Source organism: Magnolia sinica, chromosome 1 (assembly GCF_029962835.1).
Source record: "Magnolia sinica isolate HGM2019 chromosome 1, MsV1, whole genome shotgun sequence".
Classification (NCBI taxonomy): Eukaryota; Viridiplantae; Streptophyta; class Magnoliopsida; order Magnoliales; family Magnoliaceae; genus Magnolia; species Magnolia sinica.
The window spans coordinates 274539-418620 of NC_080573.1; the positions used below are offsets into that span (position 1 = coordinate 274539).

The window sequence follows — 144082 nt, forward strand, 5'->3', positions numbered from 1 at the left end:
ACGAACACAACGCGGCATGGATTCGGTATTCATGGTAGTAGATCGTTTCTCCAAGATGGCGCACTTTATTCCATGCAAGAAGACTCTCGATGCAACACATGTAGCGAATTTATTCTTTAGAGAAATTGTGCGACTACACGGGGTTCCCAAGACTATTACTTCTGACCGTGAGACGAAGTTCATAAGCCACTTTTGGAGAACTTTGTGGACTCGATTTGATACACGACTTCAGTTCAGCGGCGCCTACCACCCACAGACTGACGGTCAAACTGAGGTTGTAAATCACACGTTGGGAAACCTTCTTCGATGCATTTCAGGAGAAAAACCAAAGCAGTGGGATTTGGCATTGTCTCAAGCAGAGTTTGCATTTAACAACATGGTGAACCGCTCGACAGGAAAATCCCCGTTCTAGGTTATCTATGGACGAGTACCTCGCCACACACTAGCTTGGTCCCTCTACCCAAGCTCCCAGGCATGAGCATTGCAGCGGAACATATGGCTGACAAGATCATGGGCATTCATGCAAAGGTACAAACCAAGCTACATGCCTCTAACGAAAAATATAAGGAGCAGGCGGACAAGCATCGGCGACAAAAAGTGTTCGAGGTGGGCGACCAAGTAATGGTCCATCTGCGCAAAGAACGATTTCCGACCGGAACATACAACAAGTTGAAAAATAAAAAGATTGGACCACTACCAATCATCCGAAAGATCAATGACAATGCTTATGTTGTTGATCTTCCAGATGACATGGCAATCTCACGGACTTTCAACGTCGCAGACCTGTTCGAGTATCATGAACCAGCGCATGATGAGAACTCGAGGACGAGTTCTTTTGAAGTAAAGGGGACTGATGTAGAGCGGGTCGCGGATAATTTCATGGCCAAGATGGATCAGAAAAGGCCCGGTCGACGACAGAAGTGATTCGGACCATCGGACCTTAGATCGGGTGTATCTTGCAATCCGGGATGAGTTATTTGACGTAAAATATATGATTTTGGGGTAGAACGAGCTACTTCAGCCAAGCCGGGTTGCGCAGCCCGGAATTACGAAAAACCCCTTGATCGATGGTCGTTTCCCTGTTTTAATTCCGTTTTTACTATAAATAGTAAGTTTTAGTTTGATTATAACTCTTCATCCGTCGGGCATTAGGAGTTGCGCCCAACGTGAAAAGAGCTTAGAATAATTAGGAGAACGGTTTGGTGAAGCCAAATAGGACACTTACTATTTTTGGCCGAAAACCTTGCGCACTAGTAGACATCACGACCGTCTATAAATAGTAAGTTTACTATTTATAGTAAGTCGCGGATTCTAGGAGTTTGAGTTGTAGTTTGATTCTAATTTCTTTCCCATTGCTTGGTACCCATATTTAAAGGGTTGTGAACTCGTTTTTATTCATTCATCAATCAATTTCGAATTTATTAGAATTTATTTCTATTTTCTGCTTTCTTTCCTCATGAATTCGAGAAGTCTCTGTGAGGAGTCCAGAGAAGTTCCGTGGATTCGGAATAGTTATCCTCTTGAGGAAGACGGTGCTCGACCTCACGTCCTCCCCTGCGTCAATTATCAAATACATAAACATAATTACGAAACAACTTAATACCAATATATGGTGCATCAACCAAACATATATACGAATCAGTACAATTCAATGCATTTCAATACAATCAAACGTATATCAACATCACTTATCAGTTTACATACAAGACCTCTAATAATAGGAGTTTTATCTTATTGAAGCATTTCATCAAACATGTTGGCTACCATCAACAAGTAACATTAGGATTACAAAAATAAAGTAATTTAAATACAAATAACATATTGCATCTTATGATCAACCAAAAATCATTATCTAGCATTATCAAGGGTTGATAAAATGAAACCTAGAAGAATGGTCCGTACCTTATGATGATTCACTTGATTCACAACGCTCCTAAGGTTAGAGTTTTAGAGAAAATCGTTGAAAGGCCTAAACAAGCATACAAGCATATGAGGTTAAGACCAAACAACTATTAAAATCCTAGATTACAAGTAGAATTCAACACTTGCCTCCAATCATTGCTAGGAAAGCTCCGACAATAGCTCCGGTTACAACGAGGCAAATATAGAGGGTATGAGAGGGTGGAAGTTCATCAATCCTCAACCCCATGCTCTCTCTCTCTCTCTCTCTCTCTCTCTCTCTCTCTCTCTCTCTCTCTCTCTTCTTCTAGGGCAAGATTGGATGGGGTAAGGAATGCCTCCAAAATCCTTATTTATAGCACTAGATTTGGTGCAAATGGCCCCAAGGGTTGGGCTTTTACTATACTAGCCCTAGGGGAGGGTGTTTTCAACCTTAGGGGCCACTATGGGGTGTAGGGGTTGACACCAACTGTAGGATAGTTGGCCCTAATGATGATCTACGCATGGATACAATCTGCCTGCCATTTGGATGTGCTGATCGACAGGTATGATCAGAAGTCATTTCGACGGTCACTAACCATCGGCTCCCAACTATACATATTTGCATAAGACATTACCCTAGGTTATTGTCCTAAATTTGGTAGCGATCTAACGGCTTGAAAACCACAACTTGGGCAAAGACTGAACACAGATAATTAACTTAAGTTCTTGATTAATTTCATAAATATTCACACATCTCATGCATTGACATTGCGAGTCCAAGTTGAGCGATTCGAGGCACCATCTCGCCTCAATGTCCCGAGATGGACATCAAGCCTGCTAAGACGAATGTCTTTCTATAGTCTTAGATTTGGTGGCCCACTGACAAGTGATATAGAGTTTGTTCGAAAAATCAGGACATTTTCGGAGTGAATTAGGTGGCGAGATTTCTTATGTGCGACGATTAGGGTTTGGATTAGCTAAGTTTGTAGTATGGCCTATTCGTAATTAGCGAAAATAGCGATTCGATCATAATCACCTAAAACTGTTGATTCTTAGGCTAAATGAGTAATTATGCCAGTTTGGTTTGTTAATTAAGATTTGACTCTATTTGTTTTGACTTTTGGTAGATCTTTATTTAGTTGCGGTTGTTTTGATTAGTCAGCGATAAGTCGATTAGATTTAAGCCCTAAATGTACAAAATCAAGAGACTAAACTCGAGGTTTAAGTGTTTGGGCGGATTCGTGGGCTTCTTATGGTTGATTAATCAGATTTATGTGGTTTTTTACTAGTACCACTCACATATAGGCTCACCTTAAGCATTAAGAATTAGTAAATGATAACGTAAGTTAATTATAGTGAAATTTTTTAAGGATATTTAAAAATTCAAAATAGAGAAAATCTAGAATGTTATAGGCCATATTTCGATACTTAGAAAAATTAATGATAACACCTATGTTATTGATCTTTTCAAAGGCATGTAAATCTTATGAACCTTCAATGTGATGGAGTTGTATGAGCATCATAAGCCGAGTCCATTAAATAACTTGATGATGAGTTATTTCCAAGTGGTGGAGACTAATATAAAAATATAAAACGTATCATATAAGCACTTTTAGAACAATTGAGCTAGAAGAAGTTGGAAGGAAAGCAGAAGTGGTCCGTCGGAACCACACCCATCCCTGTGGAGTTAATGGAACGAAAAGCAAAGCTTTGATTGATAACTACCAAAAGAATTAATTATTATTATTATTTAAATTTGTACAAGGACAAGTGGGACTCTTTGATTGATAGCTTCCCACGGAATTAATGAACGAATAGCAAACCTCACATGCAAAACACGGCTTAATGCGTTTTGTAACGGTAGGTGACTATGTACGTTTCAGTGTTTCCCACGAGGTTTTGGAGTGTGATCTAGTGTTACATATAAGATGCGGACTGTAGTACGTAAGAACTTCTAGACAAGTAGGCAAGGTTTGCTAGAATTAATACATTCCAAGGTATTGCAATGGATACATCGGGACTTTAGCGGCTTAGTACGATTCACTGTCGATGAGGATACCAAATAATTAAACTCTCCTATATGGATATGTTAACCTTTCATTATATAAGTGTTTTATGTTGAGTATATATATATGATCGGTCACCTTGACTTTGGCTTTGTGGGCCATCGATTCGGAAGTCTAGGATTTTTGAGGAACCCACCTTCGTTGTTGTATTTAGTCAGATAACTGAAAATGAGGTCAGATCCATCCGCTATGGGCTATGGTCCTGTTGAATCCTACTGCCGCATGCCGGGATGTATTCTAGTAAACATCAGAGTAGCAGGTGTGCAAATAAATTACAACACATGCGGGAGCAATCTAGTTAAGCTTATAAGGAGAAGAAATTAGTAGATTTGCCAGAGATATTTCTTCAACTTAATATAAATAATTTTATGATACATAGGTAGATTTGAGGAATGGATGTAGGTATGCACAATCAACAACAGTTGTTGTAACTAATTCACCAAATACAATAAATTCTTATTGTTCTAATATTGGTCCCAACTGTGACCACTTAAAGAGTTTTAGTTGTAGAGCTAATTATCATGTGATTGTCACCAATAGAATTTCCCGATCAAGATAAAATCTGATTTTACTTTTACCCTCTTTCTGTCAATTTCCAATAACAAATTTGAATTTGTTGGCCAACCTTAAAAAAAGCTACACGTGAACAATAATAAAAAAAAAAAAAAACTAACGAGGTAAGTCTATATAAAGCGACGGGGAGAGGGATTGCCATCATCTTCATCCTCATCCCGATAAGGAAAGTAAGGGCAATGGCTTCTCTCTCATTCCTTGCCACCACCACTAGTAGCAGCTCCCCTCTCCACCGCCGCCACCCTCGCAAGGTGGTGCCTTCCACTACCCCAAGGCGTTTTCATACGTCATGTGAGCAAGTTGCTAATACTACTGATGCTAGTGGTGGTGATGACAAGGGGTCTTCTATTCTAAGGATGGATAGACGAAATGTTCTCCTCAGTGGTTTGGGAGGAGGTCTGTATGGTGCAGCTGGCCTTGGGCTCCTGGGAGTTGGAGAACCACTGGCTGCAATTGGTGCTCCCATTACAATACCAGACCTAACTAAATGCCATAAAGCCACGGCAGATGGCATTGGCAAGGTGGAGTGTTGCCCGCCTTACCAAGACATCAGTGGGGCTATTGACTTCACATTCCCATCCTCTTCGAAGGCACTCCGCGTAAGGAAACCGGCTCACCTCTTGTCTGATGAGGAGGTGGCCAAGTATAAAGAAGCTTATAGGTTGATGAAGGCTCTCCCGGAAACGGATCCAAGAAGCTTCATGCAGCAGGCCAATGTGCATTGCCAGTATTGTAATGGTGCCTACTACCAGACAGGTACCGAGGACAAGGTGCTGCAGGTCCACTACAACTGGTTCTTCCTTCCATGGCACCGCCTCTACCTCCACTTCCATGAGAGAATTCTCGGCAGCCTAATTGGTGATGACAGCTTCGCCCTTCCCTTTTGGAACTGGGACTCCGGATTAGAGGGCATGAAGATTCCCAGCTTCTTCACCAAGGACACATCATCCCCTGTATACGATGAGAAACGAAACCTCAATCACTATCCGCCGGCCATTATTGACTTTGACTACAGTTATGGAGACTCCAATCCGACAGATGTAGACGATGTGATCCACAAGAACCTCTTGAAGATAAGCAATGCCTTCTCGGAGACACTGACTAAACCGGAGCTATTCATGGGAGCAGTGTTGAGAGCAGGTGGGGAGATAAATTCGCCGGGAACCTTAGAGACGATACACAACATGGCACATATGTGGGTAGGACCTGATGAGTCTCCAAACATGGACATGGGTAACTTCTATTCAGCAGGGCGTGACCCTATTTTCTACTGCCACCACTCTAACGTAGATCGAATGTGGAGCATCTACAAGAATTTGCGAGGCAAGAGTACCGAATTCGACGATTCTGATTGGCTCGACTCTACCTTTGTCTTCGTGGATGAGAAAGGGCAGTTGGTCAGATGCAAGGTGGTGCACTTACTTTCTCTTTATTTTATATTTCTTATCTCATTATTTGCTTACTTAAAATAGGTATGCATGTGTGTAATTTCGACTATCATTAATTTAATTAATTCAGCATCCTCCACTAACTAACTAAATATGAATGAATGAAATAAACAGGTGAGTCAAACCCAAAGCACCCAAAAACTCCGGTATACCTATGACACGGATGTGGAACTTCCTTGGATTGACAAGGGCGTTCGCAAGAAGGTGCTTAAGGCCAAAAAGAAGAGTGCAGATTTGGCTTTGGTCCCAGTCACCGAATTTGGATCCACGTCAAAGTCCCTCACCACCATCATTCGAGTCCTTGTCTCTAGGCCCAAGAAGTCTCGAACCAAGTCTGAGAAGGAGGAAGCCGTAGAGGTGTTGGTCGTCTCCGGCATTCAGGTTCCAGCGAATGGTTCGTCCAGGTTCGATGTCTATGTCAGTAAGCCCTATGGAGATGATATGGCGGGCCCCGACCTTGGGGAGTTGGCCGGCTACTTCCATCATGTGCCCCACCATGTCAAAGATAAGGAAGTTGAGAGCAAGAACCACGAGGCGGATCTCAAGTTAGGGATCACCAAGTTGTTGGAAGATATTGATGCTGAAGCCACTGAGAAAGTTGTCGTTTCTTTGGTCCCACGTTTCGGAGATATCACTGTCGGAGGGGTAACTATCCAACACCTCAACACCGACACCAGCTCGGCTTAGAGAAGAGCCACTCCCTCACCCGCTCCTATGATCCTATCGAATCATGCGTCCTCTCTCTCTCTCTCTCTCTCTCCTCTTTTTTTTTTTTTCTTTTTTTTTTTAATTACGTTTTTGCTTGTGTACGTTAAAATAAAGAATAAATAAATAAAAAGGAGCCTGGTGCCTACTCTAGTGCATGTTATATATGCGAGTCCGGATCCTCTGTTATCAGGTCAACAGAAAATTCCTGATACCCTAATTCTCATTGGTCCACGTCACCACTCACTAAAAAATTAAAAAAAATTAAAAACAGCTTCGGACGCCGAACCATTAGGATAACAGGAATTCTCTGTTGACCTGATAATAGAGGATCCCGACTATATCTGCATGTGTGGTAGTGATGGTGACGGTCGCATTACTAGTATTAAGTATGATTACGTCCATGTAGAAGACTCAAAACCATTCGAGGCCAGTCTTTTAGTACGCCCATCATCCACGACTGTCCATCAAAACAATAGTCTAGATCACTACAAGGACACCACCAGATCGACAAAAATTTTATTTTATTTTTCTTTGTTTCTCTGTAGATTATCTCCCGTGAGTCTGTTTGCCCTCGTAAATCACGGGCAGTATACCCCTTCAGCCCACAAGCAGGAACGACCTGAAGATTGGAACCGTCTGCAGTCTAATTTCTAAGTGCCAGAATAACACGGGCACGTATCCCCCTTCATCCCACAGGCACGAACGGGGAGCCGTCAACATTCTGAGAGCCAGAATAAGAGTTCGGATCGTCTGTGCTGAAGGCACGCATGGGAGATTTCTGGCCGTTGCTTCTCATTAATTATGTCATTGCTCATGACACCTACTCACAAAATACACCGGTTTTCTTTCCCCTTTATATATTATATACTACAACAATATCACTTTTTTTAAGAGGTAACAATTACTTTATTAAAAATAAAACAGAGCGTAAGCCGAAAAATAAGAAGCCACTGTATTACCACTTTTAACGTATGAAACTGTCTCTAGGCGCCACTCAATATATTACTTTATACAACAATACCACTTTTAACTGTCTCTAGGCGCCACTATAATTTATGTGTTAAATCCACACCGTCCATTAACTTTTAAATGTCATTTTAGAGTGTAAACCGAAAAATAAGGCAAATCCAAAGCTCAAATTGAGCACACTATATAAAGTAGTGGGGATTGAATGGCTACCATTGTAACCTTCCTGGGTCCACCGTGAGGTTTATTTTCCATATAACCTCTTCTAAGGTCACAAAAACCTCGATGAAAGAAAATAAAATAAAATAAATAAATATAAGCTTGATTACAGCCTTCTGTGGCCCAAAAAAGTTTTTGACCAATGGAGACCAATTCCTACTGTTCCTATAGTGTGGCTCACTTGAGCCCTGATATGCCTCTCTTTTTCCTTTTTTTTTTCTCTTTCTTTGTTCCTTTTTTTTTTTCATGCCCTAAAATGATATAGAATTTTTGGGTTTTCTTCACTCCCTCCGAAATGTGCTGGCACCATATAAGAATTTTTTAACTTGTGAAATTTATGTGGCCTCACGATGATGTATTTCTTAGATCCACAATGTTCATCTTGTTTCAGATCATTCTAAGTATATGAGCCCAAAGCCAAGGCAGATTCAAAGCTCATTTAGACCATACCACATGAAATAGTAGGAATTGGTGTTCATTTATTGTGACCCGGTCCTTACTCATGCCTCGGTGGCAGACTCACAAGATTTTCAACCCAAGGTCATGGGCTCGAGTCCCATTGTGGTGAGAATCCGGATCCTCTGTTTTTGGGAAACACGAATTTCTTTCTTTCCTGCATTTTCATTAGGCCACATCATCAGCCACTACTGCATTAGATGCAGATTGCAACGCATCAGTGATGATATGTCCCAATGAAAATGAAGGAAACACAAAATTCGTATTTTCCAGAAACAGTGGGTCTGGATTCTTTGTGGTGAAATCCCACGTGCGTGAAAAAGAAGAAGAAGCTAATATCTGTTTTGTTTTTTCCTTCATTCAGGTTTCTTTGACCTTATGGACATGTTATATGGCAAATAACCTTACGGCTGGTCCCAAGAAAGTTTCAACCATTGTTTGTTCAGTTCCAACTGTTTTCTGTTGTGTGGTCCACTTCAACTTTGTATGTATATGTAGAGGTGGGTATCGAGTCGAGTCGGACCAGATTAGGTCCAACTCGACTTGATCCGGTTTTTGCAAGTACCTGACCCGAAACCGATCTGATTCAGGACCTAGTCCAACAAGGCCGACTCGATCCGAACCAATTCCTTGTTGGCTTGACCCGAACAGAGTCCGACTTGGTTAGGCAAACTGAGTCGGATCGAATTAAGTCTGTCCGATCGATTCGGACTGAGTTGAGTCAAGCCGAGCCGGAGACTCTGGTGCTAGGAAGGAAATATGAGATAAATTGGGAGAGAATAGAGGAGAGAAAGAAGGAGAGGAGGGAAATTGGGAGAGAAAGGAGGGAAGAAGAGGAAGTCGGCTCGAGCTGCGGTGCCACATAGGTTCGTCTGGCGGCGCCAGCTCGGGTAGAGTTAGGGTTCGTGTAGAAGGATGGTAAAGGTTAAAAAAGAGAGTAAAATCTAACTTTATACTACCCGATTCCAGTCCAGTCGGATCGAATCGAATCGAGTTGCTACATGACCCGAACTTGACTTGGTTTAGCGTCGGATCCAAGTGGGTCTACTCAATCCGACCCTACCGTGACTTTCAGTTCTGTTCGGATCGGATCTGACCAGTTCGGTCAAGTCGGATCCAACGAGTCGGGTCGGATCCTGCCCACCTCTATGTATAGGCCTCATTTTTAGCTCATGCTTTAAAATGATCTGAAAAAAATTGATGGATGATATAAATCTAACACAAATCATGGTGGGCTAAGAGAAGTTCAACATGTTAAAAGTCATATTATATATTGCACAATCTATTACGAGAGAGAAAATCCACGTGTTTTGTGAGCTGTATGATTGACAATCACATAGAATTAAGGCTTGATCTTCTTCGTCGATCTTTACCTTCACACTCGTTAACTTGCAAAGTAACTGATTGAACGCATTGACCTGTTCATTAATATCAGACTTTTCCGCCATCTTTAGATTATATAATTGATTCTTTAGATACAGACGATTTAATAAAGATTTCGTTATGTACAAGCTTTCTGACTTAGTCCAAAGTCTTGCGGTGGTTTTCTAATTAAATACATTATAAATGACGTCATCCGTCAAACATAATTGGATCGAATTTTTTATCCTCTCATACAGTTCTTTCCACTCTTCAACGCTCATAGTCGTAGGACGCATTGCTATACCAATGAATGCATTTTGCAATCTTTGCTGAACTAGAAGGCTTCTCATCTTCACATTCCATAGTTCAAGTTTATTTTTTCTAGTGAACTTCTCCGTTTCATACTTCACGTTAGATTCCTTTATCGCCATGATTTAAATTTAAACTCGAATACATGAAAGCAAACTCGGAATTCGAATTACACAATGAGAAACAAACATAGACAAAGCATGCACAGGAACACACGATTTTAAGTGAAAAATCCTTGCCCAAAAAAAATATCATGATACAAAGTGACAAGCAAATCGAATATAAAAACAAATTACTAGAGATTAAATGAACTTACGGATGCAAAAATTATTGTTTTCTCCCTTCCAAACCATAAAAACAACTTAGCCATTTTGTGTTCTCTCTTAATCTTGCAATTACACCCATATATATATATATATATATATAGTGTTTAACTTGGAATAGGAAACAAATCATGCAATTACCAAAAAATATGTGCCGTCAATCTAAGCATCGATCGATCAACATCAATCGAGCAACCCACAAATTTGATCAATCAAACATGCTCAAAAGTGTCCAAAGAATTTACACAAAATTTTTGAATTTCGTCGATTGCTTGAATCCACGAGGTTGATCAATCGAACATGTTCAAAAAAATTTCAAAGACCAATCTATATTCGATTGACCATGCTGTTTGGTCGATTAAACTCCCCTATTTCTGCACAAATTGAAGACATCAATATGAATACCATCTAATTGAAACCAATGCTTAGATCTTAAAACTCCAGCCATTTCATTCATAAGGTGGCCCACAATGGACGAAGTTAACCTACGGTTAAGATTGATATTTCTGGCCATTCATTCATTTTCGATGTCGTGTCTCACCGTATGTGTAAAATAGCCTAATTACTTAGCAGAAGATCTAATCAGTGCAGCGGTCCTTTGATAGCCCTATCAGCTCAAAAATCACTTTGCTGATTAATATAATCTCAACCATCTAACAATGGATAGAAAAGTTGGCAATCTATACCATCACTGGTTTCTTTTTTGTTAACTTGTTAGTACACCTCATTGTCAGTTCACACTTAGCCACCCCCACCTAGGATTGATACCAAGACCTCAGTGTTGAAATGAGGTATCTTTCACTCAGTCTACCACTTGAGATATGGATCAGGGTGTTATTCCTCTCAAGAATTAATCACTTTGATTACCAGGAAAACGTATGCTTTCCATTGATTGATTATTTAACGAAAGGATCGGTCATCAATCAAGATTCAAGATTGTCTATCACGGCCCCCAAACTTTGGTTCGCCACCACTTTAAAGAATCACTTCGAATCCCTTCAATTTCTAGTAAAATGGATGATCCAAGGTTCAACGGAAAATGAAGTCGTCATTGGATAAGTGGTTTGATAAACCCCCAAGCGCGTGACCCAGCCTACCAGCCCATCTACATATGTTTGCAAGATCATATCCGCCCATCAGATGTAGATTAGGTTCCTGGCCCAAAACTGAGGCCATTCTGCTGATAAAGCTACATGGTATATCTCATAAATAAAATGCATTTGTTTCGTTGTAGCCATGCATTAGTCGCATTACTTGTGCATGTATTAGTAATCCATTTGTTGCATTCACCGCAGACACATGATCGAGGTGATAGGATGCCCTTCCAGCCAGAGTATCTAACAGGAGACGATCACCCAAGTAAATCATGCAAAATCCCGATGATGGAATGATCCAATCCATCCTAGGCATCCATTTTCCAAGCCATGGATGGGATGCTTACGATTGCATCTAAAAAATGATTCTGTAGAGAAAAAAAAAAAAAAAACAAAAGCAATCCATGATGAGCTCTAACAAGTAGATGGATCATATTATTGATGGGACTTATTCTTGTGTAAGTGACAGTCCCCATTAACAGTTATGATCAAATGGATAATATTTGTTAGTGGCTTTCATCGTTACGACTGCATAGAGGACATCATAGTTTAAAAACTTGATCGTCTCAATTGAAAAGCTAGGTTTCGTTGAGACTGGCCCAGTCTTGTAGAAAATTCGGCTGAGTGGAGACGACTCACTCGTATTTAGGTTTTTTAACTATTAAAGGGTAAGTTTTTTGTTCTTCCCCTTTCTTCTCTTCCATCTTACCAGCTGAGACCTACTATCCCTCTCCTTTTGATATCCCTGTGCAAAAATACCCTGTTTATCTTTTTGTGAACTATTTCTTCTGATAGAAGATGACATGAGCTTGAAACGCCATTATGTACACAAAAATGCTTTGCTCATTGTTCTCAACTTGACACCCCATTGCTGTTTTTTGACTTTTTTTCTTTCTTTACAAGGTAATACATGTCTAATTTAAAAGAACATTTCACCAATTTCACAAGTAAACCGGCCATGTTTCCTTGAAATTTCATGGAAATGGAAAACTCGCTCAACCACACATGATTGCAATAGAGCAGACAAATTCAAATAAAGCACCTCCAAAGAATTACCACAGCAAGCCCTCTTCATCACAACAGAAGAGAATGGCAGCATGGCCATCTCATTCCCACCAGCTGGGAATTGATGTAGAGAATTGGACAAATCAAGCAATTTACCTACGTTGGGAGAAGGGTCACTGTGCCTCAACATGGAAATGTCATATTGGGGATCCAATGGGAGGCGGGGAGGAACCACAGAGGGCCGGTCGACCATGAATGCGACATGACCTCAGGTAATTCCATGGTCTGAAGATTAAGATCGATAGAACTGCCGACTTCACCTTCACAAATGACTTTTTAAGTTTCACAGGCAATGACTTAGCAGGAGGTTGAAAGGATAAGTTGTAACCACCAAGGAAGATTTTCCTTTTCTTGGATCGCTCCAGTCGAGAGCGGTAAGATCGTCGCCCCAATCTGTGTCTAAGTGACAGCTTGAAGGATGGATTGAAGGGCAGCGGCTTGTAGTTGGTCATTCCCATGTATGCTGTTTTCCTGGCAGTGTCATCATCGACCCTCCCTTTATCACTTGGCTCCAACACTTGATTGTAATTGAAAGGTGGACTAGAAGATAAAGTGGCACTTCTTACCAGAGATTTCATGGTGATGTTGGGAAGCTCAGTAGGCTTATCGGGATGCTGTAACAACTGCAACGAAGATGTTTTTATATATATATAAGAATTTCACGTTGCTAATTTGCTATCAAGCAAAAGGTGCTTTCCGAGAAAAGGGGAACCTTTGACCTTGCTTTCTTATGGCGGCCGGGAGAATACATTCAAAAACAATCGAGAAGGAATACCTATTGGGTCAGGTCCGGCGTCTACAAGGGTCAACTGTCAATGAAGATGGATAGCATCACCTACCTACTTAGCAATAAAGAAAGAACACATGAATGGATGAAAACGTTCCAGATTGACAAGGAACAACTCCGCGTTGATTCTGAACAAGGACAGTTTGTCTTCTTCTGCATTTTACAAGGGTATGTTTATCATTGGCTATCAAAGAAAGAAATGTAGGCATTTCTCTTGTTAAATGCATCTTGATTAAATGGCCAACTTGTAAGAAATTTCTGCTGGTAATTCCAATGGTATATATATGACCTTCTGGAAAGGCTAATGCATGTCATATCCTTGTGAAAGGCAACAACAACGGCATGCACCCTCCTATTTCATTATTGGAGGTTACGACAACCTCCAACGCAGCACCTCCTCTCTTCTTTGAATCAAATGGCAGGTCTTTTTGTTTAATGAAGGAGATTGCGGAACTCTATTAAATTTCTATCACCTTGTGAAAGGCAACAACAGCGGCATGCACCCTCCTATTTCAACCTCTACCACAGCACCTCCTCTCTTCTTTGAATCAAATCGTAGGTCTTTTTGTTTCATGAAGGAGATTGCGAGACTCTGTTAAATTTCCATCGCCACAACTCAATGCAATTGTCATCCTTGGGGGACATCCTCCCCCCCAAAAATGCTACAATGTCATCAGGTAGGTGCTACCTACCTTTATTTTCTCATTTTTTATGCCTTGTCCTATGCCTGCCACACATGTTAGACTTTACCTTGGATAAATCCCACTCCATATCTCATCAGATCATTTCAAGCTCTTGATCACAGATCTTTCAATCCTCAGAACAAAAAACAGTTCAGTTCTGCAGTTTCGTCCGTCTTACATTGGTCAACGCACGCACAGGAACACAAACACACATGGCCTGAAAGGGCAGTTCCATGAACTACCATTGTCAGAATTCAAACATCTCAATGGTAGATACAACTCATTTACCCACAAAGAACCTGCAAATAACAATAGCCATCTAGGAGCAAAATTTTCCAGCCCCCAAGATGGACTCTATTAGCAGCAACCACTAGCCACTTCAGCTTCCTAGTGACTCTCAAGCATTCATTACCAGTTATGTTTTCACAGATTTGAAATGCGATGTTGCTCCCATAAGACCCAAGAACATCAACCTTCCGTTTTAGTAATATGAAAAAGCAAAGATCTTCATAGGCGATAGACATGGTAAAGGTACATCCAGGTAAATCTAGAAAACATTATCTGTAGAGAGAAACAACATACAAACGGACCAACCAACTTTATAATATAAATACTGGAGTTAAGATACATTGCATGAAAACAGGATGGGCTACATAGTTTCTGGTGCAACCGATACCTTATTAGAAAGATTGGTCTGACTGAGTCACGAGATATATGCCTTGACAAGCTCTGTATAGTTGAAGACAAGACCCGTTCTTGGACAAGTTATCTTGCCATCATTTTTCTTGGCCATTTCTTCAAGAGCCTGCCACATGATCACAAGAAACATGTCAGACCAGACAATCATGTCATCCTCACATGTGCAACCATTCCGGTCTACTTCTCAACTACAAGTTGAAAGCCCTACAATGTGCTTAAACAGTCCAGACCTTGGTGCTGTAAACATAGCCATTGGGTAATACTAGGGGTGGATTATCGAAATCCATCAATTCTTTAGTGATGTAGCAAACAAGCTTCGAATGGTGCTGCTTTGAGAATGGCAATGGCAAGGCCAGTTTGCGGAAGCTCTCCTGTGAGAGCGGGTCTTCTTTGGTGCAATCATCTTCATAACATAATCTTAGTGTAGTCAAGGTAAAGATAGAAGAAAGGATCAGTGGAAGACACTAACTTTATTAGGCATATAATCAAGAAAAAAGGATAACATGAAGTAGCAATCAACAACTAAATGTGGATACGGCGTCTTGAGAGCGGACAACCCTGCTTGCAGATAAATATTCAACAAGGGCTCAAGGGTCATGCCATATAGCCTGCAAAACTCGTGCTTGAACTGCTCAACAAGATAATCCCATTGCTTTGGCTCAAATAGAACCTGTGAAGCACAAAAACCAAATACAATGAACTCAGCAATCCAAAGGTCAATCACCAAAAATAATAATAATAACAACAAAGGCTCCAAATAATAATAATAATAACAACAATAAATAAATAAAATAAACACATATATCCACATGTCATCATCGCCATCATTTAAGCCTTATCCCAATTAGTTGGGGTTGGCTACATGAATCCTGTTCTGCCACTCCACTCTATCAAGGGCCATAACTTTAATTAGAACATAGGTCATCAAGTCTCTTCTTACTACCTCCACCCACGTCCTTTTGGGCCTTCCCCATGCCCTTTAGAGCCTTCAACTTGTACCAATTCACTCCTAACAGGCACATTTCTTGGTCTCCGTTGCACATGACCAAACATTCTAAGTCTACTTTCCCTCATCTTATTACCTATTGGCGCTATGCCTAAGTTCCCTCAGATGCATTTATGGCACAAGTTTGACGTTGGCTGCCAACCTGATGTGACCTTCCTTTATCCGGGCTTTGGACGGGCAATGAGAACAAAAAACTCCCACACATGCAATGTAATAGATTATTACATAGGTTGATTACAATCAAGTGCTATCTAATAGTATATTACATGGGTTGATTACAATCAACAAGTTGTCTCAACAAAATCTACAGGTGATTCTGTAAAAAGCAGTTCAAAATCTATCTTTTCTTTTCTCCAAGTCACCTCCACCAAATCTAGGCCTTGCTGATTGTATAAGGAACTGTCCAAGTCAATTGATTGGAACAGGTCTATATCCTTTTCTTCTTCTTTTCATATAAAGCAGAGACTGGACTCAGTATTCAAAGTCCAATCAAGTTGACTCACCCAAAATAAAAATCTACAAAAAAATCAGATCAAGAAATAATTATGCCATCCTTAAAATGCCACAGACTTAAAAAACCACAGATCCATATTCTATACAGCAAAAACATACTAAATCTATTTTTTTTTTTCAAGTTTGACTTAACAAAATCCATGAAGACATTGCTGATTCTATAAAATCAATTGACAGGAATAATGCTTATCCTTTTCTTTTCTTTTTAGATAAAGCAAAGTCTGGACTCCATATTCATAATCCGGACGAGTTGACTAGCCCAGGTACTAAGACAGCAGTGAATTTTTGAACATTAGATCCATCTGCAGCATTGACACAATCACGGAAATTGGATATTGACAAATCAGTTTTACCTTGTATGTTGCACATTCAGTATTACCCTTGAAGGCCAGGGTTGCAATCACGCGTTGTAGTTCTTTCATATGAGTAGCTCCCCACGGTGCAAGGTATTTTCGAGCATATGTAATAGCCCGCAAGTTGTTGTCAGCTCGAACCAGCTCTATGAACTCCTGAAGTCTTAGTTGAAATTCAAACTTGCTCTGAAATCACAAAAGGATACCGCATCATAAAATTTTGTAACAATAAAATAAATGACCATTCTAATGGATTTAAATATTTAGTTCCACTTTGAAGCAAAATGGACATAAATGTTTCGATCCATTTTGACATAAAAATCTCCCCATTGGTGCGTGCATGTTGCATGCATTTAAACGAGTATTTATCATAAAGGCCAAGAGGCCAAAAAAGCTCCACTTGCATGCATGCGTGTATTGAAAAGATGACTATTTATTATAATGGCCAAGAGGCCAGGGAAAATAAAAAACAAATTGCGTGCATAAGTGCTTGTTTTTGTGTGTTGGAAAGATGCCTATTTATTATAGAGATGAAGAAGCCAAAAGTGGGCAAGTACAAGGACCCATAGGAGAATAACCATCTTGTTACAACACCTTGGGAACACCAAAATCAAGGAAATCAAGAACGAAAGGGAAAACCAAAAAAGAATACAAACAGCTAAACCAAAAACGGGAGCACGCTACAACAAGCTCCAGCCCCAGGAATAGGTAACAAAATACAACTACCTACATGTTACCCCCAACAATAATAAAGCCGATCATTAAAGGTTGCCCGACCGTCATCATCTTGTCATAAAAAATCTTGCAGCTTCTCTTTCCAAAGCCCCCACAATGTTGCACAAGGAACCATCTTCCAAATAATATTACCATGGGATTGGAAGAAACCAGATACCCATCCCGCAAGGATCCACTTAATACTAATTGAACCTGATGCATTGCAACAATAATGCATTTAGCTACTGAAACGTGCTACGGAGGCTACGGCAGTGTGCTACCACCATTTTATCAAGAAGAGACCAGTTTTTTCCCTTGGCCTTCCCACACCCCCAATGGTATTCAATAGGTGAATTTAAGAAAGGGCAAGCACTCCACACAAAGATGGGTCAGCTCCACAACCAATTTTGCAGGCTACCCACCACAGCATTGGCTTCCTTGTGCAAGTGTGGAGAAATGAAACTTCTCCAAAAAGAGAGAGTCTTAGCACTTTCTTTCAATAATAACATATATTCATATAGTTCATGTTATGGATATGAATCCTTAGTTATAATGATGCATACATTTTCCTGTTGAAAGCTGCTTCTATTTCTTGGACTTCCTAAAAGTGCAAATAAATAAAGATGCTCTTTTTAAAGAGACTTTTATTCTAATTAACCTCTTGATTAAGCAGTAATGTTATGCATGTATACATGCCAAATAGAGTCCTACATATGCATGCCACTAGGACAGTATATATATATATATATATATATATATATATATATATGGGAAAAGGTACTATGCGCTCAACCTCACGAGTCCGTCCCATGAGGTCGAGCTGTGTGGGCCCCACCGTGATGCGTTTCAAACATCTACCCCATCAGTCAGATGCACCATTCCATCGTGGGCCTAGGTCTCAAAAATCAAGTCAATCTGTGACTTGTGTGGGCCACACCACATACAGAAGTGGAGAGGGGCCGTGCACCATTAAAACATTCATAATCATTTTTTGCGCCCACCAAGATGTGGTTTGCAAATCCAGCCCATCCATTATGTGTGTCCCGCTTGGATGAGGGTTCAGACCAAGTTTCAGATGCATGCAAATTTCAGGTGGGCCCCACCAAGTGCTTTTATATGTTTTAACGGTGTCTTCACATGATTTTAGATGGTATGGCCCACTTGAGTTCCGTATACGGCTGATTTTTGGGCTATCCCATAATTTAAAGGGGACCCATCAAATGCACGGTGTTGATGGTCGACACGCATCACGGTGGGGCCCACACAGCTCGACCTCCCGGGAGCTTATCGTGAGGTCGAGCGCATAGTACCTTTTCCCTATATATGTGTGTGTGTGTGTGTGTGTGTGTGTGTGTATATATATATATATATATATGTATGTATATATATATATATATATATATATATATATATATATATATATATATATATATATATATATATATATATATATATGTGTGTGTGTATGTATGCGAACCTTGCTATCAACCGTCGGATAAGGCCGATGGTCTGGATGAAAGCACTCTTAGCGCGAGTTTGAAAGAACGAGTTTCCTTCTCTCGTACGCCTCTTCACCATATTCTCTACCTCTCCGAAGAATGCGGCGGAAGCCTTTTCACGTGAAATTCTTCCGCTGGGATGTCAGTTGGGTCCCACCAAGATGTTAATGATAAATCCACGCCGTCCATACATTTTTAAAAATAATTTTATGGTATGAACCCAAAACTGAGGTAGATCAAAATCTCAAGTGGGCTACATGGTGTTGATTAAACTCTCACCATTAAAAACTTCCTGGGGCTATCAAATTTTTTGATCAAGCTAATATTTATTTTTTTTCCATCATCCAGGTCTGTATGACCTAATCTACAGGTTGGATGTCAAATAAATATCACGGTGGGCTCTAAAAAATATTTAACGATGAGAATCATTATCACCGCTGCTTAATGTGGTGTGGTCCACTTGAGATTTGGATCTGCCTCAGTTTTGGGATAATGCCTAAGAATGATAAGAAAAAACAGATGGATGGGGTGGATTTCTCAAAAAATATAATGGCAAGCCCCACCTAGGTTTTCACGTGAAAGGCTTTCAAAGGAAATCCGCGTTTGAAAAAACGGCGCTGATAATAATTCTCACTGTTGAAAATTTTCTAGGGCCCACCGTGATTTATATTTGCCATCCAACCTATTCATAAAGTTACATGGATTTGGATGAAGAGAAAACACAAATATCAGCTCCATCCAAAACTTCTTTGGCCCCATGAATTTTTCAACGGTTAATCCCCACTGTGTACCCCACATCTGTCTTGGATCTGCCATATTTTTGGGCTAATAGCTTAACGAAAAAAAGGATGGACGGTGTGGATAAGACCCCTATATCATGGTGGCCACTCAAAGCTCTCGCCTGTTACAAGAGACGGGCGGAGGTAGGACGCAATCTGCGTCCCTCACCTCCCCGACGACGTGTGCGGTTTAGCTACTGACAGGTTGAGTAGCGAGAGACTCCCTAATGAAGTGACGTCACCAAGTTCTGTAGGCTACACCCATGATGTATGTCTGCCCATCCATTTGGAGAGATCATATTGAGGCATGATCCAAAGAAAGAATCAGATCTAAAGATCTAGAGGACCCCACCACATAAAATAGTGGGGAGAGTAACGCCCACCATTTAAAAGTTCGAAGGGCCACAAAAGTTTTCGATCTAGCAAATATTTGTGTGTTCACTTCTTTCATGCATGCGTTAACACATGAACAGACTGGATCTCAAATAAAAATCATGGTGGACCTTTTGAAGGTCTCAACGGAGGGCATCACTCTCTAAACTGTTTTCTGTGGTGGGGTCTACCCCAGCCTTCGATCTACCTTGTTCTTTGGGCCATATCCTAAAATGATCTCTCCAAATGCATGGACGGTGGGATACAACATATACATCATGGTCGGGCCACAGAACTTGGTGACGGCACTCCAGTAACGAGTCTCGCCACTCAACCTGTTAGTATCCAATTCGCATCCCTTGATAACGCACGCGATTGCCTTCGAGACGGAAACGGACTGGCTACTCCCCTGCCACCAGCCAATGGCTGGTGGTCGGTGCTCTGTGGGCCCATCATGATGAATGTGTTTCATCCATTCCGTCCATCTATTTTTATAAATCATTTTATGGTATGAGACCAAAACTTAGGTATATCCCAATTTCAAGTGGGCCACATTACAGGAAACAGTGTTGACTGAACATTGACCATTCAAAACTTTTTGGCAGCCATAAAAGTTTTGGATCAACATGATCATTGTTTTTTTTTTCCCTTCATCTAGTATTTATGACCTAATCAACAGATTGAATGTCAAATAAACAATACAGTGGGCCTTAGGAGGATTTTAATGGTGGATATCCAATTACTATTGTTTTCCAGTGGTGTGTTCCACCTGCGATTTATATTCCTATCATTTTTTAGATCAAGCCTTAAAATGATCGGTAAAAATGGATGAACGGAATAGATGAAGCACATACATCATGGTGGGGCCCACAGAGCACCGACCACTAGCCACGGGGATGGTGGCGGGGAGTAGCCATTCTTGCTAAGTTCGTTGGAAATCAAGGTGGGGCCCACCATGATGTTTGTGAGAAATCTATCCCGTCCATCCGTTTTTTGAGGTCATTTTAGGACGGTAGACCAAAAGTGAGCAGGATACAGTACTCAATCGAGCCGTACTGAAGGAAAAGGGGGTAGGGAAATTCCTACCGTTGAAACCTCCTTGGGGTCGACATGGATGTTTACATGCCATCTATACCATTCATAACATCATTTCTACTAGGATTAGCTGAGAACACAAATATTATCTTGATTCAAAACTTTTGTGACATACGAATATTTCAACTATGTAAGTTTAATCTTGACGTTTTCAGCTTACTTGGGTATTAGATTCGGCTCATTTTTGTATGTCATAAAATGATCTCATAAAAAGGATGGATGAATTGGATTTCTCAAAAACATCACAGTGAGTCCCACTTAGGTTTCCAGTGCGCGAAAGGCTTTCACAGGAAATCCGCAGCGCGGTTTTTTCGAACGCGGATTTCCTTCTAAAGCCTTTCGCATGCTTGAAACCTAGGTGGGGCCCACCATGATTTTTTTGAGAAATCTACCCCGTCCATCCGTTTTTTCTTATCATTCCAAGGCATTATCCCAAAACTGAGGCAGATCCAAATCTCAAGTGGACCACACCACATGAAGCAGTGGTGTTAATGATTCTCATCGTTAAATATTTTTTAGAGCCCACCGTGATATTTATTTGACATCTAACTTGTAGATTAGGTCATACAGACCTGGATGATGGAAAAAAATAAATATTAGCTTGATCCAAAAATTTGGTAGCCCCAGGAAGTTTTTAATGGTGAGAGTTCAATCAACACTATGTGGCCCACTTGAGATTTTGATCTACCTCAGTTTTGGGTTTTGGGTTCATACCATAAAATTATTTTAAAAAATGTATGGACGGCGTGGATTTATCATTAACATCTTGGTGGGACCCAACTGGCATCCCAGCAGAAGAATTCCACCGCATTCTTCGGAGAGGTAGAGAATATGGTGAAGAGGCGTGCGAGAGAAGGAAACTCGCTCTTTCAAACTCGCGCTAAGAGCGCTTTCATCCAAACCATCGACCTTATATAACGGTTGATAGCAAGGTTCGCACGTAATGACGTGCAAACCGGTGCGTAGCTGAGCGTTCCTCTCTCTCTCTCTCTCTCTCTCTCTCTCTCTCTCTCTCTCTATATATATATATATATATATATATATATATATAATCTGCTGCAATAAATCTAACCATGCGTGAGGTCAGGTGGACCACTCCTTGGACCTTCTTTTGCACACTGTGGTTCAGGTTTGTTTGCTCAACTTCCCATTCTATTTCAGCGAGCTTATAGATTGAATGCAACCTAGTTTGGAGTGGTACAAGGAGACCAGAAAAACTAAGAGAATACAGTGAAGTTTCCTGTTACCCAGTGAGCTTTTGATGTTAACCAGAATTATTTCGATAAACAACCAATTTCATTTCATACTAGGGTTGGAAAGATTGATGCTACCAGATTCTGAAATCTATGGAAGACCAAAAACCTGGCACAGTAATAGGATAATAATCTGAAAGCAAACACTTATTCATTATCCCTTGAAGTTATATCCCTAAACTCTTGAACTATTGAGGTCTTAGGTTCGAGCCCAGCTTACCTATTAAAGAAAAAACACTTGAACAATTGCTACATTTCTAATAAAAAATTGTAAGAGAACATGAATTTTAGGGGGAGGATGAAATACTATACCTTGGATTTCCTCAACCTTGACTTGTTCTCTGCACACCAAGCTAGAGCAGGAGCGACTTCCTTGTTTTGAAGAGCATCAATAACCTTTTTCGCATCAAGGAAGACCTCAATATCCACAAGATCCTGTCTCAAAAGATCTAAACTGTCAACATGTATGACAGATGACGACAAGAGCAAGGCATATATTATGAAATGAGACAGAATATCAAGCTTAAGTGATAGAATCCAATCACTTTGCAATTCATTTAGACAACAACAACAATAACAAAAATAAAGAATATACAAGTTTCTAATGCATTTTGATTTTTTTTTTTTTTTAAATCAAGTTCAAACAGCAACAATACATATAATATATATATATATATATATATATATAGAGAGAGAGAGAGAGAGAGAGAGAGAGAGAGAGAGAGAGATGCTCACACACAACTGGTTGGACCATTCAAATTGGTCCAACTAGCTGTGTATTAAATAACAAAATTATTTCTCTTTAATCATGTATAATTCCTCTGGTAAAAGGCTATGTGACATCAAATTTGATATCGGTACAATAGGAATAAGCATCATCGATCTAGCTTGTTCATCAAATAGGGCCCACTTATTAAATTTTATTGGCAAAAACTTAGTAAATGATCCTCATCACTGGAACCACACATGAGTTAAATCAAACAGTTGAAATGGATTTCTAATAGCCTAGTTTTCTTATAGAAAAATATCTTACTATTAATCATTAAAATATATATATATATATATATATATATATATATATATATATATATATATATATATATTTCATGTTCTTCACACGCATACGAGGAACCTCACTTGATCAATGGACTGGATTTTTTACTTATACGGTGCATCACAAGAATACACCGCAAGTGCACAGTTTCTCTAATTATCCATGAAAACAAGTCTCTTATTCTTTCTTTCTTCTTTACTTAATGTTATCTCTCCTCATTTAATGCTCTCTATCCCTATGAGGTTGGAAATTGAGGTGTGTTGCCTAAGAAAGCCTCACCATCCATCTATATAAGCCCTAACATGATATATGTGTGTGTGTGTGTGTGTGTGTGTGTGTGTGTGTGTGTGTTACATCCACACCGTCCATCTATTTTTCCAAGATCATTTTAGGGGATGAACTCAAAAATAAGGCAGATTCAAATCTCAAGTGAACCACAACATAGAAATCAGGGGGGATTCAATGCCTGCCATTGAAAACTTCTTAGGGGCCATGGAAGTTTTGGATCAAGATGATATTTGTGTTTTCCCTTCATCCACGTCTGTGTGACATTATGGACAGGTTGGATGGAAAATAAACATCATAGTGCGCCCTAGGAATGTTTTAATGGTGGACGTTCAATGTCCACTGTTTCCTATGGTGTGGTCCACTTGAGATTCGGATCTACCTCATTTTTTGGAATTCATACTAAAATGATCCTAAAAAACCGACGGACAGCATAGATATACAGCACATACATCATGGTGAGCCCATGGTCGGGGAAACACCACGGTGTTACTCGGGGTAATACTTAATCCGCTTCCTCTTATTACGGAAACTTAACAGTTTTCTCGGAAGGAACAATAGTTCGAGCATACGCCCACCTTCATTTTTTAAAGGGGCCCACCGTGATGTGTTCAGAGATCCACTCTGATCATTAGATGTATAATCCCTTACTGGACTCAGAAGCAAAAAATAAAAATAAAAATAAAAATAAAAAATCATGCTAATCTATGATTTAAGTGGGCCATATCAATTGAAATAGTTGAGAAAGATGTCTACCCTTGATTTTTATAGGGCCCATCATGATGAGAATATAAAATCCAATCCAACCATTAGCTGCCACACCAAATATTAGGCCTTGAACAAAAAAAAAAAAAATGCCCGCCATAAGTGATTCTAGTGGGCTACACCAAAGGAAAGAGTTTGAAGGGAGAACTTTCTATCTACGCTTTTTTCAATTATGTGGTTCACGTGAACCAGGGATGGGGCTGGTATTTTTTCATTAGGTCTAACACAAGGTATCCCGTATCGGTATCGGTTGGCGTAACGGTGCCCTCCGATACTGATACGGATACGGGGGTGTAACGGCGATACAGGAGCGCAACGGCCCGTAACGGTGCAAAAAAAATTTTTAACCAAAAAAATATGAAAAAATATGGATTAAATCCGGAATATTCTAAGCATTCCAAATATGCATTCATTTATAAATTGGAAGATGTTTATGGTGGTGTAACGGTCCACTCTTTGGTGAGAAGTTGTATCGGACTGTCTGATGAATTTATGATCCAAATAACCTGAATTTGACTACAAAATTCATATATTTAATTTTCTAAATATCTAATTTATATACTTAACAATTTGATATCATTTATCCCAATAGTTCTTTTAAAAAATGAAATTAAATTCAGGTAGATCGTGTTGCCAATTTAGGGCTGACTTGGAGGACCAATCCATGCCCCAAATCAGCCTCAAATTCATGCAATTTATTGACATTATCCCACTTGTGAATTGGTGGACATTTATTGGATAGTGAATCATGAAAAAATAAAAATCAAAAAAAATCAAAAGGCCCTATTTTAGAAAATAAGTGTCCACAAATTAACAATTAAAATTATTCAAACAATTTGATTTTGGCATTTTGAGTTAGCAATTACAGTCCATAATTTAATTGGTAAATTTTAAGTTAATACATGTCTCATGTACAATTTTTAAGGGCCCGAATTAGGTAGGACTTGGATTGTGAAGTGTAGCACACGAGTGTCAAAGTTTTTTGGACCCCTTTCGTGATGAATGTGTTATATCCACACTGTCCATCTATTTTGCCAAACAATTTTAGGGCATGAGCCCAAAAATGAGGCAAATCCAAAGCTCAGGTGGACCGCACCATAAGAAACAATAATAATTAAACGACTATCATTAAAAATTTATTGGGGCTACAAAAGTTTTAGATCAAGCTGACACATGTGTTTTCCCTTCATCCACGTCAGTGTGACCCTATTAACTGGTTAGATGGAAAATAAACATTACAGTGGACCCTAAGAAATTTTTAATCGTGAGCATTCTATAACCACTGTTTCCTATGTTGTGGTCCACCTGAGATTTGGATCTTACTAATTTTTTAAATCATAACCTAAAATGATGTGACAAAATGGATGGACGGCATGGATAAAATACATACATCATGGTGGGGCCCATGTGGCACGTGTACATTTTATTAAATTGTGCGACGTACTGCATAACTCGTATGCAGTCCATTCATTTGACGCAAGCAAGTCCTGTGGGTCTGATCATGAGGTATGTGTTATATCTAAACCGTCCATTCATTTGACGAGCTCGTCTTAAGGCTTGACACGAAAAATAATACAGATCTAATTATCAAGTGGACCCTACTGCAAAAAATAGTGGGGGATTGAACGTCTACCATTGAAACCCTTTTTGGGATCACAGAACTTTTGGATCAATATGAAATTTGTTTTTCCTCTTCATTAAGGTCTTTTTGACCTTTTGAACAGATTGGATGGAAAATAAACGTTACGGTGGGCCTACGAATTTTTTAACGGTGAAAATCATCATCTCCACTGCTATTTTTGGTGTGGTCCAGAGGATCTTTGGATACGATTCATTTTTTGGCTAATGCTCTAAAATAATATTTAAAAATAGATGAATGGTGTAGATATAATAAATACATGTAACTTTGATCTCTTTTAAACTGTTCGTACAACTCGGAGCTCGAGGAGTGTCAGCGCTCGTCTTAGCATGACACGTACCTACAGCAGCTATACTGGTGTGTGGTACACCAGTCAATCCACTTTCGATTTCAAAAGAAAAAGAAGAGAGAGAGAGGGAGAGAGGGAAACCGAAAAGGGGAGAGAGGGAGAGAGAGAGAGAGAGAGAGAGAGGAGGAGGAGGAGGAGGAGGAGGCCCAGGCCGCAAAAGGGCGAGAAGAAGAAGAAGAGGAAGAAGAAGAAGAAAAGAAAAGAAAAAAAAGGTATGTTTTTTTTTTTTTTTTTTAACCATTTTTTTTTTTCATTTTTCTTTAGGGTTATGGACCGTAATGTTTGTTACAATCCCATAACGGCCGTTACGAACCCAAAAAACAAAGGTGCCCCGTTTTGGGGCCGAATCGCATAATGGTTGATGCCGTTACCGTTACGTATCAACCGTTACGGCCGAAACGTAACCGATTTGGGATACCTTGGTCTAACATGAAGTGACTCACCTAATAGTTGGGTGGATTTCATATTAACGTTATAGTGGTGCCCACCTAAGCAAGCAAATCCATTTTGTTAATTGAAATAACTTTCATGTGAAAAAGTTTGCTAGCATTAACTATTCATTAAATGAAGAGAAAAAGGAGGAATATTTATAAAGAAAATGGGATTAATAAAGAAGTTGTGCACAAGTGATATATTCGCGTGATGCACCACATTTCTTAGAAATCCGGTCCGTTAATTAGGTAGGGTCCATTGTAAGCATGTGAAGGAAAAAATATTAATTTTTTGTGATCAATAGTATGATATCATCTACAAGAAAAGTGAACTGTTATAAATCTATTCCAACAGTCCAGATTCAAGTTACATATGTGACTCTAGTGGTGATAACAATTTACTAATTTTTAGTACATAAAATTTCATTAGTGGGCCCTATTTAATGAACGGGTTGGATCTATAACACATAATTCCCATCATATTGATGAAAGACTCAATGTTACGTATCCTCACATATGGTGCATTACATGTGGATAAAAAGAGGAATCTTTGACATTTAATGCATAGCAAGTTGGACCAATTTAAATGGTCCAACTAGTTGTGTGTGAGCATTTCTTTTATATATATATATATATATATATATATATATATATACACACACATATATATATATTTGCTGAGAAACTTCATAGCATGTATTTAGGAAACCTCTAGAGTCAGCAATTGAAATTAAAAAAAATTTAAAAAATCACCTAAGCTCCCGCTGTGACAATTTTTGTCAGCTAAGTAACAAAAGCTTTATTTAAGAAAGGAGTACATCAAAGACGATCAAAGACAGGGCCAACAACAAGAAAACTTCTAGCCATCCCTCCTTCCAAGGATTATTGGCTACCTCGTTTGTGTCCCTAACCGCATTGGAGTACATATTCCAAATTGGCAACACTAGATTTTATCTCTAAAACACTGGGCTTTGACAGTCATTTACTGGCAGTGGCAGCCAACTGAATGACATTGTGATATTCCCCTTTGGTGACAACGCTCCAAGAAAAGGATGACCTAAAAACACGCTCCAAAGATTTAAATGCGCCTATTTTGGATAAAAGTAAAGTAAGCCCTAGTGATCATCCTTCTTGAAAAGATAAGTACTAAAGGTTTTTTTTTTTTTTTTTGAAGATTGAATATAATAAAGGGAGCCAAAGGCAACCCAAGCAAAACAGAAACAACACAAGGAACCAAAAAGGCTAAACAACTCAAAACAAAAAGAAAGAAAACAGAAGCTATACATCTTGAAGACAACAGATGCGAGGACAGCAACATAGACCAACAGCCAGACCCTCCCAGCAGGCCCTGGAGAGGGCAAAAAAGAACTAATCTAGATGCAAGAGGAATCCGAACTGAAATCGATGTTGAGAGAAGAGGCCCAATCTTTGATATCCCAGATAATTAACCCCTAGATTCTCACATGTGAGGCAGAGATTACAGGAGGTCTGATTGTTCCTTTCTTTCCAGATTTCCCAAGAGATTGCTAGGACAGTCAATCTCCAAAACTTCGAGCCAGGAGAAAAGCAGGTCAATCATAGAACCAGGCATGATCGAAGCTACTTGGAATTTAACAATGATGGAGGACCATATTCCAAATACAAAAGGGCAGTGAAGAAACAAGGTTATTTTGTTTTATTGACATTAGTCTTCAAAATTTACGTTCTTACCATTATTTTGGTCAAGAGATTTTATATGTTAAGATTACTTGATGAGAATTGGGAGGATGGCAATTCCCAAGTTAGCTTCTTTTTCTTTTTCTTTTTCTTTTCTTTTTTTTTCTTTTCTTTTTTTTCTTTTTTTTTTTTGGAAAGATGACAACAATTTTATTACGGAGTGAACTGAGATGGCGCGAGAATGAAAACTAAAATGGAAAGCTACAATCCCTCAACCGATTTATACAAGAAGCACATTCTACAAGACTACAACTAATCCCATCGCCCTACTCAAACAATATCTAAACTATTGCTGACATTACAAAAACATCTTCCATTTCTTTCAGCCCATATGGCCCAAAAGCCTGCAAGCAGGCCTCCACAAAACCTTATCCTGCTTCCAAAGACCCACCCCATTCCAAGCCAAAAGAAGATCACCAACAGTTTTTGGCATAGTCCATAAGACGTGGAAACTCCTACGAAAGCCCACCCATATCTGATTCAGAAATTTACAATGTATAAAAAGATGATTTACTGACTTTGCATTTGACATACACAAAAGACAGATGTCCGGGATAATCATAGAGCACTTCTGGAGATTATCCACAGTCAACGTCCTCTCCTTTCTGACTAGCCAACTGAACATTGCAACCTTCGAGAGAGCTCTGAACGTCCAAACATGTCGAGTTTGCACTCTGCTACCATGCCCACATGGATCAATCATATCATAAAAGGACTGAACTAGGAATCCTCCGGACTTGTCCCACCTTCAAATCTGCTTATCCCAGTGCACAATCACCAGGAGGCAAAGCTGGAGATGATTTAACGACCTCATGAATCCTTCCACCACCCCATCATCAAGGGGTCAATGGCATATGGTGGGGACCATACAACAAAATCACCACAAAAAGAGTAGCAGCAAAAAACCAATATATTAAGAGTCAGACACAACTGAGCTACCCTTAGAAACAAATCTTTCAAAGGGACCTCGCCTGGCCACACATCTTTCCAAAGTGCATCTTCTCCACTCAAACCTCCACAACCATTTCCTTAGAAGAACCTGATTCCTTTTCCCCAAATCCTTAATTCCCGCATCTCCCCTATCAAATGGCTTGCAAACCTTTGCTCAGGATAAAAGATGAAACTTTTTCTTCGCTTCCCCTCCCTGCCACAGAAAGTTCTGCCTTAACCTCTTCAACCTATCCAATATCTACTGCCCTTAAATAAATGCTCCCTGATTCTTGGAAATAACCCTGTCAAGAATTGCTTAAAATGTAGAAGCCAAAACCTTAGCAAGAATCTTATAAGGACTGCCAATCAAACTAATGGGACGGGAGTCTTTCCAATTTTCAGCACCTGACACCCTTAGAATTATGGCGGTAAATGAAGCCCCCATCTCCATTGAGATCTGCCCCCTTTCATGAAACTCCCCAAAAAACAATAAAACACTCTTATTTATGACTTCCCAAAAAAACTGAAAGAGCACCGAGGGGAACCCGTTTGGACCCGAAGCTTTATTCCTCAACAAATCTGCTGTCACATTGATTGCCGACTCAAAGAATGGCTTCTCAAGCGCCACCAAACCTTCATTGGGGATGCACGAGATAAACAGATTGTCTAACTTTAGTCTAAGCCATCCCTCATCAGACAACAATTCATTGTAAAATCAACCACCTTTTTGCACACCTTGTCCTTTTCATCCACCCGAACCCCATCGACCATTATGCTATTGATCTTGTTACATCTTGCACACACACAAGCCATGTTGCGAAAAAACCTAGTATTCTTGTCCCCCTCAAGCCACGTGGCTCGGGAACATTTCTTCCACTTAATCTCTTACTCCTTTATGCGGCTCAAATAGTCGAACCTTTGCTTTTTTCGAAGCTCCTCACTTTCCTCTAAAAGAACACCCTCCTCTGCCATTACATCCAGCTCTTGGATTTTACACAATATTTCTTCTGTTTCCAACTCTCTATTCCCCAACAAATCCCACTTCCAAGCCCGAATTTTCCCTTTTAGCAGCTTCATTTTTTACTTAATATAAATCTTGTGTAACCTTTCACAATAAAAGAGTTCCACCACTCTATAACCAAATTAGAAAAACCCTCCACCTCTAACCATACAAGCTCAAATCTGAACAGTCTTGGGCCCTTGTTTTCTTCCTCAACCTCCAACAATATCAGGCATGGATCTGACACTAGTTTCGGCTTCCCTCATTAAGAGACTAAAGGGAAACAATCCACCAATGAAGTGGAGACAAGAAATCTATCAATTTTGGTCATAATGGCATTTTCTTGCCCATTTGACCTAGTAAGCTTCACTTTTACCATCAGAAGATCAACAAGTTCATCTGAGTTTACCTAGTCTAAAAAACCCCTCATACTACCGGTTATACTTTTCCCCAATTAGACTTCTCAGAAGTAAACCTAGTTGCATTAAAATCACCTCAGTTGCAATAAAATCACCTCCCACATACCATGGTTATTCACTTCTTTCCCGAGCACTGTTCAGCTCCTCCCAAAAATCAAACCTTAATGTTGCAACGTTCTACCCATAAACCGCGGTAAGCATCCTCTCAATAGCCTGAAGTTTCATCTCCTAGAAGGCAATCGCTTGCCCCTCCTACAGATATATCATGAAATTGAAATCTTTTCTCTTTACTCCCCAACCCCCATACATTCCAACATAGGATTCTTATTTGGAAACTGATCTAACCCTTTGTCCCTTTCTTCCCAAAGTATAAGCTAACTCATAATTAACTACAAAGTTGAGGCTTTCTAGTTCTCCGCTACCTTTGACTTGATACTAGGCCATCCTAGAAGAAACGGAATAGTTTCTCTACCTACCTCAAGCCTCCACAATTTGAAGCATCTTGTAATAGTCCCCACTCCTCTTCCCTGTCCCCAAATGAAACCCCAATTTGCCTCTCCAAGTGAGTCAAAGCTTCTCAAATCCACTATCTACCTTTGACCACTGCCACGTCATGTGTGTGACCAACCTATTATCCCCTCCTTCACCAATAACCCTAGCTCTATTGTGCAGTACACCCACCTCACTTCTCTTAGTACTCGCTACCTGAAATGGAGCAATCTTGAGAACTCCATGAAGACAATCTCCCCTCACATTAATCCAAGAAGACTTCTCTAATTAACAAGATGTTCCCACACTTAAATCAGCTTCACCCACAATAGGCATCATGGCTTGAGACCATAGTGATGCAGGACATGAAAATTAAATATGATATGCGAGATTTCAAGCTTAAGATCACGTTAGTTCAAAAACAATTACACAAATTCCATATCCCACATGAAAGTCCAAACATTCAATTAAGGGGAATCTATGCGGGTCCAGGCCTACACATGATAGGGTTGGATCAATAAAAATTATGAACCAAACGATACTCAAAGATAAGAAATAATCATCCACACATGCATAGTAATCAGTCCCTAATCCAAGGGATTCACCAATTTCAAATCAAGGAACCCTATGATAAGAAAATGAGCATAAAATTGGAGATTTAAGTAATTTAAGGTTAGGTTTAGGGATTTTGGGTGAAAGCGGAGTGAAAGAGAGGAGAGAGACGAACCACAGAAGTACCGCACGCGTGGACAACAACAATGGCCCAAACGCACGTGCGTGTGATCTCGGCCGCACGTGTGTGGGGCCCACTATTCAGAAAAATGTCACCTTGGCCCTAGTCAACCAGGGATGGACTCCAAAACCCCAAATCTCAGCTCGATCCGATGTACGGTTTGTGCGTGGTGCTCCGTCGAAGTTTTGGCCCTCCTATAGAGCCAGATTCTGAAATTCTGATGTGGGGAGGAGAATTGCTGCAATAGATGATTGATTCGAAGTGTAGATGATGGGGTGAGATGAGAAGAAAGAATGGTAGAAGATGGATAGCAGAGATGGCGATGGTTGGGGGTGAATCGGGATAGATGTGGCTTTGCACTACGGTAGTTAACCCTTCGATGAAGGGAGGACTTCGCACCCAATTAGGCTTCACAACTCAGAGAGTAGAAAAACACAAAATTTTTATTAATCTTCAATGGATGAAAAAAGCTACAAGGGGTGCCTACTTATAAGAAAACCATAAACCCCAAAACTCGCGACATGTGCGCAACCTATTACTTGGCGATGAATTAAACTAAAATAAAAACTAATCATAGAAATCTAGAGCGTCCATGATGTTCTAAATAACATTAATAAGCAAAACCTAAAATATGAAATCAATCTGACTAGTGGGTCACGATCATGAGATCCCATGATGGGCTTTTCTTGACTAACGGGCTCACTCTTTTGAATCAAAACTTTATCTTCTAACTAAGAGGCCCTCCCTAGACGTCGTCATTGATCCAGATCGACGGTGGGGCCCTCCTTCTGGCGTACGAGCATAGGGGGGTGGTGTGCATGCACATGTAGACAACATGCGCGGGATGTCCCCATCAATTCTCCCCGGCTGCGAAGATTTCGCCCCTGGCGAAATAAAACTCCTAAACCGCTCCGAGATATAAGGATCAAGTCTTTGAAGCTCTTCCTCAGCAAGTCACGTATTGGTTGAAGCCAGTGTTTTAAATAGCGGTAGCGTGATGCTTAGCGCTCAACCCTCTATAGCGTGCAGCGTAAATACATAGCATGTAGCATAAGCTACACGATACTTCTATTTTTTAATTTAAAAATAGGATAAATATAATAAATATTGAAAAAAAGAAAAAAATATATAAAAATGCCTAAAAGATGATTCATTTTATCAATTATAAGCATGTTCAAAAAAGTTATTAGTTATCATTTATCAAAAGTCAATACATGTATATAAGCCAAATCAAATAATTATCACATCAACAACTTTCTAAGCAAACTACTTTAATTAATAATGTCTAATTGAAACCACAAGTCACAATTATGAAAAGAAATAAAAATCTCATAGGTTAAAAGTATCAAGTACAATACAAGTGTCACATTCCTCAACATTAGAAACAAAGAAAACGTGAAAAAATAATAAAAAACTAAAATAGTAAAAAAATACATTGTAGCTTACGCTACGGACGCTACACGCTACGTAGTTGTAGCGTACACTACGACCCCTGTAGCGTACGTTATAAGGGATTTACGTTATTTGGGACGCTACATAACGCTATGGCCACGCTACGCTACGGGCGCTATTTGAAACACTGGTTGAAGCTGGACGTGACTTCCACTTGACCAGGTACTTTTGAAACCTGCCGTCCGACGTTAAAACTATCTGATGGTCTATGATATCCTCTATTTCCTCTCTGGGTGTGTGAAGGTTAGATATGGGAGGTAGAAGCTGAGAAGAAATGTCAGGAAGAGTGGGTATGGGAGGTAGAGGCTGGGAAAATGGGTCGGGACGAGTAAGTATGAGAAGTTGAGGCTAAGAAAATGGGTCGGGACGGGTAGGTATGAGACGTAAAGACTGAAAAAATGGGTCGGGAAGGGTATGTATGGGAGGTAAAGGCTGAGAAAATAGGTCGGAAAGGGACCATAGTTCAAGGGAAAAATATGGGGAATCAAGATGGGTGGGCGAAGGGCTGGACAAAGTATCAGTGGTCTCCTGAAAAGTAACTAGATCCTCCACATCGAATGTGAAACTAATTCCCATGGAAGGTGGAAGATCTACCTCATACACATTGAGATCGTTTCGTTTTATAATTTTGAAGGGTACAGCGCTATGCGCGTGTGACTTATGAATGGCCTCCAGAGGGTACCGCTCGGGCCAGATGCGAACCATCACAGAGTCCCCAATATTGAATTCTTTGAAGCGTTTATGTTGGTTTGCAAAAAATTTGTAATATTCATTACTAGTAATGATCTTCTGCCTGATTTCTTGATGCCATGAATGAATGTGATGCGCAAAAGACTCTGTAGGCTCTAATGCCCTATGGAACAGTGACATAGGGACAAGATCAATAGGTTTCCTAGGTTTATAAACAGTAACGACTTTATAAGGACTGAGACCTGTGGACCTATCGACAGAACTATTAAACGCAAACTCGGTTGTAGGTATTACGGTGTCCCATATTCTGGTGTGCTCTACATCCCTCCTAGGGGGAGACTCATCCGGTAGATCATCAGGAAAGACATCACGTAACTCATCCATTACCGGAATGGTCTCAGTGGGTAACTCTACACTAGCATCTAGTGCACTCTTTCTAGCTACAAGGCTGCACATGTTGTATCCCTCAAAATAGTGGTCTTGATGTCTCTCATGGGGTGGGTGCACGGGTGCACACCCATAATTGATTCCTTGACCAACTCCATTCATTGGTCTATCCTCCAGGCCACCTGCCTGAGATTGGACATCTACCCCAATGGTGGGGTTTGTCCTGGCGATGGTCTTTAGTCAGGTAATGCGTACATCAAGTTGTTCAAAGCATTGGTCCATTTCCAAGTGCTTAATCAAAAACTCCAACTTCTGGGACAGCTTGTTTAATGACTCTTGCAATTGTTCCATATTTAGTGTAGGGTGCCAACCAAAATTCAGCAATATAGTTGTCAAAATATAAGATTTTTTAAAAAAAAAATTTTAAAAGAAACAACCTAGTTTCTAAAAACAAAAAAGGAAAGTTTTTAAAACAAGTTAGGAAAGTTTCTAAAAAAAACAAAAAACAAATTAGGAAAGTTTCTAAAAAAAAGCAACCTAGTTTCTAAAAACGAAAAAGGAAAGTTTCTAAGAAAAACAAATTAGGAAAGTTTCTAAAAAAAACAAATTAGGAAAGTTTCTTAAAAAACAAATTAGGAAAGTTTCTAAAGAAAAGCAACCTAGTTTCTAAAAATGAAAAAGGAAAGTTTCTAAAAACAAATTAGGAAAGTTTCTAAAAACAAATTAGGAAAGTTTCTAAAGAAACAAATTAGGAAAGCTTCTAAAAAAACAAATTAGAAAAGTTTCTAAAAAAAACAACCTAGTTTCTAAAGAAAAAGAAAAAGGAAAGTTTCTAAAAATAGAAAGTAAGTTAGTTTCTAAACAAGAAAAAGGAAAGTAGACTAGTTTCTAAAAAAGAAAAAGGAAAGGAAATTAGTTTCTAAAAACAGATTAAGAAAGTTTCTAAAAAATAGAAAAGGAAAGTTTCTAAACCTAGAAATAGAAAACTAAGTTAATTTCTAAAATAATTCAAATAAGGGGATAACAGAAAATTTCAGCAGCTTATGTCAGGGTTTATGGACCTTTAAACAGCCATATATGATGAGAATTGATGCGTAATGGACATAAACAACCAAACCCTAAACATGTAATGAATTCCCCTACAAGAACCCTAGGCTCTGATACCAAATTTGATGCAGGACATGAAAATTAAATATGATATGCGAGATTTCAGGCTTAAGATCACGTTAGTTCAGAAACAATTACACAAATTCCATATCCCATATGAAAGTCCAAACATTCAATTAAGGGGAATCTATGCGGGTCCAGGACCACATGATAGGGTTGGATCAATAAAAATTATGAACCAAACGATACTCAAAGATAAGAAATAATCATCCACACATGCATAGTAATCAGTCTCTAATACAAGGGATTCACCAATTTCAAATCAAGGAACCCTATGGTAAGAAAATGAGCATAAAATTGGAGATTTGAGTAATTTAGGGTTAGGTTTAGGAATTTTGGGTGAAAGCGGAGTGAAAGAGAGGAGAGACGAACCAGAGAAGTACCGCACGCATGAACAAAAACAATGGCCCAAACGCACGTGCGTGTGATCTCGGCTGCACATGTGTGGGGCCTACTATTCGGAAAAAGGTCACCTTGGCCCTGGTCGACCAGGGATGGACTCTAAAACCCCCAAATCTCAGCTCGATCCGATGTATAGTTTGTACGTGGTGCTCCGTCGAAGTTTCAGACCTCCTGTAGAGCCAGATTCTGAAATTCTAATGTGGGGAGGAGAATTGCTGCAATAGATGATTGATTCGAAGTGTAGATGATGGGGTGAGATGAGAAAAAGGGATGGTAGAAGATGGGTAGTAGAGATGGCGATGGTTGGGGGCGAATCGGGACAGATGTGGCTTCGCACCACGGTAGTTAACCCTTCAATGAAGGGAGGGCTTCACACCCAATTAGGCTTCACAACTCAGAGAGTAGGAAAATGCAGAATTTTTATTAATCTTCAATTGATGAAAAAAGTTACAAGGGGTGCCTATTTATAAAAAAACCCTATATCCCAAAACTCGCGGCATGTGCGCAACCTATTACTTGGCGATGAAATAAACTAAAATAAAAATTAATCAAAGAAATCTAGAGCGTCCATGATGTTCTAAATAATATTAATAAGCAAAACCTAAAATATGAAATCAATCTGACTAGTGAGTCACGATTATGAGATCCCATGATGGCCTTTTCTTGACTAACGGGCCCACTCTTTTGAATCAAAACTTCGTCTTCTAGCTAGGAGGCCCTCCTTGGACGTCGTCACCGATCCAGATCGACGGTGGGGCCCTCCTAGCGTACGAGCGTAAGGGGGGTGGTGTGCGTGCACGTGTGGACGGTGTACGCAAGATGTCCCCATCACATAGTGTGTCGTAACTGTCGTTACGAGACTGTAAAGGTAATAGTGGCAACCGTTACACATTATGCGGTCGTAACAGCCATTTTGGAAAAATGACCTGTAAAGGCCATTATAGGAGCTGTAACGGCCCATTACGCCCCTATAAAGGCCCTAACAACCCCGTAACGGTCTATTATGGGGCCGATACGGGTTTTTTCATTTTTTTCAATAAAAAAGAGAAACTGTAACAACCGTTACGGGGGCCGCAATGGCCGTTACAACGCGTATTGTAAAGGTAATAGTGGTGGTCGTTACAACTACCATTATTGTTGTGGAATACCTTGCTTGAGACCCATCAACAGGATGCTCCACCCCACGTTGACAGTTTGCAGCATCCCCAATCACCCCCTCCAACTCGGACAAGATCAAGGCCACCAAACATGAACAACTTCGAGTCGTAGGGCTTGGGTCTAACTCCGAAAAGAGGGCTCTATCTTTCGAAACAGGGAAAAAAAGGAAGGTCACACGTGCCACCGAAGTAAGTGGGTAGCACACTTGTAACTACATGGGAAAAGAACACGAGTGTCCTAGCATACCTGAAACACTTCCAGCTCATACCCAACACATGTTGAAGTAGAAGGTAAGCAATTGTTGTTCAAACCGACCACCATCAATAACCAAAGGGCCTCCAACAAGCCATGTATCTGCTGAACTAGGAGGATATCCATCCAAACCATAGGATTAAGATCCTAAGCCAAAGGACCAGCCCCCAATTCCTCAGCCCCAGTCTAGGATCTCTCTCCAACACGTGTCACCATATCCCTTGCTTCTTCCCTCCAAGGGGGGCCACTAAATACAGGTTTCCTTTTATGAAAACATCGAACTGCCTACCAAGAGAGTCAGAACACACATCTCTAAAACAGAAGTCATCCCGCTGCCTGACACCTAACACAAGCCGTGCATCAGATTCTCCCGTGCCTTACTGCCAACTAGCAACTATCCAGCATCAAATGAGCACCACCTGGCCATATGCCGATCCCATACTCCGCAAGAGAAAGATAACAAAATTCTAATGGGTGCTGATAAAATCTTGCGTGACCTTCGAAAAAGAAAAAATAACAATAAATAAATAAAAATTGAAAAGAAAGAATCCAACATGAGTGCAACTTAGAAGAAAGGAACCAGCATCACAATAAAGCAAAAAATAGATGACAAGGGACCATCAATCTACAAAAAACAAAGATTCATCGCCCCCTGTTGGTCGCAAAGAGGTGGCTACACATACAGGTTTAAACCACTTCTCATCATCACCTTGCCACTTGGAATACATCCTCTTCTTGAGATTCTTGGCTACAGAACAGCGTATCATTATGCTTCCTTCTAGCGAATTCCAAAAATGAGGCTTTCAAACAAAACTACCGTTGTTCCAATCGTTGAAGAAGGCTCCAAGTCCAACTGTACTTAGCATCTCCCAATCCAACCCAAAACAAATGGAAGAAATGCCTCCAGGTAAATCTCACAAGCTAACAGTGAATATGAACATGTAGCTGACTTATTCATCCAAAAACATAAATTAATACACAGGTGGCTCACTTCTTTCGCATCCCAAAGGCAAAGGATGCACACATTTTATATCGTCATGACTGCACCTTAAGGGATCAATGGTCCTTTCCCACCAGCCACCCAAAAGCTACCATCCTAGGTGGACCCTGATACGTCCATATTGATGCTGTTGGGGCCACCTTTCTCCTAAGGTTGCCCCCTAATAGGAAGGCAATCAGGCATAGAATGATTCAAAAGAAAGCCTGACTTTTCCATCACCACTTCCAACTATCACCCTCTCCTGTAAAAGGAGACAATCTATTCAACCGGTCCATGAGACTAGGGACTTCCGCAATGTCTTCTTTATTCAGATCTCTTCTAAAGGTCGGGTTCCAAACCACTTCATCTCCAATCATTGTGTAAAACTGAGAAACCATAGCTTCGTTCAGATCTCTTCTAAAGGTAGACTTCCAAACCACTTTGATCTCCATTCATTGTGTAAAACTAAGAAACCCTGGCTTCTTTACTCAATGCTACGCAGTATAGATGAGTCAAACAAATATAGGCCTATCCCCACATCATATATCCTCCCAAAAGCAAATCTGCAACCCATCCGCGATGCTAATCATAATCTCCTTATTAAATATTTTTTCCACCCTAATCGCCTCCCTCCAAACACCTGGAGCTCAATGTTGAGATGATTCCTTACTGTACCATCCACCTCAAGGGACCTATATTTGCACGCCAACACCCTAAACACCAGCCTCCAAATGCCCAAGTTATTATTGTTTCAAACTTTCAATCCTTCAGTAAAAGTCAGCTCAAAGCCAAAGGAAGATGTATAATTCGAATATAAGCTTCACTTTGATATCTGAAGAATGGGTTAATGTAACTAATATTTGACGGACAACCTGAAAGTGCAGAATTCTCCAATGCACACTCAAGTGCATGAACAAGATCAAGTGCACATGAATAGTTTCTCACCAAGGTTCAAACATGGTCCGAATGTATCACGTTGTTGTATGAATGTATCGCAATACATTCTGAACATGACACGATAGCTTTGAATATCATCAATCTTGGAAGGAGATTGAATACCTTTAAATTTATCACGGTCTATACATTCTCATAACATGTGCTTGTGTAGGAATTTATGATGACACCTTCTCAATAAGTAGAACCTTTTTTTCTCATAACTTTAATCAGCCATTTTAACAGAAAGGAATTGGAAGGAGAAGTACCTGCATATTGCTGGTTTCTGCAAGCTTCATGGCAGTATCATAGTATGACAAACGCAACATGTAGTCCACGAGAATCCGCTTCAACCGCATGCTGTTCCACTCGGAATGATTCTCAATCTCCGCCACATCAAGGTGATCAAGGCGGGCCCGGCATTTCTGGGCTTGCAAGTGCTCGGTCCTAGTGCCCTCTTCCAGCTGATCAACAAAAGAAAAACAATGAAGGAAGAAGAAATTTCGTTGGATGGATGGATGCCAACAAGGGTTCATAGAAAGAGAAATGGAGAGATACCTTCCTCTTGAGGCCCTGTAGCTTGGAGACGAGGCAAGTGAGGTGATGCACGGCCTCTTCTTTGGACATGTCGCGATCGGGGGCTACAGCATCAGCGACGCCGGAGATGACAGCATTCATCTCCTTGTCAACGATCCTGTGATTGGCACGCATCGACTTCTTGAGATGCTCAAAGGGGACCCTCAAAAACTGGTGCTCCAGCTTCAGCGACTCCGTCAGTTTTGAGGCTGCGGCACCTGGGCCGTTGGGCAGCGATTCCATTTCCATGTGAGGGGTTACAGAGATGGAAAAGAAGAAGCTTCAAGAAAGCCGCATACGAAAAACACTATCCATATATTTTATTTTATTTTAGGGTACGGATGGAAATTCGGATGGAAATTAGGATGGGATAGGATAGACGCAGATGGGCAGAAGTGGAGAGAGAGAGAGAGAGAGAGACAGAGAGAGAGAGATGATATTTCTGTTGCTGGTGGGGAAGAGTTGTTATTGAAAAGGAGGCGAGAATAGCGTCGGGAAAGTGCTATGGCGATTCTCCCACAATCCTCTTTCTTCAACCCCTTCACGCAAGGTAAGACTGAAGGGGCGATTCCAACGGCACAAAGCGTGCGACAGCCGGGTCGCGCGTCATGTGGGGTCGCATACACATATATAACGACGGTACGAGCCCCGCCTTTGGGCCAGGCCTGGACTTGGGTCTCACATCCATGGTCCAATGAATAATTGAGTTAGGCTTGGGCTCAAGTCATTTTAGCTGGACTCAGCCCAACTTTACACTTATATGCTTTATATCCCACAAATATATCATTCCAATCCTTGATTAGACCATCCATCCATTTTAATTGTATACTGTTTTTTTTATTTTTCTAAAATATCTGTTACTCTGCATGTTAAGAACATTCAAGTGGGAAATAAGACCTTCATCAATGATCGGACTAAGTTGGGTTAGGCGCCAGCTCAACTAATTTTTTCAGGCTTGAGCCAAGCTCAGGCATCGGGTCTTTAGTGTCAGCCTTGCTCTCAACCAATTTTTTCAATCTTGAGCCAATCTCAGGCATTGGGTCTTTAGTGTCAGCCTTGCTCGAGCATAATTGGCTGAGCCCAAACTCTGCACATCACCACCGGTGCATGGTTATCCAATATGTGCATAATAGCGCACATAATGTATTATACACATGTTCACCTTCTTGAAAAAGAATTGGTATGACCGTGCTCATTATCCAGTTAATTCAGATTTTTGCATTGATCTAGTCAACTACAGAATCTTTTAGAAATCAGAGAATTGGAGATTTTTTTTTAATGACTCATAATTTATGACACCAGATCTCTGAGTAAAGAAACTCAGTGATAGAATATGATGGTATTAGGCACTTCTTTGTCCGTGTGTAATTTCTACTTTATGGAACTCAACAAATTTCAAGGGATTTGATTAGCTTAGCATTAATAAAATGAAATTGATGATATACAATTGAACAATGTAATTAATGTCCAACTCAAGAGTGAGAGTGAGGGACCGAAACACATGTGATCTACCAGGACCCGTCTACTGAAAGAAATAATAAAGAATAAAAAATGCTCTCGTCAACCTGAGTTTTTGGTGTGGCATAATCTAGAGAATTGGCAAACCACATAACATACACTTGAATCAACTAAGGTAGTAAGGACGTTGAGAAGAAATATGCAAGTGCAGATGCTAGAACACAAGAATGATGAAGATGAAGGGGTCAATGTCCAACTCAGGAGTAGGAGCGAGAAATCAAAAAGCATGTGATTCACCAAAACTCATTTACTTGAGAGAGATGGATTTTATTTTTTATTTTTTATTTTTTTTTAAAGGACTCCGATCAATCTGAGTTTTTTATGTGGTAGGATTTGAAAATTTAGCAAACCTCAAAGAATATACTTAGATAAACTAGAGAAACAAGAGAATTAATGAAAGATGAGATGATGCAAATGTTGAATGTATTGATACTTGTGCTGCGGAATCACACATATTTAGATCTAGGATGGCAATCCAATGGCACCAAGAAAACACAAGAAAACACAAAGATTTAACATGGAAAATCCTTTCAGAAAAAAACCACAGCACAAAGCGACAGATCTCCACTATGAAAATAGAAATTACAAAGAGAAAGAACTTACCCGATTCGAACAACCTCGAATCTCACTCTTACTATACCCTTTGAAACCCTAGAACCCCTTCTAGAAACCCTTAGAATACCTTACCTATACCTAAAAAGGCCCTAAAGACCTCTATTTATAGTTTAGGAAACTCCACTTACGCACCTTTCTGAAACTGCCTCAAATTTACGTAGTTCGCGTAGAATTCGTGCATCATCTGCGTAACCTTCGACTGGTCGAGCCTGGGCTTTGATTGGTTGAGTCTGTCCCTCAACTAGTCGAAGACCTCGAAATTTTCAGAAACATTGTGTCTAGACTTCAAGTCAAATTTGCTTTGACTAGTCGAAGGGACCTCCAACTAGTTGAGCCAGTCCCTCGACCGGTCGAGCATCTCGGTGAAACAAGATTTAAGACATCTGTTTTATAACAATCTCCGCCATATCTTCAATCTTTAACCGTGTAGTTTTTTTACCTTTCTTCTTATCTCTTCCTCGCATCATAGCTCCCTTAATGTTTCTCGTGCACACTCCGTCCTTCTTTTACACCATCGCCAAGCCCAAAAAAGTTGCATAGAACTTGAACTTCTCTGCAGGAACGATCTAGTTGCGCGTGTCTGCAGGATCTGAATCCACATGCCCAACTACCTTTGCTCATATCTTCTCAAAAGTAAGACATAGTCTTCTATACCATCTTATCACCACCCAATATTGCTTGTCGGGGTATTTGCTCACAACACCAATTGCCTATGAAATAACCGGTCTAATACGGACCATGACATACACTGCCAACCGCATTCAAATAAGGCCCATGAGATATATCCTATTTTTTTTTCATCTGTTTTGGGACATGTCCTAGGGAAAACTTGAGACAAGACGCGTAGGGAACGCTCTCCGACTTTGCCTGATCCATACATACTTGATCAATACTTATCCAAGGTATTCTGCCCGAGATAACTAAAGCATACTCCTCTTTCAGTCTCAATATCAAGAATCATCTTTGCAGTCCCGATTCTTCATCTTGAATATCCCACTTAACCGAGTTTTTAGTACGTTGATTTCAGACATGTCATGATTGGCGATCTACAAGTCATCAACATACAATACCTGACTCACCATGAAAGAATTAAAATTTGTACCACTGCTTAGGCGATAGGTCGTACCAGGACCTCTGCAAACTCTTTTTCTCAACCTCTTTAACTTCGAACCGCTCTGTTTACTTCATGTAGATCTACTCTTCCAATTTTCTGTACAGAAGTGCGGACTCCATATCCATCCTTCCAGCTCGAGATTGCATTGGCCAACCAACGCCAATCACGGATTTAATAGACACCTGTTATACTGTCGCCGCGAATATCTCTAAGAAGCTTATCCCTTCTCTTTGAGCATAACCCTTCGCTATCAACCTCGCTTTGTATCTATATTGTATCCTTCTAAAGATCTACCTGCATCCAACCGCTTTCCGGCCCACTGGAAGCTCCACCAGCTCCCATGTGTCGATTTGGTCTAACGAGTCCATCATATCGCCTATAGTCACCTTCCACTCCTCAGCATCAGGCTCACTTTAGAGCCATCTGATTAGAGGATGAATCCCCTGCGATATTAGAGTCGTCCATGTACCTTGCCGATATCATGCAATTATGCCGTGTGATTTTCTCATAGGTGGCTGCTCCACCTACTCCGTATCTCTATTTGCGGATCATATCCTTTCTACCCTGCCCGCTCATGTGGCCATGCTTAGCATGCCATACACGTGCAGAGGTAGAATCCGCTATAGCCACTGCAGCTTCATATTTTGAAGTACTCCCGATCAATCTGTAAAGATTACCGAGTCGTTGTGCTTTCATGATTACTCGTGCCCCTTTAGATACTTTAAGAGCACTATCAATATCTGTGTACTTGTAGCCAATTACCTCAAATACACCAAGAGAAATCAAATTCTTATTCAAATCAGGAACCTGTCTCACATCAGTTAGGGTATGCTCCGTCCCATCAAACATCTCGATGCACACCGTACCAACAACCACAATATTACAGGCAACATCATTGCCCATAAACATATGTCCACTATCACACTCCCTGTAGCTGGTGAACCAACTCCGATGAGGGAGTCATGTGAAAAGATGCTCCAATGTATAGAATTCACTCGCCCTTATGATCATCGTATGGGCATTTGATTGTAGATACAGATAAGACATTACCATCACATCCACTCGATCAATCTAGCATGACAGCTTTGGCCTCCCTGTATGATGTTGAGGGTCAAATATTGCATATTAGACCCCAGTTATTGCTTGGATTTACGAACATGATACCGTTTAATGGCCCGCTTTAATCATGTTTGTAATGCAGAGTGTATTTACGAGCTTGGACTGAAATAGGATGCTAAAAGCATGGATTTGACGTTCAGAATTCACTAAGACGAGGGACGGACTCCAGGGGACTGAGATCGAAGAGTTTACACGCCCGGGATTCGAGGAAATCTAATATTTCACGCTAAAGAGGCCTAAAATTCATCCAGAATGCAAGATTACAGGGTTCTCACCATCCATTCGATTCGAAACTTCATACGTGGCCTGAGGACTATAAATTAACCATACACATCGAATTTCATCCATTCGATCCCTGTGAAAGTGGCCTAACGGACATATCAGCCCATAAACCATTGATTTTGGGCCCATCTGCTATCTGGATGTGCTTAAAAATTGGTCTCAACGTGTTAAATGAGTTGACAAAATGGATGAACGGAGCGGATTTCTCACGAACATCTCCATAGGACCTCATGTGCGGTACACAAGTGCACTAGCCGTGCACTGCACGCTGACCGACTCCCTCTTCTCCAATTCAAGAACGGACACAGCGTCCTCACGCCGTCCGCCGGTTCCGTGCAGTGGGGCCCATTTCTCATCAAAATCATTAATCTGAACCATCCATTGTGTACAGAGGAGGGTTATTATCACTCAGGCCTAGGTGGCGTGATTTCAAAATACAGCAGATGTCGGATCTCAACCATTTAAATGCAGGATGGACGACTGGGTTACAATTCAATGGGCCACACCTAACTCGATCCAAAATCACCCATCTCTGAACGTTTTTTCATGGGAAATCGAATGGACGGACTGGATTTCGAAACAGAACTCGATCATGAACTCCACCGACAGCACAGCGCAAGAAGTGCGCAGGCTCTGTTGCGCGCAACCGAAAGATCCGAGCCGTTCTGCAATCTGGGTGAGGATCGGACTGACGATCCTAGCCCCCCAAATTCTTCCCTTGAGGCAATTGACCATCACCAAGAAGTGCGAATGGATTAGATGTTCGAAACGGATCGGCTATGGTGTTAAACGCGGTTGAGCACGGGTCCTCTGCGCATGTTTCTCGCTGACTGCGAAAAAGAGTCAGTGGTGTAAACTGACTGGCTGGATACGCAGGACCGGAGGTTACTGTATGCAGGCTGCAGCGCTTCTCCATGCACGAACGCCACCACCTATAAGAAAGGAAGAGAGAGAACGTGAAGGGGGGCCGAGCGAACGTGGAGCAGGGAGAGAAAGCTGGACGTGGAAGGGGTAGCTGCACATGAGCAGAGAGAGAGAGATCTGGTTCTTCTTCTGTTCTTTTTCTTTTTATTTTGAATTTAGCCTAATCATGCTCGTGATCGGCTAAACCTCTTAGCTGGGGCTAAGAGGGGAAGCCTGTAGCGAGATGGGAGACTCTATTATATGCTTTTAAGTTAAATTTGTGAATTGAATTTGATTGATTATTAAAGGAATGTTTTTTGTCTTTAATGGTCTGTTGTGACTGAAATTACAATGGATCTGCAATGGCCTTGAATATCTCCTTTTCCCTTTTGATGTTTATGACGTCAGGAAGCCCTGTTGTTCACCATCGTCTCCTGGGCATGGTCGGATGATGGTACCCTTCCTAACTTTCATGCATTGTTGATTGGTTGGTAATTAGTTTAATTCTGTTGTTTGGGCATGGTTTGATGATGGAATCCATTCTAATTCATATACCTTTCATCTCTTTAAACCTATATTAAAAGAAGTTTAGTTTAACTTTCATGGTGATGGCATAAGATCTCTCTGATCTCTACAAGTGGATCCTCTGAATCCCCAGTTTTCCTTCGCTGAATTGTTTAAGTTTTAGATAATTATTCTACAATTATTCCTTAAATTCTATTTGATTTAGATTACATCTTAATCTAGTTCTAGTTCTATTTATCAGTCCCTTGGGATTCGACCTCGGTCTCACCGAGTTTATTACTACATCACAACCCTATACTTGGGGAGTGAATACCAGTAGTCAGCTAAGACGGTTGCGATTCTCTGAAATTAATTAGGTTTAGAATTAATTTAAGATTAGAATTTGACTAACTTTAGTTGTAGACTTTTTGATTTCTAGAACTAACTTGTTTCCATATTTTGTAGGATCCTGACATAAGTTTCTAAATTGGTAATTCCTTCCTAATTTCTCTACTTTTTCTACTTTTAAAATTAGGGTTTAAATTTTAGAAATCTTCTAATTCTAGTATTTTCCTATTTGTAGGAAGTAGTTTATTTTTAGAAATTTTCCTCTTTTATTTTTAGAAACTAGGTTAGTTATTTCCCTTTTTAGAAATTAACTTTCTATTTTTATTTTTAGTAACTTTCTAATTTTTACTCTTTTAGAATCTAACTTTGTTTCCTAATTTACTTTTAGAAATTTTCTACTTGTAGAATTTTTATTTAGAAACTAACCTCCCTATTTTGTAAGCCTTTAAGATAGAAATTTCTAATTCGGTAAGCTCCTTCTCTACTTTCTATTTTTCAGTTCTCTTTTAGTAATTTACTTTCTAGTTTAGGACTTTTCTAATTTATTTTAGAAATTTTCACTGTCTTTTAGAAATTAGTTTACTGAAATCAGTTTACTGCTATCTTTCTTTTAAAGGATTGTTCTTCTCCTTTTTAGAATCTAACTTATTTTGTTTTATTTTGCAGGTTTTTAACTTAGGGACTCCAATTTGGTAATTTCTTTCCAACTCTTTCTTTCTTTCTAGATTTTCTTTTCCTTTCTTAGGATTAGGTTTTGAATTTAATTGAGGGCTGTGAGTGTTTCATGCCCAAGTGGGCCCGTGTTAACACTCGACGTCTCTTGACTGAAGGAGGATTGGTTGAAGGGTTGACTATCCATCGCAGGACTAGACACCACTCGAAATCTCCTGAGTTAATTGAAGTTATGGCTGAAGACCAACCTCCTCTACTTCCACCCAGGGTGGAGGATACCCAAGATGAGAATGAGGTGCATCAGGCACCCCGCCTCGTACTTTACGAGATTATCTACAACCGGCGGGAGTGAGTACGCCCTCATGCATGATTTTTTCTGAAAACACAGAACAAATGGACATCAAGCCAGGAGTTATCTAACTCCTTCCCAAATTCCATGGACTTGAATCAGAAAGTCCATATTTATATTTGAAAGAGTTCGATGAGATTATAGCTACATTATATTTTCCTAATGTATCTGAGGATACAATCAGGCTGAAACTCTTTCCTTTTTCCTTAAAAAAGAAGGCTAAGACGTGGTTACATTCACTGTGTCCTAGATCCATTGGCACATGGAACGACATGCAGAGGGAATTCATTAAAAAATTCTTCCCACATCATAAAACGATTACCCTAAGAAAAGCAATCATGAACTTTGCCCAAAAGGAAGATGAAACATTCTTCCAATGTTGGGAAAGGTTCAAAGATTTGGTCAGTTCATGCCCACAACACGGATTTGAAACGTGGCGCATTACAAATTTTTTCTATGATGGATTGACATCTTCCATGCGCCAAATGGTCGAGACAATGTTTAATGAAGAATTCATTAATAAAAATGTTGACGAGGTATGGGATTACCTCGATAGTCTTGCTGAAAAAACACAATCATGGGACTATTATCCAAAGTCGAACACCACGTCTAGGCCGACTCAATTAAAGGAGAAAGGTGGATTATATCTCTTGAAAGAAGAGGATGATCTCAAGTGTAAAGTGACTACGCTAATAAGGAAAGTTGAGCCCATGGAAGGAAAGAAGGATAAAGTTAATGAAATTGTTTGCGGCATCTGTGATTGCAACATTCATACAACTGAAAATTGTCCTACAATACCCGCCTTTCGAGGAGTGTTGAATGAACAAGCTAATGCCGTAAACAACTATCAAAGACTTTTTACTGGACCTAACTCCAATACGTACAATCCTGGTTGGAAAAATCATCCAAACTTTAGTTGGAGGAATGGACAAACGACTACCCCTCAAGGTTTCTTCAATCAAAATCCAAATCAAGTGAAACCTCAAGAGGAACCGGTTTAAAATTCCATACAAGAGCTGGCTCAGGCAATGCGGGGAATTACAGATTTTATGCAAAAGATAGATTCTCGTATAACGGTTATAAAAAAGGGGATGCTTCCTGCACAACTTCTCCCCAATCTTAAACCGCAGTACGAGATTAATGATCCCAGCTCTTCAAATCAGATGGGGCACGGTAAATCCATCACCACTCTTAGGAGTGGAAAGATCATTGATAAAACTCTTCCGGTTAGGCTCGAAAAGCCTCAAGAACCAGAAGAGGACAACAATGATAGATCTAGTGATGCCCCACAAAAATTAGAACCGGAACTTCTAGAGAAGATAGTTGCTCCGTTCCTCCAACGGTTGGTTTCACCAAAACCTCTCTCTAACTCTCAGGATATCCTAGAGGTGTTGAAACAAGTGAAAGTCAACATTCCTCTACTTGATGTCGTGAAACAGATACCTTCATATGCCAAATTCCTGAAAGACTTATGCCCGACCAAAAGACGGCAAAGTATTCAAAAGAAAATCTTCTTGACTGAGAAAGTGAGTGTCATCCTGAAGCAAGACGTGCCGCAGAAATTCAAGGATCCCAGTAGCCTAACTATATCATGTGTAATCGGGAACCATCGAATTGATCACGCGCTTCTTAACTTAGGAGCGAGCGTCAATCTGATTTCCTACTCGGTATACAAACAGTTAGGTTTGGGTGAATTGAAACCCACCTAACCACACTACAACTTGCTGATCGTTCTGTTCGTGTACCAAGAGGGATAATTGAGGATGTGTTGGTCCAAGTTGATATATTTTACTACCCTGTAGATTTTATCATCCTGGACACTGAACCCATCAATAACATGAGCACTCAGATTCCCGTCATTCTTGGTCGCCCATTCCTTGCCACGTCAAATGCAATTATCAATTGCAGGAATGGTGTCATGACTATGTCTTTTGAAAATTTGATATTGGAGTCAAACATTTTTTTCAATAACGGCAGCAACTCAGAGGATGATGACGATTTCCACGACATTAACATGATTGACTCTTTCGTGGAAGATACGACACCTCTAACCTTATCCTCCGACCATCTAGAGATGTGCCTGGCCCACTCCCATGATTTTGATGATGACATGATTAGGGAGACGTGCGCCTTGCTTGATACTACACCGGTACTTGAAGTTAACCGGTGGAGGCCACAATTTGAAGAATTGCCACAAACCGATGTAGTGCCTCTACCGTCTAACCTCAAGCCACTGAAGCTTGACCTAAAACATTTGCCTTCTGATTTGAAATATACCTATTTAGGTCAAGATGAGACATACCCGGTGGTGATCTCTGCCCACCTGGAGAAAGAACATGAGAGTATGCTCATATCTACTCTCATTGAGCATAAAGGAGCCCTGGGATGGACGATAGCGGACCTCAAGGGAATCGATCCCTCGATTTGTACTCACCACATATATCTTGAGGATAATACAAAAATCGCTCGGCAACCACAACATAGACTAAATCCAAATATAAAGGAAGTGGTTAAGGCCGAGGTTCTTAAACTATTGGATGTGGGTATCATATACCCTATATCTGATAGTCAATGGGTGAGTCCAACTCAAGTGGTCCCTAAGAAGTCCGGAATCACCATCGTAGCCAATGCTAATAATGAACTCGTGCCAACTAGAGTCATTACTGGTTGGAGAATGTGCATTGACTACAAGAAGTTGAATACCGTCACGAGGAAAGACTACTTTCCTTTACCATTCATTGATCAGATCCTGGAAAGGTTAGCTGGTCATTCCTATTACAGTTTCCTTGACGGGTATTCGGGCTACAACCAGATAGAGATAGCCCCTGAAGACCAGGAAAAGACCACATTTACATGTCCCTATGACACATTTGCCTACCGAAGGATGCCATTCGGACTATGTAATGCCCCTGCCGCCTTTCAGCGATGTATGCTTAGTATCTTTTCTGATATGGTGGGGCAATATCTAGAGGTCTTCATGGACGATTTCTCTGTTTACGGTCCATCTTTCAGCAAGTGCTTGGAAAGTCTTAAATGTGTGCTGAAAAGATGTGAAGAAAAGAACTTGATACTTAATTGGGAGAAGTGTCATTTCATGGTTCAGAAGGAAATTGTCCTTGGGCATATCATCTCGTCCAAGGGAATCGAGGTAGATAAGACAAAAATCGATCTTATCTCTAACCTACCTCCACCCAAGAACATCAGAGACGTGCGATCCTTTTTAGGACACGCAGGATTTTACAGGCAATTCATAAAGGACTTTAGTCTCCTCTCTCGTCCTTTATGTAATCTTCTTCAAAAGGATGCTCCGTACGAGTGGACTGAGTAATGCCAGGAAGCTTTCCCCAAGCTTAAGGGCACGTTAACCACTACACCTATCATGCAGCCACCCGACTGGAGCCTTCCTTTTAAGCTTATGTGCGACGCTTCTGATTATGCTCTTGGAGCGGTTCTAGGCCAGAGAAATGATAAGAGACCCTACGTCATCCATTACGCGAGTAGGACTTTAAATCTGGCCCAAGTGAACTACTTAACTACAGAAAAGGAACTCTTAGCCGTAGTGTTCGCCCTGAACAAATTTAGGTCCTACCTGATCGGATCCAAGATCATTATCTATACAGATCATAAGGCACTGAAGTATCTTCTTTCTAAGAATGATTCTAAGCCCCACCTGATACGATGGATCCTTCTACTCCAAGAATTTGATTGGAAAATTAAAGATAAAAAGGGAGTAGAAAACGTTGTGGCCGATCACCTTTCTCGCCTTAATACCTCTGATTCCCTTGAGACGACCCATATCAACGACATGTTCCCTGATGAACAACTGTTCAGAGTCTCCCATTCACCTTGGTTCGTCGATATTGCTAATTATCTTGCTACAGGTGCCATACCGACACAGTGGACTACGCAAGATAAGAAGAAATTCTTCACCAAGGTGCACAACTTTTTCTGGGATGATCTTTATTTATTTAAATATTGCCCAAACCGAATCCTAAGGATATGTGTACCAGACGATGAGCATCAGAGCGTCATCTCCTTCTGTTACTCACAGGCCTGTGGTAGTCACTTTTCTATTAAAAAGACCATGGCCAAGATTCTGCAGTGTGGCTTTTACTGGCCCACTATGTTTAGGGACACTCATGAGTTTTGCAAAGCTTGTGAGCGTTGTCAGCAATTGAGAGCATTGTCCCGTCGAAATATGATGCCTTTGAATCCCATCCTTATTATTGAAGCATTTGATTGCTGGGGCATCGATTTCATGGGACCATTCCCCTAATCATTTGGAAATCTGTATATTTTGCTCGCCGTAGATTATGTCACTAAATGGGTCGAAGCGATTCTGTGTCGAACTAATGACCATCGCACGATCATTAAATTCCTAAAAGAAAACATCCTTTCTCGATTCGGAATGCCTCGAGCCATCATTAGTGATGGGGGCTCACACTTTTGTAATAAACCATTTGAGAGCTTAATGAAGAAATACGGTATCTCTCATAAGGTGAGCACCCCGTACCACCCACAAACAAGTAGACAAGCTGAGATTTCTAATAGAAAAATTAAACACATTTTGGAGAAAATGATTAACCCTGATCGTAAGGATTAATCAATCCGATTGACCGATGCCTTATGGGCATACCGTACTGCCTTTAAAACCCCTATTGGAATGTCTCCCTTTAGACTTATCTATGAGAAAGCTTGTCACTTACATGTGGAGCTGGAACATAAAGCGTACTAGGCGATCAAAAATCTTAATTTCAATTTGGACAACGTTGGCTTGTTACACAAACTTCAATTGAATGAACTTGAGGAAATCCGGAATGATGCGTACGATAATTCGAGAATTTATAAGGATAAGATGAAAGCATTTTATGACCAACACATTTTGCGAAAATCATTCACGCCTGGTCAGAAGGTCCTTTTGTACAATTCTCGATTACATCTCTTTCTGGGTAAGCTTCGATCTCGTTGGACCGGCCCTTACATTGTTGTTACTGTTTTTCCTCATGGGGCCGTTGAAATAAGAGATCCCGACAATGGCAAGGAGTTTAAAGACAATGGACATCGATTAAAACCATTTGTCGAGAAATTTAATTCAGAGGACATGTCCATGCCCCTGACTGCTCCTGTTTACCAGGATTGATCTCGTAGTCTGATGGAGGTATAAGAAGGTTTATCGCTTTTCATAGGACTAGGGTAGTTGCTTTATTTTGTCTGGCTGAAGACGGTAAACTTAGCGCTCCTGGGAGGCAACCCAGCTCTTCATTTCATTTATTTTTATCATTAGTTAGTTCAATGTTTGTGGGTAACATTACTACAAACCCTCACGAGACTACAACTCGTCCACTAGGGGTAACTTAGGGGTTTAAAGGCTTGTTGCATACGCTAAATGCAATCGAGAGCACCTACGAAAGTGGTATAGGTAGGATTTTATTTTTATTTTTGTGTTGCCTTCTCTCTCGTGCTGACCGACGCCCATGCTGCGATCTCTTGGAAAGTGGCTCTCGATTGATCATCCAGGTACTATCTTCCCAGCACTTCATATTTACTTTTCGTTGTCCCAAGTGTATTGCATGCTCATATCATTTACATTGAGGACAATGTAGATTTTAGGTTGGGGGTGGGGGAGATTAGGTTTCCTAATCAGTGTTTTCTTAGTCTTGAGCAGAAATTGTGAAAATTTTTAAGTATGAATTCAAAGAGAGTTTGACGGCTATCTTGGATTTAGAATTACAAGATAAGTGATGTTGGAATTTATGACTCTTGGATTTAAGTATTTGTTAGATTTCACAGTTAAGTTAGAACTCTTAATCCATGATTAGAAGTTTTAAACATTGATTGGATCATAATTTTACATGTCACATCTCGCTTACACATTAAGGTTTCATTCGATATTGAAGGATTAATTTGGTGATCACTAAGCTTGAAAGGATCTAACCTGAGAAATTGAATGGATTGGGCGAACAGTCTTTACCATAGGTTTACTCCCTATAGGTGAAGACTCAAATCCCCATGGATGATATTTAATAAAGAGTGGGTGTGAAGTCTTTACCATAGGTTTGCTCCCTATAGGTGAGGATTTGATTCCCCTGATTGGCGTTACTTTAATAAAATAATAATAATAACAATAATAATGTGTGAGACAAGTTTGGGTTATCGTGAATTCTCTTATTGGTTAACAATGATATCCTTAAATAGATGGGTGAATCTTAATGTTGATAAGTCGAGATTAGACTATACATCCATGGAATTCAATGTTTAGAATTGCTCTAATTGACAGATTAATATTTTGAACTTAATTATGAAATTACCATGTGCTTGAGTCTAGGAGAGAATAATGCCCAACATTCATGAATCTTAAAATTCTAGTATTTGATTTGTTTTCAAAAATCACTCGAATTCATATAAATTGTCTTGTAATATTTTGCATATTTTGCTTGGGACTAACAAAATGCTGGTTGGGGGTTGTGTTGAGGGTCAAATATTGCATATTAGACCCCAGTTATTGCTTGGATTTACGAACATGATACCGTTTAATGGCCCGCTTTAATCATGTTTGTGATGCAAAGTGTATTTACGAGCTTGGACTGAAATAGGATGCTAAAAGCATGGATTTGACGTTCAGAATTCACTAAGATGAGGGACGGACTCCAGGGGACTGAGATCGAAGAGTTTACACGCCCGGGATTCAAGGAAATCTAATATTTCACGCTAAAGAGGCCTAAAATTCATCTAGAATGCAAGATTACAGGGTTCTCACCATCCATTCGATTCGAAACTTCATACGTGTCCTGAGGACTATAAATTAACCGTACACATCGAATTTCATCCATTCGATCCCTGTGAAAGTGGCCCAACGGACATATCAGCCCATAAACCATTGATTTTGGGCCCACCTGCTATCTGGATGTGCTTAAAAATTGGTCTCAACGTGTTAAATGAGTTGACAAAACGGATGGACGGAGCAGATTTCTCACGAGCATCTCCTTAGGACCTCATGTGCATCACATGTGCACGGTACACAAGTGCACTAGTCGTGCACTGAACTTCTCAAAGTCGGTCAGCGCACGCTGACCGACTCCCTCTTCTCCTATTCAAGAACGGACACAGCGTCCTTACGCCTTCCGCCGGTTCCATGCAGTGGGGCCCATTTCTCATCAAAATCATCAATCTGGACCATCCATTGTGTACAGAGGAGGGTTATTAACCTCACCTAGGTGATATTTTGACATCATTCAATCCATGGTAAAATCCTCGCCATTGAACGCAGGATGGACGGCTGGGTTACAATTCAATGGGCCACACCTAACTCGATCCAAAATCACCCATCTCTGAACGTTTTTCATGGGAAATCGAATGGACGGACTGGATTTCGAAACAGAACTCGATCATGAACTCCACCGACAGCACAACGCAAGAAGTGCGCAGGCTCTGTTGCGCGTAACCGAAAGATCCGAGTCATTCTGCAATCTGGGTGAGGATCGGACTGACGATCCTAGCCGCCCAAATCCTTCCCCTGAGGCAATTGACCATCACCAAGAAGTGCGAATGGATTAGAAGTGCGAATGGATTAGATGTTCGAAACGGATCGGCTATGGTGTTAAACGCGGTTGAGCACGGGTCCTCTGCGCATGTTTCTCGCTGACTGCGAAAGAGAGTCAGTGGTGTAAACTGACTGGCTAGATACGCAGGACCGGAGATTGCTGTATGCAGGCTCTAGGGCTTCTCCATGCACGAACGCCACCACCTATAAGAAAGGAAGAGAGAGAACGTGAAGGGGGGCCGGGCGAACGTGGAGCAGGGAGAGAAAGCTGGACGTGGAAGGGGTATCTGCACATGAGCAGAGAGAGAGAGAGATCTGGTTCTTCTTCTGTTCTTTTTCTTTTTATTTTGAATTTAGCCTAATCATGCTCGTGATCGGCTAAACCTCTTAGCTGGGGCTAAGAGGGGAAGCCTGTATTGAGATGGGAGACGCTATTGTATGCTTTTAAGTTAAATTTATGAACTGAATTTGATTGATTATTAAAGGAATGTTTTTTGTCTTTAATGGTTTGTTGTGACTGAAATTACAATGGATCTGCAATGGCCTTGAATATCTCCTTTTCCCTTTTGATGTTTATGACGTCAGGAAGCCCTGTTGTTCACCATCGTCTCCTGGGCATGGTCGGATGATGGTACCCTTCCTAACTTTCATGCATTGTTGATTGGTTGGTAATTAGTTTAATTCTGTTGGTTGCTTTGCCTCCTGGGCATGGTTTGATGATGGAATCCATTCTAATTCATATACCTTTCATCTCTTTAAACCTATATTAAAAGAAGTTCAGTTTAACTTTCATGGTGATGGTATAAGATCTCCCTGATCTCTACAAGTGGATCCTCTGAATCCCCAGTTTTCCTTCCCTAAATTGTTTAAGTTTTAGATAATTATTCTACAATTATTCCTTAAATTCTATTTGATTTAGATTACATCTTAATCTAGTTCTAGTTCTATTTAGTTTCAGATTACGTACAAGTATCAGTCCCTTGGGATTCGACTTCGGTCTCACCGAGTTTATTACTACATTACAACCCTATACTTGGGGAGTGAACATATGAAGCCTCGAATTATTCTTTCTTCAATTTAGGATTTGCACAATCCTTCTTCATATGTCATTCCATCCCACAGTTCTAGTACTTTACCTTTCCTTTCCCTTGCCCTTAGATTTGGATTTAGAACCTGAAGAACTTGTACCTTGTTTAGAATTTCTGCCCATGTAAATAGTGCAACAGAAGATGTCTCCATGTTGCTGTTTAGCTTTCTCATGCCCTTCCCTTGAAGGGCTGAGATAATAGTGTCGACACTCAGGATTTTATTCGTGGTGCACATTGTGTCCTTGAATGATTCATACGATGCCGGAAGAGAATTCATCAACATACATACTTGTTCTTCATCTTTAATCACTTCCTTCATATCCAGCAATTTGCAAGCCAATTTATTAAAGTTGCTGATGTGACCTTCCAGATCTGCACCCTCTGCCATCTTGAAGTTGTATCACTGACGCTTCAAGTGTAGGCAATTTTCAGAGGATTTTTTTACATAGACATCCTCTAACTTCTCCCAAACTTAGTCGCAATTTTCTCCGTCGTGACATTATAGAGAACCTAATCCGTAAGACATAAACGGATCGAGGATAAAGCCTTTTTATCAAGAGTATTCCAATCATCATCAACTATAGTAGACTTTCGCTCCTCAAGAGCACCATCTTCGCCTTGCTTGATTAAGGAGCTGATCATCTTGATCTTCTATAACTCAAAGTTATTTTTCCCTAAGTACTTCTCAATATCATACTTATTGCTTATCATTATTGCTTATCCCTTAGATTTATATATGTGCCCCAACGATTGCTCTGATACTGCTTATTAGGATTTGTGCCACAAAATCACACAGATCTAGATCTAGGATAGCAATCCAATGGCACCAAGCAAACACGAGAGAACACAAAAATTTAACGTGAAAAACCCTTTCGGAAAAAAATTACGACACAAAGCGACATATCTTCACTATGAATATAGAAATTATAAAAAGAAAGGACTTCCCTGATTCGAACAATCTTAAATCTCACCCTTGTTACACTCTTTGAAACCCTAAAACCCCTTCTAGAAACTTTTACAATACCTTTAAAATACCTTAGTCATACCTAGAAAGGTCCTAGAGACCCCTATTTATAGTTTAAGAAACTCCACTTACGCACCTCTCTGAAACCGCTCAAATTTATGCAGTCTGTGCAGAATCCGCGCACCATTTGCGTAACCTTCGACTGGTCGAGCCTGTCCCTCTACTGGTCAAAGACCTCGGAATTTTTAGAAATATTGTTGCTGGACTTCGAGTCGAACTTGCTTGGACCAGTCAAAAGGACTTTCGACTAATCGAGCCAGTCCCTCGACTGGTGGAGCATCTCGGTGAAACAAGATTTAAAACATCTGTTTTACAATAGAAGGCACGTATGAAACGCGGGTTTGACCCCACGAGCCTGACCTACCTCGGATGCATATGTAGCCTGATCAAATTTCAAGCTAAGTTCATGCACTACAAGGCATTTTAGCTCATCCCGGTGCGGAACTACCCGACTTCAAACGTACATGAATCTTATCCTGCAATAACCCAGTTAGGCAACACCATGCCTGCATCTTGAATGTAGAACGTTGGTTTCATTTTTCTAAAATGTCTAATTTTTTTTCTGAATTTGTGGCACAAATGATAAAAAGGATTAGAACGGCATAATTAAATGAGTTAAGACACATACATATATATGAAGTTGGGTTGGGTGGGGCTAACATGATTTGAGCCCATGCATACCAGGTAACAAGCCCTGGTCAAAAATTGATCAAGCCTGGCCCATGGACCAAGCTAATAGGTCCAAGCCTGGACCAAAGCCAGCTCATTGGACCGGGCGACCATTGCCAACCTGTTAGTGGGGGCTGTCAATGGGTTGGGCCTGGGGTTGGCTTGGGTCCGGTCTATTCAAAATTTTGATATATTACTTCGCCCAGTCGGGTCCTATTGGATGTCTTCCTATACTAATATGACACGTGTAACGGGAGAGAGCATTAACGGCAGTCACATTACATTGTCATTGCCTACTTCATTTCGGAGCAAGTTTCTGAGGAATCAAAAACACAAATGATAACTGCCAATTAATGAGTAGGCTCAGGCAACACAAACGGATTCACGTAAAGACTCACCTTCTTTCCGTCCCTGGTCAGCCACAATCCCTTCTCTTTGCGTGAACTGTTTCGGTTTTGGAGCTCACCATCAGGCCTGTGACCCCTCTCTCTCTCTCTCTCTCTCCCTCCCTCCATGTGATGCGCTTCAATATCATTACCACCTCATCTCCATCCTTTTAAAGCCTCTCTCCACCCCGTACTTCTCTTGCTCGCAAGCTCCAACCTCAGCCAAAAGCATCAGAGAGCCATGACATTGTCTATTCGGGTGGCTGCCCTTGTCGCCATTCTCATCCTCCTTCCAATGGACGTGCCGGGAAGGCGAATTGGCCACTCTCACCCTCGTATGTCCTATCCCTCTCTATATAGATATACAATATTTACACATTCATGCATTTACATTGTTCTAGTCCATGTTAGTACCACTAATCCGTGGAACACTCTACTTGCTACTTTACCTTCAATTCAGCTATCTATATATAGTAATAGCACACTTGTCACAATCACAGGCTTCTAGTTGCATAATGGCTATTTGTGACCGCAGATCATAGCCATCATCACTCCACTCAAGGGGATGCAGAGAGGACTCAGGTGAAATTTCAGAGGCCAGATACAGTTGAAGTTGCAGGATCAAGCTTACCAGATTGCTCGCATGCTTGTGGGTCATGCTCCCCATGTCGACTTGTGATAGTGAGCTTTGTGTGCGCAATGCTGGGAGAGGCAGAGACATGTCCCATGTCATGCAAATGCATGTGTAATAGAAAATCTTACCCTGTTCCTTGAAAACAAAGCCAAAGCCAAACCGAACCAAGGGATTTATTCAACTGTAATACGTTTTTATAATGATAGAAAATGTAGTTATTTAATATTTCACAGCGAGAACTTTCTATTTCAAAGATGAGATGACTGTAAGCCTGATTTCAAAGATCAACAGGTTGATTGTACTGATCTCGAAGATAAATATGGTAAGACTGATTTTGGATTTTGAGAATCAATATCTAGAAGATGAGCAATCTGATTTAATTAGTTTTTGGAGATGAACGGTCTGATAAGCCTGAATTCAAAGATAAATGATCTGATTAGACCAATCTTGAAGATGAGTGGTTTGATTTAACAGATTTGAAAATGAATGGTCTAATAAGCCTACTTATGCTAACTTAATTACTGATGGATTTTTTGAAGGTGGAAGTGTAAACTTAAAAATAATAAATAAATAAATCAAAATCAAAATTTAACCCTTTCTCATGTACATTGTAGTCAAGTTTCTAAAAGCATCCAAAATGGATATTGATTGAGATCAGACATTCACTGTCTGTAAGGTCCTAACGATTTGATGTCATTCCTTCTTTGATGGACTCTCTTTGATCATCTATCTATAATGAAGGGAGAAGCTCATTGTCTTCTTCTTACCCCATTACATTATAGGGTGCAGCAGAAGATAGGCGATTAATTAGAACTATCCATAAGGTGGATCACAGTCATAATGATGTAAAGGTATAGAGAGGATTTCTTCTCTCATTTGTTCTCACTTGCATCTCTTAGGTGGGTACGTCCAAGGCTAAGAAGAGGAGGGGCATGTCTCTTTCTTGCATATTCACCTTATCTCTAGGATCTTACTTATAAGAGATCAGGGTTATTTTAGTGAGAGTAAGATTTAAAAAATAATGTGGTGCTCCTTACTTCTACGGACTGATATACACTAGAAAGTTCATAAGCTTATACCTATCCCATGCACTTAAATGGACTCAAAACCCTTACTACCCTTCTACCATTAGTGACATCCACTCTTAACCTAGATTAATTCCCATGCATGCACAAGAGGTGGACTATAAAAGCTTCGATTCTATATTTTTATCAAGCTTGACTGAAATACTTCAACAGTGAAATCAAAATATCTTAGAATTGAAAACAATTATAAAACCTTTTAAAAACATTTTTAGATGTTGGCCAATCATTTTACAGCTCGAAGAGGTGTTTAATAAGAAAGACCTAACCACAAATAAAGTCCCATATTAGAGTACATTAGGAATTAACTGAATCTCAAGGCATCTTCCCATTCACACCTGTGTCAACCATATCAGTGGAATCAAAAGGTTTGTTAAGGCCATAACAATAAGACCATGAAATCACTCAATAACATCTGGAAAAGGGTAAGTCCAAGCTAGAGTAAATAAAAATTTATCTGTATAAGCTTTGTTGGGCCTCCTGGCAGGTGATATGATATAATTTGCCCAATGCATATAAGATTGTCCTCCTGTGTGGTGAGAGACACAGGTAGCTAGGTGTCCAATAGTAGAGGTCAAGCCATCCCAGCTCTTGGTTGCTTCTCTTGACCTAGCTAGGATAACCTCGACCTAATCCTGGGTAGCCCAAACCTGATGGAATGGCTATGAAATTTATGATACTCAATGACCATGGTATATGTCACAATTCTCACTTAGCTATATATTAATGTCCATGTCATTCTTTCCCTAAGGTCCTACTAAAAATACCCCATGAAGGAATTTACCACAACCTACTAACTATCTTGAGATCCAACTAGTACCCGCACGTATCATATATGGTCTGGATTCGAACTATTCATTTGGTAGGTTAAATAGTGAACGAGACATACTCCAAAAATCACTCCATTTGTAGTAAAAAAAAAAAAAAAAACCCAAAGACCAGTGGATGAAAGTAACAATGGCTCGTGTGGTGGGAAAATGTGCATTTATTAGGTGATTGGGTTGATTAAATCATAAATGAATGGTCGTTTTTCATGTGGCCAATCGTCGATGGTGTGGCTTGTAGGATGATTGGTTCGGATCATCATACACGTGCCACGTGCGTGGTACAGAAACCTGAGGCTTAAAAAAAAAGTGGTGTCAGTGGATGTGATCAACTCCTATAGAAAGAGGTATAAAGCTTGACAAGCGTGCACCAATAAATTATATAATATACATTAACTCAAACTAAAACGACTAAATTTTGGAACCCACTGTCACTAAGTTAGGATTCCAATATCAGGTTTTTTTTTTTTATTATAAATAATTATAATATTTGATTTGCATGCACTTTTTAGCCTAGATAGGGCAATTAGATGTTTTTACTTTAACTGTCCAATCAAAGTCCACTAATCACACAAAGTAATGCTTAATTTTTTGTTTCAGGATATATTTAGACTAAGACCGATACATTGGAAACTTTAATTTGACTTAGCTGTGTCCAGGTATGCACATCTTAAGTAAGCTTTTAATGCCAGGATGTCATCCATATCTTTTGCTTTTGCTTGAGCATAAAGAAAAGTTCCAAAGTCACGCAGGGGTGCCGATTCGGCCAGGTACAGGTAATGCCTAGTTAGGTCAGGCTGTGACAATAGACCTACGTTGATGTTTGTGTAGCATATTCACGCTGGCTATCTGCTTCGCCAGCTTATTTTAAGGCATGGCTTAAAATTAGAGGAGATCAGAATCTTAAGTGGACCAAATCAAAAGAAGCAGTGGTGATTGACCATTAAAATATTCTTGTGAGCTTTAAAAGCTTTGGATCAAGCTGATATTTATGTTTTTGCTTTATCTAGGTTTGTGTGAACTTATCAATAGATTGTATTGCAGATAAACATTACAGTTAGCTCTAGGAAAATTTTTATAACATGCATTCAATTACCACAGTTTCTTGTCGTGTGGTCTACCAGATATTTGAATTTACTTTATTTTTAGGCCCTTGCTATAAAATGAGATGAAAATACAGATGGACGGTGTGAATATACAACAAACACACAAAATAAGGTAGGCCCACTGGCAAGGCCTGACCCGAATTCATTGTTATCCGGACTTCACCGAATCCCATCCCGTCCGAAGGGCACGTGGAGGAAAAAGTGGAGGTGGTTTGCCGGGAAAGGTGAAAAGGGTTTTTTGGTTAACTACAATTGGATTTTTTATTTTTATTTTTTCTAAATCAATATGCTAGCGGTAACTTTAAACTTTTGGACGAATACACCCATGGCTGACGTGGTTAATTATTATTAATAACTAGCCCCTTAATTAGGGCTTATTTGGATTTATGGAAACGTGAAACTCACTTTCGTTGTTTGGTAAGCCTTTGTGTACGAGAAATGATCATTTTACACTTTTTATATTAGTTATGGGAAAATATAATCCGACCTCCTTTAAGGTTAGCTTGGCGTAGCTACGATTATGAACGGCTCAACCAAACAGCCTTCAAGGTTAGCTCAGCCAGACAAGTGGTCGTTCCGGAGATACTTCACCAAGAGGAACCAACAATCGAGATAGGTCCGAGCTTGGATAGATTAGTCCAAACCATCCTCGGGTAAGTGATTAGGTCATGCCCTGACGACTCCAGCCTAGGCTGCCCTCAGCCGACTTGGCATAGCCCGGTCTTGGTTCAAGAAAGCTCTATTCGGCTCGTCTTCAGTCGACCAGCTGAGTTCTGTCAGTAAAGTCAAGCTCACTCCAGTAATGTACGATAACATTAACTGCCCTGCGACGATCATGAGATAACTAACAACATCACCGCATGTGCAGTTCTCACCTAATGGCTGAGATTGTGCCGAGATTAGTGGACTCCCATGTTTTATCAAATAGTATAAATAAGGATCTCATCTAATGAGATAGGTACGCAAAATCTCTCACCCAAAATCAATCCACACTGCTTAGACCCAGATTCCTAGCCTGACTTTGGGATTGGAGGGTCACCTGTTCTAGTCAGGGTCTCCTTTGTCCTTCTCCTGTGCAAATATACAAAGCTTGGCGCAAGCGCTCGGAGCTCGGTGAGGGTGAGCCAGATTTCTGCATCAACAATATTTATAAGAAAGTAAATAAACTTATTTTCCTACCTCCATTATTAAGAAATATATTTTCCCACAATGGAAAGAAAATAAATTTATCAAGAATTAAAGTCCAAATGTGCTATTATCTATGTTTAATCGCCTCACATGTGTTAAATGAGAAATTATTCATCTTTAGTCATGCCCCACATGTGCCTCCATTCATCTTATCTTATGCCCAATGTATAAAGAACCCTCAATGTACTAATGTGCAACATATGTTACTATCCATTTTCTCTTGCACCATACACGTGTTTTTGTGCCACATGTACTATCATTCATCTTACTTGTGCTCCACATGTGTAAAACACTCTATATTCACTAATATGTCTTATGGGCCATTATCTATCTTCAATTCTTTTGTGCCATTGTCTATCTTCAATTCTTTAAATATATTACATGCCAATGATGCCAATATGCACGTGTCATTTTCTAGCCTTAGCATCCACATGTCAAATATGCCAATGTATGTCTTATGCCACATGTGCTATTATACAACTTCATGCAACTCACATGTACCACATGTGCCACAATTCAACTTCAAGTGCTCACATATGCCGTGCATGCCACATGTACAATAATTCATCTCTAAGTATTCCAGATGTGTCACATGTGCTAATCTAGCACATGCTAATCATAGCCTAGAATCTTTTCAAAAAAGGTTTTTATTTTACCAAGCAATGAATTTGAAGATAGATTCTAAATTTCTATATATATATATATATATATATATATATATATATATATATATATATATATATATATATATAAATATATATATATATATATTTTCCTACAGTTTCTTATAAGTAAAGTTTATCAAAAAAATATTATTTTCTTTCTTATGCTTTTTGTGAATCCAAACATGCCCTTAGGAAGGCAATGGGCTGGGAAACCTTGTTGACTCGAGAAGCTGGCCTAGCCTTTGGGCCAGGTTAGACCTACTAGTTCAGCTCGTGGATCAACTGTATGCATGGCTTGATTAAGTTTTGCATCCGGCTTGGGCTCAAGTTATTTTACCTTCACCCAACCTAGCCTAACGTGGCAGACTCTGACTTTATATGTATATATATTATATGGTAGAAACATGGCAACCATCGATTTGAGTAGGAGACCTTTGGTTTCAGTCTTCTAAAATGTTTAATTTTTTTGGGCATTGCGTGACTCACTTCATAAATGGATAAATTTTAAAGGGAAAGAAGGGGTCTTCTAAATTTCCCTTTGAAATTTTTGGGACGGCCGCAGCCAAATACTACTAGTGTGGGACTTGGACGGTTGGGCCTATCATGCGAGGGCAATGTCGGGCTCGGGCCCTGGATGTGAATAACAAGCCCGGCCCAAACCGGGGCAGTGCCACCCCTAACCATGGTCTCTCCAGTAGGTTGAGCAAAAAGGGGCACGTGGGGAAGAAAGGGAGGTGCAGAGAAACGGGAAGACGAGGAAATAGGCGGGTTTTCAGCAACCTTATGAATGGGATGGGGATGATTGGGCGCCAGAGGAAGCTTCTCTCCTCTCCTCTCTTCTCCGACAACGGTGGCCGTCCCCCTCCTCCCACTCGGCTTCCAGAGGGTCCCTTTCCCTTTCTGGCGTTAACATTCCATTCTTCCATCTAATCACAGGTTTTTATTATTATTATTTTTAAATTTTTTTTTTTCTCCTTGGTAAATCCATTCTGTCATGATAGGATATGATTAATGTTGACCTTTTTCTTTTTCTCTGCCTCACCTTTTCTTGTTTTATTTGGTTGCTAGTTTGTACGTATCTCTCTTTCTCTCTCTTTACAGTTTGATTAAAAAAAAAGGTTGACAACATGAAAAGGGGACCTCCCTTTGATTGCGCTGCTAACTTGCCTTTTTAATTTTAATAGTAATTTCAATGTCAATACATTTCCTCTTCTTTTCATTCCTGTCGGGATTCTGCTGCTATTGCTGTTAGTTCCGTATCTTCCCATCATTCCATTTCTTGACATTTCTGTCCCTTGTCTTTTTTTTTTTTTTTTAATTTTTATTTATTATTTACTATTATCATTATTTTTTATTCATGGAACATTATAATGCTCCTTATAAATGACATTTCTCTTACCTTTTTTATTCGCTAGCAGCAAACGTTAACTTCGGTTGCTTATTCATAACGTTCTCCACGGTATCCGTGTTTTGGTAATCACGAAAAATGAAACAAGGAAAACATAAAAGAAAAGAGAGAGAGAGTTATAATGCCACAACATCATTGAAGAAAGAAAGCAAAGCATGGATGAGCATGTGCTGGTGCAATCATTTGTTCCCCTCCTTTCTTTCTCTCTTCTCTTTCGGTGGATTCAAAGTGGGGAGAGATAGAGATAGAGAGAGAAAGAATAGGAAATGGGAGGTAGTCTGAGATGAGATTTAGTCGACGTCGTCACAGATGCATCCCTTCCTGCTCTTCCCTCCACAGGGTGTACTCTGGCAATCAATCCAATCCACCCCACCTTCTCTCCAATGTAATCCATTTCTATCGTTTCTATTTCTCCTTTTCTAATTACTTTCTAATCCTTAAGACCCATTCTTCTTTTTGTGCATCCACTATTTTGTGAAAGGAATATAATATCACCACAATGTAGGATGACATCTTGCACCACTCTTTACTCTGGAGTGCTGCATGCTCGATTAGTTTTAGGATTTAGATGTCCTTGATTAATCACATTCCCTCACCAAATTAGGAATCATGGACTCTGAGCATTGTATGACAATCGCATCTCCACTTTTGAAGGCCTTCAAAATATCTCTCCTCTCTTTCCATCCCTTCCTGCCTGAATGCAGTCTCAAACATAAACATGAACTCTTTTTACGTTTCTAGCTTGAGTTATCAAACCAGCTCATGAACTATATTAGTTAATTAGCCTGGTATTTGTAAAAGTCTTTTTTTTTTCTTCTTTTATTTCATATATGATATCTTTGTCCATGTCATTTTGATTTTTGATTGGCATAGGCCATTATAAATTGGCACAAGTACAAAAATGATCCACAATTAATCATCATATCATCTGATTTATTTCTTTTCCTCTCAAACCAGAATCTGGACTCAGTCATTTTGAGCTTATAAATGACTCGGAGAAATTCCAAATGTGCCTCACTAATTTTTGTGGATACAGGTTGATGAGGATGAAGTTTATTGGACGGGAAAGAGCAAACATGGAGAACAGGCATGGGCACATAATTTCACTCATGTGATATCACAGTCGGCTCAATGTTTTAGTGAGTACAATTTAATGACTCCTTTATCACATCCTCTGTTTTTATTTTCTTTTGCATGTATATCAATCCCTTTCTTTGTGCTTAGGCTTTATCTCATGTAATTTGATCAGGAAATGAGATTCACGCATAACATATTTTATTCAAGTAGTTGGTAACGTTCTTCACTTGTTTCGCTCATTTCATGCTTCTACATCAGTATTTGAGTCTTTTTGTTTGTTTGTTTGTTTAAGTGAGTTAGTGAAGCTTCCAGTCCATGTTTTAATGAAAGTAACCTTCCTGATTGCTGTGTTGGATGCACATCAACACAGTATCAAAAATTTTCCCTGTAGTTTCCACTATAACTAGATATTGATTATATTGCTTCAACACGTTTCTATTTATCTCTTTCTTTTGCCTTGTTTTTTTTTCCTTACATTTACAAGGAGGATTGGGTTTCTACGTAAATGCGATAATATGCTTTACCATGACTAAACGACTAAACAATCTCCACTAGATCATACCGTAATCGTGTATGGAGTCCTGTTGTCCTCCAACCATAGATATGAATATCAGTATCGTATTGGCCGATATGGCCATATCGTATCCATATCGGCACGAGATAATATGCGATACAGCATAGTAGTGGCCCGATACGAAGAAAACTAACCCCTATCAGGGTTGATACGCCAATAAAAGCCTAAATTTGATTTTATTTATTTTATTTTATTTTTGAAAATTTCACTTGTCTCCTTTTTATTTATTTATTTATTTTTTTTTAAATTTAAAAAAAAAAAAAAAAAAAAAAAAAAAAAACTCATTTTAGGTTTGATCTCAACCTATTTTGGGATCAAAACAATAATTTGAATGGGATTTGAAAAATCGAAGTGAAGTGGACCACTGTGGGAAAATAAAAAAGCAGGATAAACTTGCACCTTCTTTTTGATATTTTCACATTCTTTTTGTTGTGTTTCAATGTAATGGGCCCTAGTTCACCAAATCATGCTTGATTTGTGTTCAATTAGGGCCCATTTAGTTGAACTTCAACAAGTCAAACTGACAAACAACATTCTCATCAAAGAATGGTCCGATACACCATCCTATGCATGTCCAAAATACAAAAAAATGATTGATTCTTGAATATCTTATTATTCTCTTTTTTTCTTTAACATTTTCCTTCTTTGGCGCAATTTTTTTTTTCTTTTTTCTTTCAACCGATATGGACCGATATCGATACACGCTTACCCCCCCCCCCCCCCCCCCCCCCGGGTTACTGTTATTTAGAACCATGCCCCCAGCTAATCATTTGGAGATCAATTCTTCTTGTTATAGCTTCTCTGTCGAAGGACTAATTTTTCTCGAGTTATATTAAATATGCAAACTACATGAAGAGTCCTCCAATTAAATCTTAATTGAGGAACCACACATTACCAGACGACTCTAGTTATATGCCTGTGCTGGTATGTTGGCCTTGGTTTCTTGGTGAAAGATGTGCAGTTTAGTTGAAGTTGAGAAGGCTATAGAAACAACACTGCCCAAGGAAGACTTTCACTATAAGTTACTTGGGGTTCTAGAACTGCTGATCGTAAAAGAAGATTCTATGGTTGGATCATGTTCTTGGATTCCATCACCATAAATGATATCTTCCTTTTCTAACGATAATTAACTTACCCATCAAGGGTTCGGTGGTTGCAGCTAATGCTATGGTTGGATCACGATCATGGATTGGAGGACTCCTTTACCGGACTAAACGCCATGGTGATAAGATACTTGATTATTCCTTGAGCCCTCTTCAGGTAAACTTTAGGTGTTAATGCTGTATGCAGGCCTCTTGGTTTCAAATTAATTGTTAGTTTTATATATGTGGTTTCAAATTAATTGTTAGTCATATATGTGTGTGTGTGTGTGTGTGTGTGTGTGTGTGTGTGTGTGTGTGGTTGGTTCAACTTTTTGTGTGCTACTTGTCATTGGATGATCAGAGGGTTAGAAGCATCCCAGCCTTTTACCATTAAGCTGCATGATGTGCTTCCGTGACCTTCAGTTTGAGGAAAATTTATTTTGATCTTTAACAAATGAAAACTCATATACAAGTATATCTATGGTTACTTCTGCTAACAATGAGATTGGGTTCCTTAATGGCCCTTCTGCTGTAAGCGAAATGCATAAACATCCATGCCATCGATTAACAATCTCGCCTGTTAACTGTCAAGTGCATGGAACTTAATAGTGATTTCAAACTGCGACATATGTAGAGAGTGAACAGGCACGCCTAACCCCCACTTGTTCCATTTCAGACAAATACGGTCCCATTTCGTTCCTGTGACTTATTCTGTTGCCCCACTGAAACTGATATAACTTGGCTGAAACTGAGTTATATCCGACAATATTTTGAAGCGTATGGACTTGATATTTCATGCCATCGCACTAATGTATTAAAGATGCTTTGTCATTTGGATGTCTATGCATCTGGGGCATGGATCTTTTTAAAATATTTACTGCTGGAATCATGAGCCCATGCATATGAGTTCAGTGCTACATTGTATTTCTAATCAACATAGGCATGTGTATGTGCATTTGCATGTGTTTGTGTCGATAAATACAAAGACACCTGCAGTACTGTTTCCAATACTTTTCAATGTTTCTCAGGATTTTATTAGCAGCAATGTTTTAATAGTGGTAGCGTGTTACGCAGCGTTCAGCCGTCTGTAGCGTAAGTAGTGTAGGTATATTGTAAGCTACACGATACTTCTATTTTTTAATTTAAAAATAGAAAAAATAAAATAAATAGTAAGAAAAAAAATATAAATGCCTAAAAGATGATTCATTTTTTCAAGTATAAGCATGTTCAAACAATCTGCTAATGATCATTTATCAAAAGCCAATCCACATATATAAATCAAATCAAATCATTATCATGTCAACAACTTTCTAAGCAAACCACTTTAATTAATAATGTCTAATTAAAATCACAAGTCACAAGTATAAAAAGAAATTAAAATCCCACAGGTTGAGAGTATCAAGTACAAAATACAAAATACAATTATCATTATATATATAAAAAAAGCATAGTGTATGCTACATATGCTATGGCCCTTATAGCCTACACTACAGGAGATTTATGCTATTTGCTAACGCTACGTTACGCCACGCTACAGTTCGGACGCTATTCAAAACACTGATTGGCAGAACCTTTCACCCTCATTGCAGGAACAAAGATTGCAAAGGCTTCAAGAACGATTACAAGTACCTTTCGATGAGACTCGCCCAGACCATCAGGTATTGTATCCTTCCTGCCTCTGGGTCATTCGGATTTGCTTTTGTATTCCACAAAGTAAACTAAATATTCACGGATTGTTTTTTTTTGGGGACTGTGAAATGCTAGAATGGGAACTAAGTAGCGAAGATTTCATTTAGGAAAAAAGTTAATGCAAGACTCTGAAAAACGTAGTAGGGAACAAAAGTAGATTATTTGTTTTTGCCCTTCAGGTTTGAAAAGTTTAATTTTCATAGATACACATAGACACAATCTCACATAGATATACATGGACACACACACACACACGCATATACATGTGCACATATATTAATATTTGGATTTTGGATAGATAGGTAAATGGATATGGATATGGGATCTTACTAAATATGGGATTCCTTGCTTCCTAACATGGTGATTTGAGCAAGGGGAATCCACAGGGGAAGAAAAGAGGGAAGAAAGGTTAGATTTTTGCAGTATGGTTCTATGAATCCAGACTCACCCACACACCCACACCCTCTCACTACACAAAGAAGAAGAATATCTTCTCCTTGCAAAAGCAATAATGTTATTAACTCAAAACATTGAATTCTATGGAGGTCTTCCAAGCCCTTATGAAGGACTTTACAGAACGACCTTTGCCAGTGTTTCAATATCTCGTGGTGCATCCCTGACTCGGCCCACAATTTCCAATCTTTGTGGCACGGTGCTAGGATCGGAAAACCCAGGATTACTGTCTGGAGAATGGCCATTTTGGCAGTTTGGTGGTCTGTCTGGTTAGAATGGAATGACAGATGCTTCAATGACTCTTCGTCCTCAGCTTCTGCTGTCAGATCTAGAGCCAAGAGGTGGCTAGCTGAATGGGTGGTTAACGTCAAGGGTTTGCAAGGCCTTGACCTTTGTATCTTAGGGTCTTAATGTCTTTCTGCTATCTCAGCAGATTTGCGCTTATTTTTTTTTTCCTCTTTTCTCTGTTTTTGAATAAAATTTCTCCGTTGCTTCTAAAAAAAAAAAAACAAGTTAGCAACTATGAGCTAGTGCTAGATCTCTCTTAATTGATGAGGGTTTATTGTTTAAAACAACAACCAACAAAAAGACGGGGGGAAAAAGAAACAGAAGCTTCATTTGGGAAGGATTCGGATGGGTGATTTAGAGTTATTTGGACGATCCTTATCACTCCTACTAGACATGTGGTATGTGGTCCCATGCGGAGGATATCAAGATATGGGGTAAAAAAAAAAGTGTATTCAGAACAAAGGGAGGCACTGTTTTTGCAAAACTATCGCTGAGTGGCGATTTTATCGGGTGTAACTACCGGGACAAATTGTCCAGCAATTGCAATCTGGCAGAGGAATTTCATCAGCCTGTTTGGAGCCTCTGGACAATTATGATTTGGGTGAAAGAATTTCCTCCACCCACTAGTCACGTTGATTTTCGCGATCGAATTTCTCCATGTAGGTGGCAACGACCTTTTCCTGCATCATGATTTATGTATGCTTTTCCATGCAAAAGGAGCATTTGGACAAAACCTTTTACTTCTTATTCTGTGATCAGCTTGAGATGTTGATATTTTGCATCCAGTTTCATGAAACTTTGGTTGTTATATAGAGAATTGATTTCACTAATGCACTAATTATTGTGAAGAGGGTGATGCTGGTAATGACCTTGTGCTTGAGTCACTTGAACGAGCTGATTATTTCTCTTACTCATGAAACCGAGGTATTCCATAATGGTAATGGTGGCCATAATGGCCACCACTGTTATTGTTACAAGAAAGGTATTCAAAATCGGTTATGTAGCGGCCGTTACGTAATGGTAATGGTCGTAACTGTTACACGTTATGGGGCTGAAACGGCCATAATGGCCATTACAGAAAAAACCAACCATAACGGTCCTGTAATGGTCTCAAAACATTTTTATTTTCAAAAAGAAAAAAAGAAAAAGGTCATAACGGCCGTTACGGCCAATATCCTAACAGTAACGGTGGTGGCCATTACGGCCACCGTTACTGTTATGGAACACCTTGGTTACAATATAGGCTGTAACAGCTGTTACAGCCCTGGGCCGTTAGGGGCTGGTATGTGCTATTTTTTCTGTAATGGCTGTTTCGGTTCCATAATGCATAACAGTTACCACCATTACTGTTACAAAGCGGCTGTTATGTAACCGTTTTGGCATACCATGCATGAAATATGGTGAACACCATCCAGAATATGTTTTTTTTTTGGCATTCACTTTCTTGAATGAAAGTACATGTGTAGCATTTCTGTTTTTTTTTTTTCCTCCCTCAGAGGGAAACTTTGATACTCCGGCCGTGTGTGTTGCTTCATATATAGGCACTAAGAAATTGTACACGTGGCAAACAAGCAACTCAATTAAACAATCCAAATTCCGAGCTCAACTTAGATGGAACATAAACCCGATATCATACTAATTTGATTACCAAATTAATGATTGGTGGGCTTTTAATGGGTGGTTGAATGAAAAATATGCAATGGTCAGAATTAAGTGAACGTGTCCCCTAATCCTATATTGGAAATTTCAACCTATATGATTTTGGATGATGACCCATTCGCAGTGAGCCCCTAATTTGGGTGGTTCAATTTGTCTTAATGTAATATCAAGGATAATGCTTTGCCAGAGTATCAAATCGCTTCATCTCTTTTTGAAAAGTGAAAGCAACTCCAATTAAAAGCAGAGGAAAGAAATACAATAGGTCTCCATCTGGAGCAACTCCATGCTGATTGCTGGGATTGAGCCTGAAAAGATAACTATAAATTTACTTCAATTGTAGCCTGCAAAAGTTTCCAGTGACAACTGTGTCACAGTCACATGTGATCGGACTCAACTTAGAGATCTTAATCCAGAAGGTTCAGCCCCACCTCTAACATTCAACGATAAGATCAGGACATAATTTGGAAGATGTAGTTCGGGGACAAACTCCATACCATAGGCAGAAGTATGCATTCTTGCTAGATTGAATGGTGTTCAGTTAGTGTTCACAGACATGGTCCAAAATATCAGCTGATACATAGATTTGTTTTTTTTTTTTTTTTTTTTAAAAAATTTTAAATTTTATAAATGTGTAGCAGGGACTGAATCAATCAAACTTTTCATAGCCACAGCTGATATGCAGTGCATATCAACCAATTTGTACCAAGAGAAAAACTTTGATACACTGGCAGAGTGTGATGGATGATACCCATGCACTTATAAATTGCACATATGGAATACAAACAATTCAAATTAAACTGTCTGAGTTGTGGCTCCCAGTTTAGACGTATCATGGTCCAAAAGTTGTGCTTACATGGTTATGTGACTATCTGATTGGTGGACATTTTGGATGGTTAGAAAAGAAAATATCCAATGGTCCTATTTCAGCAAGCAGATCTCCATGAATCAGTAGTCAGCAGTGTTTTACCTATCTGAATTTTGGACTGTGACCTGGCGACAGTGAATCCCACAATTTTGTTGGTTAAACTTGAGCTGTGCTAGCCTTTTTTACAATTTATTAGTGCCTGCGTGTCAAGTTTCATATGCAGCCAGAGTATTGAATAACTCCCCCTCTGCACCAATACCTATTGCTTTTGGAGGTGGCCAGTACATGCTCCAATACTGATATTTTTAGTTTTTTGCCCCTCACTTTACAAACCTCGCTGTCCTGTTTTCTCTTAATAGATTTCATATTATTTTGTAAACAGTTGATTGTCACTATTTGGCTGCAACATTGGTACAGTTTCTATTTTGCATGCTAGTGTTGAGGGCATTGATGAGATGTTTTTCATTGCTCTGCGCTTTCTTATTGACAGGAAGCTCTTAAAGCCTTGTGGCATGCAGCCTTTCCAGATACCGATCTTAGAGGCATGATCTCTGATCAATGGAAAGATATGGGGTGGCAAGGTCCAAATCCATCAACTGACTTTAGGTACAATTCTTCATTATCAATACTAGTTGACATCTTGATTCTAGACTACTTTCTGGTAGGTCTAGTAGAATAATAAGGCAGCATCATTTAAAAAAAAAAAAATAAAAAATTTAAGTTAAAAAATTTATATTCTTAATTTTTGTTTTTTTTTTTTTTTTGGTTTTTTGTTATTTATTTTTTTATTCTATTCTTTGCATGTAACATGTCTTATTGGCTTGCATACTGTTCGGTTTGTGTATAAGCATATAATGCTTAGATTATTTCTAGAAATTGATGGTACTATGTAAACTAAAGGCATAATCATGATGCTTCACAAAATTGACACCATATATATTGCTGATGAGGATTAGCACCTGATTTTGGCAAGGGATCATCCTAAATGCCAAATCAACTCCTTTACCCCACCTTTCTCTTTCTTGCATGCATTTATACCTTATTTGTTTGGACAACTCATGCGTCCTTTCACAGAAAAATTGTGCAACATTATAAGGATTTTCCTTTTCTCAGGGGCTGTGGGTACATCTCACTTGAGAATCTATTATTTTTTGCCAGGACTTATCCGGTAAGCCAGACCAGATTTGTTCCTCCGTCTTTATAATTGATTTCTCACTAGCATGTTACTTCTTTCATCATGTTATTTTATTTTAAGCTGACTTTGGTGTCAGATTTTTGCATTGTTGATTTATTACTAATTTTATGCAAACTCAAAATGAAGGCTTCTTTTCAAAGGTTATTGTTCAAACTTGAAGGGAAGCGAGCCACGTGGGAATACCCATTTGCTGTTGCAGGCATCAATGTTTCATTTATGCTTATTCAGATGTTGGATTTGTATTCAGGTTAGTATGCATCATATGTATGATTCAATATGAACATGTTTTGCTTATTTACTTCATCTTATCCAGCCTTGGGAGCTTCCATATTATCCATGATTATTTCAGCTCTTGGGATGCAGTTGCTGCGATGGACATTTTCCAAAATCCTGTAACAGCCCTGTCACACAACAACAATGTTTCCAAAATTTTCTGGAATTCCCACCTTCGATGCAGAAACTAATCCTATGATTACCCAGATGCGAAATATATGCCCTGAGTGCTGCCTGTCTGTAGTACACTTGAAATTGAATGTTGAACAGGATTTGGTACAAAATACATTACCTATTTTTATGTGTGAACGAGGCATCTTTGTATCTTTACAGGTTTCAGACTCATCAAATATGGTTGTTATCAAAAGAAGGAAGATAAAAAAAGATACAAAGATGATGAAAAGAGGAAGAAATTCTTTATTTTGTTTTCGAAATTAGCCCTTGCAAGGTCCTGTAGTTCAGTGTTAGACAGGGTGTGTGTCAACATTCAGGCCTCAGGTTTGAGCCCAGCCTACCTAAAAAAAAAAAGACCTCTTTCAAGTTGTCTTGTGTGTAACCACCTGCTTGGCAAGTCAGATCGAAACTAATTGATTGCAATGCGGCCTATAGATTCAACGGACATTGATTCAATGTTGCTGGTTTATCATTATAGTCTTTTTCTGAGAACACATCAACTTGGTTCTTTCCAACATGTGGTTCATGCTCTAACAGAACATTAAATCAACGAACTAAGTTTTGTTTGTTCTGTGCTTGTTCTTTGTATATGCCTCATATTGTTTTTGTTCTTCCTGTCACAGCAAAACCCAAATCCTTGCCTGGAGTAAACTTCATAAAAGTCTTATCAGGTGAGACACTTATTCGGCCACTAGATTATAAGCACCAAGGTCTGCCAAGTTGGGGAAGTGGCCCTCGGTTTCTTCTAGGGCTGAAAAGAGTATAACTCATGTTATAACAGCTGTTATAGCAGTAATGGTCACTCTCCATTGAGTTATGTAACAAGAAAACATGTCAAATAATGGCCGTCATTTTTCTCAATACAGCCACTATGTGACTGGATAAATGTCGTTTGTACCCAAGTTTCTATAAACCATAATGGCATTATGTTTGGATTATAACTCCATTTGTCGCTGAATAACAGATGTTATTTCCTATGGGCTGGAAGTTTTCAACCTTCCTGTTTTCCCATTTTTCCATTTCACAACTGCCAGCGGTAATGCTGGTTGACTATTATGGCATCCTAACAACAATTTCTAAACATTGGTTTCTACCTGTCTGTTTTATTGTGTTACTTCCTAATTTTTTTTCTCATGTTTGTTTACCTGGTTGCAGAAGATGAAGCAGCATTCGATGTATTATACTGTATAGCGTTTGAAATGATGGATGCTCAGTGGCTTGCTATGCGTGCTTCGTACATGCAATTTAATGTACTCTCTCTCTCTCTCTCTCTCTCTCTCTCTCTCTCTCTCTCTCACACACACACACACACACACACACACACACACACACACAAGTATTTGCCTATTGTTGGTCATGCCTGTATTCATTTCCCTTAGGAGGTCTTACAAGTGACGCGGACCCAATTGGAGAGGGAGCTATCTTTAGAGGACATCCATCGAATTCAAGATCTTCCAGCTTACAATCTCTTGTACCAGTAGCTTTGTTTAAATTCAGCTGTATAATCCTACTCCAGCTCGATAAGTAAATCTTAAATCTTCACCTTTTGCATACTAGTTCTTGAGATGAAGATGAAACAGTTACTAATACTCGATGCAGGCTTAATGGCTGGTGTGAGGAGAGCATCAAAAGGTTGAATTTCGCTGTTGAGTAGTGAAACTGGTAGAAATTATCAAGCTGCAAGAGGTCCAAAGTCAAAACTGTATTGGATAGCTTGCTTCTCACTGCCCTCTTGCTAACCTTTGGTTAGTGATTAGGATATTATGGCCTTTGCCTATCCTTGGTGAGTCCATATCTAGCCTGTTAAAATTTTCTGCACACAAGCATTTGAATTCCAGGGCATTCATCAGGTGAGGTTTTCTCTGTGAACGTGCCTGGCCCAAAAATCCATCAGGTCCCCACTCATGTTACGGGCCAAGCATGTTTGAGTAGAATGGATGGCAAGAAAAAAATCATGACCAAGGGTCCACAACACGTGGCCCACCTGACAAATGACCAGCCTGATATTTGGATGGTTGACACAGTTGGGTGCAGCACTCATTTGACTGGGACAACTGAAGAGTGATTGTGATCGAGTTGTTAGGATCATCAACTTTCTTCACTTTCAAAGCTCTGGGCCTTCCAAGAGAAAACCTCATCGTCTGATCATCATGCACATTCGCCATGTGTGGTGAGGATTGAGGACTAGGCTTTCATGGTACTTGGTTGAGCACATGTGGTAAGGCCTGACCATCCAATTCTTGCTTCACTTGAACGGCAAAAAAATGGTACAGAAATGTTCGTGTTAATTTGGTCTTGGTTGCAAAAAATAAATTCCTCCCCCCAAAAAAAAAAAAAAAATTTCCGGTGAATGGAAAGTTTGGGTTTAATACAGTTTGGACTAAAAAAATTGGGAGACAAAAAAAGAGAGTGAAAAAACAGCTATATATGTACATTTATCTGTCTATATATTTTATATGAATAAGGTTAAAATAGAAAACTTTGAATAAAATCATTAGAATTTCAATATTTACTAAGAATAATGTATATAGATAGTCAAGTGGTGTTCTTTGCCTCTCAATCATTCGGCGTCAAGTAATCCTTGCATAAATTAGTTCTCTCTTAAAAGTTCACATTTAAGTCAATTTTATCAATGGGTAACAACTACCAATCTCTACATTTGAAATTGCCCCGAAAAGTTTCTTTTTGGAATAAAACATGTTTTATTAAAAAATGTGTTTAGCTCAAAAAAGAGAGAGAAAAAAAGGAGAGTTTTCTTGCTTGTTTTATGAAATGGACTGAGTTTTAAATGTTTAATCGTGGATACGTTTTTTTTATTTTTTATTTTTTTTAACCAAGAAAATATAGTGTTGAAAATGGAATTTTGCTTAGTTGCAAGTGACTGGTATCGAGTTTGTGGTGGGAGATATTTGGATTTCCAGGCTGACATAGGTGTCAATGGCTCACGAGGGGCTTTCAACAGATTTTCTCCTTTATGCATGCTGTCCTATCACGTTGGGTTTGTCTGCTCATCTGGTGCGCGAGAACGTACATTATATGTAGACTGTTGGTTAACATATTTCTTAGTTCACGTGTAGCCCACCTGATGAAATGGCCAGCTGGACTTTTACGCCAAGGTATGTTTGCTATTGGTGACAACCATGAATTGCCATGACATGCATACACATGCCATGACATGCAGGATTCCTTTAGTAAGGAAACATGCATACACATGCCATGACTTGCAGGATTCCTTTAGTAAGGAAACATGCATGCTAGTTTGGTAGCATAGATTTGAGTGTATTTAAGTGTGTTTGGAATGTAAAAGTCACTTGGTAGGGTAGATTTGAAGGTATCTATAATACATAGTTTTGATGTGTTTTGAAATATATATATATATAAATATATATATATATATATATATATATATATATATATATATATATATATATATATGCGACCGCATATGCGATTGTGCGATCGCATACCTACGAACTTTTTTGATAACTCATCATATCTGATGATTCTCGAAAATTTGAACGGTCCACATGAAGCAAAACCTCATGAAACCCCTTGGTACCAATTTTTACTTTGAACCAAAACTTTGGTGGGCCACAAAAATGCAAACAATTTCTTCCCTTGATTTGAATTTCTCTTTATTATGGCCCACCAGAATCTTAGATCGGGGTGAAAGTTTTCCCCCTAAGGTTTCATGGGATTCCGCATCTTATGGACCGTTCGGATTCGACACCCATGACACGTGTGCAAAGGTGCGCATGTGCGTAGGAGAGCATCTCTCTCTCTCTCTCTCTCTCTCTCTCTCTCTTTCTATATATATATATATATATATATATATATGAGATTTCTAGTGAAATGCCTTTTTTGGTTCCTTTTAGAAGGCAAGAGAGTTGTATGTGTAATAAAAGTGTTGCTAGGCTCTAAATCCATTGTACATGTGGTATGCTAATGTGATGCCAGACCAAAAAATGCAATAAAGAAAAGGAAAGAAGAATTTTGTTGCCGAATGATAAAAATACAATAAAGAGAAGGAAAGGAGAATTTTGTTGCTATGACTTAGATTAAGAGTACATAGGCCGTATGAGAATAAGAGAAGGAGATAACTCAAGGATTCACTCACCCAAGGGGTTGGGGAATTACTCACCTAACAAAAGATGAATCACTCTACTTTAGATGGAGATGGCAAGGCTCTCACGAATACAAATTCAAAGCTTTTAAAAAACAATTCTTGAATGCCATCCCTCATGGAATGACTAAATATATAGATGTAAGCAAAAATGAATAAACTCATTCTATTAAATGCACTTTAAATGTTGGCAATAAATGTAATTTGAATGTTGAAAAGTTTTCCCCTTATAACTTTTGGTATCTTCAAAGCCATACTTAAGTATGATATGGTGTTTTGTTTTTTGGGTGTACCAAGGCTATATCTTAATGATACTCTAAAACAATCAAATTAACAAGGCATCACTAAAATTACATCAATAAAATGATTAAAAAAATTTTGATGGTTAAAAAAAGTGGGCGAGTCTCTTGTTTAGGATCCTATGTTTGCAGCCTACCTGAGGCTCGGAATTTCATCATTTCTGGGCTAAGTATATATATTTTAATTGTATATTACAATTAAGTCTGTACACGAGTTGAATCGAGTCGAGCTTGGCATAATTTAGCTCGGCTAGCAACTAAGCACAACTTGAACTTGGCTTGGCTCATCCTTGAGCCTGACTGGCTAGCTCGGCTTGGGTCGGTCAGCAGCTCGGGCTAGTTCGAGCCTGTGCGACATTTTCTTGAACACATAGAATGCATCTTCAATCTCCCATAGAATGCAAAATGCAAACCAGTAATAACATTTTGCAAGCATTTTATCAAACATTTGACGAGCAGCATTAAGATCAAGATATGGGAGTAGTCTTACAATGTAATTTTGATTTGTGGTGATTTGTTTCTTCAATCTTCTCTCGAATGCTCATTTTGAGAATACCTTGATATGAGGGTAGTCTAAGAAACAATATTTCGTTGAGTCATTTCATTAAACTCTCGGCGAGTAACATTAAGATCAAAATAATGGAGTCACCGAGCCGATTCGATCCGAGTCGATGGGGTTCGAGCTAAGTCAAGTCGAGCTTGGGCAAGCTTGAACTCGATTCAAAATTTTTTCTAGCTCCAAAAATCAGCTCGATTCCGGTCTGAATCCAGTTTACAGTCGAGGCCAGTCGAGCTCCAAGTCAAGTCAAGTCAAGTCAACTGATCGAGCTAACTCGACTTGTGTACAACTCTAATTATAATCAGTCGGTCAAATATCATGCATGTGCACTTATTTGAAATATTAAAGTTGATTTAGTAATTAAATTCAAATTCTTATAAATATACTACAATATTTTAAATTGTTCCTATTTTAAAATTCCAGTGCATTTTGATGACGAGCTGTCAAATTCAAATTAGGATTCAAAATCACCTTGATTTGTGATTTGGATTCCAATGCATTCAAACAAGCTTCCAAAAGAGCCTATCCTAACCAATTAAACATTTTATTTACTTCAACTAATTCTACTAATGCACTTGTTTGTTATGGCCGTGAGCCAAAGGGGCTGGAGATGACACCAGAGTATGCATTTCCTAACTCTGCCTAAACAGCCAATGGTGATGGGAAATGAGCCCAGTTGATTCCAAGACCGGCTTTCCCAGAGAAAGGGCCAGCTTATTTTAAACTGGTGGTGACTCTTCAACTGTACACATGGCTTCAATTGTACATATGGCATGGTTGTACAACAGTCCTGATCATTCAGGTTGCTTACACAATCACGGATGGTGCATGACCCAAAAATTACGGAGGCGGATTACCTGCAGTGCCATGTCTCCAGGAATATCCCTAGAGCAGGTCGTGGCCAAGCTCCGTGTGGCTCACCATGATGCATGTGTTTTATCTCCATCCATTTTGCTCCCTCATTTTAGGGTGTAAGCCCAAAATGAAGCAGATCCAAATCTCAAGTGAACCACGCCATAGGAAACAATGAAGATATTGACGTCCACCATTGAAACTTTTGTATGGCCACCATGATGTTTATTTGCCATCCAATATGTTCATAAGGTCACACAAGACATGGATGAAGAGAAGCCCAAGAGGTGTGAGAATGAACCTCATTTATCAGTGTATTAGCTACTCCATTGCATTTCCCTTTAGATATCGCATTTCAGGCATCGGATGTAGTGGTCCATAGGATGCACTGATACTTATCATGAATCAAAGAAAAATCATGAGAAAAAATAAATTCCAAACAATTATTTAAGTAGTCCTTGCACAAAATATAACCTCATTTTCAATATTTTTTAGCCTAAAAAAAAACTCAGACTAATGTAGCAGATAAATCGGTTGTTCTGGCTGATACAATGTGTTTTATCATATGTGAATGGTTATCGAAATGGATGCAGTGCATGATAATTTGAAACATGGGTATGGTTGATCTTCCAACCCATCAATCTTCCCACCAAAACTTTGCAACTCCTGGTAACACCATCCACTTCCTACACTGGCTCCCATTCGCCTTTGGTTATTTTGATGACTATCAGCGAGCAGTTTTCAATCTCTAGGAACTTGGCCCTCGATCTTAGAGCATGATAGAGACCATGAAACAGAGCATAAAATTCCGCCCTTGTGATTTGAGGGTCCCCACCTCAGTGGAAGACCCTTCGGGAGTTTCCACCTGACCACATTCCAGCAAGTTACCATGTGAGCAATGTTGACTAGTTTCCGTTTATTCCCACCATGTTTCTCATTTCTCTTGGAAAGATTTTCACACAACGTTGTATGTGAACTAGAATATGCAAAGCTTCTTTTCTGCGAATTTGTCAGTTTTGTAGAAAATCCAAGCCATACAGTAGGTGTGCAATCATAAATACGCTTGACAGTGAAGATTGGGCCATTTTACACGTTAAGTGGGTTACACCCATACATTGACTTAAACCATCAACCATCTATTGATTTAGATTGTGTAGTTTTCCTTATGAGTGAAATACCTTGATTTTCACCCCTGGGTATCCTTCGTGGTTAGTCCCACCTACTTTACGGCTCGGATGTTGTATACAAGTAATGCATTAGCGAGAAACAAAAGCTTTCTGTGTACGTCCACATACATCACTGTCTTTGAACATCTCTCAAGGGTTATGACGCCGATGCGAACTCTGAGTCCTACATATGCATATGCAGGCACATTCCAAGATACTACAATATGTTCATTTTGTAACAATAAAAGAGGAATAGAGGCCACAAAATCTACTTCCCCTAATGTGGCCATCTCTGACAGTGGCATATGAACTAGTCGTTTTGGAGTAGGCTCTACGATTCAGTGATCCAAGTAGTTGATAGGGTGGGCCAGAATTTGGATGGGTCATTTGCTGAAAAATCTCCTAGATTGGAAGAATCATAACCTTTAAATAGGTAGTCACCGTTACGTGACAGTATACAACAAAACATGTGACATTTAATGAAGTAAAATGCCGAATGTTATATAGGTAAGTCCTGAGTATGAGTTATCTCAAAGGTATGGACTATCGAACCATGGGTCCCACTTGCACAAATAGAGAAATTAAAAGCTAAAATTCATGTTGATACAATCTACCATAGGAATATTCAGTTTCTTTGAATGGTTGTAATTAACTCAAGATTTAATGAGATAAGAAATATTAATTTCCTGTCCATTTCTAAATATTTAAATATTCGCTTTTTTTTTTTTTTAATCCAAAAAAGCAGCCAAGGCTGTGTGTATATTTCATCTGTTGAGAACTTTACAAATGAGGAAACCAAAGGATTTTGCCCCTGTTACAAAAAGGAAAGGAGGGCACAATGAAAGAAATATAAGAAAAGTACTATGAGAGAAAAGGCTATATTCAAATATTGGCATGCACATATCAATATTAACTAATTCCTACCTAGAATCAGAAATCAATAAGATAAGTTCGAATGAAATTTTGTTTGAAATCAAAACACATGCTAATGCTCCTACCCCACCTCTCTCTCTCTCTCTCTCTCTCTCTCTCTCTCTCTCTCTCTCTCTCTCTCTCTCTCTCTCTATCTCTATATATATATATATATATATATATATATATATATATATAAAAGCTATTAGCGGATATTAATTTGCTGAATTCAGGCCATTGGATATTGTTCACCGCAATCATTCAATGTCTCAATCAAATAGTTACATACTCCATTTATTCCAACTCTTGACATACGATTAAATCAGGAAAATCCAATCATCAGTTGAGCTACACGTGAATTTGGTGTTATTTGAGTGGTTGTTCATTGTTTTCTAGGGGTGTTGCCTACTAGATCGATGATCGGTTATCTAGATTTTTGCAGCAATTGGTGCACATTATAGCAGATTTAAAGTCATCCACACATAAAATCTCGGTACCGCAACTAATATCCCGGATGTGTTCCCTTGTAAAATAAAACAAAAGCCAACATCATATAACACAATATATATATATATATATATATATATATATATATATATATATATATATATATATATATATATATATATATATATATTCTTTTTCTCTTTGTTTTTTTATTCTCTCATTTAAGGTAGTATTAACTCAACATTTATTATTTATTATTATCATTTTTTGTATTATAAGAAATTATATTGTAGAAACTACAACTAGTTAATTTTATTAAGAATAACATGAATATATAAGAGATGTGGGAGATTTAACAGAGATCTGTAGAGATTTTAACAAATACACATCTTAACAATAAATAAATATAGGATTTTAGAAGATTACCTTAATATATTCTAACATCCTTTTAAAACTCAAGATGCTATAAAAGGAATATCTTGAGTTTGAAAGTTATCCAAAGTGGGCTCAGGCTTGGAGTGGCAACAGTGCAGAGATTTCGAGTTTGGGTACGATTGTAGTCGCAGACCAAGGTGTGACGAAGATAGGAAAAAAGACATGATGCTGCTTTGATGCTAAGCAATGACCCTGCTGTTGTTCGATGACCCTGCTGGTGCTATGGTTGTGCAGCAGTGTCGCTGCAATCATCTTGGGATGGAGACAATTAATGTAGCTGCTGATGGTGGGTGAGAGAAAGAGTATAGATTTTATGCTAGTGTTGTCCCATGTTAAATCACGAAAATTACATTATGTAAATTATAACTTGTTTATTTTGCTCAGAAAAATAAGAATTTAAAAAGAGGTGGGAGGTCCGTAAAAGATATGTAAATATCTTAATAGATACGTATCTTTATAAAAAAAGAAAATATGCTAGTTACAAGGGCCTCAAGAAAATATGCTAGATACGTATCTTTATAAAAAAGAAAATTACCATAATTTACCCTAACATTTTTCTTCTGCTTTAGTGGTGGGTTTTAGAAATTGGTCGGAACTAGTGACAAGGGCCTCAGACATCATTCTCAAGTGCTTGAATGAGGAAACCTAACATTCGGGGCATCTACAGGAACATATATTGATAACTCCATCAAGTGGGTCTCATTTGTTGATGACCTCACTAAAGCATTAGGCTCATCCTTGATAGAAAATAATTGATTAGATTTCCCTTCCATGTATATACATTTTGTATTTACTTTATTTTAATATATGAAGTCATTATTTTCATGTATAAAGTAATTCATGACTTCCATATATAGGACGTACATTTCTATAAAAGTCTTTTTTTACATTAAAGCAATATACAAAAAAATCATTGGAGAATTCTTCAATTCTTCCCAAGTTATTAGTCCTCTCACTGCGTGGGACACAATGTCATGGGAAAAGGATGGCTTAGAGAAACAAACACGGAACTCATTGCAAATGTATTGTATTATGAAATATGTATAGAACCCGTTATGATTGTGCATGGCTGATTATTGGACATCTAATGAGAAACAAAATGAAAATTAGTTAATATTGTGTGCTCTTTTTTAGATCCTCTAATAGAATGCCATGTACCAACAAATAGGACAATATTACAAAGTGAATTCATTTTTCTGTCACAACGAGTGCCAGTAAGATGCCACTATTATAGTTGATCAATGGAACAAGTTCATGCCATTGTTATGGAATATTGATGCTGGAGCATCTCCACATTAGGGTGGGGTGGCCCATGAGGTGGGGTATGTGAGATACAGAATGGCCACGGGGTAGGTTACGGGTAACCCATGGGGAGGTCTCAGTCGGTTTGCTTATGAGCGCATGGATAAATAGATATTTCAGTGCTTCCCTAATAGCTTTGGAGCTTTTGGTGTGTTGCCGGTGCTCACTGCATCAACTGGTACTAGTCTCCTTTTCAGTATTGGTGGATGATGTATGTGCATCTCCACACTAGGTTAGAGTTGTCCACAAAGTGGGGTATGTGAGATCCATAATGGCCATGGGTGGGTCCCACCGTGGGATGCATGGCAGCTTACAGGGAGGTGTCTATCAATTTCCTTGGGAGGGCATGGATAAAGGAATATTCCGGTGCTTCTCCAACAGCTCTGGAGTTTATGCAATAGTGAGGGCCATAGAACTTCTCTAAGATGAAGAAGCATATGACACTATTATATATTAATTTACACACTATCTGTTGGTTCTTAATTATGACAAGCGGGGCTTGTGTTTGGATAATTTAAATTGTTGTTTTATTGGGCCCCACTATCAACATGTGGTGTCCCATCATGGTAGAAGCTAACCAAGTGAAGAAAAAAAAAGAAAGAGAAAACACGGAGATATATGAAGGCAACTATGAAATTGAAGAATTAGTACATATGGTTTCTTCTCTATGCTCATTTTAAAACTCACCACCAAACCAGATGTTTTAGTATAGAGAGGCTAAGCGACTAGACTAGTGTGTTCATTTCTTAGAAGGCGTGACGCCAACCCTCATCAAGGCCAGATAAGCAATCAAGCGGTAGCCCACAAGCATTGCAAACATTGCCATGACTGAGATTTCTTTATGATCAAGCCCTACATGCTTAATCGATGGGAAATCTGCAACTGCACATGTTACATTAGGTCCGCATGGGTACATCTCATCCATACTGAATTGGGAACATAACAAGAGCTTGTACGTGTGATGGCTAAGGGAGATGTACTTTATCCATGCGATGAAGATTGGGACATGTTGCACATAGTATCCACCTGCAAGGACAAATGAGAGCATTATGACAGAGCCGAGTGTTGTTGCAGCCTTGAGCTTCATGACAATAGCCCCAATGGCGAGCCCAAGGCCTTGAGAGGATAAGACACTGAAGAGGAGCACGAAGAGGGTCTTAAAGTAGTTGGAAGCTGTGGGCCTCAACCCTCCCATCCAATACGTTATAGTAACAAAGACGGTTGGGAGTACAAGCTCCATAGGCATGTCCCCAGCCATCGTAGCCATGAAGTAAGATGAAAGCTTGTACATGCCTGAAGACCTCTCCTTCATCAGCATTGCACGCTCTTGAGGGAATGTAAAGATAGCTTGAAAGACGGGAAAGAAGCCCCAAAATCCAGAGTAGAAGAAAAGAAGCCCAGTCTGTAATGATACAATCAATTTTAAGTATGTTATCAATCAAAGCTAGCTGTTTAAAGAAGAAAAAAGATACCATAAAAACATATTACAATAGTAACCAAAATTTTATAAATAGAGCACTTTCGATAGAAAGGAAGTGGAATTAAGCAATTGAGGTTTCAAACCTGATCTTGTAAGTGAGCAATGGAGGATTGCCACCATAAGAGACCTGCGAGTAAAGCCACAACAATGACCTGAATGATCTTGGGGATGGAGAAGACCTCATGTCTCCTTTCTTTCACTCCCCTTTTTAGTAAAACTGTAAATTGTTGCCACCAATTTGTAGTCCATGGTCCTATTTTCTTATCATTCATGCTATCAATACTTTGATAGTTGATTCCTTTAACTTCCTTCTCCACCTTATCAGTGAGGTTTCCTTTATAGGCAGAAACTAAGGTTTGCTTCAATGACCCTCGATCCTCCCCTGTATCACCTGTAGATATACCTGCATACGAATGGATTATAGTTCAAGTTGAACTTGTAATAAGAGTTCAACTTGCAATTAGAGTTAATGAAAAATACATACAACCGGCCCTTTTGGGATCACACCACATAATAAGAAAGTAATTACAATAATCAGAAAATTAATAGACAAGGTTGTTATCTATCAACATACCATTTGCAAGATCAAGGAGGAAATCAGCAGGATTCATTGTAACTGATGGAGCATGACCAATACTCAAGAAATAATCCAAAGCTTCAGATCCCTTTCCGAAATAGATAAGGTTCCCTTCCGACAGAAGTAGAACCTTGTGAAACATATAAAATATCCTGCTAGAAGGCTGGTGTATGGTCATGACCACTGTCTTCCCATTTTCTGCCAGTTCCCACAACATCGACACAATTGTCTGAGCTGTGGTCGAGTCTAGACCCGAAGTAGGCTCGTCAAGGAAGAGAAGGGTAGGATTTATTAGTATCTCTTGTCCAATACTCACCCTCTTCCTCTCTCCTCCTGAAACTCCCCTCACGGTTTTTCCTCCTACAATGCTGTCCTTGCACCTTGTGAGGCCAAGCTGACTAATGACCAATCTAGCTACACCTTGTTTTTCTTCTTTACTAATTGTATTTGGAAGCCTCAAGAGTGCAGTGAAAACTAAGGTTTCAGTAACTGTAAGGTGTGGGTAGAGGATATCATCTTGGGTCACAAAACCTGTATCACGCTTCATGGCATTTGTAAAGGGCTTGCCATTGTATGTTATAGTGCCTGACAGTTTTCCACCAAGTCGGCCTCCTAAGGCAGTGAGGAGAGTCGTTTTGCCGCTGCCTGATGGTCCCAACATGGCAAGCATCTCCCCTGGGAACACTGCACCTGTGACGCCTTTCAAGATCATCTTCTCACTGTTGGCCTTTGATCTGCAGGGACCACAACACCTACTCAAAACCCCACTTTTCTCTATGTTGATCTTGTAGGCCACATCTTCGAACTGCACCAGCCACATATTTCAAAAGAATTACAAGTGAAAACAAATTATTAATTATTAAAGAAAATAGTGTGTACCGTTCAAAAAAGAAGGCATGCATGATGTGTCATCCAATTCTAAAAATAATCATAAACATAGTTATTTCTTTCTTTATTAATCAGTTATAAAGGATTTTGGAAGGGATATATCATTCTTTAGAAATAAAAGTAATGGAGAAAAACAATGAACCATCATGTAAAAAAAACAACAAAAAAGAACAAAAGAAAGAAGGGTTACATCTCACCATTGGTACGGCCGCACGGGTTCGGGCGTAAGGTTGCTAAAGGCGACCAACCTAGAGACATGGTACTAGCGTCGACAGTTGACCATTTCTTACTAGTTTTATCGGTTTATGTGTCATGTGAGTGTGGTGGTTATATATAGACTCACAAACTAAACACTCTATACTAATGGATCCAGGAGTTGACCGGACTGACTTTGCTTCCACTAAACCCTATGGGCCCATAGAAATCCACAATTAGGGTCCCACAAAACACTGTGGAAAGAATATAAGCCCATAACAAATGGATCTAACTTCAGCCATCAGGTTTGAAGGCTAATCCATATCGATGATGAAGGGCAAACACAACATTACCCTTGTCATCTCTACAACAACCCCTACCTCTACTTAACTCCGGATTCCCACTAAAGGGCTGTCCACATTCAACCTTTTTGCCTGGGAAACTTGGATTTCTATAATGGAGAAGGATTTCAGAGGCTGAAGCACTGACAAGCTCAAAGCTTTTTACTTGGGATTATATCTTTTAATGATGTAGAGAGGGTTGCGGACACTTTCATCTCCAAGATGAACCAAAGAAGACCCAATTGGAAGCGGAAGTCATCAAGACCGTTAGAACCTTAAAACAGGCATATCTCGCAAACCGGAATGAGTTACTCGACGTACCATATATGATTTTGGGGTAGGATGAGCTACTTAAGCCAACCATGACGTACCATATATGATTCTAGGGTAGGACGAGCTACTTAAGCCAACCATAACTCTTCATCCGTTGGGCTTAAATTAGGAAGATAACATGGTTAGTAGTAGTTATCCTTGAGGAAGACGGTGATCGACCTATCACTTTCATCCCTGCATCATTTAACCACAGTTTGATCTTTGCAATAACATGCCCCAAATGGATATTTCTTTGAGATAGTTTGCACTGAATTTTTACAACTTCTATATATATATTGTATGGAGTTGGTTGACAACTTCTATATATATATTGTATGGAGTTGCAACCATTGAGATTTCTTTGAGATAGTTTGCGCACGCATATGGGCCTATGCATATGCATAATGTTGCACTAATTTGACAGCCTTTGGTAAATGATGGTTTATAAACATATTTTTCTCCATTTTCCATCCAATGTGGGACAAAGTTTTACTTTTAAAAATTAGAAAAACAATGCAAAGTTTTTCTCCCTTATTATTATTCTTATTATTATTTTGAAATACCTACAACACTTTAGATGGGTGGACATGATCAATACATCACCCAGGCAATTGTTTTGTGGTGGCATTGTTGTACCATATTATGATTATTCTTCTCTACGTATCATCTCCCTCTTTACATTTGGAGAATTATTTGATACTCAGTATGATGATTAATTCAAAAGCAATAAAAAATTGTATCGATTATATCACCACGAAAAGCACAATAATCAATCAACTCTAGACATTCAATTGATGGCTTTCAAATCATTGGTTAGAAGTAAAATAAGGAGTGGTTTAAATTCAAAGGGTAAAATAAGATGATTACTATCAAATCCTCAATGTAAACTTTCTGTTATACTCCATATTCAAATTTTCAAACATTTTCATTAAAAAATCATTAGAAGAGAGAAAGACAGTGTCATCCAAACAATATAGATAAAATTTGTTTTTAGAAACTGTGTTCTCCTAACTGAATTCCCATCCCATGAAGCTTTCATAAATGAATTTCAGAGTTGTCATCCAAATAGGCCTTTATATAAACAACTAAAACTAATCCATCCATTATGTGGGTTCTACTCGCTAGACAAGTAATCTCGTTGCATCACCTTGGTAGAGAGACATTCAACACCTAATTGGAGGGCATAAGTTAATTTCTAATGAATCCCCTCCTTCCAGAGAAAAACAGGAGAAAGCCATGACGATGAAAAAAAGGAAAATTGATAGTTTTTTCGTTCACCGATATGGAAACCAAGGAGGAATTACAAAACAAGAACGTCTCAAGCGTACACCTACCATTTCCAAGCAGTTGATATGGGGCGACCGTGGTGCGTGCAGTGCATGGTATCCAACTATCCATCAAATTCGTTCCACCATGAAAATGGGGCTGAACCATCCATGAGTGCGCCAAACGACAGAAACAATGGACAATAACCCAAAAACTTCTTCATTAATGCCAAGCCGCATGATTTTTTGGGCATCCCATCTTAGGCAACTCTTCTGGTCGGGTTGGATGTCATGCAACCACCAACGTGGTCCCACATCAAGCCAGTTGCATGAGCCTTTCATGTACAACGAGTTGCGTGTGAGACGTCATCAGAGAGGTTTGCTTGTGCTGCTGCACGCAGAAACCTGGCTCATGTGTAGTCCAGCTGATCCATTTATCAGGTGGAAAACATGGTCTGGATGATATCATCTAAAATTCAGTCCGTTCAAGTATCATGTGGGACATACATGTATGAAACAAAAAGAAGGCATAAGAGATTTGCAAGTTTTCTATACCATTCGTAGATTGTATGCATGACCTAGCTGATGGTAAAACAAACTCATGAGGTTTTGGTCCAATGAGAATGATTTACACTGTAGGTTAGATCCTAGCTGATAAAGGGTTCGGATTTCGTATATAGAGAAGAAAGAACATGTGAGTGCGTAAGAAAGAGAGAAAAGGGACAACAGGCCGATAAGAGGCATGCTATTGTATTCATCTCATACCTTGAGAGTAACATGACGGTTGGTTTTTCCAAAGATGCTAAGAGCTTCTCCATTTTTAATTTGAGACTGAGAGTCGTTCAGCTCCACCTCCGCTGTCTCCATTGTTATTGCAAGGCCGTGGTGATGTTGGTGGTGTCCGAGGGAGAGGTATTTATCTACGCTGCTGCTACTATAAAAAGAGAGACTTCCATGCCATTTTAATTTCCATTTTTATCACTCATGCAATATATATATATATATATATATATATATATATATATATATATATATATATATATATATATATATATACTGAAAAAATAAAATAAAATTTAAAGGGGTTCTCTCTCTCTCTCTGAATCTGGTATTTTAACAGAAATGCTTGCCTACTATATATATATATATATATATATATATATATATATATATATATATATATATATATATATATACTGAAAATCCTCAAATTTAAAGGGGTTCTCTCTCTCTCTCTGAATCTGGTATTTTAACAGAAATGCTTGCCTACCTCGCTCTACGTACCTACCATCGAGGAAACGACTTAACGTGAATGAAATCCACACCGTTCATCAGGTTTACCACCCCTTGCATGGTGTGATATCATAGATAGGCTGATTCAGCAATCAGGTGGACCAGGAAAAAAACAAATTCTACCTAAAACCTCTAAAAATTCACGAATGAGTTTCGGAATACAGTGATGTTTTGGATTGTTCTTTCAATGATGTAAATTGGCATTTACATGCCACGGTGAGCCCTACACAGAAACTTATAGTGGGAGTTATACCGTACTGGCCTAACTGAATTTTGGATTATCATGATTTTTATGTTTAATGGTTATAATGAGACATCATACCAGATGGACGGGGTGGATCTTATGAAAGTTCCACCCACGTCGCTTTCGGTTTGCGAAAGTCACACCCACAGGTACCTAGTTCGAGGTATGGGAGTGCGATTCCATCCCCATGCCACACCAGATGGCTCTCACGTAACAGGTTTGGGTTCTTTAAAATAACCCAAGCCCAATAGATAAATATCTAACTTATCAGGTGGACCATCCCAAAATATTATACACAAGACATCTAAATTCACTTGGTGTGGCACACCTGAATTTTGGAATACTTGGTTTTTTGGGTTATTCTTTTGCACTGACGATGTACATCAGATGAATGGATCGAATGGCATATCAAAGCTGTGGTAGGCCCTACACAAAATTAATGGTGGGCATTCCATCCCAACTGTTTCCTGCATTGTGGGCTACATAAATTTTGGATTATCATGATTTTAAGGTTCAATTGCTAAAATGAAGTAGTGTACCAAATGGACGATGTGGATCTTATGAAAGTTCCCTCGTGTGACTCTGGATTTGGGAAAGTTACGCGGTTTGTAACAAGTGCTAAGGTGCTATCGCGGTTCCATCTCTTGTTGCGTTGGGGTGCATGCGTGCAAACCTCAACCTCAATCAGATGACCGGAATCCACTGCAACGCTCTTTTAACCCAGCGCCTAAAACGCCCTCTCTCTGCGGGATCCTCCATATATTATATGGAAAATCTACTCCGTCAATCAGGTTGTATCCTGGATTCTAAGTTCCGAAATTAACAATCATCTAGCTATACTGCCTAGGTGGGTCACACCACAGCGAAATGAGATATCATCCATAGGTTTGTGTGTGGGGCCACCAGGGGTGTATCGCTATCATCAAACCCGTTAATCAGATGTATCTCACAAGGATAAAATGAAAATACAGAATTTAGACTGATTCAAAGCTCAGAAACCTCACCGTTTGAACTTATGGGTTTTAAGAGTAATTTTATATTTTTCATTGCTTTCTACCACTGAGATATTTTGGTTCTGATCTTTTGTATTTTTTACGGTTCATAAAAGGCTTCTCACGTGATAGACGGTCTGGATTTACATATACAGTGTAGTGGACACCACAGCTAGGTAAACTGAACTCGCACTAGGGGGCATCTTTGGAGTCGCTGAAAGAAGCAGAGAAACAACATTTCCGGAAAAATCTCCTTCTCAGTTTGATTGTTTGTAACGATTTTTCGGAAATGCCGTTTCCGCTTTTGCCAAATTTCTTGGAAATCGAGCGGAACTACCGGATCACGTTGATCGCCTGAATTTTTTTTATTGATTTTCCTAACTACAATATTTGCTCGTTCGATCACTCTGAATTTTAAAGCATCCCTTCTCCCATAAGACCCATCATGTGAACGCTATAGATTATGAAAAAAATAAAATAAATTCATATCTAACCTCTACCATCGTAACATATCATGCAGCAATGCATGGTCATGTATTTTATGAAAGCTCAGATCCGTTCATCCAGCGAGACCCATCATGAAAAAGATTGCCCAAAAAAAAGAAGAAGAAGAAGAAGAAAAAAAAAGAGTCTGACTCAAGTCTCACGTAGGCCTCACCGAGTACATTTCAGATGTTTCGGGTGTAGTTTTAAAATTATTTCCCTAGTGTGGACCGTCTAATATTTGAATCAATTCTATTTTTGTTATTTGTGGCTGCCTCTGGGCTGGGGACGTTCGTTAGGATCGGCTCTCTCTCTCTCTCTCGTATGTATTGATTTTTATACTTTTTAATCATATTAGTGGAAACTTTTTGTTGCAACGGTCGCTTGTACGAATTTTTTAAGTATGCTGGTTGGTTTGACTTATTATTTTTAGGCTGTGTTGTTCAAATAGTAACGATAGATGGAAGGCTGACCTCTTCTTTTAAGGACGGAGGACATCTTTTCCCTTGTACTAAGGGGAGCCCTCACTATAGATTTTTGTTGGTAAAGTGCTAGTAGAAAGGAATATATATATATATATATATATATATATATATATATATATATAGAATTTACACAAAAATTACAATGGGCAGCTCATTAATCTAAGAGCTTAAAACTTAGAGCATGGATTTGTAACTTTGAAATAATTTTAGAAATATTTTAGTCAAAAGTGAAAACAATAGTTTAATACACCTCCACTTATGGCATTCAACCTTTGGAATTAATGTTTGATAAAATTGATTTTCAGTACTTATTTGTGACAGTTGATAAATTAAGTGATTTTCATTAAAATTCAGATTGTTTAATAAAGCCTACTTATTAAGGGCTTAAGTTAATGTTTATTGAAAATATATAAAGCCAACTAGATTTGGGCAAATGGTCTTCACTATAGATTTGCTCCCTATAGGTGAGGGGTTCGATTCCCCTCCTTGACTTTACCCAATATATATGTATTATACCTTCCGGTTCTTAATTGCATCCATACTGTTCAGAGTAATATTCTTACAGAGATGAACTTAAAACACAAATATTATCCTAATTTAAAACTTCTATTGCCTCACGAATATTTCAACTGTTCCTTCACTTAATGTGAATTTGATTGCTGAAAGTGATGTTTTATTTATTTTATTTTTAAAATATTTTTGACTAAAATATCTCTAAAATTATTTTAAAACTATAATTCAACACTCAACTTTTCAGTGCTTAAATAAAATTTCAAAGGTTATTTTTTAGTTTATCAAACCACACAAAGTGAGGGAGCTGAAAAAAGACATATTTTTAGTAAAAAAAAATTTAACTACTTAATAAGTTGGATTTGCCAAATGATTTAAATCAGTAAAAATTACTGAAAATATCAAATTTTAGAAATAATTTCTGAAAATAAAATTTATCAAATGGGTAGGCTGAAAAAAGAGTTTTCAAAAACAAAGGAAAGAAAGAAAAAAAAAAAAAGTAAGTGCCACTATAGAGATTCCTTCTCACGAGTATTGCTAGCTGCGCATGCGGATTCTTTCATATCCACAGTCAAGCACACGAGATAATGCGGAGCAGTCCCATTAGTTGGATATAAGCATGGATAGACCATTACACAATTCTCTCAAGTCAGAAGATCCTAGCCACCTGTCTGTGGCCTTTTCTGGTTGAATGGAGCTATTATTTTATTTCTCTTTTTAACTGGTATGCTATAAGTTGGAGGGTTATGATTGTCTTACCCATCAGATTTTTAGGTGGGGCCCGCAGACCATCTCTCTTAACAGTGAATCATGGCCCACTTGTAGAAATGAAATCGAAGTCCCTAACATACCATCCGGATCATGTCTTATGCATGAGATGGATTTTTGGAGTTTATGGGGTACCGTTGTTCTCAATATTTGATAGAATAAATTTAGTGAACGTACGTGCTGTGTGTAGGCCATCATGACAATTCAGGGTGGAGGATTTAATGGTGAGCAGTCTCATTCCCAACTGTTACTGTAGTGTGGTGGACGAATTGGGAGTTTCCCACACAGCGCTTGCAGAATAAGTTTATTCTAGAAACGTTTGTAAAGGAGCTGTCATGCAATCCAGCACCATATTATAATAGCAGGGTGTAGCTTTATACAAACCCTCTTCGATCCACACTTAACTTTATAAGGCCGATACAGATCAGTCGAGATCTGTCCACTAAGATTTACAATCATAACCCAAGCATTTAGTGAAACTGCTTTTGCTCAGGTAGGAGAATATTCCAATGTGGATTAATCATTCCCCAAGGTAACACTATCCTAACTTTTCAATTACCAGCCTGCCAACGGACCTTTCTCCTCTTGGTCGATTCAAGCTTAATGTAGATGAATCTTCTCTTAGGAGTCCCAAGTTTAGCTTTGGCGAAAAGAGAATGGTGGAGGAAAAAAATTCTACGAAGCTGGATGCTTCTTATTCTTTTCTTTTTTTCTTCATAAATTTTATTTGGTTTGATTAATTCAAATGGGGAAAACATCAATTTATGTACGCCTTCTCTCACCACCACAGTATCTCTGAGGTGCTAGTATATTTGGACAGGTTTCAAATATGAAAAGCAAAAGGTATTAGGGGCACTAAGGTGGAATAGTTGATGGCATGCGTGGAGGATCTAAAGGTCCTTGGGCATTATGGTATTGGTAGATATCAATCAAGCAAATTAATGCTCGACGCAACAGCGAGTCCCACGTGTACATGTACAGAGAAGGTAATTGTTGGAAATTTTTTTTCTTTTTAAAATTAAAGTAAAAATCAAGTTATTTTCTTTTCTTTTTTATCCTATAGAATTTTTTATCCTGTTTTTTTTTTTTTTTAAGCAGTGTTTTTATAAGTTCCATGTTGAATAAGGAATAGGATGAGATTTTTTTTTTTTATAATACATCCATTTCCTTTTAGTTTGTAGTGAAAATTAAGAGTACGTCTCAAGAGCAACTTTGCACGTGTGCACCGGTGTGGCCTGATGTCTTTGGCTCGAGCAATTTTTTTTCCTTTCTGTTCGGATCATGTCACGTGCGTGCATAAAATTGTCACACGTGTGCAAACATATCACTGTGTGTAAATTACACATGTGCCAACATGTTAATGCATATTAAAAGACATTCATTTTTCTATTTCAAACATACATAATAATTATCTCCATTCCCTATTTCTCTTGTTCTTATTTCTCTGTGTGCTAATTCCAAAGAGCAACTCAAGCTTCTGATGCTTGATCGTGTGTGCACATGATCCTAATCTTGATTATCCATCTTTAAAGATAGTTGTTGTATCCTAGAGATAGATCTGTTAAAACTCTTTGTGTACCAAGGCTTCTTTCTTATGGAGGCAAATCTGTCTTTAAAATAATGACAGTAATGTGCCTCAGCTCTCTAATTTATTTTCTCTTTATTCTATATTTCCAATTTTCTATTTTCGTCTGTAATTTAGAACAGCAGTGATAAGCTGGCAGATAACCTTGCCAAAAGTGGTTGCGCTGGGAATCTCACTTCTTTGTTTGACTTGATTTTGGTCATGCGCGCCCTTGGATGTACAAGAGAGTCTGTAGACAACCTAAGCATTTTTAAATTTTGGGTTTCCAAGAGCTAATCCTGGTTTATTAGCTTCTCATAGAGTTTTTTCTTTTTTCTTTTTTCCTGGCTTGCTGTTCCGGCGAAGTCTCTGGTTTCTGTTTTCGTAGGCCCTGAAATTCAGTAAGAGTTTTGTTGGGGCTGGTTTTACCTTTTAGGAAAAGGTGGGAGCAAACCACCTCTAATTTTATAAATATGGAGAAAACCTTTACAAATAGGATGGAAAGAGCCAAAAACAACTATGCTAAGTACACATCCCATCAATTACATAAAATAGAGGAAACATGAAACAGCCAAACACCCAAAAGAGGCCAGCTATCGCATCTGAATGTGCTCAATCCCAGCATTGTTCATAGCAAAATTCCCCTCACAGTTCATGGTGTGCTATTCTCTTTCTCAACAACTCACTTCTCCCACTGCTACTTCCCAAACGATCCAAACCATCCGCTTTTAGTTACTTTTCATATATGTATGAGTGATTTGATGATTCAAGCTAGAAAGCTAGTTTCTGATCTTGCTTGCAATATATATACCAAATCTTTCATAGTGTATCTCTTGGCTTAATCAATATACCTACAAATGGTGTTCTCCCATCTTATTTTATTTTAAAGGAAAAGAAAAAGAAACTAATGGACATTTAAAAGTCAATAGGCAAGCGTGGGTTCTTACTCATGCCTTGGTGGTAGCTCACAAGAGTTTCAACACGAGGTCTATTGTGGTGTGAATGCGTGGGTGTGTGTGAGTTGTGAGTGCCTGTGTAAAAAAAGAAAAAAACGTAGGCAAGGAACATCAAATTTATTAATTATTTTTCACCTATTTCCTGAAAATATCATTTCCAACAAGCGACTGTCCCCCTCCGGCCCGTAATACAACTCTATGGGGCTCAACATGATGTCTACGTGAAATACACTCCGTCCATCAGTATAGCTACTTTTTATTTATTTATTTCATACACATTCCAGCAAATAATAGGACTAAGCGCATCTTAATCATTCCGGACCCTACTTACACCGTCGAACTATTACCAATTTCAACACGATCCATTACAATTTTTACTCTTTCCTCCATGGCAGCTATTGCTTACATTGGCTGAAAACATGAGTGATCATTTTGAAATGAGTCGACGATACATAAGACCTAAATTTCAATCCACTGATACGGCATGCAGTGCCTTCACATTGCATAAGCAATCCATGTGGATGTTTTTTAAACCCATTTACTTACATAATCGCAAGCCGTCTAATATGACTCTTGTTGTGCAAATTAACGTGCAAACCATATTAGAGACTCTGCCATAGGTGCGATGAAAACCAAGAGCATTCTACCTCCTCGCCTCTCTCCCTTGGGTTGCCTCTCCATGACCTGTCACATTTAATCTTACCCAGTTCAACTTTGACCTTGACTACTTGGATATGGTGCTCTCAATGGGAGCTGGTTGGTTGAACTTTCGGTCTAGGCTCATCTTGGGCTTAAAATTCAAGCCTACTTATCAATTGGGCCAGCCTTGGACTGTGTACAGCAGCCCGTCAGTGTGGTCTGAGTCCAGCCTAAACTGGGCCCGTAAAAAAGCTAATTAACCGATATTAGTAATCAGCGACTTTGTTGGGCCCCACCATAATGTTTATTTGAAATTCACCCTGACCATGAGGTGTGTCACCCTATTCTAGACTCATCGACCACATATAACTACCATACACATGATTCAGGTGAACCACACTATTGAAAACAATATAGAGGGCAACGCTCAGCCTTCAAACTGTTTCAAATAAGAACAAAGGTTATAAGTCAGGTTTTAGTAGAAATAAATACCAAAACATCTTACCCATGCATCTGATGGACCCTATTGTAGATGGCATAGGCTAAAAATGTGGTCCTTATTCTCATCAGGTGGGCTATATATGTACAAAGACGTACAATTAATGGACGTTTCAAAAGAAATTTCCGACTTTCCACATTCCATATACGTGGTTGGTAAACTAAATCGGATGGTTAGGATAGTCTGATCTACATCTCTTTGTAATCGATTGTCTGCAAACCGCCTCTGTGTGAGTCTTACTGTAGACTTGGATGTATTAACGCATTACATTGCAGAGGGTGGTTTGTACATGCTTGGCCATTCCTAGACAAACGTTTACCTTTATGTAATATTCATGTCCAGGCCATTGCAGAGGGCAGAAGATGAACTAATTGTTATATATTATAAGTGCAAAGAACTGGAAAGATCTTACTTAAAAATCAGACAAAGGACGATTATTAATTGTTGGGTGTTTTTCTACTGTATCCGCAGGTCTTTCTTGTTGTCGTAACAAGAGTGTTGCTGAAAAGGATAAATCGCACCCAAGTCTCTATCTTTAGGACTAGTTCTGCACCACTCCACTGCTGATAAGCCCCCAAGATTAAATGGCACACTGTAGAGATGTGAGATTCTCGCTGCATCACTAGGGCTGCAGCTTGGGTCTGGGTCAACCCAAACCCAATTGACCCAACCCGAGTTCTGGCCGGGTTGAGTCAGGTTGCTAAGGTCCTTGGTTTGGTTGGAGTTGGAAAACACCAAAAATCGGATTGCAAGCAGGTTGAGCAAATGTAGGTTGGGTTAGGTCGGGTTGGAAACAATCACGTGTATTTGGGTAGGCTTGGGCCGGGTTGAGTACAGGGGCATCTGGGTCGGGTTTGGGTTGGGACAGTTGGAATTTGGGTCGAGTTGGGTCCTTTTGTGGTTGGTTCGGATACTGGCAGGTTGGATCTTCTTAAGGTCACGTTAGGTTACGGCCGGGTTGGGTCATGCCTGGGTTGGCTCTCAACCCAAGTTAACCTGCTCAAGTCGAATCCTTATGCACCATCAAATGGAACTAGGGAACTATGGTCCTATGTTTGCATAGTAAAGATTGGAGCAGATGTTTGAGAGAGAGAAGCTGGTACTTTCTCTTGTGGTAGAAGTTTGCTAGGATTGGTATATATAGCAGCGGAAAAAAAATTATTATACACATGGCAAGGGACAACACAAGCATTGCGCCTTGTTACTTATAATTATCTTTAAGTTCTAATTCAGCTTCCTAAATTAGATTTCCAACACTCCAGCCTCTATCAACTTGGGGCCATGCTCCATTCTCAGTGGGCCTTGAAATTGTAAATGCTTAGTATGTCTACAAAGCACATCGATGGATATCTTCGCAACATGTGTGCATGTGTGCTGCATCATCATCCGAAGATTAAATGTTGGCAGACTCAAAATTATTTAATTCTCCAGACCGCTGATCCGATGGGTTGCCACCATGTACTGTTGATGGCCCAAAACTGAGGCAGATCCATGTTGGAAATTATACAGATTAATGTATTTCTGTATAATGTGGAAACCGAAAATTGCTAATTAATCAGAAATCAGGACAGGCTGAAGCACGTCTGAAACGCTGTCCTTAAAGCTTTATTTGCCCCTACTCAAGTGAATAGAGTATGCTGATAGGTTACAGGCAAATATCTTCTAGGATACAACGAGCCTGGTGTGGGTCTGCGTTCAGCAAACACGAAGGCCGACCAAATGGAAATCAATTACACACTTTTTGGCAGTATTACAGTATAAAGGAAAAATCCTAAGAGAAGAAGAAAAGAAGAGAAAAAGTGGTTTCGACTTCTGCATAGGTCAGTTCAAATCTTCAGCCACTGGTTCGGTTGAATCGTCCTAGACCACACCGCTGGTCTGTTCTTCAAGCTAAGGTTTAAGCCTTGCTACGTTGCTGGAAATACTAGAATATATGAGTGGAGAGGGGTTGACTGTCTCAGTTCGTATGGGTTTGCTGGAGTGAGTTGAAATGGTTTGGAAACCCATTCAGGTCCTCCTTTTATAGGCTATGGTGGCTAGGGGGTTATGATCCAGAGACTTAAATTCCATTAAGCCATTTCTGGCTGTTAGAAAACTAGCCGTTTTATGGCCGTTTTCTAACTGTTGTGCATGAGCCATTAAGCTGCTGCATGCTGACTGTTGTGAGACAACAACTAGCCGTTTTCTAGCTATTGGGCTAGCCATGCAGCAGTTACAGCTGGACCCTACACTAATGGCTCAGGTGTTATAGTTTTTGCTGCAACAGCTCTTTTCAGTCCCTCTATTTATACTAAGAGATTTCTCTCCCAGTCCTTTAGTTTCTCTGCTAACCAGCCACCTGCCATTGCCACTTAGTCGCACCGCGACTCGCACATGTCTCTCTCCGGTTCGCTGAAGGTCGCGAATGAGCGACCCTCTGCGACATGATGCGGACGTGCGAAGTGCGCCACTAGCGCCTCTACAGCCACACTGCCTCACATGCCCATGCCCTCGCACCGAGCCCGAGACCGAGACCGAGCCCATGCCTATGCCCGTGCCCAAGCCCGAGCGCGAATGCGAGCGCTCGCGCGGGTGTTCTAGTGCTATGCACTGGAACACGTAAGGTCCATAGTCCACGGACTAGGTAGGTAAATATTATAATACTCCACATCCTTCATATAAACCACAAATTTTTCTCTTATCTTTTCCATGTGGGACTATTCCCAAAAATCCACAAAAAAGTATTTTTTCAAAACAACTTTTATATATTATATATTATTTTATTATTGAAATATATTTTATTAAAATCAATATTTTTACAACAATCATCCACTTGATTTTATAAAAATATTTTATCGGTTAAACAATACTGCCAGAATAATTTGCTTATATGTATAAAGAAAGATATCTTTCGATTTTAATCTTTCTTTAATGTAAGTATCTCAAAACTCTGTCGAAATGACTGGTAGCCGCAGCTTTGAACCAGTTATTCTTAGATAACAGAATTGAAAATACCACACACATATTCACTATGTGTTTGTTAGAGTTCCCACAATCTTGCTCAGCACAATTAATGACCATGTGATTATCCTAATTCGTGAACGATCCCGAGAGAAAACTTCTAACTCTCATGAGAGATGGCACCATCTTTACGTTTATATAGGTGAAATCATTCCAGTGTCTCCGTTACTATAAGATACTTGTCCTTATAGATTGAATTTCATTAAGAGTTCTAAGACTCAACCCTCTATCGTAACGCTCAACACTTATCTATTATGGATGATGTTTTATAATTTAGTGGTAAAAACTTTCCACATATCAGTGATTTATTCTTACCCATTAAATCCAAAATTAGAGATTTTTTGACTTTATGTTGGGTTACCATCACTGGTGGAATTTTGGTTGAAGAGTTTCAACCCCATCCCTCTAGATGTAGCCTTTACTACTTCTCTCGGTAGAGATTTAGTGAAAAGATCTGCCAGGTTATTGCTTGATTTCACATAAGAAATAGCAATGATTCCATTTCAAATCAATTGTCTGACATAATTATGTCGAAGACTAATATGTCTAGACTTACCATTATAAGTGCCGCTATAGGCTCTAGCTAATGTGGCTTCACTATTACAATGTAGTGACACAGTCGATATAGGCTTTACACAGAAAGGAATTTCTAATAGAAGATCCCTTAGCCACTCAACCTCTTTGCTTGTTGCAGCCAGGGCTATAAATTCAGACTCCATAGTCGAATGTGTTATGCAAGTCTGTTTCTTGGATCCCCAAGATACAGTTGCACCTCCTAGGGTGAATACCTGCCCTGTAGTAGACTTGTTGTCCTCTGCACTTAATATCTAGCTCGCATCGGTATATCTTTTCAATACGGCAGGAAACTCTGAAAAAAATAGTCCTAAGTCTTTGGTTGCTTTCAAGTAACCAAGGACTCTACTTATTGCATTCCAGTGTTCAGTACTGGGGTTACTAGTAAACGTACTAAGTTTACTTACAACATATGCGATATCAGGTCTAGTGCATTGTATAACATACATAAGACTCCCTATAGCACTCACATATTCTAATTGTGCAACTGTTCTTCCAGTATTTTCTTTTAGCTTAATACTTGGATCAAATGAGGTTTTTGCTTCTTTTATATTTAGATGGTTAAACTTGTTTAATATCTTCTCAATATAATGAGATTGACACAAAGCATAACCCCCACAATATTTTTTAACTTTGATACCAAGAATGGTATCAACTTGTCCAAGATCCTTTATTTTAAATACAGAAGATAGAAACCTCTTTGTTTCAATCACACCTTCCATTTTATTACTTATTATTAACATGTCATCAACATATAAATAAATAATAACGATATAACTACCATCTACTTTAGAATATATGCATTTGTCAGATACATTATGCATGAAACCATGAGATAGTATTTTGGAATCAAACTTCTCATGCCACTGTTTTGGTGCTTGTTTTAATCCATATAAAGATTTGACTAATCTACATACTTTGTTTTCATTTCCTGGTAGAACAGATCCTTCAGGTTGTTCCATATATACCTCCTCGTTGAGGTCACCATTCATGAATGCGATCTTTACATCCATTTGGTGGATGTGAAGATGATGTATTGAAGCTAGCGCAAATAATATCCTAATGGATGTTATCCTAGGTACAGGAGAGTATGTGTCAAAGTAATCTATCCATTCTTTTTGTCTAAAACCCTTAACTACTAATCGAGCTTTAAAGGTTTAGATAGTTCCATCAGTGTGATATTTCTTCCTAAATACCCACTTACAACTTATGGGTATAGAACCTGGAGGTAAGTTAACTAGTTCCCACGTTTGATTTAATAGTATAGATTCCATTTCATTGTTTATCGCTTCTTTCCAAAAAGCTGAGTCTCTAGAGGATACAGCCTCTTTATATGTTTTAGGATCATCTTCTATAGTCTTACTATAGGTATTTTCCTTATAACATTTTCTCTATCTCCTTCTACAAGATGAAAAATGACATGTTGTGAGTCTATATAGTCATCTCCTAGACTCTTTTATATTCTTATCCTTTAACTCCTACGAGGCTCAATAGGAGCTTCCACTATCTGTGGAGCTGTGCTATCTGGTTCTCTATTAGGAGTTTAGATTTCATTATCCTTTGACTCCAAGGATAGTTGTTCACTCCCCAAGTATAGGGTTGTGATGTAGTAATAAACTCGGTGAGACTGAGGTCGAATCCCAAGGGACTGAAACCTGTACGTAATCTGAAGCTAACTAGAACTAGAATTAGAATGAGATAAAGTTTAAATCCGATATAAAGTGATGAATAATGGTGAGAGATTAATCTACAACTTTAAGGAATTCAGAGGAAGGAAATTAGGGATTCAGAGGATCCACTTGTAGAGATCAGGGAGATCTTATGCTTGCATCACGAATTATGGAATTTAAACTGAACTTACTTGATCTAGTTTTCAAGAGCTGAAAGGTATATGAATTGGAATGGATTCCATCATCTAACCATGCCCAGGAGACAAAGTAAACAACATGATTAAACTAATTACCAACCAATCAACAGTGCATGAAAGTTAGGAAGGGTACCATCATCCAACCATGCCCAGGAGACGATGGTGAACAATAGGGCTTCCTGACGTCATAAACATCAAAAAGGGAAAAAGAAATATTCAAAGCCATTGCAGACCCATTGTAATTTCACTCACAATAAACCATTAAAGACTAAGAAAAATATTCCTTTAATAATCAACACATATCAAATTCAGTTCCTGAATTTAAATTAAAAGCATGAAATAGTATCTCCCATCTCGCTGCAGGCTTCACCTCTTAGCCCTAGCTAAGAGGTTTAGCTAATCATGTCCATGATTTTACTCACCTCCCAATGCATAAAGTCAGGTCAAGGAAAAGAAAAAGAACTGTTAACGGCTTCACATCCTACTTCCGGCTTTTTTCCTCCTGGTTCCTCCTCTCTCCCCGGCTTATATGGTCTCTTCCTGTTGGCTGGGAACCTGGAGATTTCATGCCCAAGTCTCGGTTGCTGTGTGGTGGGAGATGGACAATTACTTACGCAGCAGCGTTCGCATGTGCAGCGAAAGCGCAAAACGTCTTGCGTTTGGACTGAGTTTTGGGGCCAAAGATCGTCCCAAACTTTGATGTTGCGTCCATGGTAGGGGTCAAGACTGGCCTGGGCTCCACATGAATGGTTCAGATCATTCATCCGATCACGGATGATGGCCCAGAGCCATCCAAAAATTTTGAATTTCCCGGACGCGAAACAGCATGCGCAACGCCCTTACGCTGTTCTGATGGTGGGGCCCCCATCGCTTGTGTTTTGATAAATCCACTCCGTCTATTGAATGCATGTCGAAAAAATAACTGGAAATGGATGGTTTTGGCCGTCTCTTGATGCTGCCCACCTGATCTACCTCGCCGCCGTTTGTTCGATGTTTACACGATCGAAACTGATCTCAACTTGTATCCTGCAATTTCTCCACCTAGGTGATGGTTACAGGGCCCTTTGGAGTCCACTGGACGGTCCAGATCGGACTGATCCGATTAGAGGATGGCCCACAACGTTCCTCCGCAACTCCCTATTGCGAAACAGAGTCACCGCCATTCGACTCCGTGGATCATGTTATCCTATTTCTTGAAGTCAAGTGGAAAATCCACTCCGTCCATTGGTTTCAGGACAAAAAATTGTCTAGAATTGCTCGGTTTTTTATCCAAACTGTGGTGTCACATGAGATTGTAGCCCAGCCGTCCATCTTGCGTTTAAACAGAGATCTACGCATATGTTCATGCATGGGACCAGACGGACACCTAGGAGTTGGTCTTGGCCGTATCCTGAGACAGGTGAACAGTTCGGATCATCGAACCATATGACGCGTGGGGCCCACTAGTAAGAAACGGACGGACAGCATAAAGATGTTGTCCGTTCTTTCGCAGAGGAGAGAGGAAGACGGGTCAGCGTGCGCTGACCCGTTTTGGATATTCGGTGCACGGCGTGTGTAAGTGTGCCATGCACACGCACACCCTCCAGGTAGGGTCCATCGTGATGTTTATGAGAAATCCTCTCCGTCCATCTATTTTTTTCACAATATTTAAACGGTTGGGACCAAACATGGAGCATATCCATACATCAGGTGGGCCCCAACTCAAGATTTTAGGGCTGATCTGTCCGTTGGGACACTTCCATAGGTACTGAACAGATGAAATTCGACGTGTACGGTTAATTTATGGTCCTCAGGCCATGTATGAAGTTTCGAGCCAATTGGATGGCGAGAACCCTATGATCTTGCATTCTGGCTGACTTTCAGGCCGCTTGAGCTTCAGTTTCTCAATTTTCTCGGACCCCTGGCGTGTAATTCCGTTGATCTTGGTCTCCTGGAGTCCGTCCCTTGCCCTTGGTGAATTCAGAGTGTCAATCCATATATTTAGCACCATTTTTCAGTCCAGGCTCTTAAACACACCCTGCATTACAAACACGATTAATTCAGGCCGTTAAGCAATAACATAATCGTAAATCCATGCAATCAATGGGGTCTAATATGCAATATTTGACCCTCAACACAACCCCCAACCAGCATTTTGCTAGTCCCGAGCAAAGTATGCGAAAATAAGTTGAGAATTCCAGGACAATTCGTATGAAATCGAATGACTTTTGCAAAATAATTCAGATATGAGACTGTTACGTTGCATGAATGTTGGGCCTTACTCTCTCCTAGACTCAAACACACGGTACATTTCATAATCAATTTCAAAGTATTAGTCCCTCAATTAAAACAATCCTAAACACTGAGTTCCACAGGTGTATAGTGTAATCTCGGCTTTCAACATTAATACGCAACTCTCTGTTTCAGGATATCATTGGTAACCAGTAAGAGAGTCCATGCGAACCAAAACTTGCCTCGAAGATCATCTTTTCATTCCTTAAGCTTTTGATTTTTTTTTTTCATTAAAAGTAATACCAAAACAAATCCTCACCTATAGGGAGCAAACCTATGGTGAAGACTGCGTACTCAAACCTTTTTACGTATTATCTGTAGGGAATGAAATCCACACGTATACGGAGCAAACCTAGAGTGAAGAGTCCTTGCCTAACCTCTTTAAACGGTATCTTTTCCTTTCAATTGATCATGACGGGCAATTTTTCAAGATGGTTCCTTCCATGCTTATTGATCACCAAATTAACCCTTCAGTATCAAACTGAAATCTTAATGTGTAAGCGAAATGTGACATGTGAAATCATGACTCAATCAATGTTTAAAACCTCTAACCATGGACTAACAATTTAAATTTAATTGTGAAATCTAATAGATAACTGAATCCAAGAGTCATAAAGTACCAACATCACGCATCTTGAAATTCTAAGTGCCCTAGATGGCCGTCAAAATCACTTCAAATTCATAAGAAATCCTAAAAAATTTTTAATTTTTTTTTTTAAAATTTCCGCAATTTTTGTTCAAGACCAAGAAAATACTGATTAGGTCACCTAATCTCCCACCCCCAACTTAAAATATACATTGTCCTCAATGTAAAAGATATGAGCATGCATTGCACTTGGGACAACGAAAAGTAAATATGAAGTGATGAGAAGATAGTACCTAGATGATGAATCGAGAGATACTTTCCAAGAGATCGCAGCATGGGCGTCGGTCAGCACGAGAGAGAAGGCAATACAAAAATAACAAAAATAAAATCCTACCTATACCACTTTCTTAGGTGCTCTCGATTGCATTTAGCGTATGCAACAAGCCTTTAAACCCCTAGGTTGCCCCTAGTGGACGAGTTGTAGTCTCGTGAGGGTTTGCAGTAATGTTATCCACAAACATTGAACTAACTAATGATAAAAATAAAATGAAATGAAGAGCTGAGTTGCCTCCCAGGAGCGCTAAGTTTACCGTCTTCAGCCAGACAAATAAAGCAACTACCCTAGTCCTATGAAAGCGATAAACCTACCTATACCTCCATCAGACTAGGAGATCAATACTGGTAAACAGGAGCAGTCAGGGGCATGGACATGTCCTCTGAATCAAATTTCTCGACAAATGGTTTTAATCGATATCCATTGACTTTAAACTCCTTGCAATTGCCAGGATCTTTTATCTCAACGGCCCCATGAGGAAAAACAGTAACAACAATGTAAGGGCCGGTCCAACGACATCGAAACTTACCCGGAAAGAGATGTAATCGAGAATTGTACAAAAGGACCTTCTGACCAGGCGTGAATGATTTTCGTAAAATGTATTGGTCATGAAATGCTTTCATCTTGTCCTTGTAAATTCTCGAATTATCGTACGCATCATTCCGGATTTTCTCAAGTTCATTCAATTGAAGTTTGCGTAGCGAGCTAGCGTTGTCCAGATTAAAATTAAGATTTTTGATCGCCCAGTACGCTTTATGTTCCAGCTCCACAGGCAAGTGACAAGCTTTCCCATAGACAAGTCTAAAGGGAGACATTCCAATAGGGTTTTAAAGGCAGTACGGTATGCCCATAAGGCATCGGTCAATCGGATTGACCAATCCTTACGATCAGGGTTAACCGTTTTCTCCAAAATGTGTTTAATTTTCCTATTAGAAATCTCAGCTTGCCCACTTATCTGTGGGTGGTACGGGGTGCTCACCCTATGAGAGATATCGTATTTCTTCATTAAGCTCTCAAATGGTTTATTACAAAAGTGTGAGCCCCCATCACTAATGATGGCTGGAGGCATTCCGAATCGAGAAAGGATGTTTTCTTTTAGGAATTTAATGATTGTGCGATGGTCATTAGTTCGACACGGAATCGCTTCGACCAACTTAGTGACATAATCCACGGCGAGCAAAATATATAGATTTCCAAACGATTGGGGGAATGGTCCTATGAAATCGATGCCCCAGCAATCAAATGCTTCAATGATAAGGATGGAATTCAAAGGCATCATATTTCGACGGGACAATGCTCCCAATTTCTGACAACGCTCACAAGCTTTGCAAAACTCATGAGTGTCCCTAAACATAGTGGGCCAGTAAAAGCCACACTGCAGAATCTTGGCCGTGGTCTTTTTAGCAGAAAAGTGACCACCACAGGCCTGTGAGTGACAGAAGGAGATGATGCTCTGATGCTCATCGTCTGGTACACATCTCCTTAGGATTTGGTCTGGGCAATATTTAAATAAATAAGGATCATCCCAGAAAAAGTTGCGCACCTCGGTGAAGAATTTCTTCTTATCTTGCGCAGTCCACTGTGTCGGTATGGCACCTGTAGCAAGATAATTAGCAATATCAGCGAACCAAGGTGAATGGGAGACTTTGAACAGTTGTTCATCGAGAAACATGTCGTTGATATGGGTCGTCTCAAGGGAATCAGAGGTATTAAGGCGAGAAAGGTGATCGGCCACAACGTTTTCTACTCCCTTTTTATCTTTAATTTCCAAATCAAATTCTTGGAGTAAAAGGATTCATTGTATCAGGCGAGGCTTAGAATCATTCTTAGAAAGAAGATACTTCAGTGCCGCGTGATCTGTATAGATAATGATCTTGGATCCGATCAGGTAGGACCTAAATTTGTCCAAGGCGAATACTACAGCTAAGAGTTCTTTTTCCGTAGTTGAGTAGTTCACTTGGGTCGGATTTAAAGTCCTACTCGCGTAATGGATGACGTAGGGTCTCTTATCTTTTCTCTGGCCTAGAACCGCTCCAAGAGCATAATCAGAAGCGTCGCACATAAGCTCAAAAGGAAGGCTCCAGTCGGGAAGCTGCATGATAGGTGCAGTGGTTAACGTGCCCTTAAGCTTGGTGAAAGCTTCCTGGCATTGCTTAGTCCACTCGTACGGAGCATCCTTTTGAAGAAGATTACATAAAGGACGAGAGAGGAGACTAAAGTCCTTTATGAATCGCCTGTAAAATCCTGCGTGTCCTAAGAAGGATCGCACGTCTCTGATGTTCTTGGGTGGAGGTAGGTTAGAGATAAGATCGATTTTTACCTTATCTACCTCGATTCCCTTGGACGAGATGATATGCCCAAGGACAATTTCCTTTTGAACCATGAAATGACACTTCTCCCAATTAAGTACCATGTTATTTTCTTCACATCTTTTCAGCACACATTTAAGACTTTCCAAGCACTTGCTGAAAGATGGACCGTAAATAGAGAAATCATCCATGAAGACCTTTAGATATTGCCCAACCATATTAGAAAAGATACTAAGCATACATCACTGAAAGGTGGCAGGGGCATTACATAGTCCGAATGGCATCCTTCGGTAGGCAAAGGTGCCGTAGGGACATGTAAATGTGGTATTTTCCTGGTCTTCAGGGGCTATCTCTATCTGGTTGTAGCCCGAATACCCATCAAGGAAACTGTAATAGGAATGACCAGCTAACCTTTCCAGGATCTGATCAATGAATGGTAAAGGAAAGTGGTCTTTCCTTATGACGGTATTCAATTTCCTGTAGTCAATGCACATTCTCCAACCAGTAGTGACTCTAGTTGGCACGAGTTTATTATTAGCATTGGCTACGATGGTGATTCCGGACTTCTTAGGGACCACTTGAGTTAGACTCACCCATTGACTATCAGATATAGGGTATATGATACCCACGTCCAATAGTTTAAGAACCTCGACCTTAACCACTTCCTTCATGTTTGGATTTAATCTACGTTATGGTTGTCGAACAGTTTTTGCATTATCCTCAAGATATATGCGGTGAGTACAAATCGAGGGATCGATTCCCTTGAGGTCCGCTATCGTCCATCCCAGGGCTCCTTTATGCTCAATGAGAGTAGATATGAGCATACTCTCCTGTTCTTTCTCCAGGTGGGCAGAGTTCACCACCGGGTATGTCTCATCTTGACCTAAATAGGCATATTTCAAATCAGAGGGCAAAGGTTTTAGGTCAAGCTTCGGCAGCTTGAGGTTAGACGGTAGAGGCATTACATCGGTTTGTGGCAATTCTTCAAATTGTGGCCTCCACTGGTTAACTTCAAGTACCGGTGCAGTATCAAGCAAGGCACACGTCTCCCTAATCATGTCATCATCAAAATCATGGGAGTGGGCCAGGCACGTCTCTAGAGAGTCAGAGGATAAGGTTAGAGGTGTCGTATCTTCCACTAAAGAGTCAATCATGTTAATGTCGTGGAAATTGTCATCCTCCTCTAAGTTTCTGTCGTTATTGAAAAAGATGTTTGACTCCAATGTCATATTCCCAAAAGATATAGTCATGACACAATTCCTGTAATTGATAATTGCATTTGAAGTGGCAAGGAATGGGCGGCCAAGAATGACGGGGATCTGAGTGCTTATAGTATTGATGGGTTCGGTGTCCAGGATGATAAAATCTACAGGGTAGTAAAATCTATTAACTTGGACCAACACATCCTCAATTATCCCTCTTGGGACACGAACAGAGCGATCAGCAAGTTGTAGTGTGGTTAGGGTGGGTTTTAATTCACCCAAACCTAACTGTTTGTATAGCGCGTAGGGAATCAGATTGACGCTCGCTCCTAAGTCAAGAAGTGTATGATCAATTCGATGGTCCCCGATTACACATGATATGGTTGGGCTACCGGGATCATTGAATTTCTGTGGCACGTCTTGCTTTAGGATGACACTCACTTTCTCGGTCAAGAAGATCTTCTTTTGAATACTCTGCCGTCGTTTGGTCGTGCATAAGTCTTTAAGGAATTTGGCATATGAAGGTATCTGTTTCATGACATCAAGTAGAGGAATATTGACTTTCACTTGTTTCAACACCTCTAGGATATCCTGAGAGTTAGAGAGAGGTTTTGGTGAAACCAACCGTTGGGGGAACGGAGCAACTGGCTTTTCTAGAAGTTTCGGTTCTAATTTTTGTAGGGTATCACTAGATCCATCATTGTTGTCCTTTTTTGGTTCTTGAGGCTTTTCGGGCCTAACCGGAAGAGTTTTATCAATGATCTTTCCACTCCTAAGAGTGGTGATGGATTTAGCGTGCCCCATCTGATTTGAAGAGCTGGGATAATTAATCTCGTACTGCGGTTTAGGATTGGGGAGAGGTTGTGTAGGAAGCATCCCTTTTTCTATAACCGTCATACGAGAATCTATCTTTTGCATAAAATCTGTAATTCCCCGCATTGCCTGAGCTAGCTCTTGTATGGAATTTTGAACCGGTACCTCTTGAGGTTTCATTTGATTTGGATTTTGATTGAAGAAACCTTGAGGGATAGCCGTTTGTCCATTCCTCTAACTAAAGTTGGGATGATTTTTCCAACCAGGATTGTACGTATTGGAGTTAGGTCCAGTAAAAGGTCTTTGATAGTTATTTACGGCATTAGCTTATTCATTCAACACTCCTCGAAAGGCGGGTATTGTAGGACAATTTTCAGTTGTATGAATGTTGCAATCACAGATGCCACAAACAATTTCATTAACGTTATCCTTCTTTCCTTCCATGACCTCAACTTTCCTTATGAGCGTAGTCACTTTACACTTGAGATCATCCTCTTCTTTCAAGAGATATAATCCACCTTTTTTCTTTAATTGAGTCGGCCTAGACGTGGTGTTCGACTTTGGGTAATAGTTCCATGATTGTGTTTTTTCAGCAAGACTATCGAGGTAATCCCATACCTCGTCAACATTTTTATTAATGAATTCTCCATTACACATTGTCTCGACCATTTGGAGCATGGAAGATGTCAGTCCATCATAGAAAAAATTTGTAATGCGCCACGTTTCAAATCCGTGTTGTGGGCATGAACTGACCAAATCTTTGAACCTTTCCCAACATTGGAAGAATGTTTCATCTTCCTTTTGGGCAAAGTTCATGATTGCTTTTCTGAAGGTAATCGTTTTATGATGTGAGAAGAATTTCTTTATGAATTCCCTCTGCATGTTGTTCCATGTGCCAATGGATCTAGGACGCAGTGAATGTAACCACGTCTTAGCTTTCTCTTTTAAGGAAAAAGGAAAGAGTTTCAGCCTGATTGTATCCTCAGATACATTAGGAAAATATAATGTAGCTATAATCTCATCGAACTCTTTCAAATGTAAATATGGACTTTCTGATTCAAGTCCATGGAATTTGGGAAGGAGTTGGATAACTCCTGGCTTGATGTCCATTTGTCCTGTGTTTTCAAAAAAAATCATGCATGAGGGCGTACTCACTCCCGCCGGTTGTAGATAATCTCGTAAAGTACGAGGCGGGGGTGCCTGATGCACCTCATTCTCATCTTGGGTATCCTCCACCCTGGGTGGAAGTAGAGGAGGTTGGTCTTCAGCCATAACTTCAATTAACTCAGAGGATTTCGAGTGGTGTCTAGTCCTGCGATGGATAGTCAACCCCTCAACCAATCCTCCTTCAGTCAAGAGACGTCGAGTGTTGTCACGGGCTCACTTGGGCATGAAACACTCACAGCCCTCAATTAAATTTAAAACTTAATCCTAAGAAAGGGAAAGAAAATCTAGAAAGAAAGAGAGAGTTGGAAAGAAATTACCAAATTAGAGTCCCTAAGTTAAAAACCTGCAAAACAAAATAAGTTAGATTCTAAAAAGAGAAGAACAATCCTTTAAAAGAAAGATAGCAGTAAACTGATTTCTAAAAGAAGGAATTCCTAAAAGAAAGTGGAAATTTCTAAAATAAATTAGGAAAGTCCTAAACTAGAAAGTAAATTACTAAAAGAGAACTGAAAAATAGAAAGTAGAGAAGAAGCTTACCGAATTAGAAATTTCTATCTTAAAGGCCTATAAAATAGGAAGGTTAGTTTCTAAACAAAAATTCTACAAGTAGAAAATTTCTAAAAATAAATTAGGAAACAAAGTTAGATTCTAAAAGAGTTAAAATTAGAAAGTTACTAAAAATAAAAATAGAAAGTTAATTTCTAAAAAGGGAAATAACTAACCTAGTTTCTAAAAACAAAAGAGGAAAATTTCTAAAAATAAACTATTTCCTACAAATAGAAAAATACTAGAATTAGAAGATTTCTAAAATTTAAACCCTAATTTTAAAAGTAGAAAAAGTAGAGAAATTAGGAAGGAATTACCAATTTAGGAACTTATGTCAGGATCCTACAAAGCATGGAAACAAGTTAGTTCTAGAAATCAATTAAAAACCTAAAACTAAAGTTAGTCAAATTCTAATATTAAACTAATTCTAAACCTAATTAATTTCAGAGAATCGCAACCGTCAGTCCCCGGCAACGGCGCCAAAAACTTGTTCACTCCCTAAGTATAGGGTTGTGATGTAGTAATAAACTCGGTGAGACCGAGGTCGAATCCCAAGGGACTGAAACCTGTACGTAATCTGAAGCTAACTAGAACTAGAACTAGAATGAGATAAAGTCTAAATCCGATATAAAGTGATGAATAATGGTGAGAGATAAATCTACAACTTTAAGGAATTCAGAGGAAGGAAATTAGGGATTCAGAGGATCCACTTGTAGAGATCAGGGAGATCTTATGCCTGCATCACGAATTATGGAATTTAAACTGAACTTACTTGATCTGGTTTTCAAGAGATGAAAGGTATATGAATTAGAATGGATCCATCATCTAACCATGCCCAGGAGACAAAGTAAATAACATAATTAAACTAATTACCAACCAATCAACAGTGCATGAAAGTTAGGAAGGGTACCATCATCCAACCATGCCCAGGATACGATGGTGAACAATAGGGCTTCCTGACGTCATAAACATCAAAAATGGAAAAAGAAATATTTAAAGCCATTGCAGACCCATTGTAATTTCAGTCACAACAAACCATTAAAGACTAAGAAAAACATTCCTTTAATAATCAACACAAATCAAATTCAGTTCCTGAATTTAAATTAAAAGCATGAAATAGTATCTCCCATCTCGCTACAGGCTTCACCTCTTAGCCCTAGCTAAGAGGTTTAGCTAATCATGTCCATGATTTTACTCACCTCCCAATGCATAAAGTCAGTTCAAGGAAAAGAAAAAGAACTGTTAACGGCTTCATGTCCCACTTCCGACTTTTTTCCTCCTGGTTCCTCCTCTCTCCCCGGCTTATATGGTCTCTTCCTGTTGGTTGGGAACCTGGAGACTTCATGCCCAAGTCTCGGTTGCTGCGTGGTGGGAGATGGACAGTTGCTTACGCAGCAGCGTTCGTATGTGCAGCGAAAGCGCAAAACGTCTTGCGTTTGGACTGAGTTTTGGGGCCAAAGATCGTCCCAAACTCTGATGTTGCGTCCATGGTAGGGGTCAAGACTGGCCTGGGCTCCACATGAATGGTTCAGATCATTCATTCGATCACGGATGATGGCCCACAGCCATTCAAAAATTTCAGATATCTCGGACGCGAAACAGCGTGCGTAACGCCCTTACGCTGTTCTGATGGTGGGGCCCCCATCGCTTGTGTTTTGATAAATCCACTCCGTCTATTGAATGCATGTCGAAAAAATAACTGAAAATGGATGGTTTTGGCCGTCTCTTGATGCTGCCCACCTGATCTACCTCGCCGCCGTTCGTCCGATGTTTACACGATCGAAACTGATCTCAACTTGTATCCTGCAATTTCTCCACCTAGGTGATGGTTATAGGGCCCTTTGGAGTCCACTGGACGGTCCAGATCGGACTAATCCGATTAGAGGATGGCCCACAACGTTCCTCCGCAACTCCCTGTTGCGAAACAGAGTCACCGCCATTCGACTCCATGGATCATGTTGTCCTATTTCTTGAAGTCAAGTGGAAAATCCACTCCATCCATTGGTTTCAGGACAAAAAATCGTCTGGAATTGCTCGGTTTTCGATCCAAATTGTGGTGTCACATGAGATTGTAGCCCAGCTGTCCATCCTGCGTTTAAACAGAGATCTACGCATATGTTCATGCATGGGACTAGACGGACACCTAGGAGTTGGTCTTGGCCGTATCATGAGACAGGTGAACGGTTCGGATCATCGAACCATATGATGCGTGGGGCCCACTAGTAAGAAACGGACGGACAGCGTAAAGATGCTGTCCGTTCTTTCGCAGAGGAGAGAGGAAGACGGGTCAGCGTGCGCTGACCCGTTTCGGATATTCGGTGCACGGCATGTGTAAGTGTGCCATGCACACGCACACCCTCCAGGTAGGGTCCATCGTGATGTTTATGAGAAATCCTTTTCGTCCATCTATTATTTTCACAATATTTAAACGGTTGGGACCAAACATGGAGCATATCCATACATCAGGTGGGCCCCAACTCAAGATTTTAGGGCTGATCTGTCCGTTGGGACACTTCCATAAGTACTGAACAGATGAAATTCGACGTGTACTGTTAATTTATGGTCCTCAGGCCATGTATGAAGTTTCGACCCAATCGGATGGCGAGAACCCTGTGATCTTGCATTCTGGATGACTTTCAGGCCGCTTGAGCTTCAGTTTCTCAATTTTCTCGGACCCCTGGCGTGTAATTCCGTTGATCTTGGTCCCCTGGAGTCCGTCCCTTGCCCTTGGTGAGTTCAGACGTCAATCCATACATTTAGCACCATTTTTCAATCCAGGCTCTTAAACACACCCTGCATTACAAACACGATTAATTCAGGCCGTTAAGCAATAACATAATCGTAAATCCATGCAATCAATGGGGTCTAATATGCAATATTTGACCCTCAACAATAGTGAGTTCTCAAAGAACTCAATATCTCTTGATTCTATTATTGTATTAGACTCTATGTTTAAAAGTCTATAAGCTTTACTATTTTGTGCATACCCTACAAAGGCGTACTTAATAGCTCTTGGTCTTAACTTAGTTCTTTTTGAATCAGGGGTTCTGCAATATGCAAGACACCCCCATACTTTTAGATATCCTAGGTTAGGTTTTTTACCTCTCCATGTTTCATATGGAGATATTTTGTATTTTTTATATGGAATTCTGTTTATTATATGGCATGCTGCAAGCAGTGCCTCTCCCCATAGACTTAGTGACAACTTTACTCTTATCAGCATTGAGTTGACCATTTCTACTAACGTTCTATTCTTCCTTTCAGCTATTTCGTTTTGTTGAGGTGTGTATGGCGCTGTACATTGATGTCTCAGTCCATGTTCTTCACAGAAGTAATCGAATTCATTAGAGAAGTATTCTCCTCCTCTATCGCTACGGAGAATTTTTATTTTCTTATTCAGTTGATTCTCTACTTCTGCTTTATATATTTTAAACATGTTTAATACTTCATCTTTACTCTTTAATAGGTATACATACACATACCTAGAGCAATCATCTATAAAGGTTATGAAGTACCGTTTACCTCCACGAGTAAGAATGCAGCTTAACTCACAGATATCACTGTGCACAAGATCCAATACTTGAGACGATCTTTCAACAGTTGAAAACGGTTTCTTTGTCATTTTGGATCTTATGCACACTTCACACTTTTTGGTTTCATTATCTGTGTATGAGATTAAACCATTCTTAGCCATGAACTTCAAGGTACTATACCCTATATGGGCTAGTCTATCTTGCCATAGTCCAGTGGATTCAACCATATACGCAGAAGTGCTACTTTCATTCAGAGAAAACTTAACTATTCCGTTACAAGTATATCCCTTTCCGACAAAATTCTCATTTTTAGACAGAATCAGTTTACCTGACTCGTACACCACCCGTATGCCTGATTTTTCCAGAAGATTCCCAGAAACTAAGTTTCACCTCATGTCTGGGACGTGCAGTACATTAGTTAGAATCACTTTCTTTCCAGAGGTGAATATCAGTTCGATAGTTCCTTTGCCGACGACCTTCGATTGGACTTCATTACCCATTTGGACTTCTTGACCATCGGTCAATTCCTCATAGGTTTTGAAGGCTGATTTCTCAAGCACATATGTACAGTAGCGGCAGTATCATACCACCAACCTGGAACTTTGCCTTGGATGGTATTCACCTCAGTGATCATAGCCATAATATTGCCTTCTTCTACTGCACTTGCCTCTTTTTTAGATTTGCGATAGCGGTATACTCGAGCATAGTGCCCCATTTTTCCACAGACATGGCATGAGCCCTTGAACTTTCCGTTCTTCTTTTGGGTGTTCTTCTTAAATTTCCCTTTATTAGGTTTCAGGGAATCGTCCTTCTCGGGATGTTTGTTATTAGTGTTTTCTACAGCATGTACCTGGGATGAGGTATTCCCGTTATCATTTTTTCTATCGCGGTTATGGGATTCTTCCTCAATCCTGAGGTGTTTCTAGATTTGTTTCAGTGTGTAGTCCTCGATTTTATGCAGCAACTTCTTTCTATAGTCTTTCCACATCGGTGGCAATTTGGCGATTATAGCCCTGGCTTGAAATGATTCAGGAAGATTGATTTTTATCGCTTTGATTTTGTTTACTATTAGCTGCAGTTCTTAGATTTGGGGCAATAGCGGTTTATTATCTACCATGCTGAAGTCAAAATACCTGGCGATGAGAAACTTATTGGTACCTTCTTCTTCAGCCTTGTATTTGAATTTCAGAGCGGCCCAGATCTCCTTCGCTGATGACGTCTGTTGGTACAGATCATACAGGCGATCAGAGAGAGCGTTCAGAATGTATCTTTGACATAAGAGTTCGTCTTCGGCTCTTTTGGTATGGGCAGCTACTTGTTCAGGCGTGTTTTTGTCAGATGCTTCAGGTAGTGCTTGTAAATTTGGATCTAATATGTAATAGATCTTCAGCGCCGTCAAGAGAAATTTCAACTTGTCTTGCCATCTTGTAAAATTGGTTCCATTGAACCGATCAAGACGTATCAAGTTCTGATTTATCAACTTGATGGATGAAACACTATCGCACTACAAGAAATTTCACTTTTACCTACGAAAAATTTCGTAGGTAAATGATATTATTTCGTAGGCAAAGAATTTTACCTACGAAATATTTCGTAGGTAAATTCGTTGGTAAAAAGCCGTGGCTAAAGACTTTTACCGACCAAAAATGTCATCGTTGGCAATGGGAAGACTTTTACCAACGAAATTAAAAACTTTGTTAAGACTTTAGCTACGAAGTGTTAAAACTTTTCCCTACGAACATTTCGTAGCTAAAAACTTTGTTAAAACTTTTACCTACGCACATTTTCGTAGCTAAAAACTTTGTTAAAATTTTCACCTACGAATTTTTTCATAGGTACAAACGGTGTTAGGACTTTTACCTACAAGCATTTTCGTAGCTACAAACTTTATTAAAACTTTTAGCTACGACATGTTTCGTAGGTACAAACTATATTAAGACCTTTACCTACGAATGTTTCTGTAGCTATAAACTTAGTTGAAACTTTTACCTACGAATTTATTCGTAGGTACAAACGGTTTTCAGACTTTTACCTACGAACGTTTTCGTAGCTACAAACTTTGTTAAAGCTTTTACCTATGACATGTTTCGTAGGTACAAACTGTATAAAAACTTTTACCTACGAACGTTTTCGTAGCTAATAACTGTGTTAATACTTTTACCTACAAAATTTTGCGTTGGTACAAACGGTGTTAAGACTTTTACCTACGAAAGGTTTCGTAGGTACAAACTGTGCTAAGACTTTTTACCTATGAAATTTGACATAGGTAAAACTATTGATGAAACGTTTACCTACGAAATGATTCGTAGGTAATAAAATGTGAATGAACCGTTTACCTGCGAAAAAATTCGTAGGTAAAAATGTCGATGAAACTTTTACCTACGGAAATTTTCGTAGGTAAAAGTCTCTTTTTTTTTTCTTTTTTTTTTTTGTAAAAATTCTTGTTATACACCTGTTACAATATATTTCATTATATTCATATTTCCATTTTTCCAAACAAACATAAACTACATCCATCCAAACACAAATCACATCCATACATACACAAATAGTCTTATCTACATTACATTCATCCACGCACAAATACATATAAGTTTAACATTCTTATATAAAATAAATCATAAATAAAATATGACAAATCACAAAGATGAAGGCGGAGGTGGTGGGGCATCGATGGGTAAGCGTGCAGCGAGAACCTGTAATATCTCCTGCATCCGTCGCTCATGCTCCACCCGCATATCCTTCATCCTCCTCTCTTGCTCCTCCCTCTGCCTCTCCTGCTCCTCCTTTTGCCTCTCATGCTCCTCCCTCTGCCTTGCCAGTTGGTCTTTGATCTCGTCGACGGCGCCCCGTAGATGTTGAACCTCTTTCTCTGCGATATCAGCTCGGCGTATGGCGCTCTCGCCAGCGACGGATCGGCTGGATGCAACTCTAGCGGGTGCCATGAGCTTGGCACCATGGCCAAGCCCACGCACATATCCAGAACGTGTGCCAAGCACCTCGCTCAAGATCTCTGGCTCACTCCGCTGAGTACCATCGGGAGTGGGCTGACTGCGTATAGCGTCCATCGCCGCCTGTGATGAAAACATGAATTTTCATAATAAATAACATTATTATAATTCAATGCAATTAAATTTTACAATGTAACAATTTTTATCCAATTCTCGCTAGCTGTAGGATGTACCCAAGATCCCGTTGCCTGCCGACAATGAGTCTCTCTGTAGAAGTCTACTGGTCCGGGCTCCTGTCCAGTGACAGAATCTCGCTGCACAATCAAAATGACAATAGAGCTAATATAAATGCATGGAAAAATATATCAACTTAATAATAACCAGTAACTTCTTACCATATCGCGACGAAGTTGTACAAATGACTTTGAACCAGCTATGTGGTTCACTTCCAACTTTCCTCTGTTCGCAGAATTTATTTTGCTCCTCTTCTGAATACATTATTCATAATATATTATTATTAATATGAATTTAATTGTTACCTTAAGATATCGTAAATATGTAAATATTACCTGAAAAGACTCAGACGAAAATCTCTCATAGAGTATCCGTCAATCGTCAATGGTCACGTGCGGCAGTGCGGTCAATACGGCCTCCTCGAGGCTCCTGCACCGCTTGTACCGCTGGTGTAAATCACTGCGATACTCCTTAAACCGCTCCTTGATCATGTCATCGACGGCATGGGAAATGTACGGAACACTCAAATCCAAGACAAATTTATCCTGTAATTTTGTAAATAATGGATTAAGGTAATAAACTTATTAAGAAAATAACTTAACCATAAATGAAATTTTACAAAATAAAATTTAATTTACTAAATTTTACCGTAAGGAGCTGAGGGATGTGCTGCCGCACATCATCTGTCACGTCTACCCAACGGGGGGTGGTGGTAGGGATCAGAGATCGACATAAGACACCGACCTCCGATGTAAACAACCTGGCATTGTCCCCAACAGGTCTAAGGCAGTCCTGTAATTTGACGAGTGCCCATGTCGACATCTTCTTCACCCGCCGCCTCATCAGCAACAAGCCTCTCATGTATCCTGAAGAGAGCATCCTGGGCCGGGCAAACAAAGTCACCACTATCTTCAAATGCATTAGTTTCCTGGCTTGAACTAAAGATAGTTACAACGCGCTCCTCACAGCCCGGCACAGACTCGCCAATCCTGATCTTGGATTGGCTCTCCTGCCTCAATTGCTTAACAATCTCGCCACCCCTCCCGATGATGCTTCCTATCTTCCGCCCAGGACACAAGTAACGGTAGACAGTATCATCTGGCCCCGGAGCATATTGTTCTCGCTCCTCGCCAGGATTCCTTCTCTTACTTCCACCATTGTCGGAATAGTCAGATTGAGAGTGGGATCGTTTACCATAGTTATTTCTTTGTCCAGCCATTCTAACTTACTTCTGTATCAGATAATTGATTTATTAAAGTCACATTTAAAAGGTAAAACAGTACATAAAAATACGCAGAGGTCTACTTAAGAGCTGTACATAGCTGATGAATAAAACCTCCTAGAGCTATACTCGAGCAAGTAGGGTACCAATCATATCACTGCAATGCATACCGCAAGCCAGATCTGGCTCTTCCATTTTATAGGTCACCCTGGATATCTACCTTTACACCAAAATCATGCAGCTCAGCTCAGCACAGCAGGCTGCCCACATGCATACAGAAAGAATATACAGTTTTGAAAAGGCTGACCGACAGTCCACATTCAACTTAAAGTGTGGTCCGCCCAGTCAACATGGTGCCCTCGGGCACAAGGTCAGCCGCCCAGATATTGCACGTGTGTCACAGCAACATATGTTCCTGGGTTGCATTTGTACCATACCTGCTCGATCAGCATTTCCATTTCCTCTTGAGGAAGAGAATAGCAATGATGTATTCACGTTGAAAATACATAATAGAATATCTAAGTTCTAACTTATACAGAAGATAAACTCAGTCTTCAGAAAAAGATGGAGGATGGTAACAACCCCAATGTGTTGTGTTGTGTCGCACTACGGACCACCCATATTTTCTAATAGATGTCCCTTATAAAATGGAAATTGTTACATCGGACAGCATCTTGTGGATTTCTTCTCAATGTTAAAAAGAAAAAAGAAAAAATAGCAACAACCTTTTGTTACTGATTGCATAAAAGAAACCAACTTCATCAATAATGAGAAATATTTACTTATGTAGACTAACATAATCACAAATCCAATAGTGCATTTTAGAAAGGGAAGAAAGAGAGAGGGATGAAAGAAACAAAGACATTCCGAATCTAAAATGTAAGATTAGAGGAAGGGGACAGAAAACACTAGATTCCATATGCATCTTTACATAGTAGCAATTAAAGCTGCAAAGAGTTCAAAATATAATAGAAGAACGAGATTTACCTTTAAGGGTTTTCCACAAACCCTAGAATGGAACCAGAGAGGGACGGAGAGATAGAGAGTCTCTCTTCTTCGGACACATGTGCTAGGGCTAATGAATGGGAAGTGAATATATGTTTACAGGGGCTTTTGATTGTTCTAGGGTTTTTTACTGCATTCCTCAGCTACAACAGCTCATCGCACTTGTACCACCGCATGTGCCGGGATGCGCGAAACTCGGACCTATTTTTTAGCCCAATAATGTCTCTCTTGAAAACAGGCTAGGCCGGGCTCCAGCATGGGCCTGATCAAGCCCAAACCATAAAGCAACACCTAGAACTAAGCCCAACCCTTGACAAGCCAGAACATATAAGCATCAGCCCCAGCCTAATATGTATTCGGCTAGCACAAGCCCAGAGCCCCGTCCCATGGCCGCCAATCAGCCGATTAGCATCATCTATTCCATGTGAGAGCCATGACCAACTTTCAGGTAGAATTTTTATTAATGTTTATATGATTTATTAAATAGTTATGATTGTGCAAGGATTCTATTAAAGATGATTTCCTACTCCCTTCTTCATTAATGAAGAAAATTAGGGACATGTCCGAGGCGCCCTTGTCGCGGGACATGTTATAGAGAAGTTGTAGTGGATCATGACTCTTATTTAGTGATTGCTAGTTGTAAAGGGAAATAATGTAATATATGTGGTGGACACGTCCTTTGGATACCATACATCGGTTTTAAAGACATGTTGCAATCTCGTGGTCTATCACATGGTACAGACAACAACGATTGCTTGTGCGGGAAAATGATGTTTTCCAATAAAATAGACAAGAGGTTGTACAGTACCTTTAGATTCTCGGCTTATTCTATGATGTTGTGTGTGGGCCCCGCCGTGATGTAGGGTCCAAATCCACTCCGTACATAAGGTGCATCTCTTCAATTTAACACCGTTTAATAAAAATCAGGCCGACCCAAAACATGTGTGTGTCACTCCACAGGATAAGGCTGGGACATTGACACCCACCATTAAAACATTTCAGATTGTGTTTGGGCTCCACCGTGTTTTACATATGCCATTCAACCCATGAATAAGATTTATCCCATCCGGATGAATGAGTACTCCAAAAATCAGGCCATTTCAAAACTGAGGTTGGCAATACCACTTGGTTTTACAGGTTTTGGGTATGATTTTACATGTTGTGGCCCCACCAACGCTTTAGATTGGTCTGATTTATTTGGATCTAAAGAGGACGTGAGGATTGCATATGATGGAAATTTCGGTGCCGGCACTTATCATTGCATGATGCCATTTGATGAGTCCAGTTCACAAGATAGACCAGATTTCTCTCTGAGATAAATTGCTTACTGCACAACACAACTTTTAATGTGTAGAACTTCTTCATGCCCACCATGATTTTTGTGTTTGATTCACACCGTCCAACAATTTTTTAAGATAATTTTAAAGCATGATCCCAAAAAGGAGTTACATCCAAAGCCCAAGTGGACCACACCACAGAAAAAATAGATTGATACAGTCCATCCATTTTTTTCTCATATCTTTTAGGGCATGTGACAAAAAAAAAGAAAGAAGAAAGGGGCTGAAGTGAATTTAAAGATGATGTATGTCTCACGCCCTATTCAATTTCAACGCTCACTCACCATACGATCAGGTCAGATCATGAGGAGGTGGGCCTACCAAGCCAACTGAAAATTGTAATTCCTCTTTCATTTTTCTAAGTTGAAACTCAAGTGAAAATATATGTACCTGAAAAATCTTCACTCCCATGGACTTGAATTCCTGTAATAACTCTAGCCTGGATTGTTATCATTGAAGGGGAGAGGATGCGTGAGAGAGAGAGGGCCGAGAGAGACAGAGAAAGAGGATGCGTGAGAAAGGACCGAGAGAGAGAGAGAGAGAGAGAGAGAGAGAGAGAGAGAGAGAGAGATAAGCGAGGAGTCGCTACGAAGACGAACGGATGCGGATTTCCAATTTTGCACAAAATTCTGTGTGGGTCCTACTTAGTTGTTTGTGTGAAATCTAACCCCTCTATCCGTTTTTTAAGCTCATTTTATGACGTGGGACCAAAATCTAGGAGGATCAAAAACTCAATTGGGCCACACGAGAGGAAACAGTGGATATTTAGTGACCACCGTTGAAATATTTATATGTCTATAAAAGTTTTTGACGATATAATTTTTTTGGTTTTTTCACTTTATCTGAGTGAAAATGACCTTATAAACGATTTAGATGCTGTATATGGCATATATACAGCAAGGTAGAGCCTAGGAAGGTTGCAACGGTAGGCATTCCATTCCACACTGTTTCATCTCCCATGGCCCACTTGAGTTTTGGATCCTAGTCATTTTTGGTAGAATAGCTTAAAATGAGGTCAGAAAACAGATGGACGGCTTTGATTTCTCACAAACATCGCAACGGGCCCCACCTAGAATCCTTGCGCCGGAAGCCATGCGAAAGGCTTCCGCTGGAAATCCGCCCGAGGCGGATTGGTTACTCCCGCTGGCACCGGCCCTGTTGCTGGTGGTCGGTACTCTGTGGGACCCACCATGATGTATGTGTTTCATCCATTCCGTTCATCCATTTTTACAGATCATTTTAGGGCTTTATACAAAAAATTATAGAGATAAAAATCTTAGGTGGACCACACCATAGGAAAAAAAACAATGATTGGATATCTATCATTAAAATCCTCCTAAGGCCCAGTGTACTGTTTATTTGACATCCAATATGTTGATTAGGTCGTACAGACCCAGATGAAGGGAAACAATAAAAATCGGCCTGATCCAAAACTTTTATGGCCCCCAAAACATTTTTAATGTTCAACGTTCATTCAACACTGTTTCCTGTAACGTGGTCCGCTTGAGATTGAGATATACCTCATTTTTTCTTTCATGCCATAAAATGATCTATAAAAATAGATGGACAGAATGGATGAAATACATAAATCATGGTGGGGCCCACAGACCACCGACAACCAGCCAATTGCTGGTGGCAGGGGGAGTAGCCAATCCGTTTCCGTCGCTGTGACAGTGGGCGTCTCTTGGACGCCCTACGTCAGTGACGTCACCAAGTTTTGTGGGCCCCACTATGATATATTTGTTATATCCACACCGTCCATCCATTTTGAGATATCATTTTAAGTCATGATCTAAAGAATGAGGCAGATAAAAATCTGTAGTGGACCCCACCATAGAAAACGGCGGGGATAGTAATTTCCACTGTTGAAACTATCTTAAGTCCCACCATAATGTTTATTTGAAATCCAACCTGTTCAAAAGTATAAAAATACATGAAATATGAGAAAACACAAATATCATCTTCATATAAAACTTTTACTGCCTTTAGAAGTTTTTAATGGTGGGCGTCACTGTCCCACTGTTTTCTGTGTGCTGGGGTCCACTAGAGCTTTAGATTTAACTCGTTCTTTGGATATTGCCCTAAAATGATCTCTACAAATGGATGGAAGGTGTGGATTAAACACATACATCATGGTGGGGCCCACATAGCACCAACCACTAGCCATTGGCTAGTGTCAGGAGAAGTAGCCAATATGTTCCCCTTCTTTGTAGTGCGGTCCATTTAATCTTTGGATATGATTTATTTTTTGGATAATTCTCTAAAATGATCTCGAAAAATGGATGAACGGTGTGGGTTGATCCCAAATTTTCGGTAAATCCAAAACTCAAGTAGACCATGCCACACGAAACAATGTGAAATAATGATTTCCACCATTAATACCTTCCTTGGGCCCACAATAATGTTTATTTGTCATCCAACCTGTTCATAATATCAAAAAGATATGAATGAAGGGAAAACACAAACATCGGCTTAATCCAAAACTTCTATGGCCTCCAAGAATTTTTTCAATAGTAGAGGTTCAATCACACTATATCTTGTGGTGTGGTCCACTTGAGCTTTGGATATGATTCCTTTTTGTTCTTTAGATCCTAAATCATCTGTTAACATGGATGAACAAAGTGGATAAAATAAATAATTAATGGTAGACCCCACAAAGTTAACTCAGGGTAATTAGTAAATCACCTAAATAGAGTGGAGAGGGGTTTCCTTTCATAATCATATATTGGGTTAACCTAAATGTGATTCAGATATCCAACCCACTCATTATGTGTGTCCCACTTGGATGAGGGGTCAGACCAAGTTTCAGCCGCATCCAAAACTCACATGGGCCCCACCAAGTTCTTTTATATTTTTTAGGATGTCTTCACATGGTTTTAGATGGCATAGCCCACCTAAGTTTCGTATACGGATGATTTTTTACATATCTCATAACCTGAAGGGGACACATTAAATTCATGGTGTTGATGTTCAACACACATTATGATGGGGCCCACAAAACTTACATCAATACTTAGGTTCTCATGAGGTCAATAAAGTTGGTCACAATTTTGACCAAAATATTTGCCCCATTTTACCTGTCTGGTCTATTCACTCTATTTTTCTGATCAATACTCAATTTCATTAGTTATTCGTCCCCATCAGGTTACATATGAAAAAGATATTGAGCATACAAGATTGATCAACAATTTTAATGAAATTTGATTTAAACATTTAAAGTTATTTACTCTTCAATCTAGACTGATTAGATTTTCCAAAAATGGTTGAAGGTACAATTAGTGGATGTGCCTAATAATTTAGTAATTTTTTTTTCATACATAAATTTTAATTTCCATTTAAAAATAACATTCTTTTATAAAATGTATATTTTTGAAAACATTTTAACAAAAAAACATTTTTTTTATAAATTATTTCAAAAAAAAAAATTTAATACAAATTCTGAATTTTTATTTTCAAATTTTCAAAATATTTTCTCAATAATTTCAAAATGCCAATTTTCTTTTCTTCAAAAGCATCATTTTATTTTCAAAATTTTTCTCAAACATTGTTAAAATTTTAAACTTCTCAATATTCTTTTTCATATGATATTACAAATCATTTAAATATTACTTTTTAATTATAAAAAACATAAAAATTTCCACTCATATGATATAAAAACTATATATATGAGTAATGCTCACACACAACTAGTTGGACAAATCAAATTGGTCCAACTAGCTGTGCATTTAATAGCAAAAAATTACTTTCTATCCCAAGTAATATACCACATGTGAGATCCGTAATATCAAGTTTTACATAAGTATGATAGAAATTATATGTCAAAGATCCGGCCTGTCCATTAAATAAGGCCCATTAATTATATTTTATCTATTAAAATTTAATAAACGATCATCATCAATGAAGCCACAAATACAAGTTAAATGTATACGGCTAAAATGAATTTCTAATAGCTCCATTTTTTTTGTAAATAGATATCATACCATTAATCATTAAAAATAATAATTTATGTCCTTCACATGTTTAAAAGAACTCCTACCTAATTAATGGACTAGATTTCATTTACATTTACTGCATGCATAAATATATTACATGTGTGCAGCTTCCTAATTCATCCCATTTTCTCTTGAAATCCATTGCCTATTTTGGATATCAACTAATGTTAATAAATCCACTTCAACCATTAAGATGACACACTAAAAATCTATGCCTAATGTCCAAAAATTAGGGGCATACGTGATTCAGGTGGGCCAAACCAATGAAAATAGTTTGGAGAGTGAGTTTTACTTGTACATTGTTTTCAATCATGTGGTCCATTTGAACCATAGATGATGCTGATTTTTTAACCCATGGTTCTAACACCGGGTGACTCACCGGATGGTTGGGGTGGATTTCACTTTAACACTAAAGTGGGGCCACCACTGGTGTCTACTTTTCCTCTTAAAAATAACTTTTCTTAATATTAAATAGCACTAATTGGTCCTTGAATTCATCAACTAGTTGGACGAAAATGCAATGTCCAACTAGTGTGTGAGCATTTCTATATATATAATAAAAACAAAGGATTATTACCAATGGCTTCTGTTTGTCGGTAAAAACATTAGCGACGGTTATCTGCCGTCGGAAAAAATTTTAATATTTATTTTTACCGACGTGGGAACCTTTTCCCGACGGTTTTAGTTCGTTGGAAAAAATTGACATATTTTGGCGGAACCTTTTTCCAACGGTTTTAGTTCGTCGGCAAAACTGTCATTGGCGGGAACCTTTTCCCGACGGTTTAAGTTCGTCGGCAAAACAATCATGCCATGGTAGGAACCTTTTCCCGACGGTTTTAGTTCGTCGGCAAAACTGTCATACTTTCGGCCGAGGCGGGAATCTTTGATCCCTGGCAGGAACCTTTTTCCGACGGTTTTAGTTCGTCAGAAAAACTGTCATACTTTCGGGCAAGGCAGGAATATTTGGTCCCTGGCGGGAACCTTTCCCCGACGGTTTTAGTTCGTCGGAAAAATTAAAATGCATTGGTAGGAACCTTTTTCCGACGGTTTTAGTTCGTCGGTATAACGGTCATGCTTTGGGCTACGAATTTATGGGATTTATTCCGACGGTTGATATCCGTCGGAAAACATATTTTTACCGATGCCTGTCCGTCAGTATTTACATCCTACCAGATTTTTTCCGACGCTTCAAGTCCGTCGGGAAAACAATGTAACCGACGACTAGTGCTTTGCATTGATTATAAAATTGTATAGGATTTTTGCCGACGATTGATGTCCGTCGGTAAAAACACATTTGCCAATGAAACTATTTCATCGGTGCTAACAATGTACCAGGTTTGTGCCGACGTGTCATGTCCGTCGGGAAAAACACATACCAAACGAAGATATATTTAGTCGGTAATTAGATCATACCAGATTTTTGCCGACGGTTTATGTCCGTCGGGAATAACACTTTTACCTAACGAAAATTGATTTTCGTTGGTAAAAGAAAATTTTTCATATTTTTTTTTTTCAAAAAATAAAAATAACCATTACCAATGAAAAGTTACGTTGCTAAAAGTTTTCTTTTACCTACGAAATTACAATTTTCATCGGTAAAAGTAGACTTTTCCCTACGAAATTAGGATTTCGTAGGTAAAAGTAAACTTTTACCAACGAAAATCATTTTCGTTGGTAAAAGTCTTTTTTACCTACGAAAAAAAAAATCGTAGGTAAAAGTTTCGTCGGTAAAAATCCTATTTCTTGTAGTGTCGGCTTCCATTAGAAAAATAACGCTTTAAGATTGTTGGAAATTATACAGATTAATGTATTTCTGTATAATGTGGAAACCGAAAATTGCTAATTAATCAGAAATCAGGACAGGCTGAAGCACGTCTGAAACACTGTCCTTAAAGCATTATTTGCCCCTACTCAAGTGAATAGAGTGTGCTGATAGGTTACAGGCAAATAGCTTCTAGGATACGACGAGCCTAGTGTGGGTCTGCGTTCAGCAAACACGAAGGCCCACCAAATGGAACTCAATTATACACTTTCTGGCAGTATTACAGTATAAAGGAAAAATCCCAAGAGAAGAAGAAAAGAAGAGAAAAAGTGATTTCGACTTCTTCACAGGTCAGTTCAAATCTTCAGCCACTGGTTCAGTTGAACCGTCCTAGACCACACCGCTGGTCTGTTCTTCAAGCTACGGTTTAAGCCTTGTTACGTTGCTGGAACACTAGAATATATGAGTGGAGAGGGGCTGGCTGTCTCAGTTCATATGGGTTTGCTGGAGTGAGTTGAGATGGTTTGGAAACCCATCCAGGTCCTCCTTTTATAGGCTATGGTGGCTAAGGGGTTATGGTTCAGAGACTTAAATTCCATTAAGCCATTTCTGGCTGTTGGAAAACTAGCTGTTTTATGGCCATTTTCTGACTGTTGTGCATGAGCCATTAAGCTGCTGCATGCTGACTGTTGTGAGACAACAACTAGCCGTTTTCTAGCTGTTGGGCTAGCCATGCAGCAGTTACAGCTGGACCCTGCACTAATGGCTCAGCTATTACAGTTTCTGCTGCAACAGCTCTTTTCAGTCCCTCTATTTATACTGAGAGATTTCTCTCCCAGTCCTTTAGTCTCTCTGCTAACCAGCCACCCGCTATAGCCACTTAGTCGCACCGTGACTCGCACACGTCTCGCTCCAATTCGCACACGATGTAGACGTACGAAGTGCAAAGTGCGCCACTAGCGCCTCTACAGCCACACTGCCTCACATGCCCACGCCCTCGCACCGAGCCCGAGACCGAGACCGAGACCAAGCCCGAGTCCGAGACCGAGCCCGAGCCTGTGCCCGAGCGCGAGCGAGAGCGCGCGCGCGAGTGTTCCAGTGCTACGCACTGGAATAAGTAAGGTCCACAGTCTACAGATCAGGTAGGTAAATATTATAATACTCTACATCCTTCATATAAACCACAGATTTTTCTCTTCTCTTTTCCATATGGGACTATTCCCAAAAACCCACAAAAAAGTGTTTTTTCAAAACAACTTTTATATATTATATATTATTTTATTATTGAAATATATTTTATTAAAATCTATATTTTTGCAACAATCCAAAGCTCAAGTGGGCCACACAAACGATATGAAACAGCGGGGATTGAACGCTCACAGTTGAAACATTCATGGGGCATGGAATGTTGTGTTAAATCCACCCCCTCCATCTGTTTTTCCAACTCATTTTATTTCATGGGCCCAACAATGAGACCGATATCAAACTCAATTGGGCCACACGAGAGGAAACAGTGGGGTTGAAAGCACACCATTGAAACATCTTGGGGTCATCGTGCAGCTCACTTGGAGAGCCGGATCTCCCTTATTTTTTGGCCTACATACCAAAGTGAGCTAACAAAACAAATGAACAGGGTGGATTTCTCACAAACAAGAAGGCGAGCATTGTCCAGCCGAGGTTATGTTAGCATGGCAATCAACCTCAATAAAGGTTTAGACGGGTTAAACAGTTAGTCCAGAGGATGAGGGTTGCCTGACCGCTTGTGAGGCCCGACATGATGTTCATGACAAATCCACCCTCTCCATTCAATTTTCCATCTCATTTTAAGACATGGACCAAAAACGAGGCCATTTCAAAGGTTAAGTGGGCCAAACCAACAAAAAAGAGTAGGGATTGAATGCCTACGGTTAAAAACATTCATTGGGTCAAAGATTGTTTCTGCTAAATCTTCCCCATCCATTTGTTTTTCAGCTCATTTTAGTTCATACGCCTAAAAAATGATAGGGATCTTAAACTCCAAGTGCATAAGCTTAAAAATGAACATGTGAGTGCGTGAAAAGAGGAAGATCTCTAACATGGTGGTTGGCTTCTCGGAATCCGTGAAGAGCTTCACATTGCTTGTGAGATTGGGAGGCTTCCTCCACTTCCATTGTTGCCATTACATGATGTTGGAGGGAAATGGTGTTAGAAAGAAAGTGTTTCTTGTACACATCGGATGATTGGAAAAAAAGATAACAAGACGATCAGATCTATCGAGTTTAAGGCTCGACTTGAATAGTCAATTTCTTAAGACAGATTTGCTGTCCTTTTTCTGAAAGTTCCAACAAATGCAAATAAAGGAAATCTGCAAATTGTCTTCAGGATACAATGAACTCTTAATCTGAATTTCAACACGAAAATTTACATATTTAAGTGTTGAGCAGATCTTTAGTTTTGACACCGATATGCCTTTAAGATATTCAGAAAAAACATAACAAGAGAGTCATGCTCCCCTGGGCACCTACGCACGTGCGCACCTTTGCACACGTGTCATGGGTGTCTAATCTGAACGGTCCATGTGATGCGGAATCCCATGAAATCCCATGTGACAAATTTTCACCCTAATCTAAAATTCTGGTGGGCCATAGCAAAGAGAAATGCAAATCAAGGGAGGAAACTGTTTCATTTTTCATGGCCCATCAAAGTTTTAGATCAAAGTAAAACTTGGTCCTAAGGGGTTTCACGAGGTGCTGCTTCACATGAACGGTTCAGATTTTGGATCCACATCACGTATGATGGGTTCTCAAAAAAGTTCTATGTAGTACGTACGAACTGGTTCCACATAAGCGACACGTGGTAGAGGTGCATAATCATGTCACAATTACTCTCAACCAACAAAAAGGTAAAAAAACATCAGGGTAGACCCTAGTTCAATTATAGTTGTACCATGGCCCAAAAAGTTTGAATCGTGTGTCAAAAAGACTAAGGCTTTTTTTGATGCGCACGTGCGAAGTGCTAAGTGCGCCTAATAAAGCGCAAAAAAATGCCTAAGCAGCCCTTCAACCCACGTCGCGTGTGCGGACGGTGTGAATTTGAACCCTGGTTACATAAGCAAAAACCCCTTCTCTTACTGACTGGCTATACACTCTATTTATGGAAAATTTAAATAATTAATATATTTATTTACATTCTAAAAATAACTTTTATTTTTGAAATTTATTTTTATTTTAAAAAACACAACAGATGGGTGGTATGGCTCCTCTAATGGTGGTGTCAGAGATATTTTAGGCAGTTTCTACAATCGCAGGCTGTCTTTTTTAGAAATTTCCAACGATTTACTAAGAGCGGATATTAGGAGAAGGTAGAGCAACATTTTAGTGGGTGGGAGCTCCTACCGAGGGCCCTACCTTGATGTATATGTGATGTAAGACGTGACGCGGTAGAGATACATTCTTAGCATGACTGGACCAAAAGAAAGTCAAACGGAGGCAAAAGTAATCCCTCACTTACAGGCCCAATCCTACCTAGGGCATGACATAATTGGGCTCAAGTAGGTCCCGTTCGAAGAAATTCAATATGTATAGGGAGAAATTGTTGTTTGAAGTATGAAACGTAAATCAACCATAGCTTTTGATCTGAGTAACGTTACGGGACACAACGACTCATATAATAGATCGCGTCTGTCCATTTTGCAAGAAAATACGCGCTTCTAGTTCAAAAATAAAATTTTTATTTTTTCAGTAATTCTAATTTTTATTGTATTTTCTTATTTTTATAGTTTTAAAATTTCATCTCTTTTAAAAATTACTTGTAATCATGCTATATAGCACTGAATTGTACTATTTTAAATAACTTTTAATGAGGTTAGAATTTTACTATTTTGAATAATTTCGAATTTGGATTTTATTTTCTAATTTATTAGTAGTATAAATGAGAAACCATACACATTACACATTATCGAATAAAATATTTTATTTTTTTATTTTTTATTATTGTGGATTCAAGAAATTACCTTGTGGATTCAAGGCCTTTAATTACTACTAAGAAAAATAGTAATCTTTTTCATTAATTATTTCACTATCTTTCATGTGTCAATATATTGTATATGCGTGCTATCCATCTATTTCTATAGTGCATCTTAGGACATGATTCCAAAAATAAAGTAGATCCAAATATTAGGTGGACTGTACCTCAGGAAACAATGGTGATTGAACGGGCACCATTAAAAACTTCCTAAGGCCCACCTTAAAATCTATTTTCCATCCACCCCATTGAAGGGAAAGTTATTTTTGGTCTCTCCCACTAAGTTGTTACTAGAGGTGTACACGAATCGAGCTAGCTCGGTTAGCTCGCTCGACTCGACTCAAAAAAGCTCGATTCCACTCGGTTCGAAGTTGAGTTCAAGCCGAGTTAGCTGATTTTTTGAGCTCGAAAATGAGTTCGAGCTAGCCCCAGCTCGACTCGACTCAACTCGGATCGAACCCAGCTCAAATCGAACCAATTCGGTGACTCGATTACTTTGATATTGATTTTGCTCACCAAGTGTTTGATGAAATGACTCAAAGAAGTATGGTTGGTGGCAAGGAAGGCATGTATATGAAACCAACACCCTTTTAGGTGTTTGATAAAATATTTGTAAAACCATTGCTGATGTCTCAAATACAGTGAGATTTTGAAGGTGCAGTCCTGCTGATGTCTCAAATACAGTGAGATTTTGAAGGTGCAGTCCTGCTGATGTCTCAAATATAGTGAAATTTTGAAGGTGCAGTCTAGGTGTTCGTGAAAATGCTGCAATGACAAACTCTGCTCGATCTTGGCTCGAACTGGCGCGAGCCGCTGACCAAACCGAGCTGAGCCGAGCTGGTCAATCAAGCTCGAGGACTGAGTCGAGTTGAGTTCGAGCTGAGGTTAGCTAGTGGCCGAGCTGAGTGGAGTTGAGGGCAGCTCGACTTGGTTGGACTTGATGTACACCCGTAGCTGTTACTGGGCCGTTATACGCCCATTCACTAACCCAAATAGGAGAAGGTCTTAAGTCCAATCGGTTGGACCACATGTTACAGTCCACCCAATGAATAACTTATAATATTTCATCTACGTGAGAGATCTGGTCCGTTCAATATGTTGGGGACACCGTAAGAATTGCCTTGGATTCTCCGTAATAATTATGCTCCATCCCATTAGCCAATTTAGCTCTTAATACAGGATCATTCAAATCAGGTTTCTTTGTTATTGGGATAGGTGAATTATTATGGATCCATCCCCCGAAGGAACTGGACATGATAATTTTTCATCATCTGGCTCGAGCAAGAATCAAAGGAATAAAATGGATTCATATAAAATCTATATGTCATCCACACATATATGACTCCATGTAAGAAAAGATTTACCGGATTCCATTTTCCGGAGTTGCAAGTATCCATTGTAAGTAATTCAGTTCTTACAGGTAAATGCTCAATACCCACGTGGGCTTACAAATTTGATGACATGTAGAATAAGACTCTATCTTTATTCCCGTCTGATTAAGCAATTCTTCAAAAGATCTATCAGACTCAGGAGTGAATGATTTGATCACTGAATATTATTCTTCCTTCAACTTGGAATCGATTCACAATAATTCTTAAAATTTTCATATAAACATCCACTTATTGATTGGACAACACTTATGTTTTGATATTTAGCAACGGTTACAAATTGTTTCCTACTTAATAGACCACTGGAGGAGCAGGTGGATCTAACTTTAGCACCATGTGATCCTCGGGATGGGCCAAATTATTAGAAGAGATGTTGCATTCACTTAATATGTTAGAAATTATCAGCCGGGGGACTATGACGTGTGGTCCAGCCCGTTAGACTTGAGAACTTCTCGCGTTTAAATTAACATGGCTGCCGATTGGCTGGTGGAAAAGCTCTGTGGCCCACCACGGTGTATGCGTTTTATCCACCCCGTTGATATATTTTACTAGCTCATTTCAGGGCATAAGCCCAGGTAGATCTAAATCTCAAGGGGACCACACCACAGAAAAACGGTGGTGATTGAACGCCCACCATTAAAAACTTCCTAGCCTCTAAGAAGTTTTCAGCTTTTAGCGTTCAGTCCCCACTGCTTCCTGTGATATGGTCCCCTTGTGCTTTGGGTGAGCCGGCAAAATGGATGGACGGCGTGGATAGAATACATTCACAATGGTGGGCCCACAGAGCTTTTCAACCAGCTTGCTGTCGCCTGTCTGGTTCTGGGTCGCGTCCAAAATAACCCAACCCATTCCAGAGCAGATAAGGTGCGACCCTGACAGTGGGGCCCACCTTGATGTGTGTGCACTATATCCACGCCGTCCATTCATTTTTCCAGCTCATTTTAAGGCATTGGGGAAAATGACGCAGATAAAAATATGAGGTACGGCACTATAGGACACAGTGGTGATTAAAATGTTCACCGTTAAAAACTTCCTTGGTCCCACCATAAATTTTATTTTCCATCCAACCTGTTGATAAGGTCACATAGACATATAGATGAAGGGAAACAACAAGTATCAGCTTATCTAAAACTTTTGTAGCCCACGAGAAGTTTTTAATGATCAATCACCGCTCATTCCTGTAGTGTGGTCTATACGAGATTATGGGCTCTCCAGCGAGGTTGGTTATTCTGAATAGTATTCTGTCTAGAAGGTGATGTGTGGAGGCCATGGTAATGTTTGAATGAACTCCAAAAAATCCATGATCATAAGTGCCAGAGGAAGAGCTTGTGGACGGATTGGATTTAGGCTGCAAACGTTTGTAGAGGAAGTGTGATTCGATCAAGCAGCACATTATCATACGAGGGTATAGCTTTACTAGGCAATCATGTACACTGACCTAACATTGAATATTAAAATTGTTTTTGTTAAATCAATCAATTCTCCTTCAATTAATGCTGACCACACAACGCACCCAAGATGAATGCACTACTCCAATCAGTTCATTGACCCACTTTCTGGGGTCCACTATCCCTTCTCTACTATCCAGATTGTGCCATGTGTGCTGGAAAACAGCAAATTTCGATCGGCGTATCTTCGTTAGTCCTTGAGAGGTCCCTACTTCGTGTGGGGCCCACACGAACCTGATGTCTCTCCGGTACCACTTGACAGCTGGTTGTGTGACCTAGACAAGGGTATCAAGAGAGATAACAAGAATACGGAGAAGGAAGCCAAAAAAAAAAAAAGGGGTCCTGGCTGGTTTTGTAATACACCTTTGCTAATCTGTTCAAACCTCGCTATCTCGTACAAAAACATAGGATTACTATAGTGTTATACTGTTATTATTGAGGCGGAAAAACAGAAAATGAATCATTTAAAGATAAGCTTAAGGCGTGTTACGATGTCGCTATCTTTAAGGCGATATTCGCATCCTACCGGTGATTAAACCAATTTGTAAAAGGATTATAGCAAATCCGTCTCCGGATATAATAAGCCTCTTCTCCGATACCAGAGAAATGTGATTTTGGCTTGCAAAACTGGAAAACCGCACCTTGAACACACTTGTAACCCTGACTTCTGTACTGTTATAATTTACCATCTGAAAACTGTTTATAATTTACTGCCTGAAAATTATTTATGGTTGAGCGCTTGAAAACTGTATCTTTCCAAAAACCTTTCAAAAAATGAAAATGGTGAAGAAGAAGAAGATGGAGAGGAAATTGTTGGAAATTATGAATTCGGATTGACCCAAAGATGAGTTTATATAGAATCGCAAGAGATGCTTAAGACCCTTTTCATGAAAAGACATCTTCTTCCATGGTGTCTTTTCATCAATGGTGGTATCTTTCCAACAATAACATACTTCCATTTCAAATTCAAAAGATGCTCCCTTCACCAAGAAGCATCACCATTCACACCAACAATCACCAAATCCACAACCATTCTTTTCCCAAAAATTAAATTTTTTTTCTTTTTATTTTAAAAAAACCCAACACAAGATCTAACGAAGAATCGGATCACTATTAACCGTTGATCTGATACTAATCTCCCATGATCGCCTTGATGTCCTATTCATATTGGATGTCACAAACGTGTGGCATTATAGCACATGGGATTCTTCAAACATGTGTGTGGACTAAACAAACCTCATCTCATTGTAAGGAAATAATTATTGGAAGAGGCTTTATATATGTCACATGTTATGTGTCCCTCTTTCATGCCAACATGATATTCATGCAGATCTGTAGCATGCCGGTGACAGGCTCTAAAGTCAGATCATTTGGCCACATTCAATTATTGAGTAAGCGACTCATAGAGATTACCACCATGAATTCCATGCCATGTCATCTTCATTGCAGGCTGCACACTCATGCTAGGGATATATATATATATATATATATATATATATATATATATATATATATATATATATATATAATTTTTTATTAATTTTTTAAAAGTTGCATATATTCATCTACAGGAGAGATGGTGCAATATGGAAAGTTAGTATTAGTGTTTTAATCAGCGAATATTTACGTTTATTATTTACTCCTTTAAAGCGTGGGGTGTAAACTATCTAGTCTATAGTGCTACTTTAAAATTTTTAATTAAGGTTGTATTTGATTGCACCAATTTTATGATATGTATATACCAAATTAAACTAATTAATAATAAAATTATATAATATTTTATGCAACTAAAAGCAATCTAAAGTAATAGAAAAGGATAATGATTAAGTATAAGGTAAAAAAGAGAGTAAATAAATTGATTTAATATTATTACTGATATTATTTTACTAAAAGTATTAAAAGGATTTACTAATTTTGTAGAGACTAGAGAAATAAAACAAATCATTGAAAATATTAATTAATTTTAATATCATAATAAAAAATAACTTCTAATGTGAACTACATATATAGCGTGTAGCATAGTATACGTAGTTTGAAACATATACATTTAATCATGTAGCATAAGTTATATGTTGTTTTGTTTTGTTTTATTTTGTTTTGTTTTTTTTATTTTTTGTTTTTTGTTTTTTTTTTTGGTGGTTATTTTATTATTATTAATTTTTAACACACGCATGCACACCACCATACACTTACGCCGTAGTGGGATTTCACCACCTAAAGAGTCTACCACCGTAGTGGGATTTCACCACCTACGTGACTTAAGCTACTTACATTAGGTATATAGCTAAGTTACTTACATTAGGTATATAGCGTTAAGGCTTAGTTATGCTACATAATGTAGCTATTTAAAGCGCTGGTTAAGCATACAACATGTTGTAGTTTTTTAGTTCTAGCCAATATCATGTTGCTAATTTGTAAAGAATTTGCAGTGGTCAATTCTCTTGAATCACATGACTTGGCTGAAAATGCTGCCAAGATTGAGCGGTAATGCATCAAGTACAATATGGTAGCATTATACAAACCTCCTTTGGCAAGTTTAATTTACATTTTTTTTTTTAGTTTGTAATGGTGACTGTGGGTAAGTGGGGTTCGTGGTTGATTTAAGTGGTTGATATTTTTGGCACATGTGCATGGACCATGCATAAAAATCAATCAGGATGTACGTGTTTGGATGGTGATCGAAAAGAAAAGAAAATAAATGACTTTTCACATGACTGGATAACATGGAATCATTCTAATATCTTTCTCAAGAAGGTTTTAAAATAGTTACTTCATTAATTAATATAAGTATCTTTATACTACCACCAATTATATTTAAGGCCCATTTGGATTAGCGATTACAGCAGTGATGTGTTGCAATGTATAGAAAAAAAAAATAATTACTATTATTATTACTGCATTCGGAAGTAAAACAAAGTAGTTGACCCCATCACCCTTGCCTGATATGCTCCGGTGAGAAGTTTTACCCCGCACATGCAAAGGAGTGTTAATCCCTTAATAAACATTGATGTGTGGCTTGAGCTTTTAGACCCAGTAGTGATTTGACATGATATCAAAGCGCAAGGTCTTGTGCTTATCCCGGGATCAACAAATATGCCTCCCTGATATATTTTCCTAGGGAGGGCTATTTATGGTGTGAATTGTGAGTGCCCCTCCACCCTTGCCAAGTATGGTCCCATGCAGCATATGTAAAGTACTCTTGTTGGTTAGATATACTTAAATATAATTTTGTCACCATGTTAATTGTGGCATGGTCTATTTTGGTTTTGGATCTGCCTCGTTTTTTTTTTAATTTTTTAATTTTTTTGTAATGATCAGGCAAAAGGAATGGATGGTGATGTAACATATACATCATGACAGGGCTACGAAACTATGCCACGTAAATACACCTCTGCCAATCCATGTTGTGCGTGATTAGGAAGGATCACCATGATTTAGCCTACAAAAGTATGCCACGTAAATGCACCTCCGCCAATCTATGCCTCATGTAATTAGGAAGGATCATGATTTGACAGCTAGCAATGTCCAATCAAAGATAAAGAATAATGATATAAGTTTTATACCACGTTGCTGTAGCAGTCCATAATCCAAATTATATGCTTTTATGTAACAGTAGGTTGGGCCTAAAAGAAATAAGGTTGGCTGCTTAGGTGGGCTCCATCGTGACATTTATGTAAAATACCACTAGGTTCTTAACCTCATGTTAAGCTAAGGGCCCAAAACTCACCCTCATCAGGTGGGCCATATGACTGGAAACAATATATGGAGCAATGATCGGATGCTCCAAAATATTTCCTGCCGTATGGCCAACCTGAATCACGAATGGGCTTGAATTTTAGGCCCTACACCCAAGTGTGGTATCTAATAGCTAGAATAGATTTCATATAATCATCACATGAGTGAGCCCTGTAATAATGAATTGTGCACATTTCTCTCCTAAATATTTTGAATCACATGTGAAATTGATCTTTTGGCTCTACACCTAAATGATCAAGATTATGCATCTAATGGTCAGAGTGGATTTTGCATACACATCACAGTGGGCCCCACCAAAAATCTACTGCCGAAAATATAAGTCCTCTCCAATTTGACAGAGATTATTTTTTTAAAAAAAGAAAAAAGTTGAGCCATATGGGACACCCATCTAGATTTTGATGAGGCACACTGTGATGTTTATGTGAGATCCAGTCCCATTACTAGATATTTAGTCCCATATGAGGCCTGTAAACAAAAAATCAGGCTAACTTATTATTTTAGTGGGTTGAAAGAAAGGAATTAGTTGCACCCTGTTTTTTATAGGGCCTACTTTGAATCTAACTATTTGATTTCACACACAAAATAATAATAATAATAATAATTAAGCCTTTGTTCCAAAAATCATACCCATTTGGAATTCACGTGGGCACACCAGTGAAACAATTTAGAGGGTAAACATTGCCCCGCACTCCCCGTACAGTGTTTCCAATCATGTGGTCCACCTAAATCACAGATAGAGCTTTTTTTGGACCATCGTCCTAAATGGCATGATGAGTAGGGTGGTTGGGGTGGATTTCACATAAACAGCATGATGGAGCCCACCTGAGTGACCCATTTGCTCACATGGAGACAATGATGGAAGACATGCAGTGGAATGAAAATTCATCGATTAAAAAAGTATTGGAATGTAAATTCCATGTCTTTTCCCACCATCCAAACTGATCAGTGATGAAAAGAATCTAAACCTTCAATGGGTGACAACAAATGGCATAACTAAGGACTCCAAAAATTTGACCCAAGCTGAGCCCTCTCAACTCCAGGTTGAGAAAAACTCAATTGGTCTATAGAAAATGACAAATATATACAGCTAGCATCTTCCAATTTTATATATATATATATATATATATATATATATATATATATATATATATATATATATATATATATATATATATTGATGCATTGGCCATTCGTGATGAGGCTGGTTGCTTCAGTAGTTGGGATCATCAGTGGCCCTCACACCTTTTGCACGATCATTGCATTTGAATCTATGGTAGAAACTTGGTAAAAATATCCCACCAAAAGCCAAACTCATTGAAAATTATGAAAGATGCCAAGGCAATTCGTCGCATGCCTGCCAACATGATCTTCATCTGCTTGAGTCCACATTGACCATGACCTACCCTAAAATCAGTTCACTTTAATGATCAGACGAACTGCACATGGATAAAAAGATTGGATTGTGAGGAGAGAGAGAGAGAGAGAGAGAGAGAGAGAGAGAGAGAGAGATCACATAACGGGCAAGTTCAAAATATTGGAATATTTGGTTGAACTAAATAGACCATTAAAAATCTAGAACAAAAAAAATAAAATAAAATAAAATTTGACAAAGATGACTTATTGAATTGAGTCGAGGTGTGACATGAGTCACTCAACTTGAAATCGAATTTACTTCCCTTGGACAGCGTCTCAAGTGCAACAGGTTTCCAGAGCAATCAATCTCCAGAATACAATGACTATGACCCGGTCCTAGTGGTGCACTCACTGTACGCGGGCTCGAACCACTTGCAGTTTAACCCGAAAGTGCTGAGTTGAATCCACAACAAAATCAACAAAATTCTTAAACCAAACCAAAAGAATAGAGAGAGATTTTATAATATAAGAAATGATTTTTGTGCTTTAGAAACTAGAACGGAAGTCCTTATATAGACTCCGAAGTGGGTTGCGTTCGTTGGGTTTAAACCCAACATGTGCAACCAACTGGAACGGACATATCTCTCTGGTTTAAAACGAAAGGTAGAAGTGTGAGTACACTCGCAAATAAAGTCCCGCGAGTACCCATACACATACACACCCATACGAGTACACTCGCACTCGCGCCCGCACCCATGCCTAGTCCAACCCATCCCGTCCTGTCACACACGTGCACACGAACATGGATTCGGCACGGCTCGGCACGCGCCCCCGTGTGGTTAATGGCTCGGCGCACTCACACCTTTTACATGATCATTGCATGTGAGTCTATTGTAGAAACTTGGTAAAAATATTCCACTAAAAGCCAAAATCATTGAAAATTATGAAAGATGCCAAGGCAATTCGTCACATGCCTGCCAACATGATCTTCATCTGCTTGAGTCCACATTGACCATGACCTGCCCTAAAATTAGTTCACTTTAATGATCAGACGAGCTGCACATGGATGAAAAGATTGGAATGTGAGGAGAGAGAGAGAGAGAGAGAGAGAAAGAGAGAGAGAGAGATCACATAACCAAGCCCACTTGATGAATGTAGAGGAGCCCAAATTTTTGCAAGGGCAAGTTCAAAATGTTAGAATATTTGGTTGAATTAAATAGACTATTAAAAATCTAGAACAAAAAAAAAAAAGAAAATAAAATTTGAGAAAGATGACTTATTGAATTGAGTCGAGGTGTGACGTAAATCACTCGGCTTGAAATCAAATTTACTCCCCTTGGACAGCGTCCCAAGTGCAACAGGTTTCCAGAGCAATCGACCTCCAGAATACAACGACTATGACCCGGTCCCAGCGGTGCACCCACTGTACGCGGGCTCGAACCACTTGCTGTTTAACCTAAAAGTACTGAGTTGACTCAGTAACAAAATCAACAAAATTCTTAAACCAAACCAGAAGAATAGAGTGAGATTTTATAATATAAGAAATGATTATCGTACTTTAGAAATTAGAACGAAAGTCCTTATATAGACTCCGAAGTGGGTTAGGTGCGCAGGTGCAACCAACTGGAACGGACATATCTCTCTGGTTTAAAACGAAAAGGTGAAAGTGTGAGTACACTCTCGCAAATAAAGTCCCGTGAGTACGCGCGCGCACACACACACACCCATATGAGTACACTCGCACTTACGCCCGCACCCATGCCCAGTCTAGCCCATTCCGTCCTGTCGCACACGCGCACACGAACATGGATTCGGCATGGCTCGGCACGCGCGCCCGTGTGGTCAATGGCATAGAGCTATTGGCATAACACCCCCCCTAGTCTAACCCATTCTGTCCTGTCGCACATGTGCACACGGACATGGATTTGGCACGGGTCGACGCACTCGCACCTTTTGCATGATCATTGCATGTGAGTCTATTGTAGGAACTTGATAAAAATATTCTACTAAAAGCCAAAATCATTGAAAATTATGAAAGATGCCAAGGCAATTCGTCACATGCCTGCCAACATGATCTTCATCTGCTTGAGTCCACATTGACCATGACCTGCCCTAAAATCAGTTCACTTTAATGATCAGACGGGCCGCACATGGATGAAAAGATTGGATTGAGAGAGAGAGAGAGAGAGAGAGAGAGAGAGAGAGTGTGTGTGTGTGTGTGTGTGTGTGTGTGTGTTCACATAACCAAGCCCACTTGATGAATGTAGAGGAGCCCAAATTTTTGCAAGGGCAAGTTCAAAATGTTAGAATATTTGATTGAATTAAATAAACTAATAAAAATCTAGAACAAAAAAAAATAATAAATAAAATTTGAGAAAGATGACTTATTGAATTGAATCGAGGTGTGACGTGAATCACTCAGCTTGAAATCGAATTTGCTCCCCTTAGACAGCGTCCCAAGTGCAACAGGTTTCTAGAGCAATCGACCTCCAGAATACAACGACTATGACCCGGTCCCAGCGGTGCACTCATTGTACGCGGGCTCAAACCACTTGCTGTTTAACTTGAAAGTGCTGAGTTGACTCAGCAACAAAATCAACAAAATTCTTAAACCAAACCAGAAGAATAGAAAGAGATTTTATAATATAAGAAATGATTTTCGTACTTTAGAAACTAGAACGAAAGTCCTTATATAGACTTCGAAGTGGGTTAGGTCCGCAGGTGCAACTAACTGAAATTGACACATCTCTCTAGTTTAAAACGAAAAGGTGAAAGTGTGAGTACACTCTTGCAAATAAAGTCCTGCGAGTACGCATACATACACACACACCCCCATACGAGTACACTCGCACTCGCGCCCGCACCCACATCCAGTCTAGCCCGTCCAGTCCTGTCGCACACGAACATGGATTCGGCATGGCTCGGCGCGCGCCCCTATGTGGTCAAATGACATAGATTAGAGCTATTGAGACCTCCCCCAAAGTTCATATGTCCTCTGAATGAGGCTCAAGCCCTAAGGCAAAAAGTCTATCTTATATATGAGATATTTTTCTTTAGTAAATCTAATGTGAGATAAAACCTACAATCCAAAAGCACCGAAATTTCAAATGTGAAGGGGAATTGAAAAATTTGAAAATCAAAATTTAGTGTTTATTTTAAAACAAAATACAACACAAAATGCGCCCTAAGTCATTAATGGTTGTGATTTGGCAAGTGTGGCAGGACATCTCTTGAATCACTTGAGTTGTTTGGTTATCAAATTTTTGTTAGGGCGGGTGCCCGGCAAGGACCAGAGGTCCTCGTCTTTAGCAATACGAGTTGGTGTGGCCCACAAAAAAGTATTACAGCGACATCATCGTCCCCTTCCCATCCAATAATAGCGAGGAGAAATATACGGTACCATGATAGATAGCTACATATAGGCTTTTGTCTTTTTTATCAATCCCTTG

General features: G+C 39.4%; 4 protein-coding genes and 2 non-coding genes across 12 annotated transcripts; 3 read left to right on the plus strand and 3 right to left on the minus strand.

Annotated features, from left to right (window-relative positions):
- Positions 1-4658: 4658 nt before the first annotated feature.
- LOC131228913 (polyphenol oxidase, chloroplastic-like) lies at positions 4659-6737 on the plus strand. Its single transcript, XM_058224777.1, has 2 exons — positions 4659-5929; positions 6083-6737. Exons 1-2 carry the CDS (start codon positions 4700-4702, stop codon positions 6653-6655), a joined length of 1803 nt encoding a protein of 600 aa, XP_058080760.1. The 5' UTR covers positions 4659-4699; the 3' UTR covers positions 6656-6737.
- A 7782-nt stretch (positions 6738-14519) lies between these two features.
- LOC131228999 (protein MAEA homolog) lies at positions 14520-40630 on the minus strand. 2 transcript variants are annotated; one of them, XM_058224883.1, is made up of 7 exons: positions 40012-40628; positions 39723-39917; positions 22536-22658; positions 16512-16697; positions 15176-15309; positions 14870-15056; positions 14520-14745 (listed from the first exon to the last, which is right to left on the minus strand). In XM_058224883.1, exons 1-7 carry the CDS (start codon positions 40276-40278, stop codon positions 14644-14646), a joined length of 1194 nt encoding a protein of 397 aa, XP_058080866.1. In that variant the 5' UTR covers positions 40279-40628; the 3' UTR covers positions 14520-14643. The 2 variants fall into 2 exon arrangements, with proteins under 2 accessions (XP_058080866.1, XP_058080930.1); XM_058224947.1 differs by lacking the exon at positions 16512-16697 and having other exon boundaries at positions 40012-40630.
- Positions 40631-47773: 7143 nt separating this feature from the next.
- On the minus strand, positions 47774-47880 carry LOC131222747 (small nucleolar RNA R71). The gene has a single exon (XR_009160175.1). It is a non-coding gene; the product is annotated as a small nucleolar RNA R71 (small nucleolar RNA).
- A 16354-nt stretch (positions 47881-64234) lies between these two features.
- On the plus strand, positions 64235-76245 carry LOC131229138 (uncharacterized). Of its 6 annotated transcripts, none has more exons than XM_058225182.1 (11): positions 65140-65452; positions 66104-66206; positions 67878-67978; positions 69390-69458; positions 73245-73360; positions 73868-73922; positions 74076-74196; positions 75020-75067; positions 75552-75646; positions 75776-75895; positions 75996-76245. In XM_058225182.1, the coding sequence occupies exons 1-10, from the start codon at positions 65351-65353 to the stop codon at positions 75875-75877; spliced, it is 912 nt and encodes a 303-aa protein (XP_058081165.1). In that variant the 5' UTR covers positions 65140-65350; the 3' UTR covers positions 75878-75895; positions 75996-76245. The 6 variants fall into 6 exon arrangements, with proteins under 6 accessions (XP_058081303.1, XP_058081239.1, XP_058081373.1 ...); XM_058225118.1 differs by having other exon boundaries at positions 65142-65452; positions 75776-75920; XM_058225320.1 differs by lacking the exon at positions 65140-65452 and adding an exon at positions 64235-64595 and having other exon boundaries at positions 67862-67978; positions 75776-76245.
- Positions 76246-85157: 8912 nt separating this feature from the next.
- LOC131247621 (ABC transporter G family member 9-like) lies at positions 85158-90491 on the minus strand. The gene is made up of 4 exons (XM_058250792.1): positions 90315-90491; positions 86546-87353; positions 86055-86374; positions 85158-85893 (listed from the first exon to the last, which is right to left on the minus strand). Exons 1-4 carry the CDS (start codon positions 90414-90416, stop codon positions 85231-85233), a joined length of 1893 nt encoding a protein of 630 aa, XP_058106775.1. The 5' UTR covers positions 90417-90491; the 3' UTR covers positions 85158-85230.
- A 21173-nt stretch (positions 90492-111664) lies between these two features.
- LOC131222568 (small nucleolar RNA R71) lies at positions 111665-111771 on the plus strand. Its single transcript, XR_009160109.1, has one exon. It is a non-coding gene; the product is annotated as a small nucleolar RNA R71 (small nucleolar RNA).
- Positions 111772-144082: the final 32311 nt, after the last annotated feature.

What these genes read in the sequence shown, in the direction of transcription:
- LOC131228913 (XM_058224777.1), top strand. Translation starts at nt 4,700, where the DNA reads ATGGCTTCTCTCTCATTCCTTGCCACCACCACTAGTAGCAGCTCCCCT. An exon ending in GGCAGTTGGTCAGATGCAAG is followed by an intron (nt 5,930 to 6,082) that starts GTGGTGCACTTA and finishes TGAAATAAACAG; the next exon opens with GTGAGTCAAACCCAAAGCAC.
- LOC131228999 (XM_058224883.1), bottom strand. Translation starts at nt 40,278, where the DNA reads ATGGAAATGGAATCGCTGCCCAACGGCCCAGGTGCCGCAGCCTCAAAA. An exon ending in CTGAATGTGCAACATACAAG is followed by an intron (nt 15,310 to 16,511) that starts GTAAAACTGATT and finishes TGTGCTTCACAG; the next exon opens with GTTCTATTTGAGCCAAAGCA. An exon ending in TTGTCCGCTCTCAAGACGCC is followed by an intron (nt 15,057 to 15,175) that starts GTATCCACATTT and finishes GACTACACTAAG; the next exon opens with ATTATGTTATGAAGATGATT.
- LOC131229138 (XM_058225182.1), top strand. Translation starts at nt 65,351, where the DNA reads ATGAGATTTAGTCGACGTCGTCACAGATGCATCCCTTCCTGCTCTTCC. An exon ending in GATGTTGGATTTGTATTCAG is followed by an intron (nt 74,197 to 75,019) that starts GTTAGTATGCAT and finishes TTCCTGTCACAG; the next exon opens with CAAAACCCAAATCCTTGCCT. An exon ending in CTTCGTACATGCAATTTAAT is followed by an intron (nt 75,647 to 75,775) that starts GTACTCTCTCTC and finishes CATTTCCCTTAG; the next exon opens with GAGGTCTTACAAGTGACGCG.
- LOC131247621 (XM_058250792.1), bottom strand. Translation starts at nt 90,416, where the DNA reads ATGGAGACAGCGGAGGTGGAGCTGAACGACTCTCAGTCTCAAATTAAA. An exon ending in ACCGTCATGTTACTCTCAAG is followed by an intron (nt 87,354 to 90,314) that starts GTATGAGATGAA and finishes TGGCTGGTGCAG; the next exon opens with TTCGAAGATGTGGCCTACAA. An exon ending in TTGCTCACTTACAAGATCAG is followed by an intron (nt 85,894 to 86,054) that starts GTTTGAAACCTC and finishes GTATCATTACAG; the next exon opens with ACTGGGCTTCTTTTCTTCTA.